At 37.0% G+C, this 122332-nt stretch overlaps 7 protein-coding genes, 2 long non-coding RNA genes and 2 other non-coding genes across 23 annotated transcripts; 3 read left to right on the forward strand and 8 right to left on the reverse strand.

The window, feature by feature from the left end:
- Window positions 1–4865: 4865 nt before the first annotated feature.
- LOC108266142 (uncharacterized) lies at window positions 4866–10124 on the reverse strand. Its single transcript, XR_008396612.1, has 5 exons — window positions 9299–10124; window positions 8790–8885; window positions 8467–8697; window positions 8316–8338; window positions 4866–8230 (listed from the first exon to the last, which is right to left on the reverse strand). It is a non-coding gene; the product is annotated as an uncharacterized LOC108266142 (long non-coding RNA).
- An 8665-nt stretch (window positions 10125–18789) lies between these two features.
- On the forward strand, window positions 18790–24130 carry dal1b (death-associated protein-like 1-b). Its single transcript, NM_001200609.1, is given in 4 exon segments — window positions 18790–18845; window positions 23008–23092; window positions 23383–23446; window positions 23795–24130. Coding segments are annotated over 4 exon segments (309 nt in total). The 5' UTR covers window positions 18790–18802; the 3' UTR covers window positions 23912–24130.
- Window positions 24131–27122: 2992 nt separating this feature from the next.
- On the reverse strand, window positions 27123–32019 carry LOC108266972 (uncharacterized). Of its 12 annotated transcripts, XR_006982620.2 has the most exons (9): window positions 31867–31984; window positions 31553–31629; window positions 29966–30052; window positions 29520–29595; window positions 29252–29389; window positions 28812–28926; window positions 28345–28610; window positions 28062–28246; window positions 27123–27908 (listed from the first exon to the last, which is right to left on the reverse strand). XR_006982620.2 is itself a non-coding variant. In XM_017470812.2 (8 exons), exons 3-7 carry the CDS (start codon window positions 30039–30041, stop codon window positions 28201–28203), a joined length of 399 nt encoding a protein of 132 aa, XP_017326301.2. In that variant the 5' UTR covers window positions 30042–30052; window positions 31553–31629; window positions 31867–31984; the 3' UTR covers window positions 27123–27908; window positions 28062–28200. The 12 variants fall into 12 exon arrangements, 1 of the variants encoding a protein (XP_017326301.2); XR_006982625.2 differs by having other exon boundaries at window positions 28345–28926; window positions 29252–29349; XR_006982624.2 differs by lacking the exon at window positions 28812–28926.
- Window positions 32020–33563: 1544 nt separating this feature from the next.
- On the reverse strand, window positions 33564–36558 carry LOC128632936 (uncharacterized). Of its 2 annotated transcripts, none has more exons than XM_053681121.1 (4): window positions 36411–36558; window positions 35846–36130; window positions 35344–35403; window positions 33564–35195 (listed from the first exon to the last, which is right to left on the reverse strand). In XM_053681121.1, the coding sequence occupies exons 2-4, from the start codon at window positions 36123–36125 to the stop codon at window positions 34951–34953; spliced, it is 585 nt and encodes a 194-aa protein (XP_053537096.1). In that variant the 5' UTR covers window positions 36126–36130; window positions 36411–36558; the 3' UTR covers window positions 33564–34950. The 2 variants fall into 2 exon arrangements, with proteins under 2 accessions (XP_053537096.1, XP_053537097.1); XM_053681122.1 differs by lacking the exon at window positions 36411–36558 and adding an exon at window positions 36336–36386.
- Window positions 36559–36780: 222 nt separating this feature from the next.
- On the forward strand, window positions 36781–36895 carry LOC128632937 (U5 spliceosomal RNA). Its single transcript, XR_008396613.1, has one exon. It is a non-coding gene; the product is annotated as a U5 spliceosomal RNA (small nuclear RNA).
- A 1357-nt stretch (window positions 36896–38252) lies between these two features.
- Window positions 38253–43069, reverse strand: LOC108262174 (uncharacterized). The gene is made up of 7 exons (XR_008396611.1): window positions 42964–43069; window positions 42643–42726; window positions 41109–41195; window positions 40703–40778; window positions 39545–40572; window positions 38969–39256; window positions 38253–38321 (listed from the first exon to the last, which is right to left on the reverse strand). It is a non-coding gene; the product is annotated as an uncharacterized LOC108262174 (long non-coding RNA).
- Window positions 43070–44656: 1587 nt separating this feature from the next.
- On the reverse strand, window positions 44657–47647 carry LOC128632935 (uncharacterized). Its single transcript, XM_053681120.1, has 4 exons — window positions 47500–47647; window positions 46935–47219; window positions 46436–46495; window positions 44657–46287 (listed from the first exon to the last, which is right to left on the reverse strand). The coding sequence occupies exons 2-4, from the start codon at window positions 47212–47214 to the stop codon at window positions 46043–46045; spliced, it is 585 nt and encodes a 194-aa protein (XP_053537095.1). The 5' UTR covers window positions 47215–47219; window positions 47500–47647; the 3' UTR covers window positions 44657–46042.
- Window positions 47648–47870: 223 nt separating this feature from the next.
- LOC128632938 (U5 spliceosomal RNA) lies at window positions 47871–47985 on the forward strand. Its single transcript, XR_008396614.1, has one exon. It is a non-coding gene; the product is annotated as a U5 spliceosomal RNA (small nuclear RNA).
- Window positions 47986–50032: 2047 nt separating this feature from the next.
- On the reverse strand, window positions 50033–57382 carry si:dkey-10c21.1 (uncharacterized). The gene is made up of 6 exons (XM_017469074.3): window positions 57296–57382; window positions 55981–56268; window positions 54496–54534; window positions 54217–54375; window positions 50597–54049; window positions 50033–50320 (listed from the first exon to the last, which is right to left on the reverse strand). Exons 2-5 carry the CDS (start codon window positions 56261–56263, stop codon window positions 53805–53807), a joined length of 726 nt encoding a protein of 241 aa, XP_017324563.1. The 5' UTR covers window positions 56264–56268; window positions 57296–57382; the 3' UTR covers window positions 50033–50320; window positions 50597–53804.
- Window positions 57383–58003: 621 nt separating this feature from the next.
- Window positions 58004–74688, reverse strand: LOC108266187 (protein FAM171B). Its single transcript, XM_017469226.3, has 8 exons — window positions 74390–74688; window positions 64708–64941; window positions 63208–63300; window positions 62958–63113; window positions 62692–62862; window positions 61871–61987; window positions 61642–61765; window positions 58004–60611 (listed from the first exon to the last, which is right to left on the reverse strand). The coding sequence occupies exons 1-8, from the start codon at window positions 74574–74576 to the stop codon at window positions 59495–59497; spliced, it is 2199 nt and encodes a 732-aa protein (XP_017324715.2). The 5' UTR covers window positions 74577–74688; the 3' UTR covers window positions 58004–59494.
- A 37122-nt stretch (window positions 74689–111810) lies between these two features.
- lrrc3 (leucine rich repeat containing 3) lies at window positions 111811–119244 on the reverse strand. The gene is made up of 2 exons (XM_017469267.3): window positions 119163–119244; window positions 111811–116660 (listed from the first exon to the last, which is right to left on the reverse strand). The coding sequence occupies exon 2, from the start codon at window positions 116345–116347 to the stop codon at window positions 115547–115549; it is 801 nt and encodes a 266-aa protein (XP_017324756.1). The 5' UTR covers window positions 116348–116660; window positions 119163–119244; the 3' UTR covers window positions 111811–115546.
- Between the last annotated feature and the right edge of the window lie 3088 nt (window positions 119245–122332).

A 122332-nucleotide genomic window follows, 5' to 3' on the forward strand; every position in this document is an offset into this window, starting at 1 on the left:
TAACAGAAAATGAATCAACACCTTCTGATCAATCAGAATCAAGAATTCAACAGCGCTGTGGTATAATAAAAATGAATGCAATGGAAAAGGTGTAAACAAGAATCTGTCCAGTCACTGGGTGAGTGGTACGTCCATGGAGCTGGTATTTGTATGTCTAATTTGTAATCAATTAATGGAAGATTTAGTAAGATTCCTAATTACATTCCCTGAGCTGTATATAATACACATTCATTTTTACAATTACACGAAGACGCAATTCACAGGCCTGCCCTGGTATGACAAAGCTAAGCAACGTCTCGTTCCCTTCTCAGGCAACAGGGTTATATGCGTAACCCAGACGTTCCCTTTCAAAGGGAACTTTGATGTTGCGTTTAGCATAAATGTATGGCAATGAGAATACCCACTCTGTCATACGGAGAGTACAACCCAAGCCCGAGGGGCATTGCAAGACACTCAAACCCAGGGTGGACTCAATATCCAGGCTGTAATAAAGAATGAATGTGTGTGGCGTAGACCACACTGCAGTAGCACACACATCCTATAAGGATACCCCTTTGGACAAAGCCTTCGAGAAGGCAACCGCCCTAGTGGAATGAGCCTTTATCCAGAGGCGTAGCGAGACCACGCGCCGCATAAGCAATAGAGATTGCTTCAACTATCCAATTAGAGATGCACTGATTTGACACAGCATCACTTCTACTGTCTCCACCAAAGCAGCCCAGCAGCTGCTCCGACTTATGCCATTGGCCGGAGCGGTGGACATAAGTACAGAGAGCCCTTACTGGATACAGCAGGTGCATCCTCTCTTGCTCCAGTGTGAGGAACGGAGGAGGGCAGAAAGCCTGCAACACCAAAGGGTGGGCAGCAGCTGTTTGGCACTTTAGGAATATAATCTGGCCTAGGATACAGGAAGGCCTTGGCTAATCCAGGGGCAAAGTCAAGGCAGGAAGGGGCAGCAGACAGAGCTTTTAGATCTTCCACTCGCTTGAGAGATGTCAGGGCCAGCAGAAGAGCTACCATTAGAGTCAGAAGCTTCTCAGAGGCTGACTCTAAGGGCTCAAATGGAGCCCCTGACAGACCTTCCAAGACCACAGAAAGGTCGCAGGAAGGTATGCGCAGCCTGCAGATGGGCCTCAGTCGTTAGAGGATGTTGCCCCACAGCGGCTCCATCAACAGGGGTGTGGCTTGCTGAAATGTCAGCCATGCAAACCCTGATTGTAGAAGGAGCCAACCCCACTGAGAAATGTCTTTGTAAGAACTCCAGGACTGTAGCTCCAGGACTCCCTCTCCTAGCGGGAGTTGATCTCAAAATCACCACGTTTTTCACCTGAACCACAGGACAATTGCACAGTTCACTGGGTCTAGCTGACGTAACCTCACACCACAAGACAAAAAGCCGCCTTGAGTGCATACAATTTCCTTGTGGATTGTGCTCTAGCATTTAACATGGTCTCTACAACCTCACTTGTGAGACCAGAATCTATGAGCTGTTGCCCTTCAGGGGCCAGACCCACAGTTTCCATAGTTCTGGCCGAGAATGATAAATCAACCCTCCGGCTTGAGAGAGTAGATCCCTGTGTAGGGGAATCTCCCAAGGAGTACCATCGAGCAGGGATATTATCTCCGAGAACCATATTCGAGCTGGCCAATAAGGTGCTACTAGCAGCAGACGTAGACAGTCTTGGCAATTTCTCGCTAGAACTTGTGGGAGGAGAGCAATCGGGGAAAAGCATATAGACGCGACCTTGGCCACGTGTGCACCATGGCGTCCAGTCCCAATGGTGTGGGAGGAGTGAGGGTGAACCACAGCGGGCAGTGTGCTGTCTCCTCGGAGGCAAACACATCCACTTCTGCTTGTCTGAACCTCTGCAATATGGACTCCACCACTTGTGGATGGAGCTTCCAACCCCTGGGCCTCAGCCCCTGCCTCGACAGGATGTCTGCCTCCACATTCCGGCTGCCCAGAATGTACATTGAACTCACTGACAAGAACTTTCCCTCTGCCCATAGAAGGATTAGTTGCGCCTGCCTGAACAGGGGGCGTGAACGTAACCCTCTCTGGTGGTTGATATATGAGACCACCGCTGTATTGTCTGACACCACTTACACATGGTGACCTCTCAACTGAGGAAGAAAGAATTTCAGTGCTAGGAATACGGCCTGCATCTCTAGGCGATTTATATGCCACTCCAGATGAGGGCCGCCCCAAAGACCGTGAGTTGGACAGCCATCTAAGACTGCAACCCAGCCCATGAGGGAGGCATCTGTCATTACAGTCTTGCGATAAGGAGACTGTAGTGTGACCCGAGGCTAGAAACTGGGGAAACCTCCAAATACTCATAGCGCGTAGGCATCGCCGCGTGACACTGATTACTCACAGAGGTTTCATCCTCGGATGAAACCCCTGACTTTTCAGCCACCACTGAAATGGTCTCATATGCAATAGGCCCAACGGTATGACGTTGGCTGCTGTTGCTATAAGGCCCAACAGTATCTCGTAGAGACTGGAGAGGATGCCCAGACCCAGCTTTATCTTGCTCAAAGTTAATAGCATTGATCCTACGCGTGTTGGGGATAGGAACGCCCTCATCGTAGTAGAATCCCATATATAAAAAGCGTGAAAGCGTGTTCGTCTCCTCCCGTGATGAAACGGGAGCAAGGCGTAACACACTTTCTGAATTGTTTCTTGCTCATTCTTTTTTCTCCTTTCTTTTCTTTTAAAAAGGGATAAAAAAAAGTTTAGAGATTTTGAGAAAAATATAGAGGAGAAATTAAGTGTCTTTTTGTCACACGAACAACTGACATGCAGTTTCGCTGAAGATAATAAGGCTGGCGGCGTGGTTCACAGGTCCCATATATATATCACGTCACTTGCTTAATTGCCACATCACCTGATCATGGCAGGCCTATAAATAGAGGCATGATATTACACAAGCTTCAGATACCGGTCACGCGCAAAGATGCTCCCATACTATTATGCTAAACGCAACGTTGAATTTCCCTTAGAAAGGGAACTAAACTCACCAGAGCAGAACACTGCAAAAGGACTGCAATCATCTCAGACTCTGTACTTTCTTAATAGGAGGGGTTTTAGAGAGACAGGTGTGACCTGTTACACTCATCACTTACAGCAAAAACAGCAGATAAAGATCATTTCTGTTTAAATACTGACTACGAGTTAATTAACAGCACTTGATAAAAATGTAACCAGAGATCAGTTTCACTCTTCTGGATTGAAAATCATGTTTTTATTCCTGGAATCTGTTGGAGTCACTCCTCCAGTTTAGGACACAAGGCCCAGAATGCTCCAGTCACCAATGGATCTCAGTCAGTAGAGTGCAGTCTTATAAACAGCAAAAACACTGCCCCTTATCGTCAAACCTGAATTACAAAGACATCACCCGCAGGAAATTTACAATGATAAATACACACATACAGAGGGAGTTTCTAGTTTTTTTTTAAAACAAAATGCAGTGATAGCCTTTCTCATCTTTCTAAAGATGATGCAGAGAAAGGAACTTGTGTTTTAATTGCAAAGCAGGAGTTACTACTTTGATTTTGGGATTTCTTTTATTTAGCATCAACAACAACAAAAAAGAAAGAGCTGCATCAAACATTCAGTTTGAATTAAAACAGTGCAGACAGGCAGCTTTCTGACGCAAATTAACACCTTTCTAGTTTCTGATATTTAAGCTGACGGGTCATGTAACATTTCTCCCAGTCAAAGTGAAAAAAGTTTCAAAATGCAGTGGGGACAAATATCACATACATGTGGAGGCAGTTATAAAGGTAAAGCTTAAGCCTACAAATGATCCACACTGCTTTCCTGGGTTTGATCCAGACCTCAAATTGATGTCTGTGCAGACTTTCACGTATTCTCCCCAGGTGTTTCCTCTGGGTTCTGGTAACTTGACCCTAGGTGTGAAAGTTTGTGAATGTGTGTGTCTCATGGTGCCATAGACTCAGAATCTGCCGTGACCCTGACCAGAATAAAGAGTTTGTTAAAGATGAATGAACGTAATGAGGAACGTCTGTAAAACATTTTATTCATTCTTTCATCCTTAGTCAGTTATTCTGGTCAGGGTCAGGGTATCTGTAAAATCTATAATACACGAACTGTCTTGTTGCTATATGGGTACTAAAGGATACACATAGGGTAGCTCGATCTCATGATGTACCACCAGGGGTCACTGATATTGTTTGATTTATGTATTGAAGATGAATAAATGTACTAAAGGAACAGTGTTTGTAAACGATTAGTACTTTGGTGGTGGATGTGATCTGCGATCCGATTGGTCCTCTAAGCTATACTGGGAAGATCTTGTCATCAGCCAACTGTTAGTGGCAAACCTTGGATATTTAATTGTATTTCTGCAGTACAGTACAGTACATACTGCAACTCCACGTTTTACCACCAGAGGCCCTATATGGATGTGGTGTTTGTAATTACCACTCATCAGTAAATAAGGGCTTTACACTGTGTCTCATTCACCCATTCACACACACTCGCACAGTAATGGTAGCAGAGCTGCCATTCAAGGCGCTAACTTGCCATCAGGAGCAACTTCAGTGTCTTGCCCAAGGACACTTCAGCATGTAGACTCACGTGGGCCGGGAATCGAACCGCCAACCCTACAATTAGTGGACAACCCGCTCTATCACCTGAGCCACAGCCGCCCCGTGCTCTGTACATTGTATTTCTGTGAGAAATCTTATTCTCTTCAGTTAGCATTCCTGACTCCCTCTTATTTTCAAAATGTTGACTTATGATAATAAATTGTGTAAAGAATCAAATGTGAAAATGGATGAATGGTAATCACATTTGTAAAACATCACATGTGGAAATGCAGTGGACATTTAAAAAAAAAAAAAAAAAGTTTACACAACCTCTTTAAAACAGCATGTTCTTGTGATGTAAAAAATGAAAGAAAGATTAACCAGATCTTTTCCCACCTTTAATCTGATACACCAGCCAGCAACAGTCAAGTGAAAAACAAATAAAGTTTTAGGAGGAAAAAAGTAGAAGAAAAAATGGAATAACAATAACCTGGTTGCATAAGTATGCACACCCCTAAACTAATGATAAAGCCTCTTTTATTTGTAATACAGTATTTGGTGTGTAAAAGTCTCCTGACTTAGCACATCTTTATTTAGCAATTTTATTCCACTCTGACTGGGACATTCCAAAACACTGATCTTCTTCTGAAGCCGTTTCTTCATGGACTTGGATTTGTACTGGAAGGTGAAGTGTTTCTTCCTTGTCAGCTGTCTAAAAGAGGCCTGCAGGGTTTGTGCTAGAAGAAACTGCTATTTGGAGATACCCCTGATTTAGTCTTGACTGAAGCCCCAGTCCCTAGAAAGGAGTAAAAGATTCTGTCTCCCTTTCCCAAACCACAAAAATCAAGACGGTGTTTGTAAGCGTGAGCATGCATTTGTTTTAGCACTTGCCTGTGGTTGTCACGGTTATGTAGAATACACAGTTGATTAAGCACATATAGCTGATACAAGTATAGACTGATAAACATAAATACAAAACAATTTTCTCAGTTTGATTACAATGATATATCAGACAGTGATCACCCTGTCTCTAAACACACTTGATTATATTTTAATAGAAAAAATGGAAAAAGCAGAAAAATAAAAAATCCATCACATCCTTTCTTAGGGGATGTCTTAGCAATGTTTGTCTTCGACTCAGATACTTTGCATATCGCAGGGGGCCACCCTTGGGGAAAGGTTTAGGCTAGCACTTACACCCAGGGTATGGTTCATCAAGGCTCTTCTTCGTCCTCACTTGAGGAACTGGAATCTTGAGGAACTTGAGCCATAGGTGCCTCTCCACCACAACCAAGCTACCCATTGAACAGCCGATATGATTGGCCGTTTATTTGGTCGCCCGGAGAGATCAATTTAATCACTGTTCCTGCAGTTTGGTCTGCTGATGGTGTTGCCTCCCTCCATCTGCTAAACCTGTCTATCACCAAGTGCTTAAATTGCCCTTCATACATTAATATTTGCCCTATTGATACTGATTTCCCTTTCTGACATTGTTTTGAGCACAAATTTCACACTCAGATTATTATCCACCATTGCCTGTAAGTTAAAAAAAATTATCCACCATTGCCTGCAAGTACAGAAACCAGTCCTCTTGTTGTTTTATCTTTCCCATAACTTATCTCTCGTGCACTGGTTAAAACCATGCGCATCTGAAATTCATACAGTGAGAAGTGCAGTAGGTACAATCAGAAATCAATTAAACTATTTGTTCGGTATCTTAAAGTGGCATTTCAACACTTTCAAACAGCTCCAAACAGATGACACACTTCATGGGCATAAGCAGAGTCAGTATCTATATATTAATTCTACCCTTAACCAGTTCGCACTCTGTAGTGATTGCTTTTAATTCAGCCAATTGGGCAGAGCAGGGGTGCTCATAATGTTTGTGAAATTTCAGACACAAAATCTTTCAGATGGAACGTCTAAAAAGTTCAAACTTAGGCTCGAGGAAATGTGAATTTCGGCTAGGCAATCCTGAGTGTTCTCAGTGACTGGCTCAATAGAATTAATTAGGCAATACAACACTACAGTTGGTGTGTTAGGCACACTAGTAGGTTTAATAGTTACATTTTGAGTGACACAAAGAATAACCTCATATCCTGTTCTTTGTTGAGCTGTCATGTGTTGCATGTGGATATAATTCAAAATGGAAGTGACCTGGTGTGATGAGTGTAAGATCAATGTGTTAGAGCCATTTTCCGAGCAGTCTGCTCTAAGAGAGCACCTCCAGCCATGGCACGCAAACGTGCTGGTAATCCTTGTGCCACCAAATCCAATGTCTTCGATAAATAAGCTAAAGTCCTGTAAGCGCCCCCATACTCCTGAGCCGGGACCCACGCAGCAGCTCCCCCTCTCTGTCACATATAAGAGAAAGTCTTTTTTGTAGTTTGCCAGCCGTAGTACAGGTGCAGAGCATAAGTCCATTCAATCTCAGGCTTTTCCTTAGAACACCCGACTCTCAGGATTTGGTCATGAAAGAGCAATCAGTGATCCACTGAAGACCGTAGTTGATAACGTCCAGGAAGCTTAACAGTCACTGTGTGGTATGGGGCGGAGGATGACCCCCTGAGGCCTACAAACACACCTGCATCCAATTCACAGCACAATCACAGCTACACCACAAAGAGACTTTCAATTGCTTCACAGATTGTGCAGTATACGTTCCATTCCTCATCTTTGTAACCATTGCACTGTATTATTTAAATATTGCGACTTGTGTTTCATATACATTGTATTACATATCCATAGCACACCGTATATAATATATATGTGTATATTCACAGACTGCTTTATTCTATTCTATTCAACAGTCCACAGTTCAGAAAAGAAACAAGTCACTCAAACTGCACTGTTGAAAAGAGACTGTAATTGAACTAAACTAACAAACATGTCACTGCAGTAAGACCCACATCAGCACAACATGTCACATCAACAGTAAAAGAAACCACCATGCAACGCTGCCAGATCCAGACACATGTAATCCATGCAAATCCTAATTCAACATTAACTATTCACCGTTTTATTCTAATCTGACGGACTCAGATAACACAGCTGTAATAGACATAAAATACGTTACAAAATTTTGAAAATAAGTGCAGACTAATATTACCATCAAATCCTTCTAATTATTCATCACTGGACATAGGCAGTGTTTAAAGAGAAATATGCACCAAATTATTCATCATTGTGCAACATGAATACCACACGCCAAAAGAACTTACACTTACACTGCTCGACTTAGTAAAACAGGAGTTACATTATTATTATAATTCTTTTCGCTTTGAGTTCATTGCGATCGTGACGTGAGTGACCAGTTGTCATGGCAACATCAGGGCACGTAAAGATTTATAGACACGTACACGCACCAGAATCAAAGATACACAAATTAGTTGTGGTTATTCCAGCTCTATTTAGTGAGCCGGTTCATTTGACCCAGCTCAGCAATAATCTCCCAAACGACTCCTCATTCAGTACGACTCATGGCTTTTATAATTCAGCCAAATTTAGCAATATTTGGACCTATGATTAGTATGTGTGCACATATATCCTCTTACTGTATTGGACAGCGTCCTGCATCTTCTCCCAGACTCTGAACTTCAGGTTGTCCAGATGTTTTGCCACATGGATCAGTGGTCCTGAAAGCTCCTCTGGATGCTGCACAGTGCACTGAGCTCTGCAAAAACATTCAGGAGTCAATGCTGCTGTGGGTTTGTGTCAGAAACTCAGGAAACGAGAGAGACAGGAAGCACATTACTCACCTTTTCACTGTGGCCTTGTAGATCTGTTAAACAACAAAGCAAATATCAGTGGATCTGATTGACATTTTTACACATCTGAAATGTGACGTTTCTGATGATGGAAAGAAGTTTTACTTTCTCACAGTATAAATACTGACTAAATGATCCTCACCTGTAAGAATGAGACGTCTTCAGCTTTCATCACCTCTTCTATGCCTCTGATTGTGTCTGAAAGAGATGATATGTCTCCGCTCAGCTTCTCAATCTTCTCCATCATCATCTGACTCTTCTGCTCCTCTTCCTCTCTCAGTGCAGTTATCCTGGCTGCCGGTTCATCTCATAGAACCCGGTGAAGCTTCTCAAACTCCTCCTTAATCTGCCGCTCTGCGTGTTGGGCCTGAATCTGCAGTGAAGAGGAAATCAAATGAAATATAACTGATTATGCAGTGATGCAAAATATCATTCTAATATGAAAACCATCTTATTGATTCTAACCTTTATATGTTCTGCAGTCTGACTCCAGTTCAGTTTACAGTCTTTAAAGATCTTCAGTTTCTCCTGTAGGGGCTTCAGAGCAGTTTTCAGCTCCTCCTGAAACAAATAAACACACTGCATGAAGACTCTGTGTTTAGTAATAGCTGTATTCTCTCTTACAAACACTCATTAGAGCTTTTAAAATGCACCAAGTACAGAAGAAACAATGAAAAGTGTAGACTTTTAGGATGTGGGTTTATTGGTGTACACTGCTTTAATCTAACATGTAAGATCTACTCCTGTTTATACAGGAGCCACTTCAGATGCTGAAAATCTGAATATGATGGAATAGCAGACTCACATTTGTTATTATGTTACTACATTTATCACAAGGCAATTATAATTTAATTATTACACAGTGTGTTTTTATTGAACCTATAGATATTGATATGCAGAATAAACTAGAGACGATAATAATAGAAAATAAAATAAATAATAGAATAATAAAGGTACAGGAACATTTTATTTACCTTACGATCTGTTAATGCCTCATCAATGGAGCAGAATTTATGGTTGGTGTGTTTTCTTGAAGTCAGACACACCACACACACCGGCTGTTGATCATCCAGACAGAAGGGTTTGAATTTCTCACTGTGCCAACTGCAGACTGTTTCAGACGCCGATGAAGATCTCTGACTTCTCTCCTGTAAGAAAGTCTCACACGGGTTCTTTAAGGCCAGATTTCTGGGAGGTTCCGTCATAGACGACTTCGTCCTACAAATAGGACATTCTCTGAATCCTTTGGTGTCCCAGAACTTCTGCAAACATACTTTACACACACTGTGACTGCAGCGCAGAACAACAGGATCCGTGAAGATTTCACAGCACACAGGACAGGACAAATCCTCCTCTGAAAATGTAGAAGTCATTTTATTTTGCTGCTGTTGTAGTTCTCTCCAGTCCGAATGTTCAGTTCAGTTTCACTTTGATAAAAAGTAATCACACTCTGATTTCAGGTTAAAGCTTGAAGTTTAAAGTTAATATACGACTTTGCAGGTCCAGTTAGTAATCACTTCCTGTCACAGAGCTGAAAATGAGACTCAGAATTCTCCATAAACCGAGAACAAAACTAAACTCTCCAGCGCAGAACACTGCAAAAGGGCTGCAGTCGTCTCAGACTCTGTACTTCCTTAATAGCAAAAACAGCAGATAAAGATCACTTCTGTTTAAATACTGACTACGAGTTAATTAACAGCACTTGATAAAAATGTAACCAGAGGTCAGTTTCACTCTTCTGTACTGAAAATAATGTTTCTATTCCTGGAATCATTTGGAGTCACTCCTCCAGTTTAGGACACAAGGCCCAGAATGCTCCAATAGGATGAATCAATAGGATGAACTGGATCTCAGTCAGAAGAGAGCAGTCTTGTAAACAGCAAAAATACTGCACCTTATCCTCAAGCTTGAATTACAAAGACATCACCCCCAGGAAATTTTCAATGATAAATACACACATACAGAGGCAGTTTCTAGTTCAAAAAAATATTTATTGAACTTGATGCAGCCCATGGAATACAGCATGACTATTTGTTTAAAAAATCAATACTGTGTCAGAAATCGTTACAATAATCTACACCAGGGGTTCCCAAACTTTTCCAGGGCAAGGCCCCCCAAATGGTAGTAAGATTTGACCGAGGCCCCCCTTTTGCAAGATGTCTTTAAAACACATTAAAAATACTGACTTCTGAATATATCCCCCTCTTTTAAATTAATAATTACATCTTACATCTTTACATTACATTACATTAGGAATTGATTGTGTGTGTGTGTGTGTGTGTGTGTGTGTGTGTGTGGTTGTCTGAGAGTGAGAAAGAGAAAACGTACTAGTGGGAGGGATGGGCACACCAAATTGTTGAGACCCCTCGGGCGCCCCCTGGCGGCCCCCACTTTGAAAACCACTGATCTACAAAATGGTTAATTTGGTTAAACACTGCATTAAGTATAACACTGTATTGAGATTTGTCACAAAATCACCTACAATGATATCAGTTCAGAACACATTTTTTTCAACCGGTGTGATTGATCAGCACTTTGCACTAAATTTCCTGTATGGATTAGTGATGGTATAAACTAATAATAAGTGTGTAGTAAAACTTTGGCCGCCACTGTCAGAATGGCTGAGCAGTCCAAGGTGACAGACTCAAGGTTCAGACCTTTCTCCTGGTTAGAGGAGGATTCTGGTCTCCAGATGGAGGCGTGGGTTCATATCCCACTTCTGACATAACCTTTTTTTTTAATGAAAACCCCATGTGTGAATATTAAATAAATAAATAAAATAAATGTAGGATTTTAAATTGTATTTTTGTATCTATGTAGTAAAATGATGACACTCAACACTGGAAAAAATTCAGGTGCGAGGAAGACACTGATATACAAGGTACTGTGACGAGTGTAGTTGTTCAAAATGAAGCTTTCAGATAACTACTGTTCAGGCATGACAACTCTCCGAATGAATTGAACAGCTTTTATTGATGGAATTGAAGTGTAGGGAGATTTAGTCTTGGCGGACTAGATCTGCTATGCTGCTGCTTAGAAAGTATGAAGACTTGTTCTGTTAGACATGCTCAGACATAGAGATGACAACCACACAGCTGCTGTGAAAGATTTGTCCATTGAAGTCGATGAGGACCACACAGTATCATCAGTTTAAGTCGGAATGGGTTCGGAGATGGCTGGTTAGTCCAATCTGAGCCCGGAATTCATGGTTGCAGTGGGGATAGAGAAGATCAGACTGCCGACCTGGTGAAGAGGAGATACCGGCCTTGGACTTGTGAAGAAGAAAGTTTCTCTGCCGCATTACGCAATCTCTTTTGTTCGTAGGCTGTTGCACCATCATGAACTCGTCTGCGCCACGTCGCGTGATCACCGGCTATGCTCTCTATTTTCAGGATCTACATTACAGTTCTTGAGAGAGGCCATGAGGGTGTCTTTGAATCTCTTCTTTTGACCCCCACGAGATCGCTTGCCATGATGTAGTTCTCCATAAAACATCTTTGGTAATCGTTCGTCAGACACGCGCATAACATGGCCAGCCCATATGAGTTGTGCTTTGCAAAGCATGGTGTGGATGTTTGTCATCTTAGACTGTAGAAGGACATCGGTGTCTGGGACTTTGTCCTGCCATCTTATCTTCAACAGTTTCCACAGACAATTCAGGTGGAAGTGGTTCAGGTTTTTCGCATGGCGACTGTAGACAGTCCAGGTTTCCCAAGCATAGAGGAGGGTGGGCAGGACGAACGCAGAATAGACTTTCAGTTTGGTCTCATTCTTGATGCCCCTTCGATTCCAAACACTAGATTGAAACCTTCCAAATGCTGCACTGGCTCTGGCGATTCTAGTGTTCACTTCCTTGTCAATATTGGCTGTCTTTGATAGGGTGGTGCCAAGGTATGTAAACACGTCAATGTTGTTGAGCTTCTGGCCATTGACGGTGATGGATGGCTCAGTGTAGTCACAGCCAGGCGTGGGCTGATACGAACCTCGTTTTTTTTTGGCAGAGATCGTGAGGCCAAAGTTCATGCATGCTGCGGAGAATAGATTCATGCAGTGTTGCATGCCTGCATGCGTTCCTGAGTTGAGGGCACAGTCATCAGCAAATAGGAACTCACGAATGGTCTCCACTTGGATCTTGGTTTTGGTTCGAAGGTGAATCAGCACCTAATGCAGGATCAACATACAGATCCATGTGATCTTTACAAAACCACAAACTGCTGGTGGTACTGTGACTGCAGGATGCTGTAAGCCTCCCCTGCTCTCTGATGATCCTAAAACACAGACATGGAGAAAATTAACAATCAGATTCATTTGTGACTTGTAATAATTTTATTAGGTATATTAGGCATATAATTAGGTATATTAGGACAAATATCCTGCGTCATTATGCAGTCTGTTGAATGTGTTGTTCAACACACAGATGCATCGAATTGAGTACCTCATATTAAAGACATGACATGTCATATTATTACACTAGTGTTCATGCATTTTAACCTTTTTCATATTCCAGGAACTGGACTCATCCAGTACCAAAAAGCAATAAAGTCCAGCGCCAAAGATATGAATCCTAAATAAGTAGTGAATATTAACATCCAAATGATATTAACCTAAACAACCTTAAACTTTTACATACCATGACTTTAAATTACTGACTGCTTGCAGAGTAGTGGCAATGACGTTTTAGCTCACACTCCTAAAACACAGCAATGGAGGTAAAAGAGCTTTAAACTTGAGTTCTTAATGTTCTACAATGCACCACTACAATGCACTAATCCTATTGAATAAAAAACTAGCATCTTAAACTGTAAATGTAATTTTTATTTTGTGCAAGTACATATAGGCTGTGGTGTCACTCATGCACCACAAGCATGACAAGTTCTCACATTATTTCTAAAGGTACTTCTTGATGCAGGATTTTCTCTCTCACCTTTTTTTTTTTTTTTTTTTTTTTTTTAAAAAATCTTATTATGCCTGCGCCGGATCTTACAGAACTTTTCCTCCAACTCCTGCACACAGTCCTGCAGTACGTCTGAGTCGGATGTCAGGTGGGAGTTTGCTTTCTGTAGCATTGGACTGCATCACCTGCTCGTATTTCCTCTCCGCTTCAGCCAGAGAGACCTGGAAACCAAACATACTACAACCAAAGCATGTTGGCTTTATTTGCTTCTACACAAACATTCTCAGACTTTTGAAGACTCATCTCAACACTCATCAGAACAAACACAAACCCATGGCCACACACACACACACACACACACACACACTTAGAAAAACTTACCCTTAGTGACTTAAAGTTTCCATCATCTCTTCATACTTTGACTTCATTATTATTATTATTATTATTATTATTATTATTATTATTATTATTATTATTATTATTATTATTATTTATAGGTGTGTTACATGAAAATCAAGGACACCTTACAAACACAGTAAAACAATCAACATTAACAAGACTAATCATTATTACCACCTGGACAGACTGGATACAAGCATAAAGCAATCACATAAAGATGTCTAAAAAGATGGGTCTTAAGGCGAGATTTAAAAACAAGAAGACTTTCATGGTTTTGCACATCCTGTGGCAACAAGTTCCATATCCTCCTGGACTTCGTTGTTCTCATTCGGGAAATTTGACTATGTACATGGAAACAGCCACTAGATTTATCCAGTAAAATACAACAACTCATACAGAACAAAGTGTAGATTTTCAACTCTTCTGTATTAACTTCATCATTTCATCTGGACCTTTTGTGATTTCCACATTAGACACCTGACTCTAGATGGTATTTCATGAAGCATTTTGATTTTTTGGAGACACAGAGGAACATGTTGTACTTTATGCATCTTACAAAGATTTTGCTTTTACATATAGAAATTCTGCATCCTGAAGTATTTGGAATGGTGAGCATTTGGGGAAAATGGATTGCACCATATTTCCTTATGCTCTCATCTGGCTGGGTCTTTCTTTTCTTGATCGCCGGAAAGAATTCCCTGTCACTCGAGTCAGTGTCATCTTGTTGATATGCCTGTGCCTGGAATATCAGTTCCTCAGCCATAAGAAGTTTGAATTCTAGGTATTAGGAGGTTTTCTTTGCAGGTCGTTGCAAAGCCTTCCTGTCTTGTTGGTATTGAGTCAATTGAGTCCAAATCAGTAAAGTGAAGCATGGAATGAACAGTCCACGTCTTAGTGCAGCAGGACATTCTGTAGTAGCTGAGCATTTGATCACACAAGTCAAACTCACCCTATGTTGCTGTTGTATTCCTCTACCACTGCAGGTCTTGGGACTTGGACTTGCTTATTTTGTTTTTTTTGACCATCTGGAAATCCTGGGGCTCAATTCTATGGATGGTTGATACCAAAATGACAGGCGTCTTGTTTGGTCAGTGCAATTTCATGAGCTCTCCGTACAACCATTTCTGATGACCCTCTTCCTTTTTTGCTCATGACCTTGTCAGCAGTGAAGTGGCATTCTTTTGGACTTTGATTCTGTTGAATTGTTCCTGTTGCAGGTAAGCTTCTTTCTAGAAGAATCTCCAGAAGCTTGATGGTGGTAAAATACTGGTCAAAGTACACCAGTCTCAATCAAATGCAGAACCGCATTTGCCCCTATTCCCATTTGCTGGTCTTGAATGAAGGTGTTCTTTCCCGGGTAGATCTCAAAATCCAACACAAGGCCACTTGGAGTTGCAAGAACAAATACCTTTAATCCTGTTGGATTTGATTTGCCAGGAACATATTGGCGAACTGGACACCGATCTGTGAAGGGAACCATTTGTTCATCAATGCAGACTTTTGCTGGCCTGGGTAGACTTAGGCAACCTTGGAGCACGCTCTTCAGGAACGGTCTTACTTTCCAAAGCAGATCATTTTTCTTCTCATCTTCTGTCACATCCAGATTATTGACCACTTTCAAAGAAGATCTGCTCTTGCAAAAACGATCTCGTGTCATTAAGTCAGCTATAATCGGGACTCTTGTTTTGGCAGCAGAGTACATCTTAATTCTTGGATATTCAAGGCATGCCATGTACACTGAGACTCCTAAAAAGGCTTTGATCTCTTCTGGTGTTGTGTTCAAGCTGCAGTCTGAATCCTGTACCATGTGCAGTATATGATAAAATGTCCTTAATTTTATATTATACATGAATGGTTGGTTTTGGGGCCAGTGGTAATATAATGAGTGGTAATATAATATATTCAAAGGTATTGTATATAAAATTTAGTTTTTACATAAGTATGTCCATGTGAATCTGCAGACAAAGTAGAGGAACTAATGAAATGCTAATGTCTTTCATGAAATAGGCACACAGTACTTTGCTTTTTGTAAAGTCCTAAAGAAAGTTTAGAAATACGCTTTTGTGAGCTAATTTTGTGTAGATAGTAGCTTAATTAACCACACACACACACACACACACACAAGCACTTTGAAATGCTTATATGAGCACCATGTGTATTAGTTAAGTACAGTATATCAAAACATATAATACATAAACATATTTATATGATCAATCTTTAGATCATCTTGTGGAGCAAATGTTATCAGAAATAATGCAATGAACACTGACTTTGTTTTCATGTTGAAGTGCAAGGAAAACACAAGCATCAAAAAACCACATAAAAGCAGCAGCATGTTTTTTTGCTGTTCTTCTGCGTGTGGTTTTTATGTAGAGGTGGCAGCATGTGGATAGATTGAACATAGCTTGCAGTAGATCTGGCAACTTTTGTTCTCTGCTTGAAAAGAACATATCAAGCAGAAACACTTTTTATTTATTTAGAATTATTATTCCATCTATGTGCAATATTCAATATGTATTAAAGGAAAACTCCACCCTGATTGACTTGCATATTAATATTTAAAATCAAATGAAATCTTCAATTGTGCAAAATTGTCATTATATGGTTAAATGAATCAATTTCATCGACAAGTTTCTATTTTCACATTAGCTAAACGTTACCTACATTCCACAATGCCATGTGACTGCTTCATCTCTACTTCAACAGAAGCCGCACTTTAGTCCTTTAGTCTGTCTAGCTCTCATGTCCTCATCTGTACACCCTGCTCAAACAGATCAAGGGTGCTTCTCATTTCTTATTTTTGCATCCTCTTTTACTTTCCTCGCTTCCTTTCCTCGTGTCCTAGCTCCAACCCCTTAGGATGCGAGGGAAGGATGCAAGGATGAGATGCGAGGAGAGAAGAATTGAAGCAAGTCAAATGGAATATCCTCGCTCTCTCAAACATCACTTCAAAGCGACATCAATTAATGTTGACTGTGCTCAGCTGGATTAACTCATTGTGCTTAACTCAAGGATCTGCTGTTATGATGATGGAGTTTGGTTATAACATTCTTAATAAAGCAAAATGCATTGATAGTATGTGAAATGTCTGGGTTATTCAATAATGAATTAATGAACAATACATAGCTTATCGTATCTTTTGTGCAGCTTTACATATCCAAACATGGAAGGATCAAGTCATTACAATACCTATTGTAAGCATATTATTATTTAATTATATTTCACACAAAATTCCATCATTTTGTTCGAGATTGTGGCAGATTTAAAGGAGCAGAGGAATTTATTCGTGCATCAGGTTTTTAGACAAGAAACACTTCCGCATAGGATACACCTGTGTCCTTGCTCCTAGGTCCTCTGGAAGCTTCCTCACTCCTCGTTCCTCACCTCCTCGTGGTGCAATTTGAGAATTCATATATCCTGCCAGATGGTGGATGTCGATCGATTTTCGGGTCACAGGCTGGAGGACGGAGGAGCGAGGAAACTAGGAAGCATCAATCTGAGTATTGAAAAGCACCCCAGGTTTCAAAGCAACCACCTTTATACTACGGAAATTGAATAAAGCACTTAACTGTACAATAAAATAGACTTCAATGTATGACATATACAGTGATTCATATTAAATTTACTGAAGTTATTCAGTCAAATGAGTGAGTGGTTTTCTCTTTGTGTTTTGTTGTTTGATTAACAATAACGACACAGACAACAGCAGGTTTATTAGACTTTAAGACCTAATGCACAGGTCCAATATACTCTATTGACACACCTCCGATTTCCCCCCCAACTGTTTACATTCACTTAAGACATAACCGACTGTGTTTTCATGAATACTCGGCCAGACCTGTATTTTGACAAGATGTGTGTGTATTATAAGAGAACACAATTCAGTACTCAAGTATGTGTGCACAGAAACCCTCCTGGTCAGGCAGGGAGACATTCATTAATTTCTTGCTATCAGGGGCAATTCTAGAGTCTGTTGGGGCCCTAGGTAAAATTCTCAGGGGGCCCCTCCAACCAGCCTTCATCACTATTATGTTATAAATAATCTGACACCAACCAAAAATGTACACAATCTAAACCTTTTGTATTTATTTCGAATGTTCACATTAGTACAATTTTCAAACAATTAAATTCAATTAAATACAAAGAACAATAAACTACTTAAATAAATTACTAAATAACTCCAGGCCAAAAGACCATAAAAAAATTTAAATAAAAATATAGAACAAAATATAAATATATAGAACGATAAAACATTGCAAAACACTCAAAATAAAGACAATATAAACATAGTAAATGGTCTGTACTTATATAGAGCTTTTTTCCAAAGCGCTTTCACCCATTCACCCATTCCAAAAACTCCCTAAGATGATATGAGGAAGAAACCTTGAGAGGAACCAGACTCAGGAGGGAACCCGTCCTCATCTGGGTAACAACGGATAGTGTGAAAGTAAAGGGAAATTCATTATGATTTTTATATGAAGTCTGTTTTGTTGAACTGATCCACTGTTCACTAAAGGAGACTTGAGTGGAAAATTGTATGTGGTAATTGCAGTCCTAAGGCCATAGCAGCAACTGTACTTCCAGCACCACAGCACAACTGTCTATGACATAGACAGTCACTTGAAGTACCATCTCACATGGTGTCACTTGAAGTACCATGGAAATGGTTTTGGACCTCAGTTTCAAATTATGTGAAACTGAGGTCCAAAACCATATCCATGGTACTTCAAGTGGCACCATCCTCAGTAATCTCAGCAATCTACCCGAGTGCGTGGCAAGTCCGATTTCGTTCATAATCGGACTCGAGTCCAGGATCGAGTACCCCGACTCTACTATACATTGTTCGCAGCGAGCGACCATGTTGATTTGATGTCAATCTGTAAACAAGGAAGGAACTGGTAGTTGAGAAAACTAGATCTAGAAACTAGAAAGTTCAAGAGTTCATGCTGAGGGAGTGTTTCTTGTGGCTTTTACTGGTCTCTCTCATGTAAGTCAGTCAAAGCCTAGCGACTGTTTTTAGGGTGTTTTTGGCACTGTGGGCTTTCCACTTTGGTGACTGTTCAGTGCTGCGTTCATTTCAGGAGTATAAAACACAGCAGACTGAGGGGCGGGGGATAATTCTGTGTGTGTTTGTGTAAAGGATAAGTAGGAAAACTTGAACATGGTGCAACTGTCTAAAGCTGGGATGAAGAGCACGTTATCGTTGAAGGCTGGTCATCCTCCTGCAGGTATATCATCGTATTTTAATGTGATAAAAGTGAGTGAATGCTTTGTGTTTGGTTTGGCGATTCTGTTTAGGCGTGTTTTAAAATAAGAGTTTTATTGCATTTAAAGTGCAGTAGGGAAGCTTTAGACCATAAATAATGAAAGTCCTGAGTGCGCGCGGGTTGTTGTTGTTGTTATTGGGGGCGGCATTGTGACTTTTTTTGTTTTTGTTTTAATCTCTCGATGAAAATACTCTTCTACACGTTCACAACAAAGCCGAGAAACTGAAAAGCGTAATATTTATAAAGCTAGCTCGTTTTAGCGAGCTAGCTTACGTTCATACACCGTTTTCAAAAAAAAAAATCATTTCCCTACATTCTTGTCACTTGTTCCTGGTGTATGTTCGACATGTGCAGGATATTCACTAAAGATTAGCTGGGTAATTTTACCCTGAATGAAATCAAACGGATAGTTGGAGAATCTGTGTATTCATGATAACAGCATTTCAGTGTTGCACAACGGCTTGGCAACAGTTGCGTAGTGCCACATTAGGAGAATAGAGTGGAAACTGCATCAGCAAACCTCGCAGTTACCAACTCCTTTCAGGGGGAAGTAGGTAATGCATGCTGAAACGCTCGCGAAGTCTCCAGATGACGCGATCGATTAATTTGCATATCTATTGAGTCTTCGTTCTCCTATGCATATCAACGTGTTACAGGAAGCAAGATTTAGCCAACTGAAGAGACTTTTTGAATAGTGTAAAATTAAAGAATATAATATAATGTATTTACTTTTTTAAAATACTGATTTATCTCTGAGGTCACACTGGTATGCCTGCAGATAGAGGTCCTAAATTTGGAGGAGGTCTGTTTCTGTAAACACTGTAGATTAAGCAGGAAAAAAGAATATTGTTAGCAGAGAGATTTACAAGACTTGTGTAGACCAGTGGTAATTTTAACATGAAAGCATTGACCGAGTTTACTCCTAAAGACCCCTCACACACTGAGAGAGACTGTATCATAATAATTTTTGGGCCCATCAGTTTGGAGAATCTGTTTTATGTTGAAGTTTGATGCACTTTACTCATTTGTGCCCACACAAGTCACCTCAAGTGTGGTGCTGCCGGCTATAGTTTTCTTATTGAACAAAACGGGGGGGAGAAATGGCTTATTTATGCTTGCACAACTATTTGAATAATCTTTTTTTTTTTTATTATTTAACTCAACTGCTGATGATATGCTGGAGACTCCTGGGTCAGAAGATGTATTTCAGAGGGTCCTCCATTAAAAAGAAGAAAATATGTATGCAGATGGGAGAAATGATTAGTGATTGGCTGTCGGGAACAACACCACAGCTCAGTCACATGTAAAATGATCTCAGTCAGACTTTATACTCTGGAGAGCCATATTGAGTACATGACGGTCTCTAATTTCTGCTCAAAAATCAACAGATTTCACACTGCTCTTTTTTGGAACAGAGGTCTACAATCTAAATTGGAAACATTGGACCTCTGTGAAATTTGTTCTCCATATGATAAAACAAATGCGATTATTTATGTTCTCCTCTGTTGGTTTGGACCATGATTTTTGACTCTGCACTAATTTTTGATGTCACTAAGCACTCTTTGAATGGCCACATTCATTCAAAATACAGGTGTGTCTCAAAAAAGTTGAATGTTGTGGAAAAGTTGTTGTTTTTCCATAATTAATTCAAAAAATGGAACTTTCATACAGTGGGGGAAGTAAGTATTGGATGTGTCAACATTTATTTATTTATTTATTTATTTATTTATTTATTTATTTTTCAGTAAATATATTTCCTATGAGGCTATCCACATGAAATTGTCACCAGATTAATTCCAGTATTAACTCCAGAAATCTGGAAATATAAAGAATTCACATTAGATCATAAAGAAAGTTATGTGTAATAAAGTGGAATGAGACAGGAAAAAATATTGAACACTCTAAGAAAAAAACAGTTCTCCAAGGCAAGAAACCAGCTGAAATCTGTAAGTAATTATACCCCCTATCTGTGCAAATTAATATCAGCTGGGTTAGTAAATTGATAGTCTATAAAAAGGCTTTTCATTACAAAGGTGTCATACAAGAAATATCTCATGATGGGTAAAAACAAAGAGCTCTCCCAAGACCTTCACAACTTTATTGTTGGAAAACATGTATTGATGGAATCGAATACAGATGTATTTCAAAACTTCTTAATCTAACACTAGGCACCATTGGGGCCATTATCCGCAAGTGGAAGCAACATCACTCCGTCATCAACGGCCATGCACAATAGCTCCTCGCAAGATTTCTGACCAGGGAGTCAGAAGAATAGTCAGAAGTGTAGCCCAAGAGCCAAGGACCACTTTGAAAGATCTCCAGAAACACTTGCAGGCAGCAGGTGACATCGTCACAGAGAAAAAAAATAGGCAATGCACTCCACTGATCACACTTGCCCTGCAAGACTCCATTACTAAAGAAAAGGCATGTTGAAGCTTGTTTAAAGTTCGCTACAACTCGTTTGGACAAGCCTCTGAAATACTGGGAGAGTGTAGTCAGGTCAGACGAGAGCAGAATTGAACATTTTGGCTCCATCTCATACTACACACCATGTTTGGAGAAGAAATGGCACTGCATGTCACCCTTAACACTATACCAACAGTGAAGTTTGGAGGAGGAAGCATCATGGTGTGGGGCTGTTTTTAATTGCATGGTACTGACAGACTTCATATAATTGAAGGAACAATGAATGGAGCCCTTTACAGCGAGATTCTTGAGAAGAATCTGCTGCCATCCACCAGGATGATGAGATGTGGAGGGACCTTCCAGTAGGACAGCGATCTAGAGCATACAGCAAAGGAAACTCTCAATTGGTTTCAGAGAAGAAGAAAAAAAAATCAAGGCGTTAGAATGGCCCAGTCAATCACCTGACTAGAATCTAATTGAACAAGATTTAAAGATGATGTTTAGAAGAATAGGCCAAAATCACACCTGAATACTGAGGCCAATTAATTTCTTCATACAGGAAGCATCTTGAAGCTGTCATTACAAACAAAGCCTTCTCCACTAATTATTATACATTTCAGTTAGCGTGTTAATTAATTAATTTATTTCCTGTCATCCCACTTTATTATTTCTTTGTGTGGATTTCTTGAGTTTCTTGAGTTGATATTTCCTCATTGGAAATACATTTACTGGAGAAGAAAAAAAAATAAAAAAATGTTGATGCGTCCAATACTTTATTTTCCCCAGTGTATACTCTAGATTCGTTACACATAAAAAGGCTTGAAATATTTCACTTTGTTTTAATGTTGATGATTATGGTTTACAGCACATGAAAATCAAAAATCCAGTTTCTCAAAATATTAGAATAAAGAATTTATAATACAGAAATGTCAACCTTCTGAAAAGTATGTTAATTTGTACATTCTGTACTTGGTTGGGGCTTTAATCCTTTTGCCCAAATTACTGCATCAATGCGGCGTGACATGGAGGCAATCAGCCTGTGGCACTGCTGATGTGTTATGGAAGCCCATGTTGCTTTGATGGCGGCCTTCAGCTCGTCTGTATTGTTTGGTCTGGTGTCTCATGTGGGCAGGTGCCAAGTCCTGCTGGAAAAGTAAATCAGCATCTCCATAAATCGTGTCAGCAGATAGAAGCATGAAGTGCTCTAAAATCTGCTGGTAGATGCTGCATTGACTCTCAACTAGAGAAAACGCAGTGGACCAACACCAGCAGGTGACATGGCACCCCAAATCATCACGGACTGTAGAAACTTCACACTGGACTTTAAGCAACTTGAATTTTGTGCCTCTCCACTTTTCCTCCAGCCTATTTGGCTATATTAATTCTGTATTTGGCTGTCTAAGAGTTAACTGGAGGGAGATACTTAGCTAATATTGGGTATTATTGTGCCAATCCTAGTGCTCCAGGGTGTTTAGGGAGGCACCCATCTGGTTCAGACACTGGCTTTGTGTACACTACTTTGTTGGGATGGGCATACCACAAAAGACTTGCATTTTCAAAGAGCCTGCAAGCATTTAAGCATTTTTCACCATACATTAAATGCCTCTTTTCTAGGAATTGATCAGTTTTATTTGTTTTTCTTCATTTTTAAAAAATCGTTTTACACAATACCAGCAATCAATGCTTTTATTAACCAGCATGTTTATTTCTATTGCAGTAAAAGCAGGAGGAAAACGAGTTGTTAAGAAAAACAGTGAGGATGGAACCCCGGAGAAGGAAAGCAAGAGAGCGGATAAACCCAGGTACAGAGCTGACAGTAATTCTTTATCGCCCGGCATCCTCTGGTGAGCAATGCTGTTAAAAGTACATTTTCAGAACTTTCAGCAAAAATCTGTGAAGAAATGTTCGCTGATGCACAATAATTCTAACACTATTACAAGTGATGTTTATAGTACTGGGTAGGAACAGGGAACAGAAACTGCACAGGGTGAAGTACTGGTAGCTTGTGTGAAACTGGCCATGCATGTATTATTAGTGATGTATGAAAATAGTTTTTCCTGTCAGTGCATTTATTCACCGTGTTGTGTCTCAGGTCTTTGACCACCTTCTCTCGGATGCAGCAAATGGGTATTCTAATGGCAGGCCCCCTAGAGAAGGTTTGTTTGTCTTTTACTTTATGAACATGCCATTCAAACTCTTTATAAAGGCTGGACTGCAACTGCAGTTAAAACTTGAATTTATTTATTTTTATTGCAATAAAACATTATGCATGAACTGCATAAAAGTTTATTTATTTACTTATTTATTTTTAAAGCACACGCATAAAGAGCACATGAAACCTAGAACTCTTGAACCAATTGAGTATTCATTTATCAAGTAAACTAATGGTGCATTAGAATAGTTGATTTTTGAGCTTCAGACAAAGTGCCATTTTATGGCTAGAGTTGCTCTCACTACAGAGTAATGTGTAATTTCCTCCACAAATGTAATGTTTGCTTCTGCAGTTGGGCCATGATTTCCCCGAGACTCCAGTTTCAGTACGGCACCAGAAGGTCAGACCCAGCATGGAGAAACTGCACATGCAGCGCTGCTTCTTCATCCAGCAGCCCCGCAAGTGTTGAGCCAAAATGGCTAACAGCTGAAGAACCAGGATGTGTGCGAGATGTTTGTGCAAAGTGAACAGGAAGTATGTGTGATTGAGCTGAGTAGTGCATATCGAGGATCTGAGACAAATTTTATATTTTAAATCCTTGACTCCTTGCTTTATGAATTCTGATTACTTTGCAGAAAAGAATGCATGAGCTCATGTTTACTCATTAAATAAATATGTATTGCATTAATAAAGTGGTTTCTTTTGTTTTTTTTTCTTTTCTTCTTTCCCTCCATTTAACCCCAAATTAGAATTTTATCTCCAATTGTGAAGCCATGTTATAGTAAAGATCCTCAGAAATGAGCACATAAAAGGCACCTTTTTGTTTTTGTTTTTTTTTTTTGTTTCTGGGGGGAGTGGGTACAGAAATGTTGATCCAGACATGCCACTGAAAGTACATTAGGAAATGAGGGTTTAGCTATTCGGCTAGCTGAAATATCCTGGCTTTCTCTAGCTATCCTATTATACAGCTCAGTGCACTAAAGTGACCCCATTGAGTGTGTGAATTGAGCCTGAAACCACTGACCCTTCCGTGGAATGCAAAGTCATCCATTCCTAATTCTGCAGCCTTCCATTTGGATAGGCAGCTCTTCAGGAAATCACCAGTAGGATGTCCACAAATGTTCTAATAAATGGGCCAGAGTTTTTTATTTTTATATATATTATTTATATATATATATATATATATATATATATATATATATATATATATATATATATATATATATATATATATATATATATATATATATATATATATAATATGAATGAGAGAGAAAATGTCCCAAGGTTGTCACTTAAAATCTGTTATGATCTCATTCTTTAAAATGCTAAATATAGGCCGATTAAAATGATTTGTACAGCACTTTTAACAATGGACATTGTCACAAAGCAGCTTCTCAGAAATATATCAATTCTGTACATTTTTATGAATTTAAATTAACCTACTTTGGCAACTACAGTATTTGGTTATCTGTGACATGCAGTGGTACAGCAGGTAGTTTTCCTGACAGCTCCAGGGTTCCCCGTTCAATCCTGAGCTCTGTTTACTGTCTGTACCTATTTTCTCTGCATGTTCTCCCCATGTCTCTCTGTGTGTGTTTCCTCTGGGTTCTATTTTATTTTCTTCCATCTCCCAAAACATATGCAGTGGCTAAGAAAAATTGCCCTTAGGTGTGAATGTGTTTACATGGAGCCCTGTGATGGACTGGTGATCCATCCAGAGTGTATTCCCACCTCATGCCCAGTGTTCCTGGCTGGGACAAACTTCCTATGACCCCTAATTACCTTTTTCCTTTCGCTAATGTAAAATTGATAATGATGGGCACATATTTTCATGTCCAGCTGTCAGTTATAATTAATCTAACATTTACAAAAGTGAAATGTGGAATTTAAACCCCTTATAAATGTGTTATGCATCCAACAACCATGTCTGGTATTCATTTCCAATCTATTTGGTTTTTCATTAAGTTTAGGCAAATTTAAGTTAGTGAAATTACTATTTTTTTAAATTTATAATTCATGGTTTATAGCAGTGTCTACACAAACAGGGCTTTACAGCGTCACTAATATGTTCAGTTAGCATGTAATGGTTTATACCCTTTTGTTTATGTACTGTAATATCAAATAAGGCTTTGCGGTGTCATTAGCTATTGTTTTTATTTTTCTTTTCTCTCTGTAAATCACTATTTGGATAAAACCTGTGCAAAATAAACAAACCTGTAAATCTGAATATAGCTGAGTCAGTGAATCTTTTCAGTACAGTAACAGCATCAAAAACCAAATTCAGTAATTATTAATCTGAAATATGTAAGTAGCACATGCACAGACTTAATTTACTCGGTTATATCTTCCTCTCAGATGACAGAGTAGGTGATGCAAAAAAATTCACAAAATGTTCACACTGGAGTTCAAGTCTTTAACGAATTAATGATGTGTCTTGCTGGATATTTGGAGGGGTAAAAAGAAATCCAACATTTTATCTGTTCCTGTACTTTTGCTTGCCTAAAAATTGGGTGGTCTGATACAAAAGGTTCTATGTTGTTTAACTCATCTAGATGTAAACAATAGGAAATAAAAGCTGAAATCCTAAACTCTCGTCTCCTATCCATCTTTTGATCTCAAACCCAAATATCTTTGGTGTATAGTACAAACAAATGAATTGGTCTTCTTGTTCCAATAGTTTCTGAGGGGACTGTACATACATAGAAAGATACACAGATCAGCCATAACATTAAAAACACTGGCAAGTGAAGTGAATAGCATTGATTATCTTCTTACACTGGCACCTGTCACGGGGTGGGATATATTAGGCAGCAAGTGAACAGTCAGTTCTCGAAGATGATGTGTTTAAAGCCGGAAAAATGGGCAAGCATAAGGATCTAAGCTTTGACTTTGACAAGGGCCAAATTGTAATGGCTGGAATAGACTAAAGTGCAATAGATTGGTTAGATACACTGTAATCAGTTGTGGTTGAAAAGAACCAAATATTTCAAAACATTTTGAAATGTTAGTTTAGCACTAAGGGTTAATATCCCATTTCATTTTTAGTATAGTAAAAAATTATGTCAGCAGGATGGGGCCAAGTGAACACATTTTCTCTACCAAACTGTTGCATGCAGCCCAGGGGTGTAGTTTTGGGGGGTACCCAATATTCAAATCTAGCAATTACAACCCCCCAATATTTATATCATGATCACATGAAAAAATATATAGAATTGATTTATTTTTAACTATATTTTTTGTTCTGAATTGAATGCGAGTTTGTCATAATAAATCAGACAAAAATACTTAAGTCCCCCTCCATTGCACAAAGTAACGACCACTTTTCCTTCACACTTTCATCAGCACAGCACTGACTGGGCACTTTATAACTGCTGTGTGACGGGGCAGCACAGGCAGCAGTTTTATGATAAAATAGCATTTTCCTAGTTTTACATTGGTTTTACCACCTGACATGGAAAGTGTACCAACCTACCTATGCGTTGAAAGTAGCTATTTTTTTAATCGGTATTTGAGAGAGATGTACAAATCTTTTCATTCACCACAAAGATCACTTGGGGGTCCTTTGGATGATGCATTATCATGCTGACTGTTATTACAGCTTCACTTCATACCATCATTCCACCATGTTTGTGGTTGTGCCACCCTGACATTTGAGAACAAATTGCTGGACACTAATATTGTTTGTGAAATTAGTTTATTTGAAAGAGTTCAAACATAAAATCATGGCACAGTATTTTATTTAGAATGTATTAATCATTAAACACCTTTTTAATAGTTTTCTTAGGCTGTTCATTTGTGCGGACGGTTGCACCGAATGACATTTTGGGGGTTTGAGATACCAAAACATAAAATAATATATATTATTTAAATGTATTGAAAATGCATTCAAACTAAAGAGGTTTTATAGAATAAAGTGATACATGTCATGAATTTATAAAATTATTTTAAATGGAAATGATATACTCGGACACAAAAATATGCATGTCGTCATTGACCCAGAACTTCATGGTGTTTTGGTAAACTGGGAAGTTTTGATGCCTTTTCTCAGGTTTGTTGATGGTGGAGTGGCAGGACCTTCTATATCCCAAGTGACGTTATAGTGCCTGCCCCCCTAATAAGAAAACATACAATCACTAAAGGATGCCTACACACATTTGGTGCTTGGCCCCCAAATAAATAATGAGAAAACATACAATCACTATAGGGTGCCTATGCATTTTGTTGTTTGGCCCCCTAATTACAAATGCAGAGCAATCCTTGTTACAGAACTCAATCCCGATCCAGTACAATCCATGCAATCTAGACTATTCTATGCTCATTAACATTAGGTCTATTCTCTTCTTGCTGCATAACCTTGACTTTGCTCTGAAGTCCCGTAAACCACTTGCGGCTGAGGATTTCCTCGAAGTTTGGCCGAGAGCGAGGGTCTTGTTCCAGACACCACCATATCAGATCACGGTAACCTGTATGTGCAGTGGTGACGTATTTTAGGCAGAAATTGGACATTTAGATAGAAATTCAAAATTCTAATATTTTTTTAAAAATCTATTAATTTTGTAACAGTGTTTACATATTTACTATACAGGTCTAAATGTGATGCTTCTGCATTTTCTCACCTCCAGACAGACCGGGAGCTAAGCGCAAATTACGATGACTGTATTCACCGCAATAGTCCGTTCCATTGTGGTCTTTGTGATTTTGCGAGTAAAGGTGGCAATTGTTCTAGCGACGGCCTCACAGTAATCAAGGGCTTGATCAACAAGTCCAGACCTGGCTAGCCTGCTGGCATGATAGCACTTGTCTAAGGCAGACAGAGTCATTTATTCTTAGTACAATGGTTCACACTTAAATTTGGCTGATCAGTTTGCATTAAAAGAAGAGAAGAAGAGAAATTTTAACCTGGAAGTTAGGCTGGGCGAGCCCTGATGTCAGAGAGCCTATAGGTATAGGTATATATTCCTATACCTCAGTTCTCTCGATAGCTTCCCTCATGGCTGAATGACTGACTGGCAAACTGGTACAAAGAGAAAAATACACACGTGCACGCACACACACAAAATACCTGTCACATCCAATCAGATCAAAGCTGGATCCCTGACATGTTTGTAGCTCCTCCAGTGCCACCACGTAGTAGATATGTGCTGCATAGGTTAGTTCTTCAGAGTCTACAGATGAAAGACCAAACATGTATGTGAGGATCAGGGTCTGTGAAACATAGTTCATGTTGATATTTCTGTAAAGCTGCTTTGAGACAATGTCTATTGTAAAAAGCGCTATACAAATAAAATTGAATTGAATTGAATTGAATTGAATTGAATATATTTACAATATGTGAATGCCTGAAAAATACCGTTACTAATCCATACCAAGCTTTTATCCCATTTTAACCACAGCATTTAAGTTCTCATGTTGTGGTTTAGCGGAGCATAAAAGTTGTGCCAGAGGAAGACACCAACCATCCTGGTTCTTAACCGTACCAAGCTGTAGTAGGAATTGTCACGTCAGTCATCACAAAAATACACAATTTCAATACACAATACAGAAGGTTGTAATGCTGCTGTGTAAATAAACTAACTTTTTGATACCTTCCCTCAGAAAACCATAGCCCTTGAAGAGGAGCGTATCGACTTCAGCCAGCATTACATCCAGTAAAAGAAACGCCTTTAAGTTTAATCTATTGTATATTTATTCATTCATGCACTTACAATTCAGAGGATGTTTACTTTCTTGCATAAAAATCTCTTGATACATTTATCATTCATAATTTGGCTTAAACAATCAGCACGTAATGAACTACAACACTTACACCATTTCTGATGCAGAGCAACTCCATTATCTGCCAGAAGAAATAGGCCTCCTTTGCTCAGGTTCATCCACATGTTGTACACACTCCTGAGATTTCCTCTGGATGAAATAAACCAGGTCGTCAAGCTGCATTTTATTGCTACAACAGATGGATATGGATTACTACACATATCCCCTGATGATAGGTTTCAGAACATTACTGTTTTAATAGTTTGCATATTTAATGTTCAACTTGTGTGTGTTATATGAGAGGAGAAAGAAGGTCTCACCTCATCAGAGGGCTCGGAATAGTTATACTATCACCAACAGCCAGGTCATTGTCACCGTGGAAGACACCAGCATCCCCTGGAGTCAAAACCTCAGTTAGTAAGGCTACAGAATAAGAACCTGACTCACATAAATGTTATTAATGTTACAGATTTTGTTATTAATCTGATTGTGTCTAGGATGATAAATTACATCACTACATGACAAAGTTCAAAAACAAATACTTTTCTTTGAGGAACACTGTGCCTCAAATGATCACTTATTTGCTTATCTATTGTCTGTTATCTATGAAATTTGGTTATTGGTTGAACTTTAAATTCTTATGTCTTCATGTATACATAGCAAGAAATCATTGTGTAGTTCCCTCAACATTCCCTTAAATTTACTCCGTCCGTCCGTGTGTGTGTGTGTGTGTGTGTGTGTGTGTGTGTGTGTGTGTGTGTGGTACCTGGCCTGCATGGATGAACACGAGATTCTCGATCAGGATGGGGCTTATGAACAGTGGGGTTCATCATCCTCATCATTTTTTAGAAAACTATGGAACATTAGAAATATATATGGTTATTAATTTATTTCGGTTTTTAAAAAGTTATGTATGTATAAGATTATGTATAAATTATTTTTCTCCCATTCATTCTCACAGCATGTTAAAAACTGAGGCAGAAGCCTTCAGAGACTTGTGGAAGTCTCTTCATTAACATTATTTTTTTGGTACGCTGTCATGTTGGCAAATCAAAACACTGAGTTTTAGGGAAATTTACTGTCTCTAATATAGCTATAATATTCTACTACCTATATTGTAAAACATGTACAAGCAACTTTATTTTGATTCACAATGAATTTTTTTTGGCTGATGATAGAGTAAAAACTGGAACAGTTACTCCATTGTTTTTTTTATTTATTTCAATTTGATTGATTCAAATTGATTAATTCCATTAGCTACTAAACAAAATGACCAATCTGCAGTCTTGTATCATCTTTTACCCACTTAGTCAACAAATGACCATTCGGGGGGGGGGGGGGGGGGGGGGGGGTTGTTGACTGCTGCTGCTTGCGATATTTATTCTCATAGAGCACATATCAGTGCCCTGCACTAGTTTAAACACTAGGAAAGGGAAAATGGATTCTTCTTGTATAGAGTGGCGCAGGGATGACGTCATCTTGTAACGCCAGAACCCGGAAACGAGTTAGCATTTTAGAACTTCCGGTTCCATAGTCCCGAAGTCAGTGAGGTTGTTTTGAATGGGATTTTGGGTAATAGCCTGAAATACAGTTTGTGGTGAACACAAGCACAAACATATTTTCACGATTCATTCTACGACATAAAATACATCAGTAATACCCCACTCGTAAATTTTTTTTAAAAAGCTTTTACGTGTATTGAAAAAGGCTGTTGCTAATTGCTAAATGGCCCTACAGACGTTGTCGGGGACATTAGACGTCATCACGTGGAATAGGAAATTTTTTTTTGAAGATAAACTGGTTCAGGTATGTTATACACAATTCCCACCAAAAAAATGTGGATAAAGATTCATCCACGGAGTAAATACGTATTACGGAAAATGTTTTTAAATTAACGTTGGAAAAGTTGTCGGAGGTTTGGTGATGGTGACGTTGAAGTCGAGCGACCGTGGTGTAGTTCGTTTATAGCATACAGTTAGCTATTTTATTTCTGGAGATTGTATTTAGGCTTCAAACTTCATAAAATGTTGTGTTAATTTCTGAAAATTATCTTGATAGGCAAGACGTGTTAGTGTTGTAATCGTTTGTCGATTACAGAGCTTATTTTTTTCTTCGATAAACCAAAAGCCTGTGGGGAAAATCCTATTAGATTTCTGTCGAGGGAACCAGTGTGATGCTAACTTTAAGCATCACAGAAGCTAGCAACACTAGCTAATACAGCATTTTGACTAGATTTGTCATATATTTAAAAAGAAAAAACCTGATATATAACAGCAACTGTTCCAACAGCTCATGATTTTAACTCCAAGAAACCGTCAAGTTCGCATTTTAAGCCCCCATTTACAAGACAGACCTGCTTAGCCAGGTTGTTAGCTCGCTCGTTACCAGGGATGAACCTCTACGTTGAACGTGTGTTCCCACCGTTGAAGTCTGTAAACGCGAACATAAAAAATACGGTCAGTTACTTATTTTAATCAACGACTTCTAGTTTAGCACGATAAACCCGTTAGAGTCCGCATACCAGTTAGCTAAGGCTGGCTAGCTAGAGTTATATGTAATTGATGAAATACAACCAAATATCAAATCTAACAGCAGAGTCCAGCATAAAACTTATGCTAAGACACCGTAAAATGTAAAACATTTAAGGGATATTAAACGTTAAATCACCTCTGTTGTTGTTGATACTTCATGATAACTGGGAACTCCTACTTCCCACATTAGAGAGTTCTACCCCGGGATATGTAAATACCACCACAGCTTACCAAAATACCGGCTTCCATGTCCCACACTTCTTATTTCTTGTTTCTTTTTTCATCTTTACAAACCCTCAGCCAATTGCGTTTTTCCCCACAGTAACTTGCCACAATATTTATTTTTCCACAGTAACAAAATTAATGTGTGTGTCTTTTTTTTTTTTTTTTAATTATCTATATTTCCATAACAATTACATGCCTCACAGTACTTCACACAAAACCACAATCCTTTACATTCCTCACAACTTTACACGAAGTACAACTTACTGATAAGAGTCATTCAAATCAGTCAGTCAAAATGGGGTTTTAAGAAGTTAAAAATAAAAAAAAAGATGCTTGTAAAGTCCACATGACATGATTTGAGAGCCATGATTTGATTTCACATGACAATATATATGTGCAACAGTTGTGAATTCACCAACATTTGAATAGTTTGGCCAATTTTGATTTGAATCCTTATTGCTTATCACCCTGTAGAAAACATGTATCCCACACGTGTACCACAGTTTGTCAATTGGACCTACAGCTCATGAAGAGAAGCTTTTTTGTCATTTTGAACAAATTTACTGGAAAATCTGTCATGGTGGACCTTATGGGTCCAAATGGCTTTTTTGTTCCCCATGAGAAATAAGACGTGTATATCAGATTTCAGACATTTTGGACTTATGGGGTGGAGTGAAAATCACATAGGTTTTGAGCGTGGTCTGTAGCACCACCTATGTGCTCATGTGGGCCATTTGTGGTGTGGAAGTTACTCATAGCCTGTAGTATCAATGTGCTAAATTTAAAAACTTTTTACCATTCAGATCTTGAGTTATTGGGCACTTTACAGAGATAAGGAGAATAATAGTAGTAATAATAATTATCAATAACAATAGGTTTCCTCCTGACGGAGGAATCCTAATAATAATAATTGTCTAAAAAAAAGTACCGAAGCATTCGGGCCCTCACAACCAGACTGTGTAACAGCTTCTTCCCCCAAGCCATCAGACTGGACTGATACACACGCGTGCGCACACACACACCCTGAACTGAACACCATCACACTCCCATTGAAATATTTGCACATTCCTGCATTGACACTGTTGCATTATTTGCTGCTACTGTATTCTAAAATATATAGTATCTAATTCATTGTCACTATAAACACTTTACCTAGCTGCTACCACAATAACTGCTATGTCCATATTTGGTATAAGCTAATTTGCTGAATACTCAGTCATAGCATGTTATGTTTACATTGATACCATTTATACATTATATTGTTAATCCTTGGCACCTTTCTTTTTCACTACCTGTTATATCAGACACTTCCACACTAAAACTGTGTACTGTTCGGCACTACACCGTCACTTACTGTGCCTATTGTCCTGTTTTAGTAATATTGTACTGCCCTGTGTTGTTAGCACATGTCTGCACGTGCACTTTATGTAGAATGTTTGTAGACCTTATTTAGTTCTGTGTCGTCTCATGTGATTAGTGTTTTGTTTTATGTAGCACCATGGTCCTAGAGGAACATTGTTTCATTTCACTGTGTACTGTACCAACTGTATATGGTTGAAATGACAATAAAATCACTTGAACTTGAAATAATCACAGAAACTTTGTTGCTCAATTTATGTATGTATTTATTTCCTGATAATTTTTTTATTGAACCTCCCACTGTCATTGACATTACCACATACATATAAAATTAGCCTACGCTTTTTAAAAAAGGTGCTAATGTTTCATATAAAATGCCCTATACGAACAAATATTTTTGGACACATGAACATTACACCCACTGAACACCTTTGGGATGAACTGGAAGCCCCAGGCCTGCTCGCCCGACATCGCTAATGCTCTCGTAGCTGAATGAACACAAATCCCCACAGCCACGATTATAACAACAAGGGGGACTAAATCTGGAATAAGATGTTCAACAAGCACCTATGGGTGTGATTCTATCTTAGTGCACTGCTTCTCCCCTACAACATGACCCGCGCTCTCAGGTCCTCTGGGGTTCGGACTTTCTCTGTCCCTAGATTTTGTCTGGGTGACAGGTCTTTCAGTGCTGTAGCACCTAAAATCTGGAATTCGCTCACTTTTCGCAACATCACATCCATCTCCATCCATCCAAATCCCAATTAAAAACATATCTGTTTTCACAGTGTTATGTCCTAATCTGTTATAATGCATTTTCTCAGTGACTGTACTGTGTATTTCTTTTGTGTTTGGTTGCTCTTTGTTTGTCACATTGTGTTTGTGTCCATGATTGTTCATTGTTTATGCATCATTGTATTGTAAAGCGTCCTTGAGCTCAGGAAAGGCGGTATATTAATTAAACTTATTATTATTATATTCAGGTGTCCACAAATATTTGACCATATAATGTATATTCAGATATAAAATGAGCATCAATAGTTACAAATTATGAATGCATTAGATTTTAATGTTTTACATTTGCAATTTAGAGTGCAGATACAAAAGAGTGGGGAGGATGATTTTAAAAATGTTTTTTTAAAAAAAATGCCCATAATATTTTTTAAAACAGCACAGTCACAGGGTTAGTCATTATAGAAAACACAAAAACAGCATAAGCTAAAATTTTATGTAGAGCGTATTGAACAAATATCGGAATGATTATGGAAGACAAAGAAAATATAAAAATTGGAGAGGCACAACAAATGTAGGTGATAGTGTACAGTAAAAACAGTAATAAAAACTGAGTTGTTGTAATATGTGCAATACCCGTTTTTTTTTTTTTGGAATCCAATATGGATTGCAAAAAAAGTCGATTTACAAATTTGGCATGATACTTAATTTTATGGAGACTATATTCTACTAATTCTGGAATGATTATGGAAGGCTGTAAAGCATTATGAAAATAGAGAAATGCAGTGGTATGACAAAGGGTGATTAACATCTTACAAAATTATCTTTAAAAACTGGACTTATTTAGTCTGTAATTCATGCCCTGCACCATCATTGAAGAAGTTTTAAATGCTGCACTGAGCTGTTAGGCCATGGTCAGATCCTCCATGACATCTTTTGCATGTTTCCACAAGGCATCAACCAGAAGCTGAGCAGCTTTTTTGCTATTTGTGTACTCCAGAACTTTCCTCATCTTGGCCTGCTCTGTGTTCTCAGCTCGTACGTTTGCCACCATTTCATTAGTGAAGGGAAGGTCATCAACTATTCTAACAACAGCTTTTACATTATCAATAAGATGACCCCGGTTCTTCCTCAGAAATTCCTGATTATCTGGAGTATATAAAGAGGAGAAAGAAGTGAAGAGACAGAAGAGGTTAGAAATTCGTCAAAAACGTTCATCGTACAGAAGCTGTTCATACTGTGGATTTTGGTTTCAGCTCATGGAAGCGCTAAACGCTGCCAGTGGATCAGGAGTTACCTGCAGTTTCCGCAGTACCAGCTTGAGAGGTGTTGCTGTCCTTTTTCTTATCTTTGAGAGCTAAGAAGACATGAAGAAAGTAATTAAATTCATCATAGACAGGACAGCAATGCAGAGTGTGTGCGAGTGTGTGTGAGAGACCGACACACGTGCACTATCAGACATACATATTGTATATACATACATATATAATACGTATGTTAACATTTGCCATGCCGTCCTTTGACTTTGACTAGAGAGAGAGAGCTCGAGCTCAGTGGAACAGGACCACCAGCTGCACAATAACATCAACACTGTAAACATGCATACAATGCTAATAAAACTTATTATTATTATTATTATTATTATTATTATTATTATTTATTAAGTTGTGTGTAACCTTCTGTAACTTAATGTTACAAGTGCTTTGACGATGTAAAGCCTTTTACTATCTCAATAAAGCAACTTAAATCTGTTAGCTTGAGAGCTCACAGTACAACAGTACAATACAGTACTTTGCTACCTGAGGTATTTACTGTTCCTATCCACTCCTTGAGCGCCGGTCTGGATTCATTCACATCGTCTTTCTTCAGCAGCTCTAGAAATTCGACGCAACAGGGATCTCCTTTTTTCAAAATGTTGTCCAAGAGTTCAGTAACTTTCGCAATGGGATCTTTGATGCTTTTGAGCGTCATGTATTCAGACATGGTGATCAGCTTCCGGGAATGAACATGCTGGATAATCAGTTCCTCTCCCGATAGCCATTCAATAAGTTTCACTTTTTTATCCTGGATTATGTCCATTGTTCCTGAAAAGAATCATGCAGAGCTGTAGATTTACAAGTAAACTTTCAAATATCAAAGAAAACATAGTGTATAGCCGAATGTAGCCTGATATTGTAGCGTGCAGACTTGGATTTTCAGTCATTTCTGACCGGTTTTGTGAAGCTCTCTCTGTACATTAAGTACGATCATAGCTGAATTATTGATTACAGTTACTCTGGATTAACGCACCTAATCAGCTGCTTCTTCTCCGAGTGTCAGAAAGTTTTTAATAATATATATATACTTTCTACATCAAGCACTTACCTTCGCTTTCGATTTTTCGAATGAACCGGAGTTATGTCTGCTCAACCACTAGATGGCGATAGGTGTGCATATGGAAAGCGTGTATGCCTACATGGACAAATTTAGACCAAAGGTTAAAACTGATGTATAGTGTGCCACAAAATAAAAATGGTGTGGATCATCTAAATCAATGTTTTTCAGCAGAGACAGCCTGAATGGAGGCATGTATTTTCCTGTACACAGCTTCTGCAATATACATAGAGCTGATAAACATCTATGATTCAAGGTGAATTATTTAAATAACAAACAATGCTACGTTTTTGTATCATCAAAACAAAAGAGCACAAGTAAAAAAAAAAAAAAGTTAAATTAATTGCAACTGTAATGATGATGGCTCAGGTCTCTCTTCATTCACGCATAAATCTTTCGCCTTTTACGAAAGATTTCCATGGAGAGGAACGTTGATGAGTTCAGCTAATTTTTGTGGGCTTTGCTGTGGAAAAGCTGTATATGTTTTGCTTGTATTTCCTCATTTGTAAGTCGCTTTGGATAAAAGCGTCTGTTAAATGAATAAATGTAATGTAAAATGTAATGACGACAACAAAAGCAATATAATCACAATAATAACAACACAGCAATAGCAATGTTTTAATAAGGCTAACTGCCTGGGCATGTTTTAGAAATGTGACTGCTAACAGAAAAATACATTGCAGTTTTTTTGAGCAGACACCTTAGGCATCATTCTTCAGGTATATTTCAGAGTCAGTGGAAAGGTCTCTTTAATCAATATTGCTTATTTATTTATCCATCAAAAGACAATGATTGTATCACATGATCACACCACCATTTTCTTTATTAAAAAATGCTAAAACTGTGAAAATGTAGTGGAATGATTTTCCTGGGTTATATAAAATTTTTTTATATTGTGTACAGAAACAATAATAAAAAGACATATCATAATATTATCTTAGAAAAGGTATGGTATTTGGTCTGTAATTCATGCCCTGCACCATCATTGTTAGGCCGTGGTCAGGCCCTCCATGACATCAGTTCTTTTTTTGAGGACCAGTATTTGTGTTCATACTGAGGCTAGAAATCTGAGAGCCGCTTATCATAGGGGCGTAAACACTGCTGCCATCAGTTGCAGAAATATTCACTGAGCTACCTGTTGATGAAAAAAGATTTGCATTATAACTTCCAGTGAGCATCCAGATAAACTGGCATAGTATTGGGTGAATGGGATTTTTAAAAATGAAATATTCATGGTATACATGGTATGGTCATTATTCACACCTGAGCTTTGGACAGAGTGCTTTGGAGCTGCTTTTATTTCTGTGAGAAAGAGGAAAGAAGACATTGTGTGAGACAGTATTTAGGTATTACATTCATCCAGATACCAGTCATTCTATATTTTTCATAGGTGGAAAAGTGATTGTTGCAGTGTTGGGAATGTTGCTTAATATATGTGAAGTATATTATTACTTTCAGTTGTAATAGAGAAGCTGAAAAAAGTATTGCTTCTTGAATAGCTTAAGTGAACGGATAAATAGATGCTACCTGTTTGCATGATGTCATTCAGATGAGCTAACTGTTGGCTATTTGAGTTACTGCTTTGTTAGGGAAAAAAAAATCTGTTACTGAAATATTCCATAAGTTCCTAATTATGATTAGAAGGAGCACAATAATCTGAAATGTTATGCAGATTTAAACAATGAGGTGATTAGTTTTATTCAGTAACGTATTATGTTCAGATTGGACTGGGTTATACTATTTTGTATTTCATTTTTAAATGTATTTTTTATCATATATATGATGAATGACAAAAAAGAAGACATTTGACATCATTTGCTAGAGTAGGCATACCAATAGGGCTTTGCAATTAGAGAGAGAACAACCAGCAGTGTCGATACCAGCAAGAAATTCTTGAGTTATCTGAGAGAAAAAGAATGAATTGGAGCCAATCTTGTAACAAATGGAAAAGATTGGAATTCGATTTGGAAGATTTTTATTTTTTATTTTTTTGAAAAGGCAAATACATGCATAGTCTTTGAGGAGACTTTGTTCAATTTTTTTTTTGTTAAGATAAATCTTTTATTATATTTATAATTTGTTATTTTTGCAATGTAAATGGTTTTTGTGTAAACGCCGTGGTTTTCTGCAAGTTCTGTTTTAAGCTATGTGCTTTTATTTATATATATATATATATATATATATATATATATATATATATATTTTTTTTTCTTACAAGTGTTTCATGCTTATTGATATTTGTTAAAACTTCATATTTCAGTATCATATTAGAAAATACCAAACTGGACATCAATATCAAGCTCACAAGAGTATTGTAATTTATGACAGCTGTTTTTTTTTTTTTTTTTTTTTTTTTGTAGAGGACATTTCAGTGTTCTCAGTGTTCCTGTTGTACCTGCTGAGCAAGCTTCACTTGAGGTAATTGAATATGTAAGCAGAACACTAGGTGAAATGGCCACGTGATTTCCTGGCAGCTCAGATTGTGTGTTTTAGTGTTTGCTGATTTGGAGATGACGTGTACAGTGTAACACCGTGTAAATCTCGCTTACCTGAGGAGGTATTTACTGAAGTTATCCACTCCTTCAGCTCCGGGCTGCTTTCATTCACATCGTCTTCTTTCAGCAATTTTACAAAGTCCATGCACACACTTTGTCCCTTTTGCAATATTAGGTCCAAGAGTTCGGTTATGTGGGTTCCATGGTCTGAGATGCTTTTCAGTTTCGTGTATTCATCCCAGGTTATCAACTTCCTAGAATGGACGTGCTGCAAAATGTATTCGTCTACGCGTAACCATTTAATAAGCTTCACCTTATTACTTGTGATTATGTCCATTCTTCCTGAAATAGAAAATGCAGAATTTAGTTCAAGTATAAACAAACAAACAAACAAACAAACAAAAATATCCAATAAACTCCTGACTGTGAACAATGCAGTAGTTAATTAGTTAATTAATTACTATCACTTTATGGGTTAAAACAACTGCTTTCCTTATTTCTTCTTTCCTCAGTGCATTCAACATTAGGCTACTAAAGAAATATAATAATAATAATAATAATAATAATAATAATAATAATAATAATAATTTTAAATAATAATAATGATTATTAAAGTCTGTATATACGCACCGTGTTGCTGTATTATCGGTTGTTCCGGGTGTTGCTCATGCATGTGTCAATTTGACATAACATTTTCAAAAGGATTACCACCAGAGGGCGCTGTTTAACCAAATGACTGAAAGTTACAAAAGTTGAATGATAAAAGAGGATCTACTAAAAAAATATTTTGAGTTGATCCTTTTATTTATTAAGTTTGAATAAGAATTTATTCAAACGGTTAATTATTTTAAGTGAAATATGAGCTATGTTTGATATTTTCTGACCATGTTATGTCATACATGTCAACATTATTCAGGGTCTGTGAAACATAGTTCATGTTGATATTTCTGTAAAGCTGCTTTGAGACAATGTCTATTGTAAAAAGCGCTATACAAATAAAATTGAATTGAATTGAATTGAATTGAATTGAATATATTTACAATATGTGAATGCCTGAAAAATACCGTTACTAATCCATACCAAGCTTTTATCCCATTTTAACCACAGCATTTAAGTTCTCATGTTGTGGTTTAGCGGAGCATAAAAGTTGTGCCAGAGGAAGACACCAACCATCCTGGTTCTTAACCGTACCAAGCTGTAGTAGGAATTGTCACGTCAGTCATCACAAAAATACACAATTTCAATACACAATACAGAAGGTTGTAATGCTGCTGTGTAAATAAACTAACTTTTTGATACCTTCCCTCAGAAAACCATAGCCCTTGAAGAGGAGCGTATCGACTTCAGCCAGCATTACATCCAGTAAAAGAAACGCCTTTAAGTTTAATCTATTGTATATTTATTCATTCATGCACTTACAATTCAGAGGATGTTTACTTTCTTGCATAAAAATCTCTTGATACATTTATCATTCATAATTTGGCTTAAACAATCAGCACGTAATGAACTACAACACTTACACCATTTCTGATGCAGAGCAACTCCATTATCTGCCAGAAGAAATAGGCCTCCTTTGCTCAGGTTCATCCACATGTTGTACACACTCCTGAGATTTCCTCTGGATGAAATAAACCAGGTCGTCAAGCTGCATTTTATTGCTGCAACAGATGGATATGGATTACTACACATATCCCCTGATGATAGGTTTCAGAACATTACTGTTTTAATAGTTTGCATATTTAATGTTCAACTTGTGTGTGTTATATGAGAGGAGAAAGAAGGTCTCACCTCATCAGAGGGCCAGGAATAGTTATACTATCACCACCAGCCAGGTCATTGTCACCGTGGAAGACACCAGCATCCCCTGGAGTCAAAACCTCAGTTAGTAAGGCTACAGAATAAGAACCTGACTCACATAAATGTTATTAATGTTACAGATTTTGTTATTAATCTGATTGTGTCTAGGATGATAAATTACATCACTACATGACAAAGTTCAAAAACAAATACTTTTCTTTGAGGAACACTGTGCCTCAAATGATCACTTATTTGCTTATCTATTGTCTGTTATCTATGAAATTTGGTTATTAGTTGAACTTTAAATTCTTATGTCTTCATGTATACATAGCAAGAAATCATTGTGTAGTTCCCTCAACATTCCCTTAAATTTACTCCGTGTGTGTGTGTGTGGTACCTGGCCTGCATGGATGAACACGAGGTTCTCGATCAGGATGGGGCTTATGAACAGTGGGGTTCATCATCCTCATCATTTTTTAGAAAACTATGGAACATTAGAAATATATATGGTTATTAATTTATTTCAAAAGTTATGTATGTATAAGATTATGTATAAATTATTTTTCTCCCATTCAAGCCTTCAGAGACTTGTGGAAGTCTCTTCATTAACATTATTTTTTTGGTACGCTGTCATGTTGGCAAATCAAAACACTGAGTTTTAGGGAAATTTACTGTCTCTAATATAGCTATAATATTCTACTACCTATATTGTCAAACATGTACAAGCAACTTTATTTTGATTCACAATGAATTTTTTTTTGGCTGATGATAGAGTAAAAACTGGAACAGTTACTCCATTGTTTTTTTTTTTTATTTCAATTTGATTGATTCAAATTGATTAATTCCATTAGCTACTAAACAAAATGACCAATCTGCAGTCTTGTATCATCTTTTACCCACTTAGTCAACAAATGACCATGGGGGGGGGGGTGTTGACTGCTGCTGCTTGCGATATTTATTCTCATAGAGCACATATCAGTGCCCTGCACTAGTTTAAACACTAGGAAAGGGAAAATGGATTCTTCTCGTATAGAGTGGCGCAGGGATGACGTCATCTTGTAACGCCAGAACCCGGAAACGAGTTAGCATTTTAGAACTTCCGGTTCCATAGTCCCGAAGTCAGTGAGGTTGTTTTGAATGGGATTTTGGGTAATAGCCTGAAATACAGTTTGTGGTGAACACAAGCACAAAAATATTTTCACGATTTATTCTACGACATAAAATACATCAGTAATACCCCACTCGTAAATTTTTTTAAAAAAAAAAGCTTTTACGTGTATTGAAAAAGGCTGTTGCTAATTGCTAAATGGCCCTACAGACGTTGTCGGGGACATTAGACGTCATCACGTGGAATAGGAAAAATTTTTTTGAAGATAAACTGGTTCAGGTATGTTGTACACAATTCCCACCAAAAAAATGTGGATAAAGATTCATCCACGGAGTAAATACGTATTACGGAAAATGTTTTTAAATTAACGTTGGAAAAGTTGTCGGAGGTTTGGTGATGGTGACGTTGAAGTCGAGCGACCGTGGTGTAGTTCGTTTATAGCATACGGTTAGCTATTTTATTTCTGGAGATTGTATTTAGGCTTCAAACTTCATAAAATGTTGTGTTAATTTCTGAAAATTATCTTGATAGGCAAGACGTGTTAGTATTGTAATCGTTTGTCGATTACAGAGCTTTTTTTTCTTCGATAAACCAAAAGCCTGTGGGAAAATCCTATTAGATTTCTGTCGAGGGAACCAGTGTGATGCTAACTTTAAGCATCACAGAAGTTAGCAACACTAGCTAATACAGCATTTTGACTAGATTTGTCATATATTTAAAAAGAAAAAACCCGATACATAACAGCAACTGTTCCAAAAGCTCATGATTTTAACTCAAAGAAACCGTCAAGTTCGCATTTTAAGCCCCCATTTATAAGACAGACCTGCTTAGCCGGGTTGTTAGCAGTTAGCTCGCTCGCTACCAGGGATGAACCTCTACGTTGAACGTGTGTTCCCACCGTTGAAGTCTGTAAACGCGAACATAAAAAATACGGTCAGTTACTTATTTTAATCAACGACTTCTAGTTTAGCACGATAAACCCGTTAGAGTCCGCATACCAGTTAGCTAAGGCTGGCTAGCTAGAGTTATATGTAATTGATGAAATACAACCAAATATCAAATCTAACAGCAGAGTCCAGCATAAAACTTATGCTAAGACACCGTAAAATGTAAAACATTTAAGGGATATTAAACGTTAAATCACCTCTGTTGTTGTTGATACTTCATGATAACTGGGAACTCCTACTTCCCACATTAGAGAGTTCTACCCCGGGATATGTAAATACCACCACAGCTTACCAAAATACCGGCTTCCATGTCCCACACTTCTTATTTCTTGTTTCTTTTTTCATCTTTACAGACCCTCAGCCAATTGCGTTTTTCCCCACAGTAACTTGCCACAATATTTATTTTTCCACAGTAACAAAATTAATGTGTGTGTCTTTTTTTTTTTTTTTAATTATCTATATTTCCATAACAATTACATGCCTCACAGTACTTCACACAAAACCACAATCCTTTACATTCCTCACAACTTTACACGAAGTACAACTTACTGATAAGAGTCATTCAAATCAGTCAGTCAAAATGGGGTTTTAAGAAGTTAAAAATAAAAAAAAAGATGCTTGTAAAGTCCACATGACATGATTTGAGAGCCATGATTTGATTTCACATGACACAATATATATGTGCAACAGTTGTGAATTCACCAACATTTGAATAGTTTGGCCAATTTTGATTTGAATCCTTATTGCTTATCACCCTGTAGAAAACATGTATCCCACACGTGTACCACAGTTTGTCAATTGGACCTACAGCTCATGAAGAGAAGCTTTTTTGTCATTTTGAACAAATTTACTGGAAAATCTGTCATGGTGGACCTTATGGGTCCAAATGGCTTTTTTGTTCCCCATGAGAAATAAGACGTGTATATCAGATTTCAGACATTTTGGACTTATGGGGTGGAGTGAAAATCACATAGGTTTTGAGCGTGGTCTGTAGCACCACCTATGTGCTCATGTGGGCCATTTGTGGTGTGGAAGTTACTCATAGCCTGTAGTATCAATGTGCTAAATTTAAAAACTTTTTACCATTCAGATCTTGAGTTATTGGGCACTTTACAGAGATAAGGAGAATAATAGTAGTAATAATAATTATCAATAACAATAGGTTTCCTCCTGACGGAGGAATCCTAATAATAATAATTGTCTAAAAAAAAGTACCGAAGCATTCGGGCCCTCACAACCAGACTGTGTAACAGCTTCTTCCCCCAAGCCATCAGACTGGACTGATACACACGCGCGCACACACACACCCTGAACTGAACACCATCACACTCCCATTGAAATATTTGCACATTCCTGCATTGACACTGTTGCATTATTTGCTGCTACTGTATTCTAAAATATATAGTATCTAATTCATTGTCACTATAAACACTTTACCTAGCTGCTACCACAATAACTGCTATGTCCATATTTGGTATAAGCTAATTTGCTGAATACTCAGTCATAGCATGTTATGTTTACATTGATACCATTTATACATTATATTGTTAATCCTTGGCACCTTTCTTTTTCACTACCTGTTATATCAGACACTTCCACACTAAAACTGTGTACTGTTCGGCACTACACCGTCACTTACTGTGCCTATTGTCCTGTTTTAGTAATGTACTGCCCTGTGTTGTTAGCACATGTCTGCACGTGCACTTTATGTAGAATGTTTGTAGACCTTATTTAGTTCTGTGTCGTCTCATGTGATTAGTGTTTTGTTTTATGTAGCACCATGGTCCTAGAGGAACATTGTTTCATTTCACTGTGTACTGTACCAACTGTATATGGTTGAAATGACAATAAAATCACTTGAACTTGAAATAATCACAGAAACTTTGTTGCTCAATTTATGTATGTATTTATTTCCTGATAATTTTTTTATTGAACCTCCCACTGTCATTGACATTACCACATACATATAAAATTAGCCTACGCTTTTTAAAAAAGGTGCTAATGTTTCATATAAAATGCCCTATACGAACAAATATTTTTGGACACATGAACATTACACCCACTGAACACCTTTGGGATGAACTGGAAGCCCCAGGCCTGCTCGCCCGACATCGCTAATGCTCTCGTAGCTGAATGAACACAAATCCCCACAGCCACGATTATAACAACAAGGGGGACTAAATCTGGAATAAGATGTTCAACAAGCACCTATGGGTGTGATTCTATCTTAGTGCACTGCTTCTCCCCTACAACATGACCCGCGCTCTCAGGTCCTCTGGGGTTCGGACTTTCTCTGTCCCTAGATTTTGTCTGGGTGACAGGTCTTTCAGTGCTGTAGCACCTAAAATCTGGAATTCGCTCACTTTTCGCAACATCACATCCATCTCCATCCATCCAAATCCCAATTAAAAACATATCTGTTTTCACAGTGTTATGTCCTAATCTGTTATAATGCATTTTCTCAGTGACTGTACTGTGTATTTCTTTTGTGTTTGGTTGCTCTTTGTTTGTCACATTGTGTTTGTGTCCATGATTGTTCATTGTTTATGCATCATTGTATTGTAAAGCGTCCTTGAGCTCAGGAAAGGCGGTATATTAATTAAACTTATTATTATTATATTCAGGTGTCCACAAATATTTGACCATATAATGTATATTCAGATATAAAATGAGCATCAATAGTTACAAATTATGAATGCATTAGATTTTAATGTTTTACATTTGCAATTTAGAGTGCAGATACAAAAGAGTGGGGAGGATGATTTTAAAAATGTTTTTTAAAAAAAATGCCCATAATATTTTTTAAAACAGCACAGTCACAGGGTTAGTCATTATAGAAAACACAAAAACAGCATAAGCTAAAATTTTATGTAGAGCGTATTGAACAAATATCGGAATGATTATGGAAGACAAAGAAAATATAAAAATTGGAGAGGCACAACAAATGTAGGTGATAGTGTACAGTAAAAACAGTAATAAAAACTGAGTTGTTGTAATATGTGCAATACCCGTTTTTTTTTTTTTGGAATCCAATATGGATTGCAAAAAAAGTCGATTTACAAATTTGGCATGATACTTAATTTTATGGAGACTATATTCTACTAATTCTGGAATGATTATGGAAGGCTGTAAAGCATTATGAAAATAGAGAAATGCAGTGGTATGACAAAGGGTGATTAACATCTTACAAAATTATCTTTAAAAACTGGACTTATTTAGTCTGTAATTCATGCCCTGCACCATCATTGAAGAAGTTTTAAATGCTGCACTGAGCTGTTAGGCCATGGTCAGATCCTCCATGACATCTTTTGCATGTTTCCACAAGGCATCAACCAGAAGCTGAGCAGCTTTTTTGCTATTTGTGTACTCCAGAACTTTCCTCATCTTGGCCTGCTCTGTGTTCTCAGCTCGTACGTTTGCCACCATTTCATTAGTGAAGGGAAGGTCATCAACTATTCTAACAACAGCTTTTACATTATCAATAAGATGACCCCGGTTCTTCCTCAGAAATTCCTGATTATCTGGAGTATATAAAGAGGAGAAAGAAGTGAAGAGACAGAAGAGGTTAGAAATTCGTCAAAAACGTTCATCATACAGAAGCTGTTCATACTGTGGATTTTGGTTTCAGCTCATGGAAGCGCTAAACGCTGCCAGTGGATCAGGAGTTACCTGCAGTTTCCGCAGTACCAGCTTGAGAGGTGTTGCTGTCCTTTTTCTTATCTTTGAGAGCTAAGAAGACATGAAGAAAGTAATTAAATTCATCATAGACAGGACAGCAATGCAGAGTGTGTGCGAGTGTGTGTGAGAGACCGACACACGTGCACTATCAGACATACATATTGTATATACATACATATATAATACGTATGTTAACATTTGCCATGCCGTCCTTTGACTTTGACTAGAGAGAGAGAGCTCGAGCTCAGTGGAACAGGACCACCAGCTGCACAATAACATCAACACTGTAAACATGCATACAATGCTAATAAAACATATTATTATTATTATTATTATTATTATTATTATTTATTAAGTTGTGTGTAACCTTCTGTAACTTAATGTTACAAGTGCTTTGACGATGTAAAGCCTTTTACTATCTCAATAAAGCAACTTACATCTGTTAGCTTGAGAGCTCACAGTACAACAGTACAATACAGTACTTTGCTACCTGAGGTATTTACTGTTCCTATCCACTCCTTGAGCGCCGGTCTGGATTCATTCACATCGTCTTTCTTCAGCAGCTCTAGAAATTCGACGCAACAGGGATCTCCTTTTTTCAAAATGTTGTCCAAGAGTTCAGTAACTTTCGCAATGGGATCTTTGATGCTTTTGAGCGTCATGTATTCAGACATGGTGATCAGCTTCCGGGAATGAACATGCTGGATAATCAGTTCCTCTCCCGATAGCCATTCAATAAGTTTCACTTTTTTATCCTGGATTATGTCCATTGTTCCTGAAAAGAATCATGCAGAGCTGTAGATTTACAAGTAAACTTTCAAATATCAAAGAAAACATAGTGTATAGCCGAATGTAGCCTGATATTGTAGCGTGCAGACTTGGATTTTCAGTCATTTCTGACCGGTTTTGTGAAGCTCTCTCTGTACATTAAGTACGATCATAGCTGAATTATTGATTACAGTTACTCTGGATTAACGCACCTAATCAGCTGCTTCTTCTCCGAGTGTCAGAAAGTTTTTAATAATATATATATACTTTCTACATCAAGCACTTACCTTCGCTTTCGATTTTTCGAATGAACCGGAGTTATGTCTGCTCAACCACTAGATGGCGATAGGTGTGCATATGGAAAGCGTGTATGCCTACATGGACAAATTTAGACCAAAGGTTAAAACTGATGTATAGTGTGCCACAAAATAAAAATGGTGTGGATCATCTAAATCAATGTTTTTCAGCAGAGACAGCCTGAATGGAGGCATGTATTTTCCTGTACACAGCTTCTGCAATATACATAGAGCTGATAAACATCTATGATTCAAGGTGAATTATTTAAATAACAAACAATGCTACGTTTTTGTATCATCAAAACAAAAGAGCACAAGTAAAAAAAAAAAAAAAGTTAAATTAATTGCAACTGTAATGATGATGGCTCAGGTCTCTCTTCATTCACGCATAAATCTTTCGCCTTTTACGAAAGATTTCCATGGAGAGGAACGTTGATGAGTTCAGCTAATTTTTGTGGGCTTTGCTGTGGAAAAGCTGTATATGTTTTGCTTGTATTTCCTCATTTGTAAGTCGCTTTGGATAAAAGCGTCTGTTAAATGAATAAATGTAATGTAAAATGTAATGACGACAACAAAAGCAATATAATCACAATAATAACAACACAGCAATAGCAATGTTTTAATAAGGCTAACTGCCTGGGCATGTTTTAGAAATGTGACTGCTAACAGAAAAATACATTGCAGTTTTTTTGAGCAGACACCTTAGGCATCATTCTTCAGGTATATTTCAGAGTCAGTGGAAAGGTCTCTTTAATCAATATTGCTTATTTATTTATCCATCAAAAGACAATGATTGTATCACATGATCACACCACCATTTTCTTTATTAAAAAATGCTAAAACTGTGAAAATGTAGTGGAATGATTTTCCTGGGTTATATAAAATTTTTTTATATTGTGTACAGAAACAATAATAAAAAGACATATCATAATATTATCTTAGAAAAGGTATGGTATTTGGTCTGTAATTCATGCCCTGCACCATCATTGTTAGGCCGTGGTCAGGCCCTCCATGACATCAGTTCTTTTTTTGAGGACCAGTATTTGTGTTCATACTGAGGCTAGAAATCTGAGAGCCGCTTATCATAGGGGCGTAAACACTGCTGCCATCAGTTGCAGAAATATTCACTGAGCTACCTGTTGATGAAAAAAGATTTGCATTATAACTTCCAGTGAGCATCCAGATAAACTGGCATAGTATTGGGTGAATGGGATTTTTAAAAATGAAATATTCATGGTATACATGGTATGGTCATTATTCACACCTGAGCTTTGGACAGAGTGCTTTGGAGCTGCTTTTATTTCTGTGAGAAAGAGGAAAGAAGACATTGTGTGAGACAGTATTTAGGTATTACATTCATCCAGATACCAGTCATTCTATATTTTTCATAGGTGGAAAAGTGATTGTTGCAGTGTTGGGAATGTTGCTTAATATATGTGAAGTATATTATTACTTTCAGTTGTAATAGAGAAGCTGAAAAAAGTATTGCTTCTTGAATAGCTTAAGTGAACGGATAAATAGATGCTACCTGTTTGCATGATGTCATTCAGATGAGCTAATTGTTGGCTATTTGAGTTACTGCTTTGTTAGGGAAAAAAAAATCTGTTACTGAAATATTCCATAAGTTCCTAATTATGATTAGAAGGAGCACAATAATCTGAAATGTTATGCAGATTTAAACAATGAGGTGATTAGTTTTATTCAGTAACGTATTATGTTCAGATTGGACTGGGTTATACTATTTTGTATTTCATTTTTAAATGTATTTTTTATCATATATATGATGAATGACAAAAAAGAAGACATTTGACATCATTTGCTAGAGTAGGCATTCCAATAGGGCTTTGCAATTAGAGAGAGAACAACCAGCAGTGTCGATACCAGCAAGAAATTCTTGAGTTATCTGAGAGAAAAAGAATGAATTGGAGCCAATCTTGTAACAAATGGAAAAGATTGGAATTCGATTTGGAAGATTTTTATTTTTAATTTTTTTGAAAAGGCAAATGCATGCATAGTCTTTGAGGAGACTTTGTTAATTTTTTTTTTTGTTAAGATAAATCTTTTATTATATTTATAATTTGTTATTTTTGCAATGTAAATGGTTTTTGTGTAAACGCCGTGGTTTTCTGCAAGTTCTGTTTTAAGCTATGTGCTTTTATATATATATATATATATATTTTTTTTTTCTTACAAGTGTTTCATGCTTATTGATATTTGTTAAAACTTCATATTTCAGTATCATATTAGAAAATACCAAACTGGACATCAATATCAATGTCACAAGAGTATTGTAATTTATGACAGCTGTTTTTTTTGTTTTGTTTTGTTTTTGTAGAGGACATTTCAGTGTTCTCAGTGTTCCTGTTGTACCTGCTGAGCAAGCTTCACTTGAGGTAATTGAATATGTAAGCAGAACACTAGGTGAAATGGCCACGTGATTTCCTGGCAGCTCAGATTGTGTGTTTTAGTGTTTGCTGATTTGGAGATGACGTGTACAGTGTAACACCGTGTAAATCTCGCTTACCTGAGGAGGTATTTACTGAAGTTATCCACTCCTTCAGCTCCGGGCTGCTTTCATTCACATCGTCTTCTTTCAGCAATTTTACAAAGTCCATGCACACACTTTGTCCCTTTTGCAATATTAGGTCCAAGAGTTCGGTTATGTGGGTTCCATGGTCTGAGATGCTTTTCAGTTTCGTGTATTCATCCCAGGTTATCAACTTCCTAGAATGGACGTGCTGCAAAATGTATTCGTCTACGCGTAACCATTTAATAAGCTTCACCTTATTACTTGTGATTATGTCCATTCTTCCTGAAATAGAAAATGCAGAATTTAGTTCAAGTATAAACAAACAAACAAACAAACAAACAAAAATATCCAATAAACTCCTGACTGTGAACAATGCAGTAGTTAATTAGTTAATTAATTACTATCACTTTATGGGTTAAAACAACTGCTTTCCTTATTTCTTCTTTCCTCAGTGCATTCAACATTAGGCTACTAAAGAAATATAATAATAATAATAATAATAATAATAATAATAATTTTAAATAATAATAATGATTATTAAAGGCTGTATATACGCACCGTGTTGCTGTATTATCGGTTGTTCCGGGTGTTGCTCATGCATGTGTCAATTTGACATAACATTTTCAAAAGGATTACCACCAGAGGGCGCTGTTTAACCAAATGACTGAAAGTTACAAAAGTTGAATGATAAAAGAGGATCTACTAAAAAAATATTTTGAGTTGATCCTTTTATTTATTAAGTTTGAATAAGAATTTATTCAAACGGTTAATTATTTTAAGTGAAATATGAGCTATGTTTGATATTTTCTGACCATGTTATGTCATACATGTCAACATTATTTATCACTGATACCAGTGGTCTATGAAGCAGAGCCAGGAGCCAGTCTTTATTTATTTATTTATTTATATTTTTGTGTGGAAATGACAACCCACCATTTATCAAAGTTGCATGTATTACGGAGGTCTTATACCAGCCCTGGCAAAATTATGGAATCACCACACTTAGAGGATGGTCACCTGGGTTTTTCCTTTTACTTCATAGCAAATAAACAAAGCACAAATATGACACAAAACAATCTTTGTTTATTGGCTGAACACTGTGGCTTCGTGAAACGTACCTCAAACAAGTTAACTGAAATTCTTTTAATTAATGGCATATTTTTTTCCAGGTCAAGTAAAGGAAAAAAATATGGAATCACTCAATGTTGAGGAAAATATTATGGAATCGCCTTGTAATTTGCATTTATAAAACAAATACCAGCAAAAGTAATGTATATATACTACAAAAGAATAGTATATTTCATATCCTGTTAATGTTAATATATAAAAAAGTTTATATTATATATTAGCAGTTTGATGTTCAATGATGAAGTAGAAATGCTTTTGTTTGTGGTGAGTGAATGTGGAGCCTAACAGGAGTTCCTTTTAGAATTCAGTCAAAGTTACTATTACTTAATAACACTCAATAAGTTAAGAAATCTTACTTTAATCTTCAGAATTTAGTTCATGTGTTCATGTTAATTAGAGTGATGTGTTTTCTGTTTATGAGGCCAGTTACTGTGAAACAACTTGTTGAAATGGAGAGAATAAAGTTTTTATTTGCATTTCTTTCAGAATTGTGGAATTAATTATTATTAATTTAAAAGAAGGCATAAAAGGCAGAACTATCGGTACGATATCGGTATCGGCCAATTATCACTCTGAAGAATCGGTTATCGGTATCGGCTGAGAAATTTAGTATCTGTGCATCTCTCCTTAAAAGTGTGCTAACAGACCTTAACCTTGGACTTTTTGAAAGGAAACATGGCCCCAACAAGAGAGTTGACAAGTGACACAATGTCAAGGATTATAAAACTCCTTCAAGAAGGAAATCTAACACAGAGTGAGGAAAAAGATGTTGGTTGTTCCCAGTCAGCTGTGTCTAAAATTTGGTGCAAGTAGAAACGAAATAGGAAGGTTATAAAAGAAAGAAATATGAGTAGACCAAGAAAGATGGCACACATCAGGATAGAAAACTCAAAGCAATATTGCCTTGAAAATAGAAAATGCACAACAAAACAAATGAAAAACAAATGAAAAAACAGAAACAGGAGTCAGTGTTTCTGATAGAACTGTAAGAAATCGGCTGAATGAAATTGGTTTTACGTATAGAAAAGCCAAAGGAAAACCAGCACTAACACCTAAACAGAACCGCTAAAGAGAAGCAATCATGGAGTGTGGATGATCAGATGAAAGTGATATTCAGTGATGAATAACGAATCTGCATTGGCCAAAGTAATGAACGTGGAAATTTTGTCTGGTGCCGTTCTAATGAAACATATAAAGATGACTGCCTGAAGAAGACAATCACATTTACCCGGTCATTTATGATATGGGGTTTCAGGTCAGGTAAAGGAACAGGGGAGACCTCAACAGTCAGTGCACAGGTGTACATTCAAATTTTGGACACTTTTCTCATTCCATCGATAGAAAATAGGTTTGGCGGTGATGATAATGCACCTTGCCACAAAGTAAAGAGTGTTCAATCCAAGTCAATTCAATTCAATTTTATTTGTATAGCATGTTTTACAATGGACATTGTCTCAAAGCAGTTGTACAGAAACATATTAAACACAGGATACAGATTTTAAGTGTGTGAATTTATCCCTATTGAGCGAGCCGGTGGCGACTGTTGGTGAGGAAAAATTCCCTGAGATGATATGAGGAAGAAACCTTGAGAGGAACCAGACTCAGAAGGGAACCCGTCCTCATCTGGGTAACGACGGATAGTGTGAAAGAAAAAGAAAGTTCATTATGGTTTTTACATGAAGTCTATTTGTTGAACTAGTCCACTAGTCCAGTGTTAAAGCATTTCTTCAGGAAAGGCATATCAACTTAATGACATGGCCAGCAAACAGTCTGGATCTCAGTTTGTTTGAAAATGTATGGTGGAAATATAAAAAAAATTGGTTCATGACCAGGCTACATCGTGCAAAGCTGATCGGTCAACTGCTATTCAAAAAGGTTTGGGACCAACTTGATAGAGAGTATTGTTTTTCATTATGGAAATCTAATGAAAAGAAAAGATTTCAGGCAGTCATAAAATGCCTGTGGAGGAGCAACAAAAAAATAATTCTTTTTTGATGATTCCATAATTTTTCCTTTACTTGATCTGGAAAAAATATGCCATTAATTACAATAATTTTGATTTGTTTGAGGTATGTTTCATGAAGCCAGGATGTTCAGCTATTAAAGAAAGTTTGGTTTGTGTCATATCTGTGATTTTGTTTATTTGCCAAGAAGTAAAAAAAAAAAAAACAGCAACAATAACAACAAAAAACAAACAAACAGGAAAGCCAGGTCAACATACTCTAAGTGTGGTGATTTACATAATTTTTGCCTGGAGTTGTAGTTATTAGCTAATTTTACTGGTCATTTCAACTGAATGGGTTTAATCCAAACAGGTATTCTATTTACAATCAGCAAAACCAATGTATTCGAATATGCACTTCTACTCAACATTGCTTATTTATTCATGTATTTTTTTATTTTTCCATCAAGATATTGACTGATATTGTCTTATAATCACACCGGTTATAAAAATATAACACTGTAAAAACATAGTGGAATGATGGTCATGGGTGATAAAAAACAGATCTATATTGTTTACAGAAACAGTAATAAAAATACATATCTCATAATGTTATCTTAGAAACCGTGAGGTATTTGGTTTGTGAGTTATGCCCTGCACCATCATTGAAGAGGTTTTAAATGCTGCACTGAGCTGTTAGGCCGTGGTCAGGTCCTCCATGACATCGCCTGCATGTTTCCACAAGGCATCAACCAGAAGCTGAGCAGCTTTTTTGCTGTTTGTGTACTCCAGAACTTTCCTCATCTTGGCCTGCTCTGTCTTCTCAGCTCGTACGTTTGCCGCCTTTTCTTCAGTAAGATTAAGGTCATCAATGATTCTATCAACGGTTTTTACATTATCAATAAGTTCACCCCGGTTCTTCTTCAGAAATTCCTGATTATCTGGAGTATAATAAAAGAAGAAAGGAGTGAAGAGCAGAAGGAGGAGAAGAAGAAATTCATTATGAAATTACTTTCGATCGAAAGTGTAATGTATACCAAAGCCATTTATAGTGCGACTTGGTCTTTTTTCACGAATGCTTTGATGATGTCAGTGGATCAGGAGTTACCTAGTTCTCGGTCTGAGAAAGCGCTTCTCCGCGGTTTCTCATCAGTCCTTTTATGAAAATTAGTATTCATGTTCATACTGAGGCTAGAAATCTGAGAGCCGCTTATCATAGGGACGTGAATACTGCTGCCATCAGTTGCAGTAATATTCACAGAGCTACCTGTTGGTGAAAAAAAGATTTGCATTATAACTTCCAGTGAGCATCCACATAAACCAGCATGGCTTTGGATTCTTAAAAATGAAATATTCATGGTATACATGGTATAGTCATTATACACACCTGAGCTTTGGTCAGCGCTCTGTGGAGCTGCTTTTATTTCTGTGAGAAAGAGGAAAGAAGACATTGTGTGAGACAGTATTTAGGTATTACATTCATCCAGATACCAGTCATTCTATATTTTGCATAGGTGGAAAAGTGATTGTTGCAGTGTCGAGAATGTTACTTAATATATGCGAAGTATATTATTACTTTGTTGTAATAGAGAAGCTATAAAAAGTGTTGATTAATGAATAGCTTGCTTGAAAGGATATATACTGTAGATGTTACCTGTTTGCGTGATGTCATTCAGATAAGCTAACTGTTGGCTATTTGTGGTAATAATTTGTTAGAAAATAGAATACAAAAGCATTTATGACTGAACTATTCCCTAAGTACCTAATAATGACGAGAAGGAGCACAATAATCTGAAATGTTATGCAGATTTAAACACAGAGGTGATTAGTTTTATTCAGTAACGTATTATGTTCAGATTGGACTGGGTTATACTATTTTGTATTTCATTTTTAAATATATTTTTAACATATATATGATGAATGACAAAAAAGAAGACATTTGACATCATTTGCTAGAGTAGGCATACCAATAGGGCTTTGCAGTTAGAGAGAGAACAACCAGCAGTGTTGATACCAGCAAGAAATTCTTGAGTTATCTGAGAGAAAAAGAATGAATTGGAGCCAATCTTGTAACAAATGGAAAAGATTGGAATTCGTTTCGGGAATTGGGAGACTATTCTATTATTTTTTTTTGTTATGTTAAATCTTTTATTATATTTAGAATTTGTTATTTTTGCAATGTAAATGGTTTTTGTGTAAACATTGTGGTTTTCTGCAAGTTGTGTTTTAAGCTATGTGGTTTTTTTGTGTGTGTTTCAAGTGTTTCAGTTTTAAAAAATCGTTTTAAAGCTTAGTAGATGTGGATGATTATTGATATTTGTTAAAACTTCATATTTCAGTATCGGCATTGGAAAATACAAAACTGGACATCAATATCAAGGTCACATGAGTATTGTAATTTATGACAGCTGTTTTGTTTTTATTCTGAAGAGGACATTTCCTCTAATTGTAATTCATTTTGGACAAGTTCTGCCTCTGAAGTGTTTTGCCTCATGTTATCTTTGCTCAACAAGCTTCACTTGAGTTAACTGAATATTATTCAATATATATATACACATAGTGGAATGATGGTCATGGGTGATATAAAACAAATCTATATTGTTTAGAGAAACAGTAATAAAAATACACATCTCATAATATTATCTTAGATCTTGATTGCTTCATTTCAAATCCATTATGGTCGTGTACACAGGCAAATTTATGAAAACTGTGTCTCTGCCTAAATACTTATGGACTTGACTGTATAAGCAGAACACTACGTGAAATGACCACATGACTGGTTGTGTGTGTGTGTTTTAGTATTTTCTGATTTGGAGATGACGTGTAGCTTGCAGCACTGAGTACAGTGTAACACCGTGTAAATCTCGCTTACCTGAGGAGGTATTTACTGAAGTTATCCACTCCTTCAGCTCCGGGCTGCTTTCATTCACATCGTCTTCTTTCAGCAATTTTAGAAAATCCATGCACACACTTTGTCCCTTTTGCAACATTAGGTCCAAGAGTTCGGTTATTTGTGTTCCAGGGTTTGAGAGGTTTTTCAGTTTCGTGTATTCATCCATGGTTATCAACTTCCTACATTGGACGTGTTGCAAAATGTATTCGTCTACGCGTAACCATTTAATAAGCTTCACCTTATTACTTGTGATTATGTCCATTCTTCCTGAAATAGAAAATGCAGAATGTAGTTCAAGTATACGCGTGCAAAGAAAAACAATCCAATAAACTCCTGACTGTGCACCAGGACCCAGATTCTTCTCCATCAAAAAACAAACAAACAAACAAACAAACAAAAAAACACTCAAAAATGTACTTCTACATAGACTGTTTTCATGCATTTTTTTTCTTGCATCCCTGCTGGAAACCGTCCCCCCCCCCCCCCCCCCCCCCCGAAACCCTCAAAGAATTTGTAATGGTTTGAATGGAATCTGTAAATGTCCTTGTGGGTCTCTACTGGTAAGTGGTTGCCTTCTATTGGTGGCACGTTATGTCTAGTGGATACAATTAAGTACCAATAATGGTAATGGTTTTAATGGTAAGCTGATGGTTTGTAATGGTATTTGTAGTGGAAACCATTAGAATGTCTTTGATAGTTTCTATTGTTTTTTTCTGCAAGGATGTGAGGGCTAAATGCTTAAAAATGTGAAAATTGGACAAATAGTTGGATTAGATCATGTTCACATAACTTGGCACCTGACGCCTGTTTCACGAAGCAAGTTGAACAAACTCAGAGTTGCAGTCCCTATTCAAAGTCTCATGTACCAACGAACATCACGCGAAACAGCGCGCAAACCAATCTGATGCAATCGCAATTTCGCCAGTTCATGTCATCAAGGATAAAACAGAAAATTCCGCAAATCGCATGGCAAAAAAGTGCCAGCAAAATCAAGCATTTCTGGCCGCAACAATTGGAGAATTATTCGGGGCTAAATAATAATAATAATAATAATAATAATAATAATAATAATAATAATAATAAATATTAGGCTACAGCCCTGAAGGCCCAGGCTAGGATAAAGCCCAGTTAGTAGTGAGTTTCACTTTAGGGGTTAAAAAAAAACCCGTTTTCTCCCTTCTTTCCTCTGTGCATTAAACATTACTAAAGAAAATGTATTCTTCTTCTTCTTCTTCTTCTTCTTCTCTTATTATTATTATTATTATTATTTTATTATAAGTCTGTATATACGCACCTTATTGCTATGTTTTGTTCTGTTCCGCGTGCTCCGAGTCCTTGAGTGTATTGGTTTCACTTTCAAAAATTTGACAACATTTTCTACAGGATTTCCACCAGAGGGCGCTGTTTAACCGAATGGCTAAAAGTGACAAAAATTGAATGATAAAAATGGATTTAGCAAAATCTGATTTTGAGTGGTTAAGTTTTAATAAGAATGTATTAAAACAGTTAACGTTTTGATTAAATGAGAGCTATCCTATAATTTCTGACCATGTGCTGAAAAAAAAATGGATTATGTGGTCGGTTAGATATTTAAGAAAAACTCTGACGTATGGTATACATAAAAATATGACGTTTCTCATCAAAATGTGATTTCGTTGGTTATAATCTTAATTTAAACAGGTTTCTAATTACAAGGTTTAATTATGTAAAGTTAGCAGGATCAGTTCATATAGTCTTAATGTAAACCAATTACATTATGAAATCTTGTGGGGATGCTGGCACTGACAGGTACTATAACTATACTATTGAAATTAACATGATTAAAATTTGTGTGGTTGGGCAGTGGTAATATGAATGTTGCAAAATGCCAGCCACCTGGGTTTGATCCCCAGTTCAGGAGAGTTAATGCCATTGCAAGTGTAATGAAAGAAAGAAAGAAAGAAAGAAAAAAAATAACAGCAAAGAACAACTCGAATGGACCATTTACACAGATTCTGCATATCGAAACAATCAGAATTGTTTATTTGCATATTGAAAACACATGGCAGATGACATCAAAGCAGTATAACACAAAATGTCACCATATGTGTTAAGCATGCAGTAGGCCTTTTTAAGCAGCCATGGCACGAGGAAACGTCTTTCGGAAGTAGCAGCTTATCCTTAAAATTGATTTCCACACCTGATGCCTACAAAATGTCTCATTTGTCAAAAGGCATTGGCCTATTTTATGACCGATCGTTAGAAATGAACTAAAACTATACAAACAGTGCATTGTATCATACAATACAATTAAATACTTTCAGCATTTAGACTGCCTTTTATCATGAGAACAAATAGGAACCTGTGCAATCTTTGGAGAAAGAAAGAAGGAAAGAAAGAAAAGCTCAGAATTAAATGTATTCAGTAAGCTTCATTCAGCTATGATGAGTTTTACAATGACACAGTTGAGGTCATAAGTTTACATCCGCCTTGATGAATCTATAAAATGTTAATAATAAAAGATAATTGCATTTTGTTTATTTAGTCCTGCCCTGAATAAGCTATTTCACATAACAGATGTTTACATATACACAAGACACAATAATAACTGAATTTACACATGAACCAGTTCAAACATTTACATACTTTACAGCTTGATTATTAATACTGTGGATGATCAGTGACTGTGTTTATGTTTTGTGAGAGTTGTCCATGAGTCCCTTGTTTGCCCTGAGCAGTTAAACTGCCCACTGTTCTTCAGAAAAATCCTCCAGGTCCTGCACTTTCTTTACTTTTCCAGCATCTTCTGCATATTTGACCTCTTTCCAACAGCGGCTATATGATGTCGGGATCCATCTTTTCACACTGAGGACGACTGAGGGACTCGTACACGACTATTACAAAAGGTGCAAACATTCACTGATGCTGAACAAATCTAAACTTTTTAACTGGTTCATTTGTGTAAATTCAGTTATTATTATATCTCGTGGACTATATGTAAAATCTCTTATGTGAAATGGCTTATTCAGGGCAGTACTAAATAAAAAAAAATGCAATTTTTATGATCCATCTTTTCAAAATTATTATTATTATTATTATTTTTTAAAAGCTATTAATATTTTGCAGATTCTACAAGGTGTATGTAAACTTGTGACCTCGACTGTACAAGGCTTAAATACAATTTCACTGTGAAATTAAGTGGAATATCTGTGTAGAATTATCTGTGTAAAATATCTATGTAGAATTATCTGTGTAAAAGAAACAAACAAATAAATAAACCCATTGCAGTTAAAAAAAAAAAAAAAGATTACATAACTTTGCAAGGATAATATTATGTTTAAAGGAGAAAAAAAGAAGAAATTTTACAGAAAGGAAACACTTAAAGTTTGAACATGATGGCTTCTAGCAGTGTTTTCAGTAAATGGACATTTTATTTTAGGTTTTAAAGTCTATATGATATGACGATGATGGTGATGATGATAATAATAACTAAAACATTTTTAACAATGTGCTTTTAGTTTAGCTTCATAAGCGGTCTTTCCTCCCTCCGGTGCCAGGTGCTTTTTGGCTTTTCCTTTGCCTTCCTAAGCCTTTGCACTCGAGGGCTTGGTGCACATTCGCTGCCCTCGTATGATGTGTCATCATCGCATTTCTCCTCTGGTAGGTAGGACACGGTTCCACCGCTGCTCTGGTGTGTGTTTTTGAGCAAGAGCTCTTCTGGGGTGCAGGCTATGATTGTACCACTCTCACAGCTGCTCAGATCTGCATTCTCTGAGTAGATTGCCTGTGTGTGAGCTGTATTTCTTTTCAGATAGCTCTGGTTCTGCTTTTGATGCTGCTCGTTGAGGTCGACGCCTGAGTCCAGACTGGTGTCCTGACTGTCAGTGAGTAGGAGGTGACATTTCCGAAGGTCTACAATGGAGTGGCAGACCTGTGCAGCAGGTTTTCCTTCCAGAGAAACGAACCAAGCTTTTGGATGAGGGAAGGGTTTATTTTTGGACAGCTCCAGTAGTGTCTGCTCAGAGCTTCCTTGATTAGTCCCACAGGAAGTGTCCATCCCTGTAGCTTTGTTCAGGGTGTCTGGGACAGACACAGACTCCAACAAGCAGCTCCAGCCTTTAGCTCTGGGCTCTTCATATGTCATCTCCATAGTTATGTCTTGCTGTTTGAAATCTGAGAGTAGTGCCATTTTTGGTTTTTCCAGGCCACTGTACTGGACCGCCTTCCTAGGTAGCGTGGCGGACCTGCTTCCTGATGCTTGGTCTGATGAAGTGACGTGGTGTGGAACCTGAATCAAAGCTACAGACTGGTTATACAGAACTAAGCTTTCAGGAAGACACACATTTTCATGCAGCGAGACCGGTATCACAAGCTCACTACTGTTAACATTTTGTGGCGTCTCTAAGGTTTTCGTAGACTCTTGAGAAGTTTTAGCTAGGTTTTCATGATCCCTCTTACAGACTGATGTGCTTTGAAATGCAGCTGAACGATGCCTGTGTTTGTGTGTAGGAGGTTTAAAAGAAATGTCCAACTGCTCATTGCTGTTGTTTCTACCAGTGGTCTGGTCTTTCTTCTGAACGGCTGTTTTTCGGCTGTGGACTCGCTTTCTTTTTCGCTTACACAGGGAGTCTCTAAAAGAAAAACATATATAAATAGAAAGCTGGAATAAATGCAGAAAGACTAATTGGCATGTATACTTGGAAACCTTGTGGACAACCGGTAAATACCATTGTACACTATTTGGTTTCTCTTAAGTGGCATATGTTGAGATAAAGTTCAATAACAGCTTTCAAATTGATGCAGTAAATGTAACACTGTGACATTGTGAATTACATTCTGTTGGACTTGTTCACAGTGGATCAGCACAAATGATTTATGACTGATCTGTTTTTATCAAACACTGTAAGGAATCAGCTAATAATTTCAGTTTATTTCAGGTTTGAGATGTTGGTGAAATTTTTGTCAAGATCAGTGGCTATTTTTTTGTCAAAGCAAAAACAATATTATGTATCCAGGCTTCCAAAGACTCTCCAAAGACTAACGATTCTTATGCAAGGAATAAAACACAATGGGACATGATGTTGTAGAAAAATAATCAGTAACAGAGTGTGTTAATATGGCCGACATAAAGTGGAGTCACTGTTACCATCCCAATGTTGATCATTTTTCCAGTAAAAGCAGGTCCCAAAGTATTTTTTATTCCTCTTGTACCACAGCTGTTTGGGAATATGCAACTTTTTATTTATTTATTAATACACTTAATACATTTTATCCAATTCTATTTACTTTTAATGTTGTGGAATATCCACAAACAAGTTAGTTCTTGTTATCACTTATCATATATGTAAGCGTCATGCCTTACTGGAGTTAATAAGAGGAAAAATAGAGCTTGCCACATTACTGAGAAGCCCATTTGTACATATTAGTATGAGCACATTAATATAACCATTGCAACCAGCACTATAGTCAGTGCTGCTGTTATAGAAAACTAATCAACACCTTCTGACCGAATCAGAGGTGAGAATTCAAAAGCATTATGGTATTAAGCCATTATAGCAAATCAACATTTTACACAAGAATGTTGAGAGTTTGACATATTTGACGTATTTAAACAAATTAAGATGATTTTATAGTGAAGAAAATGATAGGAAATGGCCTTACCTACAATAACATGACACCACAGCAAGCAATCCTACAGCAATAATTAAACCTCCTCCTACTACTGGAATAAGAAGGTATGCATTGTATGAAATGAAATCCAGAGGGCTTTCATGTCCCATGTAACCTAGATTGGCAAGAATGAGAAAATCTGGTTATGTTTGAAAGAAATAAAATCCTAGGCAACTAAAGCCATACACTGTTCTACATGTGGCAACAAAATAATTTATACCAGTGGATGAGGGAAAAGGGGCAGCAATCCAGTAGTCCAGATGGGGAGCAGTGTAGACCCAAACCAAATGTCTGTTCTCCATTTGAACTGTTCCCAAACCACGATTCACCCATACACCTGCATGGACAAAAACACAGCACTAAATAATCATTTTAGTAACACTACAGTGTTCACAGGGGTACACGATGCCTACATAAGCTTTTCAGGACAATCTCACATAAATGCTTATTCCAACAGAGGCCAGCTACCATAAAGACAATTGGAATAAGCTTTTAAAATGTTTATTGGGTTTGTTAGTTGTCATGAAAATATAATGAAAGTATTACAGTAATTTCATTCACAGGTTTCTAAAACAATCCAAACTTTTGTTTATAGAAGAAAGTATACAGTAGCACAAGGGCTTTTTCTACCTTTACTAAATGCACAATTAATACATGCATACACATTTGAATCCATTATTGTATTAGCCTTCCTTTCTTTGGCTTCCTTCTTTTCTTGCACCTGCTGTTACTTCTTTTCTTCCTACCTGGCTCTTGCTGTTCCTTCCTTCCTTCCTTGCTCTTCCTGTTCATGCCTTCCTTCCTTCCTTCCTTACTCTCGCTGGTCATTCCTTCCTTCATTGTTCATCCCCTTCATTCCTTCCTTCCTCCCACTTGCTCTTCCTGTTTCTTCCTTCCTTGCTCTTGCCCTTCCTTCCATCCATCCATCCTTCCTTCCTTCCTTCCTTGCTTTTTCCTTCTTTCCTCTCTCATCCATCCTTCCTTTCCTTCTCAAACAAACAATTTTCTGCACCTCTGTTATCCAAAGAAGACAAAACCTACCAGTCTTTCTGTCAAATGACCAGGCTGGGACAGTATAGGAGAGCTGTGATTGGCTGCTTTCAGCAAGAGGTAATGTGATCTGGACAGGGCCTGATATCTGCACATCAATTCCATTATACAAGAGCTGGACACTAACTGCAGCAATTGGGTTTAACTCAACACTCCTAAAGCCTGTGAATATAAAACATACACACAGATACACAGGCTCGAAAAACTGTCATTACAGTATAACTTACACATCCATGTTTAGGCCAGTTATATCTTACCTGACTTGCTCATGATGATGCCTGTGGTGTTGGGGAAGAAATGTTTCTCTACAGGAAGTCTAGGCACAGTCAGGTAGGCTGTTATTGAAGAGATGTTGTTGTCTGGTAGAGTGAGCAGCCTCTTTGGGAACTGCACATTTGCAGGTGGCACAGTATCTGGCAATAAACACATAGTATAGAGAGATTAACATGCATAGCTAGTAAGCAACATGATGTACTGTGTCATAGTACAGAAGCCATAGGTACATACCAGACATTTTGCCTGTTATGATGACCAAATCTTCAAACAGCCATATGTTTCCTTGGTTTTGGTAGAAAAGTGGCAGTGTTACAGATGAAAAAACTGAAAAATAGACACAAAAAATCTCACTACATCATTAATTTAATATGGAAATATCACATTAGTTTTGTGGATATGCTCATTAGTGGGCCAACGGTGCACATGGACTTTAGGGCACTGCTCTTGCTGTGTCATTCAAGTCATTCTTTAAACACCTTAACCATCATGCTCTGTTCGATACGTAAAAGAAGATGTCACAGTGACCCGGGTTATCTTTTTCAATATTTCAGCAATTTTGTTTATTTGTTTAATAGAAAGACACCCAAAACCCCCATTTGATAATATGAGCCAAACACATTAAAAAATGGTAATACAGTAAATAATAAGTAATAATTCTTAGTGTATTTTTATGTTTATTCTCACAAAAGTCATCCACTGAAAACACTAACAAGCTGACTGTACACAATTGATTGAGTAAACTTGTTTCCTAATATTACTTGAGTAATGGGGTGCCCCAGAACTTGTATATTTAAATTCACTGAATGTTCATATAGTGTACTTTATAGTTTACTGAACCTGACTATAACTCCTGAATCATCGCAGTAGTGAGAGTGCCACATGCTAGACACTAGTCCTCCTAGGATCATTTCAAGTGTGCGTAAATACAGTGTCCCAAAAATCTCTATACAGAGGCAAATGAACACTTTTTTTTTTTTTTTTTTTTAGGAGAAATTAACGTGAAATTATCATCATCAATGCAGATTTGGGCCAAGATGTCTCTTGTGATGTCATAACTATGCGCCATGTGGCGTCATCGCAACGAGCATTCAGCCAAAGCACTCTTTGATTCACATGCGTCGAACATGAGTACAGCCCGAAGGTCTCATTTACCAAGAAACATCACTGTGAAAGACCATGCACAACAACTTAGTGCAATTGCAATTTCTCCAATTGAAGTAGTTTTCCACAAATAAGCACAAAAAAACTTTTGGAAAAAAAAAAAGCCGCAGAAGCAATTTTGGCTGCAGCAATCGCACAAAAAAATCAGTGAAATCCTGTATGGACTGTTGATTTACAAAACCTCCTCCACATGATTACCATTTATTTGTAAAAACACAAAGAATCGTCTCTCCCACTCGTGACTCTTGAATTTCACTACACCAGTACCAGTAACAGACGAGACAAAGATGACCGCCTTTTGCAAATATCTACCAATCAGTGCACTAGTTCATTTGTTGCCAGGTGGAACTCCCTAGACAGCGGATCACATCAAAGAAAGACCAGAGTGAGCCATTTTAATAAATCATGATTTTGAGTTCATAACTTGAAATCTTAAGTTTATGTAATTTGTAGGTAAATAAGTTGAACAACCTTAGCTCTTTGATTTATGGGTCCAAAACATAACATTTTAAGTAATGTTTAGTCATGATTACTTGATTGTTTGTGGGTACACATTGTTTTTTCACTTACTTGGAATTTTGGTGGTTTTCCACAGCAATGGTGTTTGGATGTAGCCATCTTTTCTGGCCACTAGCATGAGAGGCCAACTGTGTGTGTATGGCACCCTGAGCACAGTGACTCCATCCCTGCCTGTCATGGTGGAGTTGATGAGTGTGTAGTTTACAAACACTTCCACTGATGCGTGGCTCAGGGGCTGCTGGCTCACGGCATTCTTCACCTGAACCCTGAGGGTAAACGTCGACCCTGAGGGTGAACGTCGAGCAACGTAGAGAATCATGATTAGAGATGCTTTTTTTAAATCAGTAATACACACTTATCACCCTGCAGTACTGAACATTCTGTTCTGTTCCAGTTTCCAACACACTATTGAATTATAGAGCTGTAGAAACCTGATGTAATATAGTGCATGTTTGGATTAGACAAAAGTGGGGAGCCTTAAAAAGCTGATGTACACATATTCCCCTAGTCTCCATTGTGGCTTAAACCTTTGTTAGATTTAGTGTAGTTTTCCATCCGAACATGAGTAAAAAAGCAATTTCCCTCTAGTATGTAAAGCACTGAGCCTATAACAGCCCTGCTTATGTCTCTTAATTCTGTTAGAATCAGCTGTGCTGTGTACTGGCATGTTTTGTGCATAAAAATGCTCTACAATCGAACCCATTAGCTTTCCAAATGGTTTCAAAAGACACAATGTCCTAAACACAAATGGACTGTGCTATTAGGCTAAAAGCTGATTTGATGTGCGATCAACAGTAATCTTCCAACACCGCCTACACCAGAAATTTCGCAAAACATCCAAAAATAAATCCGTCATGCATTTTTAATAACTATTCTACTTAGAAAAGCGATGGAGAAAACAAATACATCATACATGCCCACGTAATGAAATCAGATACTATGTCTTTATTTCAGTTTGGCCTTTTCACCATCAATAATTCCTCGATCGGTCTCTGTCCTTCCTTCTCTCTTCCTCTTTCATTATTTATTGGCATAATGAAACCAAGATACAGTATTGCTAAAGTGTTTCAATCATTCTATAGCAAAGGTTGTCATCCCCCCTCCCCCACTTACATTGCACAGGAAGCCATTTGTATTAGTCATGCACTTTGATTTGCAGATTTGAAACTGTAGCCACAGGAGGATGAGGAAATATACAAAACAATTTAGCATGATCTGTGCAATTATATTGATAAGTGCTATGTACTCATATATAATGGTTGAATGCAAGAATGCAAGAATTTGTTATTTAATCATTTAAAGCATAATCTACCATCAACCAATCTTGCCATATTAATAACATTACCATAAAATATCTTTAGAACAGGTGCCCAGAGGATCCACCCACATGGAATAGACATATCTTGATAAAAAAAAAATAAAAATTTGGTCAAAAATGTGGGTTTTGTCCCCAACTAGGACATTATATATGGCAAATTTATGGTTGATAAATAAGTTATGACAGTGTCTTACATGTGTTAATATACGCCTTTAAGGAATTTTTCTCTTCTCTGTTCTTCTCTGTCCTAAAGCTCACAAGTCCTGTTTCTCCAGGGACTACAGGTTAACCATGTTTACAGAGCTCATGACATTTCATGGCTAATTTATCCTAACACAGGGATATAGCAGAGCGCTTAAACTAGGCTTAAAATAAGATCAATTATTCTAACAGTGCATCTAAGCAGTCCCAACAGTGTAGAGCACAGGCCTGCAGCAATTTTAGTATCATTATTGATGCATTTTATTTATGAGTTCACTATAATAGCTCTGTACATAAGAGGAACTCCATCATTCAATAACAGGCTTTCAAAACATTGTGATCTCTAATATGAATGAAACACACAGCACATGGTGAAATCTGAGGGAAGGATCATAGAGTGACAAGCAGGATAGAAAAATTGACTTGTATCTCAATCACAGAGTAGAGAAAGACCGCTCTGAGACAAACACTGAACTATTATTCCACCTTTATTTAAAAGGCATTTAGAAGCTACACGATCTCTCACAGAGTAATGAATAGTTGTATATTACTCTTTCAGCACTGCACTCAATAGTCATAGAATTATCACAAGTAAAGAAAAAAGTATTTCTGGAAATGCTCCAGAATAGCATCAGAACTGGCATTAGTATTGATTTACATGGATTTTGCACACTACATCACTTTCATAATTAACCCAAATCATAAGCAGTTCATCATAGTTGCTTTAGTCACCTATAGGATGTCAGAGAGGCAGAAAAAACATATGATTAATTCATCGCATTAGTAGGGACAACAATATCTGTGTATTAAGTGAAGGGCATTTCCCAGTGGAGGTGATTTCAGAGGCATTTTGGCTCCACATATATTACAAAATGCAAACTCATCGTATTTTCACATGGCCAGCATTAAAAAAGCTGCTGAGGAACTCCCTGGGTGTCAATAAAATGAACAGAAAACTCATTTAATTAATGCTGTGAGACTATTAATGGATTACAAAATCAATTTTCATACTGATGTAGTGACAGTTTCAGGCTTGTTAGATCTAATCATGCCAAGATGTCATGGTTGGCACAGTTATAATTAATCACTACGAATTAAGAGATGACTATTTTGGTCCATAGTGATTTCACACAGAGAATTTTGGATAGCACATGGGGATGTGTGCTTATAAAAATCTCACTAGTGTAAAAATCTGTTAATTTCTTCCAGCATTGCACTGCAAATATTATGTTGTTCTGCTTGTATTTTTATTAGATCTGTCTGTATCCATTAGATACAGACAGACCACAGAGTGACACCCAGATATTTGATCATGTCTTGTTGCATTGGACTGCATATACAGTATTTTGTTGCTCCATTTGTGCTTTAGGTGTAAATTTTGAATGCAATCAATAGCAATGTTTTTATCGCTAAATGCCATTTTGAAGTTAACGCTGCAAATACAGGAAACCATTGAATCCCATGAACTTATCAATTTTCACCACCTGTGCAGGAGTGGTAGCTCTGTGGTTAAGGCATCTGGACTTCTGACCACTAAGCTGCCACGGTTGGGCCCTTGAGCAAGGCATTTAACCATGAACTGCTCAGTTGTATAGATGAGATACATGTAAGTCGCTCCGGATAAGGGTGTCTGCCAAATGCCATAAATGTAAATGTAACTAAGGATGCAGTATAAACCACCACCAAATGTGAAGTACTTAACATTTCTTGGATGGCCTCATCTAGGCTGAGTCATCGGTGTGCCATATTCTTTCCATTTCCAAAAATAATTTAATTGTGCTCAACAGGATGTTCAGATTTTTTTAAATAATAAAAAAAAAGCATATAATCCCAATTAAATCCATTTCAGTTCTAGGTTGTAACACTACAACATTATGAAAGGTTCAAGCAAGGACACGGAACTGTTAAAATACTAACATTATATTGATAAACAAATAGGTTGAAAGTTTTTTGACTAATATTTGAGTTTGTATGTCGGAGATATTCCACATCTTCACAATATCAACAATCCTACACGTTTCATAGTTTTTTTAATCCACTTATTATTAGGCTTGCATAACGTGGACCATTGGCCATATAAAGTCCCAGTGGATGAGCTGTTACTATAGAATGATACCGTATTAGAACAAGTACGTTAACATAAATGATAGGTTTATATTACAATCATAAATAAAGCTGTTATGGGAAATTAATCAGCACCTTCTCATTCGAGAAATCAACTGCACTGGTATAATTATGGAAACCAACACATTTTCTCTGTTAAAAGAAAGTCAAATAATTTATCATTCAAGTGTGAGATCATAGCTCATGCTACGTAAAGTCCAACGTCCCTAGTGGAAAACACTTTCCCATGTCTCTGAACTCGTGTGTGTGTCTGTGTGTGCGTGAATACTTATGCAAGGCACTGCATGTTCTTTTCTCTAAGCAAGTGATTTATTAACTTTAATCACTTCTAATTGGAAGTGATTAAATGAGGAGAAGATCAGATTATTTGTAAATTCATGTACATTCATTTGTAATTCCTGCTTGAGAGTAAATGACTGACAATCAGCACCTTACAAAAGCTGAGGTCAGTTCTTAAAAAGGTTGAATGCCCTGTCTTCAGTTTGGGTATTATTAGACAAAAACTTACAAAAAAAGAATGAACAAATGTGTGGCAAGCTGAAAGAAAACTGTTGGAATTCTGATTAACATAAAAAAGCCCGCACAAAACAACACTAGTTAAGTGCAAGTTCCTCACATAGTGAATATCAGGCCTTGACGTTTTTGGATAGCTGTAGTGAAATGGATGTACATCTGATAACAAATCAGTTCAGTTTGTTATCAGATCCTGGATGTCTGTGATGCTCCTGCGCCAAAGTCAGAATGTAAATGCAATTTTCTTCCTTTTCACTTTTGGTGTTAACCAGACTTAAATACTGGAACATTACAGGACTACTAATAACCCCTATGAGCTTTCCTTTTACAAAAACAAAAACCGTATCAGAGAGTGCATAGATTTTAGATGGTCATTAATATGAAACTTCATTGATGTGATGTTTGTGATGAGCAAGTCCACTTTATACGCCGAACAGAGGGATTTTTATACACTTTGTCTTGCGTGTTAATATAGTGGAAATATTTTCATAAGTAATAGATTTTTAACAGTCATGATCAGCAAGCATGCTCTGTGATGACATTTCATCTTTAATATGCCATTACTCTTATGAAGAGGTAATCAGGCTGACAGAAGCCATAATAAATTTGCCTTGGGTAAAATGATGACAGTTTACTATAATCCTACTATATTTAATGGAGCTACAGTAAAAATGGTTTGTCAGGCATGGTGCAAATTCCAGTGCTGCACATGTGCTTAGTCTATCTACGGGTTGTTTCATATCTTTTCCTGTTTGTGTCACTTTTCTCAATAACACTAAATGTGGGGTGTCAGCCTGACAGTGCTAAATGCAAGCCATCCTGATCTTGGTGTAGCATAGTGGTGCTCAATAAATGCTTTTACCTTTAATTGCATTTAAATGGCCTGAGTCCTAAGTGGAAGGTGAATGCATTCTCTTATCAGATTATCACAGATCTGCCTCCTGTTTTTTTCTCTCCAGCTTTTAGAAAGCTCTTTTGCTTTGTTTCTAATGTGTGTAATGGAATATAGGTTAGCTTTTGTTGACATCTGTTTGTCTGGTCCATACGTATAGCAACCTTGGGATTAAGAATGTGAAAAGTTACCTCATATGGCAACAAAATGAGACTGAGCACACTTTGCTGACTGGGAGATTGCGGTCAGGGTTCACCTCAGAGGAATTCTGGTGCAAAGCCTGAAGAAATTCTATAATGCCAGAAGTACTATAAGGTTAAAGTGCATCCATGTCAAAATCAGTTTAGCTTTTACAACTGGCCTACTTTCATGAGCTACAGGAGATTCATTGTACTGATGAAATGAGTTATGCTGTATCCTCAGGCTAACACATTAAATGATGGCTAGGTTTAGCCAGAGTTGGACTAGTTTTATCAAACAATGCAGATTTCACTGGGCATCATCTGTTTGCACTTAGTAAAAAAAAAAAAGAAAAGAAAAAGGAAATGATACGATATTATCATGCACTTAGTGATATAGTATGTATATAGATCAAAAGATTATTTTTAGTTTAAAAATTTGTTGTTTTTTCAAAAATCATTATCATAATTCAGCAAAAAATATACGTATATACATCCAGTCATGCTTTACTGTGTAGTGCTTTGGCACACAAGGAGTGGAGCTACTCTTTCCTACTTTATACACTCCCATTATTCTGTAGATAAGGAAATCAATATTCTTAAAGTGCTCTCATATCACTGGAGCTCACCTAAGGAAATAGCTAAATCCAGTATAATCCACTCTGAGCTCATCTTCAGTGGAAAAAGATATTCAATGTAATTCAAGTAAAAAAGCAATGTAGCAAAAATGATATTTTGTTCTTATTCGATCCAGAAAAAACAGGACGGTTTGATCTATCAAAACCTGCGCTTCCCAAATATATGTTTGGATAACTTTTATGTTGAATTGCTACACATATTTATGCTTCTACTATCACAGCAATGTGACCTAAGTAGCATTATATTCAAATTATAAAATTCAAATTATAATTCATGTTTCTATTTGACTTTTTGTTTAATGTTTTGGACTGGACAGGCCAAAATATTTTGTTTAAAACTGCATGAAGACTTGCCACCAAAAAGCTTCCAGGGTGGATCCTTCTTTCCTTTAAAAATTGTTCATGTTCTAGCACAGATCTCCTTTCAAACACCATAACACACTCGCACATGACATGAATAAATCATTAATATCAGCCAGATTGTATCACATTTACTACATAGTCTTGCACACACACACACACACACACACACACACACACACACACACACATGAACACACACACACACACACATGCACACACACAGAGGGTGGAGATTTAGATGTCAGAGAAGATGACAGGACTCTAATAAGCATGGGTAGGGATTTCTCATGCACACATGCTATTATGTCACTTGCATTGCTAGAACACGAAAGAGTTTTGTTTGTTTACAACTGATGAGACAGTTTTGTATTTCTCGAGGCTTTATAAAGAAATCATCTTGTTGATTAAAGAACAATTAAAAAAAAATCTAAGCAAGACCTTTCATATCATGTCAGATCCAGCTCTTCCACAGTTTATTAATATATAGCAATTCACTAACACAGAAGATAAAGAAGAAGTTAAAAATACTTATAATTGTAATGTAGAGAACTGCACTCACTGAGCACTTTATTAGGAACCCCTCTACACCCATTCATTCATGCAACTATATCTAATCAGCCAATCGTGTGGCAGCAGTGCAATACATAGAGTCATGCAGATACGGGCCAGCAGTTTTGGGTCATGTTTACATCGGCCATCAGAATGGGGAAAATGTGATTTCAGTGATTTTGACGGTGGCATGATTGCTGGTGCCAGACGGGCTGGTTTAAGTATTTCTATAACTGCTGATCTGGATTTTCACACTACAGTCTCTAGAGATTACTCAGAGAGTTTACCTTGTTGATGAAAAAGATCAACGGAGAATGACCACAAAGGCTAAGTAACTCGGATAACCACTCTGTACAATTGTGGTGAGCAGAAAAGCATTTCAGAATGCACAACATGTCAATCCTTGAGGCAGAACAGCAGAAGACCATGTTGGGTTCCACCTCTGTCAGCCAAGAACAGAAAGCTGAGGCTGCAGTGGGCACAGGTTCAGCAAAACTGGACAGTTGGAGACGGGAAAAATATAGCTTGGCCTGATGAATCTCTGTTTCTGCTGATGCACACAGATGGTAGAGCCAGAATTTGGTGCCAACAGCATGAATCCATGGACCCAACCTGGCTTGTGTCAACAGTCCAGGCTGGTGGAGGTGGTGTAATGGTGTGAGGAATGTTATCTTGGCACACTTTGGGCCAGTTAATACCAATCAATCATCAATTTAATGTCACAGCCTATTTAAATATTGTTGCCCACCTTCTAATTGCTATTTCCAGCATGATAATGCACCATGTCATGAAGCAAAAGTCTCTCAAACTGGTTTCAGGAACATGACAATGAGTTCAACGTTCTTCAGTGGCCTTCCCAGTTACCCGATCTGAATCCAATAGAACACCTTTGAGGTGTGGTAGAACGGCAGATTCACAGCATGAAATTGCACCTGAAAAATCTGCAGCAATTGCGTGATGCAATCATGCCAACATGGACCAGAATCTCAAAGGAATGTTTCCATCATCTTCTGGAATCCATGACACAAAGAATTGAGGCTGTTTTGAGAGCAAAGGGAGGCTCTACCCAGTATGAGTGCAGTGTTCCTAATAAAGTGTTCAGTGAGTGTATATCCCAATACAAAGATTAATTCTTACCCCAGTCATGGCCAAACGGGCTTCATTTTTTTTCTTCTTCAAAATTAAACACTATATTGAGGTAATTGGTAGGGAGAATACACTACATGTTTTCACTACATATACTATGCAGCAACAACCATAAAAAAGTGTGAGAGGTGACTGTTTTGCTCCTTGACATATCTATAATATATAAACTGCCTTAATTTGACACTTCATCCAACAACACAAAGGTTTGCAAATACTACATGAATACTAGCATTACAAGGAGATCCTCATTAGCAATCAGTAGCTAGTCATATTAGCATCTCAGGATGAACTATTGCTCCAGTGTAGCAATTGTACTCCACCTTGTAACTTACTTCTGGATAACTAAGAATGGTCAGGCTTAGTAACCAGCATACAGTTAATCACTAAACACCTCTTGGCACATTTGAATACAGGGATTTCTCCATGGCTGAATGTTTCAGTTTCCTAAACGGCCCATTTGATTATTTTTGTTTTTATACTCTGGCCAGGGTTGAGTTGTATATTAGCATCAGTCAGCAGTCAAAATGGAGCAATAACATGGACTTGAAGGACTTGGGTTAAGAGTGACTTTTGTAAAGGATAGTGGAGTTATTTTGTAAGCTTCACTGTATGGCACTGTTAAAAACAACAGATGGAGAGGAGAGCAGGAGGGAGCAATTTGGCAGATTCAAGCTATGCATTGAGCTGTTTCCAGTATGAAAGACGTTGCTGAAGCGCTAGGACAAAATCCTTTATATTGACGACTTGGTGAACAGACTGAACACCCATCAATTACTTGGCAATGAAATTATTAGTGCTGAACAATGAATTATATCACAAGTCAGATAGGTAACTGTGTTCATAATTTCAAATTGTTTCAAGACTGTAATGCTCACCTAGGTTTATGCCATGTTTCCTGTGAATACCACACGTACTTAAAAAAAAAAGTCTGTCTTTTTGTGTTATTTGCACTTTGACTGGACAATGTGTGCATTGGCATTTTGGGGGCATTTGGGGATGATAGAATAATTAATCCAAATATACAGTGATACTGTGCACACACAACTCAAAACTTTCTACAGGACAATACATAATGGGTTTGTGTGTGTGTGTGTGTGTGTGTGTGTGTGTGTGTGTGTGTGTGAGAGAGAGAGAGAAAGAGTGAGTGAGAGAGGGAGAGAGTGAATGTTGGGGGTCATTGAGGCCATGTTGGTCCTGTTAGAGACTGTAACAAAATTCATGTTCAGTAGGAATCCTGCTCTTATACTGTAACATCAAGATGTTCTGATGGTCGTTAATGTACCAGCACACACCCACACACTTTAGTTCCTAGCTTAGGATTCTACCAAAAGACAGCTGAGTAGATGTTCAGGATAGAAGTATTGAATAAATGAAGGTAAAATATAAAAGCTGTGTGTATTGAGAGATCAGGTCTGCAGTTGTCATTTTGTTTTTATGTTGTCTGTTACGATGATTATTAGTCAATACATTAGTCACCGGCAAATTTGTCACTTCTGCATCTGTAAAAAGTTTTCACTTTAGTTAGGAAGGACTCCCATTGTCGAATTTCTAGGATTAGCAAATAGACAAATGGATCCCTATTAGATATCTAGTGTAGCCCATGACAGACATCTTTTCTCATCCTGCGAGAGTCTCCTATGTAGAGTTGTGCACATGAAGTAGAAAATCATCTGAGAAACCGAGAAACAACCTGGAACTGGTAGCCTACAAAAGCAGTTCCTGTTTGTGCATATTTATCCTGCAGCTTTGGAATGAGTTAAAATAAAGTAGGTGAAATCATAACACACAGTAAGAGACATGCAAACCCTACCTTCTTGGCCAGAGAACCCTCCATCATGATTGTCCTGATGGTTGTGATGGTATGCCAGCTGGTCCTGAGTGCCATCAATAAGGGTGAGGCTGGCACGGGCCGAGCCTTTAAAGCCAGCCGTGACTCTGCCATCCTTACTGAATATGAACAATGTCAGCAAAAACAAGAGCATGGTTAGCTTGTCCATGGCAAAAAAGGGAAAAGGGAGGCATAGTTGTGAGAGCGGTGCTATAACAGCAGACAGCAGTCCCTTCCTGATTCCTCCATTTGGATGTATTGGAGTGTGTGTGAAAGCTGAGTAAACATGGTTTGGTTTGTAAATGCATGCTGCTGAAATCTATTTGCAAAGGGAGGGAGGGACTGTGGGAATGCTAGCATTTTAGGATTCCATCTACTGGTTCAAGCTTGCAACTACGACTTGGTTAATTTCATGCTCTGTAGTAATTACTATTTCACTATAATTCAAATAACTTTTTTTTTCTTCTTATAATAGTATTTTGTATTGTACTAAACAGTGGCTTTGGAAAAATATCAAGAATAATAACAACAATGATAATAAGAGCAATAATAACAATAGCAATAACAGTAAAAACAATATCAGTAGAAAAATAATGAAGTGCATCCAACTATCCAGGCAACCAAGCAACCATATTTTCATTAAAAAAAAAAAAAAAAAAAAAAGTATTTAATTTAATTTAAATTTTGCCAAGGAACTTGGATAGGAATGCATTATGTTTATGCTGAAGTTAGTTTGGAAAGAAATAATTATGTAAATCTGCTAATAATTACATGTTTGAAATACAGAATAAGATAAGTGCACAATACAAAACAAAACAATAGAGAATGCAGTTTAAAATGTAATATAAATTTAGCCAAGAATCCTGCATTGGAATACACAGAGATTACTGCATTTAGAATTTATATAGAATTTATAATGTTGACTACAAAACGGCAGGCTTCTGCAGCATACATACAGATGGGTGACAATTTAAATGTAAGTTCAATTTAAAGTGTGTTAGTAAACTGCCAGAACAGCTTTAGTGCAGCGGGATATCCAACAAGAAGTGTCTGAAATATTGTACTCGAACAATGAACACAAAAAAGATATTCCCTCAATTGGTGTTTTATGGTGAAGAGCCTTGTCCAACCCCACTTAAGTCTCCCAATTCAACTGGGTGTTCTGGGTTGAGAGCTAGTGACTATGAAGGTCATAGAATATGATTTACATAATTTCCCCCCCCTCATTAACCATTCAGTATACCCTCATGCCCTGTGGTTGAGGGCAGAGTAATCCACCAAGAGATCACTCTTGAAATGTTTCATTATAGAATAAAGGTGATCAGTCAGAATAACTTTGTTAACCCTAACCATGCTAGCAAAATACCATCCACATCCTAGCAGAGCCATCCATTTATAATCTGTGTATATACAGTATATATATATTCACAGCAAGGGTATTGCAGTGTACTTTAGCAATAATTGACGGTCTTCCTGTTCCTCATCAAATCAACATAACATATAGTATTATAATATCTGTGTTAAGGATGAATAAGAGATAGAACCTTATAATACTAAACTTGTGATATTGAATTAACTGCACGTAGTTCATTATAAAAGCTTCCAATGATATGTTTTGCTTTCTTATGAGCTAATTAAATACACTGTAATACATTACTTTGTAGCTCCAGAAGGCAAAGACTCGACACGAATCGTTTTAAAGTCCTAACAGATATGATTCATTAAAAGTAAAGAGAGTAAAGTAAAAGAATAAGGTGAGGAGAATTAAAACACTGAAATGAAAAATGAAAACAGATTAAATACAATAGGCACAATATGAGAAGAAACTATTGTCCTATTATTGCAGGATAACTATTATAACCTATTTATAACCTATTACTATTATAACCTCTTTATAACTATTATAACTATTCATGCATGAATGAAGCAGATTTACGATTTTCTAAATAAATGCGTGAACCTTACTACCAGTGAAAAAGCAGCACTGAATGGTTGTTAATCTCTCCTGAGTAGAACATGTTATGATTATTCAGCATCTTGGGAATTTCATGACACTTTTGGTTTTAGAATATTGGCTTGATGACAGAAAAGTCAAAAGAAAAGTAATATTTGCAACCCCTCCCCCCCCAAAAAAAGAGAAACAAAACAAAACAAAAACAAAAACAACAAAAAAAACAACTACAACAACAAAAAAGGCCCTGATTACCCTGTTCACAAACAGATTATGGTACTCACCAACCCTTGCAGAAATGAAGATATTTCAAATAATAATTGCTAATAAATACTGTATATGATTGACCAATGTGCAGTACTACACACAGCCACTAGAGGGAAGCAGTGTAACATGTTCACTTTCCAGCTGCCTCCAAATCCTTTTCCGTATTAAGCTGAACTCAGTTGCTTTGTGATTTATTACAAGCGGGTTGCACAGTGGCTAAATCAGCAGCACATATATCAACCATTCAGCTGTTTCTCGGTTTCTTTATAAAGAGATGAACCAGCAGAAAAAACCTGCAGCACACTAGTTCAAGGAGACAGGGGGCCTGCAATGTTTCTGAAGTATTTTTCTGTGTTTGTGCACCTGCAAAAATGCATGTTGACACAACAAGACTCAGAAACAAATGCACTTTTAAAGATTCTAGACCATGAAAAAGAGGTTTAGTAGAGTCTCTGTCATGGTGCATCCAGCACAATACAAAAACCAATATCTGACAGCTGTATGAATGTTCTAAATGTATAATCCTCTATTATAGCTATGCATCAGTGTAATTTCATGCTTCATTTAGGCAAATTCTTGTAGAACCGCTCACCAAGCAAGTAGCCTGCTGTAGATTTTCGATTACAGAGAGTGAAATTGAGAGGGTCAGCAAGGCACTAACCAGGCAAAGAAATCAGGACGAGAAACAAAATCAATAATGTGAGATGAATGGTGCTACAGTTATTCCTGGGCAAATGATAGCATCTGACAATTCAGAAGTGAAAAATTAGTTTACAAAATAATTATCTGTCAGATGTGATAAGCAAGGCAACAAAATTGGATTCTTTTGAATTCAAATTGATTAGCAAAGTAACAAAGTATGGCAGGACAATGTTACAGCAGTCTGAATCCATTTCAATATGGTTTTGAAGTTGAGCTAATGTTGAGGTACAGTGGCTATCTTGCGACCTCACAACTCCAGTGTTTTCCCAATGCCCCTGTGGCTTTCCTCAGGGTTATCCAGTTTCCTTACACCTCTCAAACCATGCAGATAGGTGGATTGGCTACAATAAATTGCTCCAGATGTGAATTTGTGTGTACTGAGGCTCTGGATTCACCGCGACCCTGACCCAGGACAAGGCATTTAAAAAAATTAATAATCTGTTTATAAGCCATGGTAATTTCGATTCTCAGTGACTCAAATATTTTGATTCTCTTTACCAAAAAGATGACCCTTTGATCGATAAGTTACATAATTACGCCCATAGGTGGTACCAGTGAGTGATACCAGTAAGATATTATGTGTTTTTGTTTGAGATATTAAGTCATTGTTTCATGTACTCAGTACCTCTATTTAAAAAACTGTTTCCAAAAAACAAATTTTAGCATTATGAGTGATTAAATTTGGCATATGCATCACACAAATAGAAGATCTGATTAATTTATTTTCAAGCAAGACATTTCAGTCAGTGCAGGCTAGTTTTGAAAGAGTGGTCATGAATGAGGATACAAATGTAATTTGAAAACAATTTTTCTTTCTTTTTTTCTTTCTTTCTTTTTTTTTTGAAATTTTTTTACATATATATATATAAAGTAGTTTTTAGTTCTCCAATAATGGAAAAAAAATAGCCATCAGTCATTTTTACACGTTCATGTATAGCGGATTATGCTATGAACACCACGACAACAACACACAAGGCTTGTCTTAGTGCTATACAGTTTCAAATGCACGGTTTCGCCTTCTTTCTCTTTTTGTTGAAATGATGGCGAAGTTTCACCTAGTTCGTTCATTTCGTTCATGAAACTGCAAGTACCAGTTCGCTCAATCAAGTACAAGTGCTCTTCACTTAGTACTTAAAGCCACACCAGATACTTACTATTACTTTTGATATTGACTCCCCCTTTGCTCAGGGACTCATTATTCCATTTCTGTTAGTCCTCGAATGACTGTGAAACTTGTTCAGTTTATGTCTCCGTTGTTGAATATTTTTATGTTAATACAAATATTTACACATGTTAAGAAATTTGTCGGAAATAAAAGACGTTTCTTTTTTTTTGCTGAGTTTATATAGCTGTTCTTAATCAAGAGGTCAGGGAGTATATAAAAAAATAAAATGCAAAAAATGTTTAAAAAAAAAACAAGTATCCAATACATTAAGTATTGTATGAGGCAGAGTACAACACAATACAATCTGAAAAGATGTGAACGCTTTTCTTAACATGCCCTATTATTACAATTGGCTAGGATGAAGGCAGGAATGTCTGCTAGAGGCAAGAGGAAATAGTGCTTTCTAACATACTGTAGTGGAATGACTTGGTGACTAAATCTGCTCCAGGCTGACATAAGATATTAATTCAACCCAATTTTATTCATATCTATACAGTGGGGTGAAATATTGTTCCCACCAGGCTGACAGTACAAGGGCACTGTACACATGACTGCATAAAAAAAATCTACCGTTAACCAGGATCCTCTTTTCAAGTATTTCCTCCAGCGTCTAACTGACATAATTAAGAAAGGATTAAAGATATAGTCGGTATAAGTCACATTAGCATTACTGGAGCCACCATTCAACACTTGGCCTTGAATTATCCCTATTCAGCAGTTTGCTAAAAGCAGACAAGACATGATGTGAATGTGTCATGAAGTGGACTCTTCAACCGGCTCTTTCACGGCCCCACAGGAGCAGTAATGTTTCCCAATATCTCCATCCCTGATGATTGCTTTGAATGGTCAGTCTATATCCATACAGTGCCTGTGGATGAATGATGGAGCATGTCTAATGGATACCCACTTGCAGCAAATGAGATGCTGTAATAGATCATTTCTCTCTGCAAATTGCCAATTCTGCTGGGACTGTTTTTTTTTTTTTTTTTTTTTTTAAATTTTTTATTTTATTTGTGGGGTTGGTAGACTTGTGCCAATTCTTCTGTGACCCAGATAGGTTTATTTTCATCAAATTTACGGATTGGAGCAGTAACAGAAGGAGGTCACCTGTGAAATCTGTAGAGTAAACACCTGTTGGAGTCAGTGTACAAACAATTTGTCAATGCTCAGGCAAGGTTATTGGGAGCCCCAATCCTCTGCTCCCTCTTTATTAATTAACTGCTGTTGTTTATTGCGAATTACAAAGCTTTTCAACACTTTTTTTTTTCTTGTTTTACAGCACGTAAATTGCAGGACGAAATTAAACATATTCCATCAAATACCTAAATCTTTGTTTTTAATGACTTTTTCATTCTCAGATTGTAATGTGACTCTGAGCTTTATTAAAGGAAATTGCACTTGAACCAGATGTCGTATTAATAACCCAGAGACTATATAAGTATCAAATATAAGAAAAATATGGTTTGGTTTGAGTACTTCAGTACATCTGCTTGCAGAAACACCTTGCTGAGAGAGGTCTGAGGAGACTGGTTTGAGATGAGTGGAAGATTAACTCAAATAAACACTCTTTACAAATGTGGGGAGCAGGAAAGCATCTTAGAATGCAAAACTCATCAAACCACACTGTAAAACCGGATAGGTTCATTTAACTCAAAAAAATTGAGTAACTAATTACCTCAAAATTTTTAAGATGATAAATCAATTTCTTTAAGCCAAATACACTTAAATATAACAAAAAATTAACTCTTAAATTTTTAAAGAAATTGATTTATCATCTTAAAACTTTTGAGGTAATTACTTTCCTAAAATTTTTTGAGTTAAATGAACTTATCCGGTTTTACAGTGCATGCGGCGGATGTTCTACAACGGCAAAACAACAGGTTGGGTTCTGCTTCCGTTCCAAGTTCTCTTATCCATTTAATCAATTTCTATATACTTTAAATTTTCCAATTCTAGACTTAACGTAAGCCAATTTTGCCTTGTTTTTAAATTGTTGATTTCACTCATTTCTTAGAATGTGGAATTTTTATAGATAAAATATTAGACAATTGTCCTATTTTTTTATTAAAAGTGCAATAACTGCAGATGATTAAAAGTCACATAATTTGGAGTATATACATGTGTTATCTGTAGAAGTGTGTGTGTGTGTGTGTGTGTGTGTGTGTGTGTGTGTGTGTGTGTGTGTGTGTGTGTGTGTGTGTAAAATAAATAAATAAATACACACACAGTCCCCTCTGAAAGTATTGTAACAGCAAGGCCAATTTTCTGGTTATCACTATACATTGAAGAAGACATTTGGGTTTGAGATCAAAAGATTAACATGAGGTGATAGATCAGAATTTCAGCTTTCATTTTCTCATTTACATCTAGATGTGTTAAACAACCTAAAACCTGGCACCTTTGATGGTAGACCACCCAATATATAAACAGATGGACTTAAAAAAAAAAAAAAAAAACCCAACATTTAATATTTGGTTGCACATCCCTTGCTTGCAGTAACTACATCAAACCAGTGACCCATTGACATCACCAAACTGTTACATTTTACTTTTGTGATGCTTTTCCAGGCTTGTACAGCAGCTTCAGTTGTTTGTTTTGAGGGGTTTCTTCCTTCAGCCTCCTCTTCATGAGGTGAAATGCTGCTCAACTTGGTTAAGATCTGATAATTGACTAGGCCAGTCTGTCACCTTCCACTTTTTCCTCCTAATGATGTCATATTTAATAATAATAAGTCCAATAAATCCTTTACTCTTATATCTCACAGTTGCCTATGATGCAGTGAAAATCCTGGTTGAGTCTTAACATGGATCCACAGGCAGACTGTTGAAGAACAGAGTAGGTGCCAAGCCACTGCTTTTACACTTGACAAACTGATGTTTCCCAGTGGACCTTCCCCTTTATCACACCTCACAAACAAGCCCTGGCTGTGTGATGGGACTTCTGGCCCTGTTCGTCTCGACAGATGTGTGAGCTGTTCCATTTTCATGTGCTCTTTGGGACCAAGGCCCTGATGTAGACAAGTTGTTTGCCATTTGTCTTTTGTGTGTTCTTGAACCATCCATTAAGCACTGCTAGCTACTGAGTAGTTCCCGCTGGAGCACAGCACTTTACTAAATCTGCTCAACTCTTACATGTGACAAAGCAGAAGGAATAACTGAATTGCTGGTGCCACGGCATGTTATTAATGGCATGAGATGTCGCCATTATAGCACTCACAATTTATAATCAATAACGTGGAGTGCAAAGTTTCATTTCACATTTCAATTCCTAATGCTGACTTGTCCTGATGTCAGAGCTTTGCACCTAAAGTGTAAATTTTAATCTTGACACTGGGTCTCAAAGGCTTGTCCTGACCTCAGTTCAGCAGCATTTGCCTAGAGAGCTGCACACTACTTCAGGCATTTTCACCAGAATAAATTCAATTTTCTCCAAGCTAATGAAAATGAATATGGATAAGGGGAAATTATTAATGCTCTCAGGCTTGCATGCTCCGAGTCAAGCATTCCAATTTTTTAAGGGGTTTTTCTTTTTTAAATTAATAAATTTTTTTACACTTTCAAATGTTTATATTTCTCATAATTGGAAATGAAGTTACGTCACTTCTTAATTGGTTTTTATACCAATTTCTAATTCAGGGCACTATTTCAGGAACATTATATCCAAGAGGAACAGAATACAGAATTAGATTAGCCTACAGCAAGATGAGGTAAAGCTCAGAAAGTGATGGAGGGTTATCAGTACACAAGCATTTGCAAAAAAGGGCTTCAAGTAAATGCCATAGTGAAGAAGCTAACTAAGGCCGCATTTACACCACATGGTTCAGGTGACCCAATTCAGATTTTTTTTTCTTTTTTTAATGACTCATGAACGTGTAAGCAGGAGAAAAGCACATGGATTCCGATATTCTCAGATTCATTTCAGGCCTCATTCATATGTGAAATTAAATCTGATATGAATCGGATACGTGCATTTGTGTCTGCCATGCAAGTGGACAGATCGGATATTCCCCTGTCAATATGAGCCATATGTCATTTAAAAAGCGATGGTGGCGAATGATGTCAACTCAGATGGACACCAAAAAAGGTTGTATCCTCGTAAGAGAGCCTTAGTGACAACCGCTCACACAACATTTAAAAAGTTTCTCGTCTCATTAGAAAGATGCTGATCTACTGTTCCTGACCCCAGTTTTCAACAAATGATCCCACCATTCTTGAGTCCATTGCCGCATCCACACGCCCCTCTGAACCGATGTAGCAGTGATCATTGCTACATTCTTCCAGGCTGGAACAAGGACTCTCTTCAAAGGTCTGCGTCCATTGCAAATTGCGAATTACTTCCTGTTCAACCTAAGCTTTTCCGGTGTCGTCTACCTTAGGTTATTTCACGAAGTGTATAGTGTAGATGCAGATATCTTATATGGGTCACTTTTAAAAGACAATGTAAGTGGGTCGTCAAAAAAAATCTGATGTAGTCAACAAATTGGAATTTGGCATCAAGATCTACAGTGAAATGCAGCCTAATGGAAAAAGCTTCATTTAATAACTTCTTTTATCCAAGAACTCTGAATTTGAACAAGAAGAATGCCTTACTGGGAAGCACTATCCACTTCAGAATCGTATTTCAATAACATTCACTTGAAGTTAAAATCAAAGCTTCAAGTAATGTTATGATAGAATGGGATTTCAAAGCAAATGATTGTTGTAGTTATTGATCAATAATATCACCATAATGATCCAGAAATAATAACTATGAGTAAAGATGAAATAGGATCCAAGTTGCATATAAACCCTCATGGAAATAGGAGATTCATAAAGCTATAAGAATATTTATGGTAGCCTGGGAAAACCTGTCAAATGAAAAAGACTGAATTTTAGAAAACAGCCCAAAAAGACGATCTTTTTTTTTTTCCTTTCATAATTTTTGTTTTTTTTTCTGACTATAACATACATTACCTAAACTTCAACTTAAAGAAACCATAAAACATTACCATGTCATTTTGGTGAAATATATTTATTTAACCTTGGCTTGGTGATCCTCCTGCAATGTTCATGATTTGTAAAGAGCCAGTTTATGAAACACAATGGTAAACACCATCAGTGTGCCTGAGAATGTCTAAAACCCTCTTATCACCTCCCGCAGTGAATCTTATGCTTTGATCAAGTTGTTGGATTGCCATGTGCCCTTTTTCTGTTCAGGAAAGCCTGCCGTTTTCAGAACTATACATAGTAAAAATGTGAACTGTACCTTGTGAATGGGTTATCCAAGCTGCACATATTAGGGAACATTATTTAAACAGTCCACTTTAGGCTGTTCAACATGTAGGTGGTTTGTAGACTGTCTATAAACTGTTTCAAACATGTCAGATTATTTTTATCTACCTATCTACAGTATCTTTCAGCAGCGTAATTTGTTACACCACATGGGTCCACATGAACTAAATTAAAATTGCTATAGAATAAGGACAAGTTGATAGACGATCAGTCTAGAGGATCTACTGAATATCAAGAACCACACACTGGATCATCCAAATAAAGTGAAAGCAAAATGGAAGAGTTTATAGAGTGGCTATACTTGATTTACAAAACCCCAACAACCGTAATTTGCTGGCATTTTGTTAAATGTTAGTTGATTGGATGGTTAATCAGTAACCTGACCTGACTGGCTTTTGACAATCAGTAGATTGTTTATTGACTGAATGTCTACAGTAGACTATCCCAAAAGAGTCATCAAATATTAAAATAATAACACTCAAACCAAAGCAATCAGAGCATTTGGAGATGTGAGGTGACAAATATGGTGTCAAACATGCTGCTTAATAACAAATTGCATGATTCAAATCATAGGAAAAGTTTCAAAAGTAAAGCTAAGTGTAAGGGTTAACAGGAAGTTCTTGTGGTGTTCTATGTTTTTATTCATATGAAATTAAACCAAATCCAACACATCATTCACAGTCATTCAACTTTGTACTTGCTTCCAATAAGAATAGGATCATCTAAGATGTGTGAGAAGATGTGAGATGTGTAGGATATCTGTCCCAAAGAACCTAGATTAGAACCAGTTAAAGCTATCTCCAACATGAGTAACAGCTGCCTTGAAGAAAAGACTAATTCAATGCGTTTAAATACTGTATATCAGTTATGGTATATGGCTTCATAAAACGACTCCTTCAAACAAATCAACACCATTCTGGCAGGTGATAACTGGTGTTCATTGCAACTGTACACAAAATCGGAGAAGTGACAAATGGATTTCACATCACAGCAAGATTACCTTATAGTTTCCAAGCTGGCAGCCTCTGACTGTTTTGAGCTTGAGATATAGCTTGCAGCTTTGGAGCCACTGACAGATAGGCTTCATATTTGTTGTGCCTGGGGAATCTACAATATACTTCAGGGGCTAAAATGAGAAATTAGTTTTCTCCAACGTAATATGACCTTATAACAGACTGAAGGTGCTTTAAAAATGCAATAAGGCATGTGTGCTTTGCACGCAGTAAAATATGAGGGGGACAATTGTATTTTTCCTCTCATTTTAAATGTGTTTGTTTTATTACTGCCAAAGAAGTACCTCATCTTATTTGTCTGTCTGCTTGCACTCACTAGTAAAAAAAAATACAACATATATATATATATGTCCAACATCATGTCCAAGGTAAGGAATAGAATAAAAATTAGATTTGCCTAGAGCGACAGGAAGCAAAGCGCAGAAAGTATTTTTCACAATGTTCCTGTATTATTCATCGGATATAAACATTTGCAAGGGGCAGCAAAAAGGAATGCTGAACTGGATGGACATTTTCAGCATAATCTACAAAAATTTTATTAAAACATTTTAAATTTGCTTTACAAGCTGGTGTACAGAAGTAAAAATGATATACTGTGGCAATGGGTGAGGAATCAATTTCTTTTCAAATGTAATAGGATTTCAACTCCAAAGTAAACAGACATCTTTGAAAGCCAAAATCTCATATGTTGTATTTCTTTTTAATATCCAATGAGCCAGAGGGTTTGTGAATGAATGAAGCTGAAGCTGGCTGTCTCTCTCTCTCTGAACAGGATGGTGAAGAAAGCTGATAAGATTCAGTTTAAAGGTCAAAACATTATAAGACATTTATTAATTAGTGATGGAGTTTGACTCAATGTTGATTTTGGTATATAAAGCCTTACAGAAATAATTCATCATATTTCATTTCTGTTCCCGTTCTCAATATTGTTGTTCATATCAACATCAAAGAGCTTTGTCAAAAGAGCAGAATTATTTAGATTGATATGTTTCCTTTCCTGTGTTATACATGGTTTAAAGAAATGTACTAACAAGAATATATAAAAGAAATCTGTCCTTTCAAATGCAAAATGAAGGTTTGAGCCTTGTGTGCCTTGTGAAAGGTTGTGTAAATAAATTTTAAAGCTCTTTCCCTTTTGAGATAATCTATTTTGACAGGTTTTGTCTATGAGAGAACACTTCAAGGGGAAAAAAGTGTCATCTAAGAAAAGGGATGATTCGCAAATTGCCATTAGTTTTGATTAGATTTGATGAGCATATTATTCAAGGGGTCATTAATTATCAGAATCTTTTGTACTGCTGTCTCAGAAAGTAAAGCAATCAGAGTAGTTCATATTAATTACAGAGCTGTGAAGAGTTACAAATTCCAAAAGTGCAATTAGGCACTAGAGCCCTGGAAATATACTCTAGTCGTTTGAAATTAGCCAGGAATAATCAAAGATTTTAGAAATGTTTTAATGAGGAGAGCATTACATTATCTTCTTACATTTCTTTTCAGGATTAGCTATTAGGCTTCCAGCAAATGCACAGACTGAAACATTAAGAAAACCGGTGGTCCATTTATCTTTGTCTTGCTGACAGATTGTTGACCTGACATCAGTCCCACTAGCAAGCTCAACACTCACTATGTTTGCTGCCTGATCATTGTTGATGATGATTCCCACTACTGTGGTTTCATCTGCAAACTTGATGATGACTAATTTCTGGGATAAACCCTGAAAATAAAGAAATTATCCATGTTAAATGCATAACAATGTTGCCAATTACTGTTTTTCTGACATGTCTTTCTAATTATACAATTATTATCATGAAATACATGAAACATTAGAAACTACACCTTTAAATGTCACATAAACATCGGGTATAACTCACTGACTGGGTATTATAATGCACAGTGAGGGTGGATGCTTGGACCCTTCTGACATTCTCTTCTTATTTGAATCCTTTGGGATGTCCATGTAATTAACCAACAATGTATCTGTAAAGATTTTTCGTAATCCAGGTAAATTTGAATACCTGTGACTGGAGTTTTCAGCTAACCACACAGTTGAATCTGTTTTCCATGGTAGACTCAAGCAGGCTGAAATGTAAAAATAAATAAATAAAAATAAGTCTTCCAGTTTATTATAACTTTTGTAGTTGTAGGCACAGTAAACAGCAGAAGCACACTGCTGAGGTGATAATGATGCAGTAACAAAAAAATATAAAAAGTCTGACAACCATTTTAACTCCCACTGGTGATTCCTCAGCAATCTGCCATGGCTTTGATGAAACATTAGCATATTTAAGAGCAGCTAACGGGACAACTTATCACAGAACACCTTCACTTACACATAGTTACATCAGACATCTCTGTGATCCTGTCAAAATCTGATATTTATGATTAATTCCTCTTAGCATGATGAGTGACACATTCCAGAGTTTTGAAGTCAGACAGCTTGAATTTATGGGAGAAAGTGAATGGAAATGGAGACCTATATACATGAAAGCACAGCAATTGTTAATGTTTGAAGGGTTTGTTTAGCTCTAAGGTGTACAGGGAGAGAAAGGGATGTGTTTTTTATTGCAGCTTACAATTCACCGACTCCTTTTTTTTGACACATTGGTACATATAAATAGATTTTTACTCAGTCAGTTGTGATAAAGGACAGATTTAAAAAAAGCTAAATTACAGTAGGTGTGAATATAGTCTATAATTACACTGCCCGTTTGTTCCTGGTGTTACCAGGCGCCACTAGAGTAGTGTTCATGACACGTAGATATTAAATTACCATGTCTTATGTGTCAGTGACTAAAATGGCACTTCCAGGACTGCAGAATTTCAGGCTATAATCTACTAAAATGCAGGAAACTTTTTACATTAAAGGTTATGGATTACTGGAACCATGGAACTAAAACAGCCTGTACGAAAAAGGAAGTTACATTGAATTTCAAACAAGTAACAACTAAATGAGATTTAACTTGATTAGATTTTTATAGTGGTGTCAATTATCTATGTCTACTTATAGCACCATACTGTTGAATTCTCAATTCTGATTGGCCAGAAGGTATTAATTAATTTTGCTTTGCTACTGTCTGAGCCGTGGCATTATAGCAATCACAGGTTTGCGTTAATATACTCATTCTAATATGTATTGTTTCTATAGTAACAGTTAACTCACCGGGACTTATGGCAGACACGAGACATAAATGGATTTTTAAAAATTACATATGCAATTGTTCATATAGTGGAAGGAGCATCCAGTGTCACTGCTTTGTAACAGTCAGAAGTAAAGCTGTTCCAGATGCAGGAAAGAAGAAGGGCTTTGCACCAGGCTGCATTTTGATGGTGAGCGAACAACTGTTTATAGATGTTTATAAGCGATAACAGGAACAGTTTCCTGGACATTCCACAACATAAAATGATAAAAAAGGATTACATGTTGTTTTGTAATAAATAAATAACATGTTGTTGGAAGATTGCTGTGGTATAAGAGTAATAAAATACTTTTTTATTAACAGGCGCTTTTATTGAAACATTCCTTAGAAATTTTTTACTTCAGTCATAGGCTTGATTTCTCCCATTATTCTCATTATTTTGAGTATAATCTTGAACTTGAGTTCAAAGGTGTTTAAGGTTAAAGTGAAAAAGATGTTTTTCCAGAAATTGTTTTGCTAATCTTAATTGAGTGTGCCAGTAATTCTGCTGAACTCTGTAAATGTAGGGCCAACAGTCCTGTTGCTATTTAAACTCAGCCATATTTGGACCAGAATTATGTGCTATCAGGATTAGAATCCAGTCTTGGAGCTGTCCATTGAACTGCATTCTTACACGTGTCTCTCACGTGTGTAATCTGATTCGAGATCCTGTTTGGTACATATGGGTCCATTTTATTTGCCAAGCCAGCAGGCAGAGATTTCACTGTGTTTTGACTCTTGTGTAATTTAATTATCTAAAGGAGAGGACACAAATTAATCTAATTGAAGATGTCCTTACTATTGACTTTCCAAATCCCCGGTTAAGTTGGATTTGAAGAGAGTGCTTGTTGAATCAAAGTGTGTTGTAACTGCAGACAAACCCAATTTGCCTCCTCCAGCTCAGCTCCAATAAAGAACCCAGCAAACCTACTTCAGATCTAATTCAAGTTTCAAGCAAGATCATTGCCTGGTAATATCTAATCTAACCGATGTTTTCTACAGAAGTACCTGATTTTATAATGCCACCTTCCCTGAATTGCAGTGCATCACACAGCAATAACAGATGCACGCGACAGTTTGTGCTACAAGAGTAGACACTTTTGGGTATTCTTCAGACTGGAGTGAGCTGGCAGAATTCTTGACTGTTTCTCATATAGTGGATATAAAAAGTCTACACACCCCTGTGAAGTTAAGGCAAGTTTTTTGATTGTGTAAAAAAATGAAACCAAGATAAATCATGTCAACCTTTTCCACCCTCAATGTGTAATTACAACATATACAAATTAAGTGAAAAACAATCAGAAACAAAAAGATATAACATAAGTTATAATAAACCGATTGCATAAGTGTGCATGCCCTTTTATAATAGGGGATGTGGCTGTATTCAGAATGAACCAGTCACACTCAATCTCATGTTCAAAAGTAATTATTATACAGTTCAATTCAATTCAATTTTATTTGTATAGCATTTATTTTATTTTATTTATTTATTTATTTATTTATTTTTACAATGGACGTTGTCTCAAAACAGCTTTACAGAAATATATAAACACAGGATACAGATTTTAAGTGTATGGATTAATCCCTACAGCTGTTATCAATTAACTTATTCTGATTAACTCCACATAAAGACCAGATATTTCTGTAGGATTTCTTGATGACATCTTGGATTTATCTGTTTGCTGAAGCAATAGTTTACAAAATTGACAAAAATATGAGACAAAAACTTACCAGGGAGGCTGCCAAGAGACGAACGGCAACATCAAAGGACCTACAGGAATATCTGACAAATACTGATTAGTCTTTGCATGTGACAACAATCTCTTGTATTCGTCACATATCTGGGCTATAGGGTAGAGTGGTTAGACAGAAGCTCTTTCTCACAACAAAACATCCAATCCAAACTAAATCACCCCAAACCATGTGGCAAAATGAATTATGGTCTGATGAGACCAATTTCAAGTGGTATAATAATTCCATAATTCCTAAAGATATATTTGGTGCAATAAAAGCACCTCAATAGAGCACCATACCCATGGTGCAGCATGGTGGTGGCAGCATCCACAAGGCTGCTTTTCTTCTGCTAGAACTGCGTGTTTTATCAAGGTGGAGGGAATCATGATAGGTACAAATACCAGTCGATTTTAGTGCAAAACCTTCAGATGTGTCATATCACAGCAAACCAGCAACTCCATTTCCCAGGATGCACCACCAACTACAAACATGGCCGAAGAGGACTACCCTTCCCACACACAGACACACACACATTCACCTTCTTCAGAATTCTAATCACACACAACTGTTACCAATCTCATACTCACTATATAATAGAGACTGTTCAAACACTTAGTCTTTGCGAAGTATACGTTCAGTTGCTTAGTCTCGGTCGTTATTCCAAGCCTTATATCGTGTTTGCTTTTCTGGTTTTGGACTTTGTTTACTCTGTTGTCCTCGATTCTCTGCCTTGCCTAGTTTATGCCTGTTTGCGTGATCGTTTCACCCTTGCTTGCCTATGTACCTTGATTTCTGCCTGATCCTTTGGACTTGTTATTTTAATAAACTGCCATACCTGCAATTGCTTCCATCTCAGCCTTCATTACGTGACAAGATGTCTGCTGGTAAGCTAAGGATGAAAAGTAATTTCACCTTTCAGCAGAACAATGACCCTAAGCATACATCCAAATCAACAAAGGAATGGCTTACCCAAAATATGATCAGTGTTTTTGAATGACCTAGCCAGAGCCCAGACTTGAATCCAACTAAAAATCTGTGGGGTAACCTGAAGTGGGCTATGTACAGGAAATGCTCTCACAAACTGATGGATCTAGAATGTTTTTGCAAGAAAGAGTGGGAAAATATTGCCAAGTCAAGATGTGCCATGCTGATAGACTCTTACCCAAAAAGACTGAGTGGTGTAATAAAATCAATAGGTACTTTAACAAAGTATTAGTTTAGGGGGTGTGCACACTTATGCATCTAGGTTATTGTAAGTTTTTATTATATATTTTTTTCCCATAAAAAGTTTCTGATTGTTTTTCATTTATTTGTATACTTTGCAATTGTACATTAAATGGTGGGAAAAGATATGACATGTTTTATGTTAGTGTCATTCTTTTACTTCACAAAACCCTGCCATATTAACAGGGTTGTGTAGACTTTTTTTTAGATATCCATTGTATACTTTCTTTAGTCATAGAGGGTTTTTTTGGTTTGTTTGTTCTGTACAGTGCTTGTGCCATTTACATGCAGCACCAAACAAGTTTACATCAACAATTGGTCAAGTCAAATGAGTGCACTTTGATTGAATTTCAAAAATGCTTGCTAAAAGAGTATTCGCAAATGACCCAAAATGGTCTTCACAGATACATACGGAAATTGCATACAAGGCAAAGGTTTATATTAATGCAAACGTTCTAATACGTTATCATTTGTATAATAACAACGTACACAGGGGCTTGTAGGATAAATTCTCCATGTAATCTAAGAATAAAATAAAATTTTGAAACTTAAAAAATATTAATAAAAACAAATGTATAACCATTGTTACAGTGAATAAGTCACACCATACCATCATCGAATATTGTACTTTTATAGCACTCCTTGTTATGTTGTAACAGTTATGTCCAAAACCCTATCAAATCAATGTTTTAATTATAGATTAATTATTGTATTAATTAAACTACATTAAATATTGTATAATGTTTCTAGATTTATAAGAGAAACAGAGAACTACAGTACAAACCTCTATCCTTTCAAAGAAGGTCTAATTGTACACACGAGTGAGCAAGGACATATGCAGCCATAAAGTAATTGTCACAGCTTGCTCATTGGCTGATATGCAGGCAGGAGCCTAAAAATAGTCTTGATGCTCCTAGAGAGTGATCAAATCCCAATAGTCTTCTATGGAAGCAGTCAGTCAATACAGGTGTCACAGCAACACTTGAGATTAATCACTGCCCTCCTAAAAATGCAGGAAATCAAAAGAACTGGCCTGAGAATTTTCCCCTTTAATCTCAGCGTGTTTCTCTGATCTTTGTCCTATCTGTTCATCTCTCATGCCAACCACTACACCTCCCTCCCCTTTCCCCCGACCATTGCACAGCTCCTCAAATTTCATTTCACACAATCAATAATGTATTTCCAAATCATAGTGACATTTATGGGACAGTGCGATATATTTTCTTATCTGTGAAAACCTTCAACCCCCCCTACCCAATATTTTCATGGTTGTGAAAAATATGAGAATAGTACAGTTCAATTATTGTGCTATATGGGGTTACAAACTTTTACATAACTGCAGTGAAGCAACCATAGGGTACGTTTCATTATTTATTGTGTATCAGTTTTTGCATCGAAATATTATATATATATATATATATATATATATATATATATATATATATATATATATATATATATATATATATATATATATATATATATATAAAATTTATTTGTTTTTTTGGCAAGGATAAATGATTCAGTAAAGCTTCTAATCCAGCAATATAAAAAACATTCTGCTTTGATGATCAAATGTACATACACTCAAGAAATTAACAAGAATTAAACAAATAGATAAAAGTATTTTAGTATGGGATAGCATTTCCCTTTGATTTCTTTAAATGTTGCCTGGTGGGTAAACTTGCAGACAGCTTTTTATTTTAATTTTATTTTATTCTTTTATTTATTTTCATTTTGTATACCCAGACATGTTTGTTTGAATTTTACACCAAGCATTTTAATCATTATCATCATTTTACCTTTCTGTACAAGAAGACTAAATAAGTCCCTTTACCCCAAACAGTTCACTGCAGCAAAAGTAATGGTGACACAGTTGAGTGCATTTATTTAACTCTTGATAATTTTCTGGCCAATTATTTGTTAAGATCATAAAAAGTTTAATAATTTGACCCCCCCCCCCCGCCCCCCCGCCCCCCCAAGAGTATACACACCAAATTCCTTTAACCCAAAGAATTAATCATTATTATGACCATTAGGCTATTCTATGCTTTACTTTTCCTATAAATGATGGTGCTGTCCACATAACCTAAAGGTCCCCTCAGGTTCCTAGAGCCCTCTGTAACACCTGGTGTGTTTCCACCCCGAAGTATATTAATTTTCTATAACAGCATGGCCAGAAGTGTGTTATTCCACTTGTATGATAACAAATTGATAAGGATTACGATTTTTAATTTACTAAAGTATCACCCGTTGCATTTTTAAAATTATTTATAGTTACATTATGTTACATCATCTCCCGACAAATTTCACTAGATCAATGATTACATGTTTTTCTTTGTGAAAAAAAAACATGCTTTGTTTTAAAAAAGATATATTTATCATTAGGCTTTGATTATGTAGATGGTCTACCATACAAGTTCCTGTCAAGGAGCTGTTACTATAGAAACCATAACATATCAGACAATTTGTTATTAAAAGTGCTTTATATAAACTTTCATTTATGTTACAGCCTGAGCTATTGTCAGAGCTGCTGTTATAGAAAATGAATCCACAACATCTAAATCAAGAGTTCAATTGCAGTGTGGTATAAACTATTATAATGCATTATTTCCTTGATGCAGAAATAAAAGGTCTCGATCTTTTTGGTTCATAAATCTGAACTCTGTGTGGGATAAATGTCCAAATAATTAGCAATTGCTTTGTGTTTCCTGAATTAATTTGCCTTTATAAAAACCTACTGGAAAGAAGTTAAGTGTAATTGACACATGGTGAACATGTTCATGTTGCTCTAATTTCAGACTTAACTGCACAAACGTAATGGGTAGCCGTAATGTCAGCATATCCTTTGTCAACTAATGCACAATCGAGAAAAGAGACACAAAAGAGAAACTGCCTTGTGTAATCATTAGCCATAGTAATTATCATTATCAAACTGTTAATGGTATTAACTGACAGTGATACAACTAGTTTAATAAGTATTAAATATTGATGTCACTCTGAAACATTGCATATTTAGATGAGGCCCCAGCAATCAGAGACCTGAAGGTGTAATGTAGAAGAACAGCTCCAAGAAATGCTCCAAATACACTAAATAATGCACCTCATGATGGCACTTGACATTACAAGTCTGTTCTTTGTAAACGACACTTCCTCACATCTCAAACGTTGCCTGCCATTGTTAATACTACAAGGCATGGTATTGAGAAACAGACACAGCACTCCATCTATCCAGTGCTCCATCTATTATTATAGAAAGTGTGACGGTCATGCTCTTCCACTAAGTGCAAAATCATGTCATGATTTGACCTAGCGAGACTTGAAACAGGGTTAAGAACATGAACTATGGGAAATTTGGCAGTGACAACGTCAAATGACTTTCAGAGCTCCTTTTGCACTGTGTCACCTACAAGAAGTTGATCACAAAACTGATGGGAAACAATTATACCTAGTTACTCTAGTGACATTTTGGATTAATCTATAATACGGAACTCTTTGTATTCACAATACAAGTGAAAAAAAAATGTACAGAAATAAGGGAAATTTAATAATTGTTGATTTTACACAAGAAAAAAAGAAAAGATAGAAATGTGTGGCGGCGTATTCACTGCCCTATTTAGTTCCATTGAACAGTTATTGCAGTATTGCAGGCTTTACCTAATTTTGACCACTAATAGAGGCCCCCTGGAGCAGGAATCATACTGCTGCATGATTGCTCTACTAACATTTTCAGTGAAGGAAGAAAAGTGGAAAGGACACTTAATGATAAGGTTGCCAGGTTTGCGGCAACTCTGTGGCTGCCATTTTTAAAATAAAGTAATTGGTATTAAATCCAATAAATTTCTGCAAAATAAGGCCAAATGTAAGTGCAGATAGTGTGTCTATAATGTACCAAACAATTTATAAAGTAAGATATTGCAAAGATTGGCAGAGGGAAAAGGGAGTAATGTCTGTTCATCAGAAATGTGTGCACCACCCTGACCCTGTTTCCTACATAAACACTGAGAAAAGGAAGAAAAATGTTTCTCCCTATTCCCCATGCCCAGTTATTTTGGACAAGTTTCATGTCTTGTGTGGATTTGAGATATGTTTGGGCTGAAACTTGCTGAAACCTGGCAACCCTGCTTAATTATTTTAGCTCTTCTGTGTACACATCTCTGACAACAGGAAATAAAACCTGCTGTATCGAACACAGTTTAACAAAGTTACATTTAAAACCACTCAAAACAAACTGCTAGACTGTATGCTGGATGACTGCATGTTGTTGACTCTTAATTGCCTATTACAGGGTTACTCTTAAACAGTGGTCACCAACCCTGTTCCTGGAGACCTACCTTCCTGAAGACTTTAGATACAATCATAATTGTGCCCACCTGACCATCTAATCATTGCCTTAAGTGTATTAGAGGTGTGTTAGATTTTGAAGATGAAACCTGCAGGAAGGTAGATCTCAAGGAACAGGGTTGGTGACCACTGGTCTAAAAGTTCATTAGACATTAGCCTATATCATAAGTGAATTAGATAGCCTCTTGACTAAATTTTGTTTGAGGCTATGTCATTAATCATGTTATCCTGCTCCACCAAAATCTATGGTCATGAATAACATGTGATATAATGACATAATCCACAGGAAATGGAAGAACGGGAATGGCAGTTTTTTTTTTTTGTGATCATTTTAGATTAATGTTTTAACAACTCACCCTTGTGTTCGGCCTCAAATCAAGCCCAGAGTAACACTATAGTTATCACACCCTTTCAGAAGCGTGTAAGGCAATTCCTAAATGGATTAAACCCTGCCCATGGGTTTTTGGGAGCTTCACTATCAGAGAAGGGGGCCAGAGGCAGATGGTGGTTAGATGCATTCCAGGATGGAGCTTCCTTCTGTCACTTAGTCACTATAGAGAATAGAGTCAATGCAGTGCACTTGAATGGAAGAAGAAGAAAGAAGGATGAATTGATATTTTGTTTAAATTAACATCTAGAAGTTAGTCTAGTGTACACTTTTGAGTTACACCATCAAATATTAGCTGTCCACTTATCATTCGAGTCTATTGTACAGCATAATAATAATAATAATAATAATAATAATAATAATAATAATAATAATAATAATAATAATAAAAACAATTTTTAAAAAACCCTAAATATTTAGTTGATTAAAAACAAACAAACAAACAAAAAGTTGCAGTGAGGTGCTGTACTGTATATAGCTTGGAATATACTTGCCTCTCAGTCATGATAAAACACTTACTTAAAATAAATGAATAACAGAATGATTAATATTATACATATTTGCAGTGAAGTTGTAAGTTCACATTACAAAAGTTTAATAGATGCCTTGCACATCAGCAAACCAATACAATCACACACCCTGGGCTTTCTGTGATTGCTGCACTGAAGGTGAAGTACCAATCTGCTGGGAAAACACAAGAGACTGCAATCAGTGGCTTAAGCAAAGTTCCAGAATACTGGGTGAATGTCGTTAACAGAAACCAACAAAGCACTTCATTTGACATCTGATTCCTAGAGCAGCTTTGAGTAGATTTTCAATCTCATCTTTCCCGGATTAGTAACGTCTCAACGACCCTGTTATGGGAGTCATAGTTTGAACATGGTAGATGGATCAAAATTAACATGCAGTTACAGAAGCTTTCTGAAATCTTCAAGCCATATATCTAAAGGTTATCTAGAACTAAAATTTGAGAGATACTTTGCATGGGGAAATCTTTCAACTCTGAGACCAAACAGAGGGACATTATTTTTCAGTTTTACCTTAGTAACTAAAGGTCAGGTTTTAAAATGAGTCTAGGAAATGGAGTCTGTGCGTTTGAGATTTCACAGCAAGACAATTAAGCTGGAAGCATGAAGAGGTCTGCAGAGTGGCAAAAACAATTTTTTTTGCTGGAACACTTCCCAAACACAATCTGCTTTCACTTATTAGGACTTTTATTTGGATCCTTTTTTTTTTTCTTCAATTCATCAGACTTTTTTTTATGTCCTTTATTATTATGTATGGCACAGTGATCAAAATATGGAAACATGCTTGCTGAATAAATCAATTCATGGTTTTTTCTAGGCAGACAGATGACACGTTTTGAATTAAATGGATGTGTGTTTTTTTTTTTTTGCTTAAAACAATTACTAATATGAGCAATAATGCAATTAAAGTGGTAAATAAAGGCTGTACAAATGAGGAACTGGAGAGGAAAAAGCAAAGGAAGCTATGTTGGCCTTACTGCCAGGAACCTGCCTGTCTTAACGAAGTCGGTTGCAAAGGTACCCATGATCATAGAATGAAAACTTAGCTTTAGATGTTCCTGTATAAGATCCTCTAATGATCAACAGTCCTGACCCCTTCCTAAGCCCTCTCCATGGAAACCACATTCACACAAATCACTAGAGACTCATTCTAATCATATATCATTGACCCAGCTAAGCCTTACATCACACAAAGCCTTGTTTCTAGATTTTTATTTGAGAAGCCCAATACACTAATAAGACAAGACACTGCTGCATGAAACTGCTTGGTATAAAGACTACTGATTATTTAAATCATGTCATTCCATGCAGCAGCGTATCATCTTATTTTTTAATAATGTAAAAACTGAAAGTAGTAGAAAAGCAACATCAATATCTACAACAGCAATAACATAAAATCATGATCACAAACCATGATTCACAACAACATCATTAAAATGGTTTATCATCTTCTAATTGTTTCCAGAAGCAAAAGAATTGCTCAGTAGAGTACTGTAGAGGCAAACATTCCACACATGGATGCAAAATCAGTGCTGCACATTTTCCGAGTCCGAGGTCCACCTGGGACTGGGTTTAAGGATATATATGACTGCTTTGGGACTGTGTGATTGGCAAGTTTTGTGACTATGCATTATTAACACTATCAAGTTTGACTGAAACTCCCACTGACAAGAACCTTTGTCTGTGTCTATTAAATTAGGACAGTCCTTTACTTTTTGGATGGTTTAACTGCTGCTGCGGTCACAACCACAGTTGTTATTCTATATTGATATTGTCTGCCGAGGGCACGGTGGCGTAGTGGTTAGCACATTTGCCTTGCACCACGGGGTAGGGGATCTGAAATCTGCCTCCGCCCAGTGCTTCGGTGGTGTCCTCCGTGAACTCCGGTTTCCTCCCCCAGTTCAAAGACCTCAGTTGTAAGCTGATTGGAATTTGTAGTAGCCTGTAATGTGAGAATGGGTTTGTGAATGTGTGCGATTGTGCCCTGTGATGGACTGGCACCACATCCAGGGTCCAACTGCAGTTGCTTGTAATTTGTTTCGTAAGATTTTTATTAAGGAAGGATAACTATAAATGCATTTGTTGTTGTTGTTGTTGTTGTTGTTATTATTATTATTATTATTATTATTATTATTATTATTGCTGTTGTTGTTAGTAGTAGAGAGAAAACCATTATTCGTTATACAAATATTTATGGAAATGGTCACAAAAAATGCCTTGCCAATTACTGATAACTCGAATCCTCTGAACATATATTTGCAATATTTACAGCTACAAGGAGCATCATAAAAACATTCTGTTTTTCTTTGATAACATATATTTAGTTATTTCACATTCACACCATGGCAAGATCAGACATCTTTAGGGACATCAGTCTGACATCAGTCACACATGAAGAAAAAAAAAGCTCCTCAGGAACTTGCAAGATAAATTAAGATAAATTCAAGGAGCCATCTTCCCAAAAGGCAAAATATTGCTACATTAAAGGGTAAAAGGACACCAACTAGTCATGCTGTGCCTTGACAGGATCGTCAGTGGGAGCTGACAGTCACTGAATACTCATTTTTATACATTCAGAGTGTGCACTTGATGATGAAGTCTTAAAGAAAAATGAGGCTTGTACCAAATATGGAAGAGGGTTACATCCTTTGATGAAAAACAATATATTGGATTTTTAAAGGTCACAACCCCCCAAATTAAGATGTGCTTATGGCCCTTAACTAAATTTAAACAGAAATGTCAACAACATGGCCTAAATGTGATCCTCCATCAAAGGCTTCTTGTTTATTTTCATCTTCTATTCAGCATCAGCAAGCCAAATAATACTGAATAATTCTCTGACTAATCGTGTTTCCATCCATTCCTCATGATAGCTTTTTTTCTACTTGAACTAAGACACCGTGCAGATGCTGTATGGTGAACTTTGCTTATCGAGATTCATATATCAAAATGCTGCTATAAAATGGTACTGTTAGAAATATATACTTTAGCTTTTGATAGAATTCGGTGCCAGGCTGATTTATCAGAATGTGAAACGACTGGGTTTCTTTTGCCCTTTCAAGCACAGTTGGCATTCACAATAATATTAATAATGCCTATTTAACAAGCTGAATATTATTTTTATTGAATTTAACTTTGAGAGAGAGAGAAAAGACAGGCTGATGAAGGAAAGGCAGTTTATAGCTGCTATAATGTAAGTGATGTTCCACAACATTAAGAATAAATGGTTAAAATTAGTGTGTTCTAAATAAATGACAAAATTGTTATCCTTGACAAATTATTGTGGTATAAGAGGAATAAAACATAGCATGCTGTTATTGGAAAGTAATCAACTTCAAGGTGGTAATAGTAATGCTGCTTCACATCAGCTATATCATGCCACCACACTGTTGATGAATTTATTATAACAGCATGCATTGTTGTGTTTTACTCCTTACTTAGTAAATACACACACAATCAGGGACGCTATGAATTTCACTGGATGGACTCAAACAAAAGTCATGGTGTCACGAATTCAAGGTGGAGACGGATGCAAGTGCAGAATTACTCAAGTTTAATAAAGAACAAAACAAAACACAAATAGACACCATGACCTTGAGGCAAAACACTATGGCAAAAACGAAACATAAACCAGCAGCTTAAATACAGCAACAAAGTAAATGGCAAAGAAAGACAAACGTAAGACAAAGAGTTCAGTGCAAACTGTGGTTATATACACATAGTGCTCATTAACAAGAACCTGATTCAGGTGCAGGTGGTCATGTGACTGTGATGGAGTGAGGTGCAGTGGCTGCTGGGAAATGTACAGTCCCTTCTCTGCTTTGCATGACACAGGGACAGCATTTGTCCTATTCTAAAAAGATTTAAAAGAACTACACAGAGCAACTTTTTCCTATTTAATAGATTTTTCTTTCACATTAGACTGACTGCTTAGAGCTGGGATACAGGTTATGCTTATAAGATTTCTTCTTATTTTTTGAGGCAGTAGTTTGAGGCACCAAAAATGTATCTGCAGATGTGATTTACAGCCTTGTTCAAGTTTTTTTTGTGATCATTGTGGCCAAAAATACTTGATTTTGCTGCGGCTTTTTTGTGGAAAACTACTTGAATAGGTAAAATTGCAATTGCATGGTTTTTCACAGTGATGAACGAGAAAAAAGCTTTTAGCTGTACACATGTTCAACACACGTGAATCAAAGCGGACTGAATGCATGTTGTGATGACGTCACATGACGCGTCTTTGCCCAAATCTGCGGATAACCTGAGGTAATTTAGAAAAATTGCAAGCTCCTCCAAATGTTGTGGAGTTTGCTTGATTTTGTGTTAATTTCTGCAATCACATAATTGCAAAATCCTGGAGGGACTGGCAAGAAAAAAACATACAAGTTGGGTTTTTAAAAATTTATTATTATTATTATTGTTCATCTATCCATCCATTTTCTGTACTGCTTATCCATACTGGTTCACCGGGAACCTGGAGCCTATCCCAGGTGGCATAGGGCACAAAGTGGGGGACACCCTGGATGGGGTGCCAATCCACACACAGATTCACACATCCATTCATACGCTACGGACACTTTTTGGACATGCCCATCAGCCTACATTGCATGCCTTTGGACTGGGGGAGAAAAACTAGAGTACCCGGAAGAAACCCCCAACACACGGGGAGAGCATGCAAACTCCGCATGCACAATGCCATGGCGTGAATCGAACCCTCAGCCCTGGCGGTGTGAGGCAAATGTGCTAACCACTAAACCACCCTATTATTATTATTATTATTATTATTATTATTATTATTAGTGCTCATTTGAATCTTTTACACAAATGTCAGATGCCTCTAATTAGTGGACAGCCAGTAATATCTGTGTACCTCTTTTAAACAATATATATATATATATATATATATATATATATATATATATATATATATATATATATATATATATATATATATATATATAATATAATATATGTAGCTAGCCACAGATAACTGAAATCTTTTAAAGGTGGTTGCTTAAAAAAAAAAAAAAGAAAAGATGACAACATTGCCTTCCTTTAACACCTCCAGGTGCTATGTTTTGGCTCATTAGTGCCATAGTAAAACATATTCATTTATTCCACCTGCACTACATTCATTTATTCCTTGTGTGCACAAAGTGCAAAACATTTTGACTAATGTGACAATAAATTGAAATAATTACATTTAGGGTACTAAATTTTTTTAATGCTTGATGAATTTTTAATTATCACATATTAGCACACTGATGAAAAATACTGCACATAAAATACTGCACATAAACATGCTAAAAAATTCTCAGGATGTGACATTAAAGTTTAATTTCATTATTATTTTCACTTACAGTAAGATGTGATAAACCTCTGCCCATAGGTGTGTGAAAAATGGTGTAAAAGCTTAAATGAAGTGCTGTGTTTCTGTGCTTAAGGCATGTCTGCAGTCTGAAATAACTGATGATGTCATCAACTGAGGATGATTATCAATGATGCATTTCCTAATTGGTGATGTCCCCAAATGGTGCCACAACTTTTTCAGTCGTCCTCCAAGTCTGCACTTTGGTGACATAATTGAGGATCATTTTGTAACTTAAAGCAGTAACTTTAGATCAAAATATTTTCTGCAGTGAGGCTTAAGGCACATAAAAGGAAAAAATATAGCACAATAAGGCTTTTTCAATGAAAATAAAAAAAAACATTTAACTTAAATTGAATCATTGATCCTGACACCTTCTGCTCTTCTGACCTGCCTGATCCATCCTGATGTCCTACATCTGGTTGGAGTTCTCATCACTTGGAAATCACTCGCTGTTGCTAAGGATGGCCCCACATGGTGCAGCCTAAAGATCATAGAGATTACAGTGGATGGTACCACTTATCATGGCGATGGCTTTGGTCTGCAGTTGATATGAACAGTTTTGCTACGATGGCTTAGAGCTACAATTGCTATGATAGCTTTAGGACTGCAATCGCCACAAACAGTTTCGCATTCAGGTCTCCATCAGTGAACAGTTCAACTAAATAATAATAAAATACCATGTTAAAACTATAATGAATTTCCTTGTTACCAATTGCATTATTTCACCATGTAGTACACGGTTATAGAAGGGAATTATTTATAATCGCACTATCCGGTGTCACCCAGATGAGGATGGGTTCCCTTTTGAGTCTAGTTTCTCTCAAGGTCTCTTCCTCATATCGTCTCAGGGAGTTTTTCCTTGCCAGAGCTGCCTCTGGCTTGCCCATTAGGGATAAATTCATAAATTAAAAATGTATATCCTGGATTTATATTTTTCTGTAAAGCTGCTTTGTGACAATGGGCATTGTTAAAGCACTATAAAATTGAATTGAATTTAATGGCTATGGCCAGAGATGCCTTAGCTGCACAAATTAAGGTGATTTAGACCTTTCCTAACCTAGTCTCCCAGACTTTGATGCAAGTTGTCCAACAGGTGTTGCTACCCTATAGATTTTAGGCAATCATGTCCAAGCTCTTCAAACTGAATGCAAATATAATTCCATGCATTTCAGAAGTTGTTCAACCTGCCCATCATTCATTACCTGACCAACAAAAATTTCTTTCTTTATCTTGAGCATCAAATATTTAGAAAAACATATCTCAAGTATTAAAGTCCTTTTTGGTAAGTAAACCTAAGTAAATACTGAAATATGACACAATAGTTAAAAGTTCAGAAAATGACCCAGATTACTCTAATTCCATCTTTTTCACCATTGTTGGCTTTACAATAGCTGCTGCCTTGCTGTGCTCTCAACAAACCCGGCAGCTGTGTCTGGTCTCACAAATAATCACAAAAACTCTAATCCACTTTGATTAGGAGTTTGCCAGATGGCATAGACGGCACTCAGTTCTCCTTTGAAAAATAATGAGAAATGGGACACCCTACCACCTCACGAGGACTGCAACAATGCATGTTCACTAACTGGGACAGGGCCACTTACAAAAGATGAACAGGCTCTTCAGTGCAAATTCACTCAAGCTACCAGTATGTGACCTCTAGGTACTCGGCAAGACCTAAAATAGAAAATTAAAATTGTACAGGGATCATTTGTGTAGGTGCTCATACATTTTATAGTAAATGTTTGCCGGAAACCATACAATTAATTTTGGCAAGTAAGCAATTCCAAAAAAGTTGGGACAGTCATTTGAAAATTCAATGCACCCTGTACTATACTGAAAACACATTTGTAACACATTACTTAATGTTTTACTGTAAATTTAATTTATTTTTGAAAATATACACTAATTTTAAATTGGATGACTGCAACACACTCCAAAAAAGTTGGGAGCGTCGACTGTTTACCACTGTATAACGTCACCTTTTCCTTTAATAACACTTATTAAGCATTTGGGCTCTGAAGACACCAGTTGGTTAAGTTTAGCAAGCGGAACTTTCCCCCATTCTTCCATTATGCTTTTCTTCAGCTCCACTACTGTACAGCGCCTTCATTGCCTTATTTTGCACTTCATAATGCGCCAGACATTCTCAATGGGAGACAGGTCAGGACTGCAGGCAGGCCATGCTAGCACTCGCACTCTCTTCTTACGAAACCATGCGCTTGTAATCCAGGCAGAATGTGGTTTAGCGTTGTCCTGCTCTGCATGGCAGAATATGTTGCTCAAAAATGTGTACATATCTTTTTTGCATTAATGATGCCCTCACAGATGCACAAATTACCCATGCCATGGGCACTGACTCAACCCTGTACCATGACAGACACTGTCTTTTGGACCTGACGCTGATAACAACTTGAATGGTCCTTTTCCTCTTTGGCCCGAAAAACATGACGGCTGTTTTGTCCAAAAATTATTTGAAAGGTTGGACCACAAAACACGATTCCACTGTGCTACTGTCCACCTCAGATGGGACCGAGCCCAGAGAAGTGGGCGGTGCTTCTGGACAGTGTTGATGTATGGCTTCTACTTTGCATAGTAAAGCTTTAACTTGCATCTGTGGATGCAGCGGCGAATGGTGTTGTCTGACAAAGGTTTACCAAAGTATTCCTGAGCCCATGTCAGGATATCCATGACAGACTCATGACTGTTTTTAAGACAGTGACGTCTGAGGGATTGGAGATCACGTTTTTTTTTTTTTTTTTTTTTTTTTTTGGTTTAAATACAAATCAAAGTACATTTACAAATCATTCCTCTTTGTTTTTATTAGCATTTTTCATACTGTCCCAACTTTTTTGCAATTGGGGTTGTACATTTTTCAGGCACTCTTTCCCAATACATCATAGTGTGTTAATGTGCTGTGATGCATGCGTGCACACACACATAGACACACACTAAGGAAAGTAATTACAATGTTTTCCAAATGCAAATGGATATATATAAATAAACGGAGTCTAAGTGATGCCATTTTCCAGCATCTCAATTTCACTGAAGCTCTCAGTGAAACCTACAGAAGAATACCTGGTGTAAATGACGCTCAGATGTTATGATAACTCATTTCGTATTGACATGCAAATATGGCATTTTAGTTCTGATTAAGTGTGGCAGGCACATTAAGTTTTAAATCAGCAGCCTGTAGAAAACTGTTGCAAACTCATTAACTCAGATGAATGCGGTTTAGAAAGACTAATGCCTTCAGATATGCTGATAAAAGTTCCTTGTTGAAAATGTCATACTGAATTCCATCTCATTTAGTTCACATCCGGTTATTCTTTTTTTCCCCCCATCTAATTTCACCTAATTGCCTGCCATGTCTTGCAAAATGACATCCGAGTAATTAGAGGGGGAAGGAATAATAGTAATAAAAAATTTATATATATATATATATATATATATATATATATATATATATATATATATATATATATATATATATATATCCATGTTACTGAAAATCAGTTTCTTGCCCCAAGTATCATTGGGTTTAATGGATCCTCATATGAACAGCAGGGTAGACTAGTTAAATTTTATTATATAGAATATTCATATTAATACACAAGGTTAATGACCACAAATATAGTGTTGATTTCATGGTGGTTGTTTTTTTTTGTTGTTGATTATTTTTAGATTAAAAAAAGCTTTTACAAATTATTGATGATAGCTTTTTGCCTTTTTATCCCATCATAAAGAAGAAGATGTTTTAATATACGATTACAACATATGAAACCCTCCCCCAAAATAAAATAAACTATAAAAATAATAAAACAAAACAGCAAAAGTAAGAGAGTAAGAGTTTGCCCTATCTATATCATCAAAATAGAATTCAGTAGAAATAGATAACTTGGTAGTAGAATAAAATGCTAAAACAATATTAAACTGAGTGCATTTGAGCTTTTGTTTGAGTAAAAATTCAAAGATCACATTCAATTATTTAATAGTTTAATTTCACTTTAATTAAAGTATTGTAGGATTTATACAGAACTTGTACAGGGAGCTTGTGTCACGCTGTCCTTTTCAGTGAACTTCCCTGTCTTGATACTTTGCTGCTTTCCTGAGGCAATTTTTGAATTCTTGACACCATATGCTGGAGTTTGCTGTACTAGCTCTTAAAGCAAAATGCATTTATCAATAAAATTGCATTGTAGACTAAGTTTAATCATTATAAAAACATCTTCAGTTTTTTATTTATGTTTTCTTCTTCTTCTTTAAGAAGAAGTTGCACATATAATAGTTGCACATATAATAGAGGGGAAATGCCAGATTCAGTATTGGTCATGTTATTGCAAAGCATTGCATCATGCGTGTCAGTGACAACTTTATAAAGAAAATCTTATCACATTTTGCATTTCCTAATAAACTGAGCTAAATGTATTACTCATTATAGAAATAGTGTTAAAGGCTGATAAATTATATAAGCTAAAATGATGTAAGCTACTGTGCAAGTGTTGTCTATTGGTGATCAATTTATATCAATTAAGGGTACTTAAACAGGAAAAGCTTCTAATTAATATTTTCGGACCAAATATTGCATAGGTTGAATATTCATATATTGCCATTGAGGTGACATGGAAATGATGCAAGTACTATATTTTAGCAGTATTAATATATGTCTGGTAATACTTTAGTGATACTTATAGAAATTCCCATGGATTACATAATTTTTGTAATTGATGCATATTCAGTTGGAATGCCATGCTCAACTGACATCCACAGCATACAGGATTTTAGTGTGAGATCACGGTACATTATTTTTGTTTCATAATCCTTTTGGATTAGGTTGGTGAGGGGATGACTATTTATAGCTGCTATAACATAAGTGATAACAGGAACTAACTTGTTTCACAGATGTTCCACGAGATTAAGTATAACTGAATAAAGTACAAGGTCATTTTTATTTTTATTTTAATGTCTAAGGAGAATAAAACACTGTTATTTGACACCTCAGCTAATATTACACCACACAGTTGGTTAGTATTTTTCTATAACTGCACCACCCTGTCACGCATTATTCCTTACATATGCAACAGAAAAAAACAGAGTGACAACACGTTGGCCTAGATGTAGTTTTGAGAGATTTTTAGGAGGGTTTAGAGTTTTGAGGGGCAGGAAAGGGCAGGAAGTTTTGGCTGCAGAAACTGTATTGCTAGCTAATACACTAATATAGCGTCTCCCTCTCAGGAACCCATCATCCCTGCTGTCAGATAGTGACGGATAAGTAATGGTAGCACAATCAAATAAGTTAAATAAATCTCTCTTGAGAGAACTGTGTCAGTGATGGTGTCTGTCGAGTGGCTATTAAAGGTCACCTAAAGAAAATCCAGGAGAACAGTGCTGTGCTGATAGAATGCTGGCTGTGTGAAATCTGTCACTTTAGGTTTAGTGTAAACAGAATGTTATACTGTCTGTGAGTAGCCGAGGTTTTGCCAACTCATAAACTCTTCATGAATTTGTATCATTAGAAAAACATGATACATGGATTGGAGAGATTTTTTATTATTATTTTTTTTGCACAGCAACAATAATCACAATGTCAAAATGAATAAAAGGAATCTAGGAATTTTTCTTATAGATAAAACACATTAAAAAATAATTCTAATAGTTTTCCTTATGAAAATAATAATGGTGTTGTGGTGATGATGATGATGATGATGATGATGATGATGATGATGAAGATCTGTTGCACATTGCTTTCTTCCGGTTTTGTAGACGGAGAGGTTCATGGCAAAATATGTATTACACTATTACTTTTTTGTTATTTGGCTTTTGTTTTGTATATTCTTCTGATAGGATGCACAGAAATTAATTTTATTGAAACTTTCTTTGTAGATTACAAAAAAATCCCCCCTTTCAATAACCAGGGTAATGTAAACTTTTTCACACTACACAGACCACCTTGAAATGCTTCTACCGTGAAAAACACTTAGTGCTGTAGAATGTCTAAAATATTATCTATTAACCCAGTGCTATTTACTGTGAATTCACCATTGAATAACTTGCTTTTATTACAAAATATATTAAGGTGGAGTTTGATAGCTGTCACATCCAGGCTATCACAACAAAATGTGCAGCTCTCTAATCTCTAGAGGTAAAATATGGCAGAAACATTGATCCTTGCAGAAAAAAAAATATAACTTTTGTATTTTTGCTATCCTATAGGACCAGCTTTACATACAACTTTACAATCTTTGTTCCTTATCACAGTAGTTTGTCTTTTATATATTATTTTTCTTCTCCAGACCACTGACTTGCATTATTTACCAGACTACAGGTCACCAAAATTGCTGTAGTACACACGACCCCTGCATCTTTATAACGACTGGCCATGGAAGTCTGGCTCAAACCAATGGCTTGTATTATAGCTGTGAAAAAAACCCTTACCACCGGTGTCAGCTCTCATCAGGCACTTTCTATGCTTGACTCACTTGAAGCAGGTACTTCCCAGACAAGCTAAATTTATCATCAACTCAGGAATTCTACCTTTTTTAAAAAATGATAAATTCTCATGTTTTCTTCTCTCCCCAGAAAATTTAAATGACTTTTTCCCCACAGAAAGAGCAAACCATAAAATGTCATAAACAACAATGAAATGACTAACAGATGTAATCAGTGTTAATATTACTTGCACAAACATATTTAAATACATCAACTTTGATTTATAATTTAATAAAATTTAATTTCTGCCCAATTTATTATTGTAAAAAAGGTGGTCATGATGAATTTCCAAGTACCAACATACATCGACTATAACATTGACAAACCACTGACAGGTGAAGTGAAAAACATTGATTATCAGTGTTACAATGGCACCTGTAACGGTATGTAATGGGATATATTAGGCAGCAAGTGAACAGCCAGTTGATGTGTTGGGAGCAGGAAAAATCCACAAGCATAAGGATCTGAGCGACTTTGACAAGGGCCAAATTGTGATGGCTAGACGACTGGGTCAGAACATCTCCAAAATGGCAGGTGCTGTTGGGGGTTCCGGGAATACAGTGGTTAGTACCTACCAAAAGTGGTCCAAGGAAGGACAACTGGTGAACCAGCAACAGGTTATGGGTGCCCGAGGCTCATTGATTTGTGGGGAGAGAAGGCTGGTTTGGTCTGATCTCACAGAAGAGCTAGTGTAGTACAAATTGCTGATAAAGTAAATGCTGGCTCTGATAGAAAGGTGTCAGAATAGACAATGCATTGCAGCTTGCTGTGTATGGGCTTGCATAGCTGTAGACATTTACAGAATTTGACAGACTGGTAAGAGTGCCCATGCAGACTCCTGCCCATTGCCAAAAGCACCTATAGTGTGCACATGAGCATCCAGACGGGACCATAGAGCAACGGAAGAAGGTGGCCTAGTCTGATGAATCACATTTTCTTTCACATCATGTGGACGGCTGAGTGCGTGTGTATCGCTTACCTGGGGAAGAGATGGCACCAGGATGTACGGAAGAAGGCAAGCTGGCAGAGGCAGTGTGATGCACTGGGCAGTGTTCTGCTGGGAAACGTTGGGTCCAGGAATTCATGTGGATGTTCCTCTGACATGTACCACCTACCTAAACATTTCTTCAGACCAAGTATACCACTTATGGCAACAGTATTCCCTAATGGCAGTGGTCTCTTTCAGCAGGATAACGCACCCTGCCACACTGTAAAAATTGTTAAGGAATGGTTTGAGGAACATAACAAAGAGTTCAACGCATTGGCTTCCAAATTCCCCAGATCTCAATCTAGTCAAGCATCTGTGGGATGTACTGGACAAACAAGTCTGATCCATGGAGGACCCACCTTGCAACTTACAGGACTTAAAGTATCTGCTGCTAGTGTCTTGGTGCCAGATACCACAGCACACCTTCAGAGGTCTTGTGGAGTCAATGCCTCAATGGGCCAGAGCTGTTTTGGTGGCACAACGGGGACCTACACAATATTAGGCAGGTGGTTTTAATGCTATGGCTGATCATTGTAAGTAATCACTTTACTTAAGGGTTCTTTTCATAGGCCTACACGTCACCTACATAAGCCGGTAGTAACAACTAATATAAGCCTTCATATCAAAAGGCGTCAGCTGTCATAAAGACTGTTTAAATCAGTTTTGATGTAAAGTTAATATAGCGTTGTTGACATAAGATTCTGTTATGCCACTTTGTGGTATGATGATGTCATGACTGTCATGACTGATTTTGCAGTGCAGTATACTTGTATGTCAGAGTCTGATATTGGTAATGATGTTACAACACTTGCCAAGTAAGATTCATTGGCAAAATGAACTTGTTTCTAATCATCTGAAATTCACACTTGGTGGAAACATTGTCAAGAAATGCCGTACTATTGTTATATAGGGAAGGTTTTACCAGTGATGATGACAACACTGTCACAAAATACTTAAGGATTACTTTGGGCCTTTGTTAGTTTTATGAATACTTATACCACATTACTGTTGAATTCTTAAATCTGATTGGGCAGAAGGTATTGATTAATATTCTGTAACAGCAGCTCTGACAACAGTTTTTAATGCAAGCCAGATCCCAGGTTTATATTAGCGCACTTGTTTTAATGTTATTATTTCTATAGTAATTTACACCGGGACTTGTATGGTGGCTGATCCACATAAAAACATTTAAAAAAAGAAATGTTTGTAATTGTTGATATAGTGAAGTTTACTTTGAGGAGACATTAACTGTGCATGTATGTAAGGGTGCCCCAGTGTTAGCAATTTGTAACAGTCTGCGTTAATGTTCTTCTTTGAAGTTCTCTGACATGGGAAAGTTTTCAGGATAAAGGACTTTACAATCTGCATTTTTTTGTCTTATTAACTTAAAAAGAGAGAGAAAGAAAAATGGCTGATGAAGGAACAACTGTTTATAGCTGCTCTAATGTGCACTATATGGTGTCTGTGGACACCTGACCACCACACCCATATGTGGGCCTTCCACAAACTGTTGCCACAAAGTTTGAAGCAATTGTATGATGTCTTTGCCATAGACTTACCATTTCCATTCATTGCACAGACACCCCTGACTTCAGCTCCACTGAAAATCTTTGGGATAAAATGGAACGCTGACTGTACACCAGACTTCCTCACCCAACATCAGTGCCTGAGCTCACTAATGCTCTTGTGGCTGGATGAGCAAATCCCCACAGCCACACTCCAAAATCTAGTGGAAAGTCTTCACAGAACAGTGGAGGTTATTATGACAGCAAAGGAGAGACTAAATCTAGAGTAGGATTTTCAAAAAGCACATATGAATGTGATGGTCATTTGTCCAGATTTGGCTATATAGTTTTAGTGTTTACACGATCTAACTACTTTTGCAGATGTTCCTCAACATTAAATTCCCCCAAGTGTTTTCTTCCTTATTTATTGCAGTGTAACTCCACTGTAATGACATAGTTTGAATAAATGTATATTATATTAAATCACTATAAATCTTAGGGCATGTTGGCAAACATGAATCTATGATGTAACTACTGCACAATTCCTGCTAGTTTTACTCTAGTTATTGAATAAAGCAGTTACTGAATACTATGTTTAAACTGAATTCTAAACTGAGGGTATAAGTGGTTACATGTTTCATTTTAGCAAATGTACTCAGGCTTGGGGAGTAATAGAGTACATATAACAGTGTTACTGTAAGTAATCAGGATACAAAAGCTGGTAATTGTAATCTGTTACAGTTACATCAAAAAACAAAGTAATCAGATTAATGGTACAGTTAGAAAAAAATGGGAATACTATCTGGATAAAAAAAAAAAAATTCATTTAAAACCAAATTATGATGTGATTATGGTCTAATATTGCATCATGTGTGTGCATGTTTGCATTGCTTTAACCCCTCTCTGTAATTCCCGCCTTCTCGCACACCTATTGGTTCGATTATAAAAGGCTTGAAGCAACTATTGGACAAGTGTCTGCCTCTCAACCATTAGCCTACTCTCAGCAAACATGTGAAGATGAAGCGCTGTTCTGTACGGCGTCAAACAGTTGCTTTACAATAGCAGCAAATGACAGCTGTCCTGAGTCGAAACAATGCCCATGGCCATACAAGGTCATTTTTAATTTCATGCTATCACATTGCTTCTTATTACATGACCATTCAAATGTTTAAATGATGGCAGAAGGTTCACTTGTGGCATCTCATATTTTTATTTTATTAAATGGACATTCAAAAAAAATATAAAATGTGGGCAGAGTGAAACCAACTTTATATATATGTAATGTTACCCGCATCAAAGACAGTGATATTTTATTTATTTATTTTATTACAACAAATCCAAACATTGAATATGTTTTTAAGCTCTAAAATAAGTTCTAAATAAAATACTTTAGATCGTATTGCTTTTCTCTTGACTTTATTTACATATTTGACCCAAAAATAATTGTATTACCTTACTTTCATTTCGTGATACTTGGATTACGTCACTGGTTATAATTTTTATGAAGTAATTTGTAACTGTAACGGAATACATTTTTAAATGAACCCTCCCACCCCTGAATATACTAAATATAAAAAATGCTTTTTTTGAAAAACTAGAAGAATGTCATCACACCATAATGGAGAAGTATTAATTTATCTGAATTTTGTCATGACATTTAAATGCGAGTCATTGTCATTATACAACCTAATATCAACAAAAAATCTGTCACTTGAGAGTCAAGTGTGTTATGCCACTTCAAAACTGAGAAAAATAGCTCCCAGTTGACTCATGTTGGAATAAGTCTTTATACATATTTATGAAGGTTTGTTATTTGTTAAGAAGTACTCATGTATCCCTGTGAACACTGCCATTAAGTATTACAGAGTAAATTATGTAAATCAGTCATTCTTGCAGGCTGCATGGTAAAAATCAAACTGTCTCAGAGGCTAGGATTTAATGCTTAGGTCAGTAAAACCTTGAATTTAACAATGTATTGTTTTGGAATTTAAAAATTGCTTGTCAAACATATTCAGTCAGACCTTATTTAGATAGACAGAATCAAGAACAACACTCAAATCAAGTACAGTAATGTTTGGAACAGCTATCCAAAGATATCAATGAAATAAATCTATCATCGGTCTCATAGAGTCAGAGAACCCTAAATGAGCCAAACACAATCCGGTGAGGCATGAACACAATTGTAACACATTCTCTCGTGACCATCAGTGGGTTAAAAAACAAAACAAAAACCAATTCTGAAAAGTAAAATAAATAAGGATAGAAGGGTTTAATGGTTGGTTTTAACACCCTGCAGTTCTCACCTGGTTTCCCACTGAAGCTAAGCAGGGTTGAGCCTGGTTGACCTCCTGGGGAAAACTAAGGTTGCTTCCGGAAGTGGTATTAGTGAGGCCAGCAGGGGGCGCTCACCCTGTGGTCTGTTTGGGGGCTAATGCCCCGGTATAGTGACGGGGACACTATACTGTAAAAACAGCACTGTCTTTTGGATAGGACGTTAAACCGAGGTCTTGACTCTCTGTGGTCATTAAAAATCCCGGGACACTTATTGTAAAACAGTAGGGGTGTAACCCTGGTGTCCTGACGAAACTCCCCCATTGGCCCTTATCTATCATGGCCCCCTAATAATCCCCATCTCTGACTTGGCTACATCACTCTCTCCTCTCCACTAATAGCTGGTGTCTGGTGGATGTTCTGGAGCACTATGGCTGCTGTCGCATCATCCAGGTGGATGCTACACACTAGTGGGGTTTGCGGTGAATCCCCCCTCCCCCATACTATGCAAAGCGCTTTGAGTGTCTAGAAAAGCACTACATAAATGTAAATGTAATAGTCATAGTTTGGGAAACACATTACTTTCAAATGCATATTCAGTTGCTTAGTGGCATTTTCTGTATATTGCCGGAATAAGCACCATTTTTGTACTACCAGATAAACAAAACTGATATATAATTCAACCCATTACAAAGTGTCAAAAGTAAACTGTTAACCGTAAAACCGATGTGTTTGAATATAATAGATTCATAGATTAACTGGTGGAGATAGAGCTATTAGTGTGTCAGAGAGCTCTAAGGGTCTGGCACATATAATGGGCTAGACAGCCGAAGGTAATTGTGTTTTTACATACTTATTAAAAATCTTGTCAGCCACTATGAAGAACAAACAAATACATGTACAATCACTGAAGAAACACATTACTAAAGGAGCCCTTTATGGTTGAATAACATATACTTGATACAAGCACTGCAACAATGTGACAGCACATCTATGTCTCATTAAACACATCCTATATGGCTATGGCACAAACTACATTAAGTATTAAAGGTCTCGTGGCAATGGCGGAGGGACCATGAGGGACTGAATAACCTAATCAAAGCACAGTGTTTAGGTTTCTTGGTACCACATAGGCACTTTGGCAGTAACATCTTGACCCAAAAAAAAAAAAAAAAAAAAAAACTTAAATAAAATACAGCAGTAGGTTGTGACCATACAGTTTGGTAAGGAGGACATTAACAACGACATAGACTGAAACAAAACGGAGCCAAGGCTATCACAGCTATACCGGCTATCATAGTTGACTTATGCTATATGCTACTATCTAGTGAGTTTTTAGAATAACCCTGTTATAGATAGTTGACCATCGACAACACACAGTCATCCAGCATACAATCTAGCAGCTCATTTTGAGCAGATTTAGACATACCATTGGTCAACTGCAGGTGTGTTTCCTGTCACACACACAATGGCTATTATAATTAACCCAAATCTGCATCTTAAAAACCACACAAATGACTTGAAACTAGCACAAAAAATCTGGCCATTGGAAAAGGGAGACACATTTATTGACAATCCCCTTTCCCAATCTTTGCATTATAACTTACACTAGAAATGATTCTGTACATCATATATACACTCTCTGCACTTACACTACCCTTTGTTTGTAGGAATTTAATACATAAAATAAAACAACATCTTAGCAGTCACAGATGATTTTAAAAACTAGCCCAATCTGACGAAAAATAAATAAATAAATGGTCCTGACAGCCCGGTCATTAACTGTTCTGTCTGTTGCTCTTCCCACAATTATGGGGAAGCATGATTCTTGCCCCTATTGGCATTTGTTAGTGTTTGTTGCCAATCCCATTTTGAGCACTTGGTGCATTGTTGCCCCATGATTGCACAACATCTAGAAATGCGAGCAAATCAATGGAACATTGGCATATATCTGTCAAATAACAGATATCTGCCTTTTTAAAATTGTTGGTCACTCAAAAAATGCTTATTCGTAATTCAATGGGATTTAAAACGTATAAAATTGTGAATGAGGACTTTATGAAGATTAACATTTGTTGAATGGCAGATATATTTGGTAGGGCTCTGTTCCAACTGCCCCTAATGGATGAGCTGATATTGATCAAATACAAGGCAGAGCTTTAATGAACAGTATTTGGCAGTGATGTTAATTCCTATATTCAGTGTCTTTTCCTGAGTTTTCTATGCCGCTCTATAATAAATATATTGGAAATAAGGCCTTCCGATCTCTGATTCTGCCCTATTTTCTCTATATTAACATTAGCACATAAATGGACAAATGAACTGACATAATGAGAGAAATTATGCACCTACTAGGAAGCAGAGGGAGGGAGGATTTAGCTCTGCAGAGCTTTTCTGCAAGAGCCACAAAAGATCACTTCTATTATTACAGAATGCATACTTGGAGGTAAAACCTAACATAAATTCATAATATCATGCATATGGAAATACCAAGTAGGAACACAACGCTATTTATTGCTAACCAATATTTAACTACTAACTTGAAAATGCAAATAATGCTAAAATTTATTAGCATGACCTGCCTATTGAAAGCCATACATTTTGAGCTGTAAGATTTATTTATTTAGAAATGAGCAAAGAAAACAGCATTATGTATTTGTGGAGTGCTCATGAGGAGCTTTAAGGCCTGTTGCTGTGCCATCATGGCTGTGCCCCATTAGTTGAATACATTCCTGACCCAAGGCTTTGATGCAGAAGCTACAGAACAGTACTGATTGTGTCCAAGTCCTTGTTAATTTGGGAACTGCTTGGCAGAGACTTGAGATACTCCAGGTGCCTGCGGGCGTCCTCTTGGTTGTGCCGCACATAGTATATGACATAAGCAATCACCATGGTGAACCAGCCGAACATGGTGACAAACATGGCCACGTCCGTTGTTTTGTGATGAAAATTGCAGAAGTTGATGCCGGAGTCCAGGACCTGAATGACGGGCTTGCCGGCATACTCATCCTGCACAGCTGTATGGCAACTCACCTCACTGGCGGTCTCAGGGTCAAGTTCTAATTCACGTAGCACCTCTTGTAGTGTGCATTCACAGTGCCATGGGTTGTTGGCCAGGCCAATCTTGGCATGGAGCCGTGCAAAGGCCCCCTTGGGTACTCCACGCAGGCGGTTGTAGGACAGATTAAGCATACGCAGGGTCTCTGAGATGCCCTGAAAAGCGCTACTGTCCACACTGTCAATCGCATTGCGTGACAAATCAAGCTCCTGCAGACGAGGGAGCTGTTTAAAAGCCTGGCCAGGGATCTTTGTTATATGATTAGAGGAGAGCAGCAGAGCGACGGTGTCATGCGGTAGATCAGATGGGATGGTCTCAAGATTGCGGGAAGAACACTGTACCACCACCAGTCCATTCCTATCTGTGCACAAGCAGCTCTTGGGGCATGAGGATGCCATGGTGCACAGAAAAAGCACTGTGAAATGCAATCTCAGCACAAGGGAATACACTGAGAGGAAGAAATGCTTCCTGGATACAGAAATGCCCACAGGGAAACTCATGGTTTCCTCCACACTAGAGTTCAAGGACGGTCATTATTAATCCATACAAAGTATGAGTAACATTCCCAAAGTGACTTTTCCCATTAGTAATCCATTAGGTCAAATATAGAATGCTGACTTAGCTAGCCTGATGTTTTAAAGTTGAAGTTCAGGGAGACAGTGTATATTATTGTTTACTGCAAGTGTCTAGAAATCAATCCAGAAGGGCACTGAGACTGGCAGTTGAGTGTTTGAGAGAGACATGTCTAAGCCAGGTTGAGCCAAGTGCAGTCTGAAAGCAGGAGGACACTGAAAGTGGGGCTGGATATAGCTCCTGTAAAATAGAAAAGAACAAGAAAACAAATTATATACATGCGGAGGCCTTTAAGAACAAATTACATGTGGAATATATTTCAAATGTAGATGTACTGTCAGTGCTGTTTGTTAGTCATTAAGCCTTAAGAGTAAATCCAGTACCCCAATCAAGCACTATGTTCTTCACTAAAGCTTTCCAGTGAGCATTGTCTGAACAATCTTCCATTATTTGTCCAGGCTGCCCTGATACACATCTTATCCAGTATCATGTACAATACACAGAGTATTAAAGATCTTCTGCAAATGGCAAAGAGATCATGAATAACAATTTCAGCTTGAGAACACAGATGAAAATATTACTGCACAACACCATTTGAATGATGATAATGTTGAATGCTCCTTAATGAGTCCTTTAAGGATTTGATATTCTAGAATACTGTTCAATATTTAAGAGGGTCTTAAAATCTAAAATTGAATATGTTTCTGAGTATTATTTAATAGTAAGCACAAACAGTGGTGGTAAACAGAGGTGTTGGAAAGGTGCTGCTCACTGTATGGTCGATGCACTGTACCATCAGACAGGTTCACATTATGTATTAACTCACAGGACCACCCTTGTTTGTGTAATGGCTATCTGTCTTGCAGATAACATGTTGCTGTGCAGTATTTTATCTCAGGCTTACTGTAAATATGCAACTGATTTGGTGCTTTTTCTGTACAAGCTGACATATTTCTCACAAAGCAGTGTGTCTCAGAGGTTGAGGTTTTAAAAAGTAAGTGACAACAGAGACAGATTTCAGATTTGTATAAAATCCAAAGTGGGACTGCTTGCTCTCTGTAAACTGAAAAATGGTGTTAATATAATAGGAAGACCGTTACCTTGGCTAGTTAAGCATACCATGAGTTAACATGCTGCCTTATGAGGATGATGTGAAAATACATTCATTATAATGTGGAATGTAATGGCACACCAGCAAAGATAAAATGTCCACCTATATCACATTGTACATGGTCATAAACTGTACTGTGGATAAACATTTAAAGCACATTGAGTTTTTTTGACAAACATTTCATCTTGCATCCATGTGTGGATAGCAGTTAAAAATTTCAATTATTCATATGCATGTACTATATAGATTATATAGACGTTTCCCATAGGCTTCTTGATTTTTTGAAATATGGGCTGTATAGCCATAAATGTACTTCAAGAAAACATTGCAGTAGAGAATAGTATGTTTAAGAATAAAACATGTATTCCTCTCATTTGAATTTTCATTTTTTAAGTATACTTACACTATTTGATGATGGAACAAAGAAAAGAGGACCTGTCTGCCCTGAGACATTTTGAAGTATTGCATTTGCTTTATAACAGTATATGCTAAAATGTCATGCATATTTTATTATCCAAAGTTCAACTGTCTAAATATTCACAGGGAATCTAATTCACATTCCCATATCATAAATACTATTAAACTATTCTGTTATCACGAGAAATACCTAAAAATATCATTTAAAAGAAAAAGCAAAAGTACCATAGTTAAGCAAATGAACAAACAAGAGTTTATGAAAATTATGAAATATGAAATAATGAAAAAATATTGTCCAAATAAGGTTTAAAATCTGATAAATATTACATTAAACCCCTTTAAAAGTGCCCGATGACCATTTCAACATACACCTAAACCAAATGCAATATTTGCCAGCTTTGACAAATCTACTTACTCCTTCAGTATACTGGAAAAACTAATGTTACTGTAACTGATAGGCAGTTAACAGTCTGTCATAACTGACCACATGCTTTGCGTTTGTATTACAGCATACCAAAATATGCATTGCAAAGAAAAAAAAAATCTATATCATAATGCGGTTATGCCTGGACCCTGATGACCAAGGCATTCAATTCATCCAGTAAAGCTTTGTTAGCAGGACGAAACCCACAGTGTAATGAAGAAGGTTATTTATAAAACCCTTAAGGGTAGCTTACTCCAGCTGTCCTTTTTGGGTGACCTTAAAATGGTCAGTGTACAACCCAATAACAGAGGGTTTCCATTTTAACAGAGGATAAGCCTTTGCTTTTTCAGAAGAACCCTAACAGAAGCTGGAAGGGTTCTCAGTTGGGGTAATTCTGGAATATCTGTAAATGATTCATGGCTTTTGTTAGACAGCTTCAACACACCACCACCACCACCACCACTACTACCACTACTACTACTACTATTACTACTACTACTACTACTACTAATAATATCTGCAGTAGTAGCAGTAGTAACAACAACAACAACAGCAACAACAATTATAGTTCACCAAACTGAATAGCTTTCCACTTAGGAGCAATATTCTTACTCTTCAGTTATTTCAGTGTGCTTGTAAATCTGAACATCCTGGCCACTATAAGACATCCTAGAACAGACCCAGAGAGGGGATGCGATTATTTAATCCTAAGGCATTTCCGGTTATAGATAGTAAACAATACACAACAATGATATTACAGCGTCTCAATAGAGAAAGGCAAATACTGTACCGTGCCGTAGATGACCGAAGAGAGTCCACTACACTTGTTGGAGCACTCCGCCGCTCCCTTTAACCGCGTTCTAATGTTCAAATGAATGTGAACGAGGCGCTATGGGAAATAATGCTGAGCGCTGATTGGTTACTGAGTGCCGCTCGCTCCGCCTACACTCAGCCGCAGTAGCCGGCGCGCGCTTAGACGCGAAGCTGCTCGTGTCTGAACGGAGAGCTGGGGAGTCCGTGGACGAGTCCGTGGACGTGTCCGTGCAAAGTGTTGTAGCAAAAGACGGCAAAGATCTCGGTTTGAAATTTGTAGTGGATTTTCCGTGCAACAAACTGCAATTTATTGTAATTTATTTATTGTTATTTCCTTAAGAATATTGATCTATGTCTCTACACTTGGACCATATTGCGCGCGCAGTTTGGATGTGCAGATAACCCATGTAGGCATGGCTCCTGTTGAATAATAAAACTAGAGGTAAAAAAAAAATAATAATAATAATAAGATCTTGCTTTCTCGCACTTAATTTCTAACAGACTAGAGATGTGTATCATGGTGTAGCTATCAAAAACGCATATTCTAATGAACGACGTCATGCGTGGTGCTTTCATGCGTTAATCATGCGTTAATCATTCACTTTGGAGATTAAATCTAAAATAGCCGCACCGTGTGTGAGTTTGGCAGCTTATGTAATGACTCAACATAATGCGCAGTCTGTCAGTAACAGCTGACAATCCGGTGCATTCAGACCGAGCAACACTTACAGACTCCTTCTCCATCTCCAATCACGTCAAAGTGTCGCTTCCAAACGACACTTCTGAGTAAACTGATGTATTGTTAATGTCACAACATGATGTTGGACTGCCTTTGCATTCAAAGAACTCATCACAGCCTAGTCATGAATCTGTGTTATAAATCCGCATAAAGTAGCCCATAATATTGGGGGGGATAACAAGTTTATTCCCAAATAAAGAAACTATAATTGTTATTGTTTAAGTATTCAATTTTCACATGCAATCTTCATCCAAATGAAGATTGGGAAAAAGACGTAGTTTTTCCAATCCTCAAATGTCCAGTTTCGGTGAGCCCGTGCCCGCACACACACACACACACACACACACACACACACACACACACACACAAAATACTGTATGGCAGGTTCCACTGAACAGTCCAAAAAGTGTATTAAGACAATAAGACGAGGCACCATGTGGCAAATATATTTAATATGCCAAGCACTCTTGGCATATGAGCTCTGTAAAAACACTTCAGTGTTCAAGGGGCTCAGACATGTGGTTAATGAGAAAATGGCAAACAAGTTGGCAAACAAATAAGTGTTGATGCAGTGAGTGTATGGAGAACTTGGAGACTGTTTTAATAAAAACTTCAGTTCTTTTCACTCACATATAAATAAATATGCATATTGTATCATACTTATTTAGAACTGACCCAGTAGCGTTCAGCAGTATTTTCAAATGTGGCCTATGTAGGTGAGTACGAAGCCGTATTTGCTTTATTTGTGCTGCACGACACATTTCATGTTTCATGGCAGTTCAATGCTGGATTGTATATACACATACACTGTGTGTGTATATAAGTGACAGCAGCACAATGCATAAGATCATGCAGATATAGGCCAAGGGCTTCAGTTAATGTTCACGGCAAACATCAGAATGTAGAAAAAGTGTTATCTCTGTGATTTTAATCGTGGCTTGGTTGTTGGTGCCAGATGGGCTAGTTTGAGTATTTTAGAAATTGCTGCTCTCCTGGGATTTTCACACAAAGCAGTCTCTAGGGTTTACTCAGAATGGTACAACAAACAAATGAAAAAAAAACATCGAGTGAGCCACAGTTCTGTGGATGGAAACGCCTTGTTGATAAGAGAGGTCAGAGGAAAATGACCAGATTGGGTCTAGCTGCCAGGAGGGATATAATAACTCACATAATCATTTTTACATTCGTGAAGAGCAGAAAAGCATCTCAGAACACACAACATATGAAACCTTGAGGTTGATAGGCAACAACAGCAGAACATCGGTCAGCCAAGAACAGTAATCTCAGGGTATCATTTGCACAGACTCACTGGACAGTTGAATTTGAGTTTAGTTTTGTAAGTAAGTGTGTATAAATTAAAACGAGCGTGAACGGCACAAAAAGCATTACTGAAAACCCATCACACCTTACGCATGACCTATTTCCATTGCTCCTTACAGGTAAGATGATTCGGGTAGACGGTTTTAATAATAGTTTCTTCCCCATTACTGACACTTTATGCCACTTTTTTCTGTGCACATTCTGTACATAGTCACCTTTCAAATGTCAGTGTGCACAATTTATATCCTGAACAGTGTATGTCTTGTATTTATTGTGGATTTTGTATGGTCTGTACTGCTGCTGATGTCATTTGTTTGTAGTAAAAATGTATCATCGAAAATTTACACCAGTTGCATGGCAAGAATGCATGAATGGCAAGATTCCATTCAGTTCTTTCCGCTTGGCATACTTCACTCGATGGGTTGAAATCTGTGCTGGCAAGTCTTTCTGTGTGAAAGTCCTCCAGGCCTGGCACTTATTCATCAAAGCAATTTTGCTGCTCATCTAACCACATCAGTTTAATCAAACAGGGTATTTAACATCATATTGGTAAAAGCAAACATCTTTTTAAAATACTGAACAGTTCTTTTGTCAGTATGTTGTGAAAAGCCTGTAGGTAAGGACAGAGAATGGCTTGTTCAGCAGGTGACCGATACAGCGTGCTGTGTTATACACTATGGATCAATTTATGGATCTCTTTGTCATCTTAGAGCCATCAATATGCAGCTCAGCAGCATGCAGTAATATAGACCATTTCCGCCATGTAAAGTGGAAAGCATGTAAAATGGCTGCTATTGGTTTTAAGTGAAAGCATTCTGTTGTTGTGGAAATGTTTGAGTGTTAACATGGATGAATTCACCATGGATGAATTCACAAATCAGAAAGTGCAGATTAATCTTCTGAAAGAGCACAGTTTTAACATAAATGATAGTCACCTAATATTGTGATTGTTATAACATCTTTAACAACTTGTACATAGGGAGTTCTGTGACAGAACTCCCTTTGTTATATCTTATAAATAATAAATGTATAACTGTTGATTTGGTGATGTTTTCTGCAAGGAGATGCTTATTTAGGATTTTAAGGAG

Source organism: Ictalurus punctatus, chromosome 6 (assembly GCF_001660625.3).
Source record: "Ictalurus punctatus breed USDA103 chromosome 6, Coco_2.0, whole genome shotgun sequence".
Taxonomy (NCBI): domain Eukaryota; kingdom Metazoa; phylum Chordata; class Actinopteri; order Siluriformes; family Ictaluridae; genus Ictalurus; species Ictalurus punctatus.

What these genes read in the sequence shown, in the direction of transcription:
- LOC108266972 (XM_017470812.2), bottom strand. Translation starts at nt 30,041, where the DNA reads ATGATGAGGATGATGAACCCCACTGTTCATAAGCCCCATCCTGATCGA. An exon ending in ATTCCGAGCCCTCTGATGAG is followed by an intron (nt 29,350 to 29,519) that starts GTGAGACCTTCT and finishes TATTTCATCCAG; the next exon opens with AGGAAATCTCAGGAGTGTGT. An exon ending in TGCTCTGCATCAGAAATGGT is followed by an intron (nt 28,611 to 29,251) that starts GTAAGTGTTGTA and finishes TTTCATCTGTAG; the next exon opens with ACTCTGAAGAACTAACCTAT.
- LOC128632936 (XM_053681121.1), bottom strand. Translation starts at nt 36,125, where the DNA reads ATGGACATAATCCAGGATAAAAAAGTGAAACTTATTGAATGGCTATCG. An exon ending in AGGAACAGTAAATACCTCAG is followed by an intron (nt 35,404 to 35,845) that starts GTAGCAAAGTAC and finishes ATGTCTTCTTAG; the next exon opens with CTCTCAAAGATAAGAAAAAG. An exon ending in TGGTACTGCGGAAACTGCAG is followed by an intron (nt 35,196 to 35,343) that starts GTAACTCCTGAT and finishes TATATACTCCAG; the next exon opens with ATAATCAGGAATTTCTGAGG.
- LOC128632935 (XM_053681120.1), bottom strand. Translation starts at nt 47,214, where the DNA reads ATGGACATAATCCAGGATAAAAAAGTGAAACTTATTGAATGGCTATCG. An exon ending in AGGAACAGTAAATACCTCAG is followed by an intron (nt 46,496 to 46,934) that starts GTAGCAAAGTAC and finishes ATGTCTTCTTAG; the next exon opens with CTCTCAAAGATAAGAAAAAG. An exon ending in TGGTACTGCGGAAACTGCAG is followed by an intron (nt 46,288 to 46,435) that starts GTAACTCCTGAT and finishes TATATACTCCAG; the next exon opens with ATAATCAGGAATTTCTGAGG.
- si:dkey-10c21.1 (XM_017469074.3), bottom strand. Translation starts at nt 56,263, where the DNA reads ATGGACATAATCACAAGTAATAAGGTGAAGCTTATTAAATGGTTACGC. An exon ending in TTCAGTAAATACCTCCTCAG is followed by an intron (nt 54,535 to 55,980) that starts GTAAGCGAGATT and finishes TCTTTCTCACAG; the next exon opens with AAATAAAAGCAGCTCCACAG. An exon ending in TTTCTCAGACCGAGAACTAG is followed by an intron (nt 54,050 to 54,216) that starts GTAACTCCTGAT and finishes ATTATACTCCAG; the next exon opens with ATAATCAGGAATTTCTGAAG.
- LOC108266187 (XM_017469226.3), bottom strand. Translation starts at nt 74,576, where the DNA reads ATGGACAAGCTAACCATGCTCTTGTTTTTGCTGACATTGTTCATATTC. An exon ending in AGGGTTCTCTGGCCAAGAAG is followed by an intron (nt 64,942 to 74,389) that starts GTAGGGTTTGCA and finishes GTTCACCCTCAG; the next exon opens with GGTCGACGTTTACCCTCAGG. An exon ending in GAAAACCACCAAAATTCCAA is followed by an intron (nt 63,301 to 64,707) that starts GTAAGTGAAAAA and finishes TCTATTTTTCAG; the next exon opens with TTTTTTCATCTGTAACACTG.
- lrrc3 (XM_017469267.3), bottom strand. Translation starts at nt 116,347, where the DNA reads ATGAGTTTCCCTGTGGGCATTTCTGTATCCAGGAAGCATTTCTTCCTC.